Source organism: Drosophila miranda, assembly GCF_003369915.1.
Source record: "Drosophila miranda strain MSH22 chromosome Y unlocalized genomic scaffold, D.miranda_PacBio2.1 Contig_Y1_pilon, whole genome shotgun sequence".
In the NCBI taxonomy this organism is placed as follows: domain Eukaryota; kingdom Metazoa; phylum Arthropoda; class Insecta; order Diptera; family Drosophilidae; genus Drosophila; species Drosophila miranda.
The window spans coordinates 36,152,126-36,288,123 of record NW_022881603.1 but is presented as its reverse complement, the minus strand read 5'-3'; the positions used below and the strand labels follow the sequence as shown (position 1 = coordinate 36,288,123).

General features: G+C 44.3%; 2 protein-coding genes across 2 annotated transcripts; one reads left to right on the top strand and one right to left on the bottom strand.

The window, feature by feature from the left end:
* Positions 1-82,517: 82,517 nt before the first annotated feature.
* Positions 82,518-98,148, bottom strand: LOC117190588. The gene is made up of 2 exons (XM_033395637.1): positions 96,804-98,148; positions 82,518-83,051 (listed from the first exon to the last, which is right to left on the bottom strand). The coding sequence occupies exons 1-2, from the start codon at positions 97,268-97,270 to the stop codon at positions 82,604-82,606; spliced, it is 915 nt and encodes a 304-aa protein (XP_033251528.1). The 5' UTR covers positions 97,271-98,148; the 3' UTR covers positions 82,518-82,603.
* Positions 98,149-116,882: 18,734 nt separating this feature from the next.
* LOC117189972 (spectrin beta chain, erythrocytic-like) lies at positions 116,883-132,118 on the top strand. The gene is made up of 7 exons (XM_033395055.1): positions 116,883-117,015; positions 130,321-130,382; positions 130,483-130,500; positions 130,590-130,649; positions 130,930-131,019; positions 131,120-131,290; positions 131,351-132,118. Exons 4-7 carry the CDS (start codon positions 130,599-130,601, stop codon positions 131,390-131,392), a joined length of 354 nt encoding a protein of 117 aa, XP_033250946.1. The 5' UTR covers positions 116,883-117,015; positions 130,321-130,382; positions 130,483-130,500; positions 130,590-130,598; the 3' UTR covers positions 131,393-132,118.
* The last annotated feature ends 3,880 nt before the right edge of the window (positions 132,119-135,998 follow it).

Here is a 135,998-nt window from a genome sequence, read left to right as displayed (position 1 = left end):
GCAGACGCCGCTAATATTAAACGACACGACAAAGAGTGCGTGCGAGAGAGACAGAAAATCAGTCTGAGCGTGACGTCGGGCGCTGCGTAGCCAGTGCAAATTGATTTGTTCCTTTTGGCTATAAAAATTATCTGATCTGGTCCAGATTCAGCAATCTGATAGATATGGTCGTTATCTATGATTCTGCGTTCTTAGTTTTCTCGAATGTGCAATATTGTGGATGCAACAGATTTTCGTCCTTTGTGGGGGCGGAAGGGGGGGGGGCGAAATTCTGAGATACACGTTTTATAGTGAGATCTAACAGAAGTGCCGATACCAAATTTGGTTACTCTAGCCTTAATAGTCTCTGAGATTTGTGGATGCCCCAGATTTTCGTCCTTTGCGGGGGCGGAAGGGGGTGTGGCGAAATTTGGACACGAAACGGTCAAGGTCCGATTCCACAGGAGTGTGGATACCAAATTTGGTTGCTATTGCTCTTATAGCTTCTGAGATCTTTGAACTCATATTTTGCAATTGGCAAAACCGACCATGAAACCTGTGTGTTAGAGAGAGACAGAGCGAGTAAGAATGAAATTGTTTTCTTGATTCTGGCTATAATAATTATACGATCTGGTTGAGATCTTACATTCTAAAACATATAGTCATCCTCTACGATTCTGCGTTTTTGGTTTTATCGTATCTTTAAAAATGTGGATGCCACAGATTTTCGTCCTTTGTGGGGGCGGAAGTGGGCGGGGCGAAGTTTTGAAATATTTTTGTAGCAGTGACATATCACAGAAGTCTGGATACAAAACATCGTTGCTCTAGCTCTTATAGTCTTTGAGCACTAGGCGCTGAAGGGGACGGACAGACGGACGGACGGACAGACGGACAGACGGACGGACGGACAGACGGACAGACAGACATGGCTCAATCGACTCGGCTATTGATGCTGATCAAGAATATATATACTTTATGGTGTCGGAAACGATTCCTTCTGGACGTTACACACATCCACTTTTACCACAAATCTAATATACCCCAATACTCATTTTGAGTATCGGGTATAAAAAAAACGAGGGGGAACGTTGTGAGTTGCTGCGGACACCGCAACTCTACGGTTATACCCGATACTAAGTCAGTATGGCTCTCCTCCGGCAGACGCCGCTAATATTAAACGACACGACAAAGAGTGCGTGCGAGAGAGACAGAAAATCAGTCTGAGCGTGACGTCGGGCGCTGCGTAGCCACTGCAAATTGATTTGTTCCTATTGGCTATAAAAATGATCTGATCTGATCCAGATTCAGCAATCGGATAGATATGGTTATTATCTATGATTCTGCGTTTTTAGTTTTCTCGAAAGTGCAATATTGTGGATGCAACAGATTTTCGTTCTTTGTGTGGGCGGAAGGGGGTGGGGCGAAATTTTGAGATACACGTTTTATAGTAAGATCTAACAGGAGTGCGGATACTAAATTTGGTTACTCTAGCCTTAATAGTCTCTGAGATTTTTGAATATCCCCAGATTTTCGTACTTTGCGGGGGCGGAAGGGGGTGTGGCGAAATTTTGAAACAAACTCGTCTCGGTCCGATATATTAGGAGTGTGGATACCAAATTTGGTTGCTCTAGCTTTTATAGTCTCTGAGATCTAGGCGCTAATGTTTTACTCTAAGCAAAGCCGCCTATGCTACGTGTGTGTTAGAGAGAGACGGCGAGAAAAAATTAAATTGTTTTCTTGATGCTGGCTATAATAATAATACGATCCAATTCAGATTCCGCAGTCTTAAAGATATGGTCATTCTCTACAACTCTACGTTTTTGGTTTTCTCATATCTTTAAAAATGTGGATGCCACAGATTTTCGTCCTTTGTGGGGGCGGAAGTGGGCGGGGCGAAGTTTTGAAATATTTTTGTAGCAGTCACATATCACAGAAGTCTGGATACAAAACATCGTTGCTCTAGCTCTTATAGTCTTTGAGCACTAGGCGCTGAAGGGGACGGACAGACGGACGGACGGACGGACGGACAGACGGACAGACGGACGGACGGACAGACGGACAGACGGACAGACAGACATGGCTCAATCGACTCGGCTATTGATGCTGATCAAGAATATATATACTTTATGGGGTCGGAAACGATTCCTTCTGGACGTTACACACATCCACTTTTACCACAAATCTAATATACCCCAATACTCATTTTGAGTATCGGGTATAACGAGGGGGAACGTTGTGAGTGGCTGCGGACACCGCAACTCTACGGTTATACCCGATACTAATGTCAGTATGGCTCTCCTCCGGCAGACGCAGCTAATATTAAACGACACGACAAAGAGTGCGTGCGAGAGAGACAGAAAATCAGTCTGAGCGTGACGTCGGGCGCTGCGTAGCCAGTGCAAATTGATTTGTTCCTTTTGGCTATAAAAATTATCTGATCTGGTCCAGATTCAGCAATCTGATAGATATGGTCATTATCTATGATTCTGCGTTTTTAGTTTTCTCGAATGTGCAATATTGTGGATGCAACAGATTTTCGTCCTTTGTGGGGCGGAAGGGGTGGGGCGAAATTCTGAGATATACGTTTTATAGTGAGATCTAACAGAAGTGCGGATACCAAATTTGGTTACTCTAGCCTTAATAGTCTCTGAGATTTGTGGATGCCCCAGATTTTCGTCCTTTGCGGGGGCGGAAGGGGGTGTGGCGAAATTTGGACACGAAACGGTCAAGGTCCGATATCACAGGAGTGTGGATACCAAATTTGGTTGCTCTGGCTTTTATAGCTTCTGAGATCTTTGAACTCATATTTTGCAATTGGCAAAACCGACCATGAAACCTGTGTGTTAGAGAGAGACAGAGCGAGTAAGAATGAAATTGTTTTCTTGATTCTGGCTATAATAATTATACGATCTGGTTGAGATCTTACATTCTAAAACATATAGTCATCCTCTACGATTCTGCGTTTTTGGTTTTATCGTATCTTTAAAAATGTGGATGCCACAGATTTTCGTCCTTTGTGGGGGCGGAAGTGGGCGGGGCGAAGTTTTGAAATATTTTTGTAGCAGTCACATATCACAGAAGTCTGGCAACAAAACATCGTTGCTCTAGCTCTTATAGTCTTTGAGCACTAGGCGCTGAAGGGACGGACAGACGGACGGACGGACAGACGGACAGACGGACGGACGGACGGACGGACGGACAGACGGACAGACGGACAGACAGACATGGCTCAATCGACTCGGCTATTGATGCTGATCAAGAATATATATACTTTATGGGGTCGGAAACGATTCCTTCTGGACGTTACACACATCCACTTTTACCACAAATCTAATATACCCCAATACTCATTTTGAGTATCGGGTATAGCGAGGGGGAACGTTGTGAGTTGCTGCGGACACCGCAACTCTACGGTTATACCCGATACTAAGTCAGTATGGCACTCCTCCGGCAGACGCCGCTAATATTAAACGACACGACAAAGAGTGCGTGCGAGAGAGACAGAAAATCAGTCTGAGCGTGACGTCGCGGGCTGCGTAGCCACTGCAAATTGATTTGTTCCTATTGGCTATAAAAATGTTCTTATCTGATCCAGATTCAGCAATCGGATAGATATGGTCATTATCTATGATTCTGCGTTTTTAGTTTTCTTGAAAGTGCAATATTGTGGATGCAACAGATTTACGTTCTTTGTGTGGGCGGAAGGGGGTGGGGCGAAATTTTGAGATACACGTTTTTTAGTAAGATCTAACAGGAGTGCGGATACTAAATTTGGTTACTCTAGCCTTAATAGTCTCTGAGATTTTTGAATATCCCCAGATTTTCGTCCTTTGCGGGGCGGAAGGGGGTGTGGCGAAGTTTTGAAACAAACTCGTCTTGGTCCGATATATTAGGAGTGTGGATACCAAATTTGGTTGCTTTAGCTTTTGTAGTCTCTGAGATCTAGGCGCTTATGTTTTACTCTAAGCAAAGCCGCCTATGCTACGTGTGTGTTAGAGGGAGACAGGGCGAGAAAAAATGAAATTGTTTTCTTGATGCTGGCTATAATAATGATACGATCCAATTCAGATTCCGCAGTCTTAAAGATATGGTCATTTTCTACAATTCTACGTTTTTGGTTTTCTCATATCTTTAAAATTGTGGATGCCACAGGTTTTCGTCCTTTGTGGGGGCGGAAGTGGGGGGAGCGAAGTTTTGAAATATTTTTGTAGCAGTGACATATCACAGAAGTCTGGATCCAAAACATCGTTGCTCTAGCTCTTATAGTCTTTGAGCACTAAGCGCTGAAGGGGACGGACAGACGGACAGACGGACGGACGGACAGACAGACAGATGCTGATCAAGAATATATATACTTTATGGGGTCGGAAACGATTCCTTGTGGACGTTACACACATCCACTTTTACCACAAATCTAATATACCCCAATACTCATTTTGAGTATCGGGTATAACGAGGGGAACGTTGTGAGTTGCTGCGGACACCGCAACTCTACGGTTATACCCGATACTAAGTCAGTATGGCTCTCCTCCGGCAGACGCCGCTAATATTAAACGACACGACAAAGAGTGCGTGCGAGAGAGACAGAAAATCAGTCTGAGCGTGACGTCGGGTGCTGCGTAGCCACTGCAAATTGATTTGTTCCTATTGGCTATAAAAATGATCTGATCTGATCCAGATTCAGCAATCGGATAGATATGGTTATTATCTATGATTCTGCGTTTTTAGTTTTCTCGAAAGTGCAATATTGTGGATGCAACAGATTTTCGTTCTTTGTGTGGGCGGAAGGGGGTGGGGCGAAATTTTGAGATACACGTTTTTTAGTAAGATCTAACAGGAGTGCGGATACTAAATTTGGTTACTCTAGCCTTAATAGTCTCTGAGATTTTTGAATATCCCCAGATTTTCGTCCTTTGCGGGGGCGGAAGGGGGTGTGGCGAAGTTTTGAAACAAACTCGTCTTGGTCCGATATATTAGGAGTGTGGATACCAAATTTGGTTGCTCTAGCTTTTGTAGTCTCTGAGATCTAGGCGCTAATGTTTTACTCTAAGCAAAGCCGCCTATGCTACGTGTGTGTTAGAGAGAGACGGCGAGAAAAAATTAAATTGTTTTCTTGATGCTGGCTATAATAATAATACGATCCAATTCAGATTCCGCAGTCTTAAAGATATGGTCATTCTCTACAACTCTACGTTTTTGGTTTTCTCATATCTTTAAAAATGGGGATGCCACAGATTTTCGTCCTTTGTGGGGCGGAAGTGGGCGGGGCGAAGTTTTGAAATATTTTTGTAGCAGTCACATATCACAGAAGTCTGGATACAAAACATCGTTGCTCTAGCTCTTATAGTCTTTGAGCACTAGGCGCTGAAGGGGACGGACAGACGGACGGACGGACGGACGGACAGACGGACAGACGGACGGACGGACAGACGGACAGACGGACAGACAGACATGGCTCAATCAACTCGGCTATTGATGCTGATCAAGAATATATATACTTTATGGGGTCGGAAACGATTCCTTCTGGACGTTACACACATCCACTTTTACCACAAATCTAATATACCCCAATACTCATTTTGAGTATCGGGTATAACGAGGGGAACGTTGTGAGTTGCTGCGGACACCGCAACTCTACGGTTATACCCGATACTAATGTCAGTATGGCTCTCCTCCGGCAGACGCCGCTAATATTAAACGACACGACAAAGAGTGCGTGCGAGAGAGACAGAAAATCAGTCTGAGCGTGACGTCGGGCGCTGCGTAGCCAGTGCAAATTGATTTGTTCCTTTTGGCTATAAAAATTATCTGATCTGGTCCAGATTCAGCAATCTGATAGATATGGTCATTATCTATGATTCTGCGTTTTTAGTTTTCTCGAATGTGCAATATTGTGGATGCAACAGATTTTCGTCCTTTGTGGGGGCGGAAGGGGGTGGGGCGAAATTCTGAGATATACGTTTTATAGTGAGATCTAACAGAAGTGCGGATACCAAATTTGGTTACTCTAGCCTTAATAGTCTCTGAGATTTGTGGATGCCCCAGATTTTCGTCCTTTGCGGGGCGGAAGGGGGTGTGGCGAAATTTGGACACGAAACGGTCAAGGTCCGATATCACAGGAGTGTGGATACCAAATTTGGTTGCTCTGGCTTTTATAGCTTCTGAGATCTTTGAACTCATATTTTGCAATTGGCAAAACCGACCATGAAACCTGTGTGTTAGAGAGAGACAGAGCGAGTAAGAATGAAATTGTTTTCTTGATTCTGGCTATAATAATTATACGATCTGGTTGAGATCTTACATTCTAAAACATATAGTCATCCTCTACGATTCTGCGTTTTTGGTTTTATCGTATCTTTAAAAATGTGGATGCCACAGATTTTCGTCCTTTGTGGGGGCGGAAGTGGGCAGGGCGAAGTTTTGAAATATTTTTGTAGCAGTCACATATCACAGAAGTCTGGCAACAAAACATCGTTGCTCTAGCTCTTATAGTCTTTGAGCACTAGGCGCTGAAGGGGACGGACAGACGGACGGACGGACAGACGGACAGACGGACGGACGGACGGACGGACGGACAGACGGACAGACGGACAGACAGACATGGCTCAATCGACTCGGCTATTGATGCTGATCAAGAATATATATACTTTATGGGGTCGGAAACGATTCCTTCTGGACGTTACACACATCCACTTTTACCACAAATCTAATATACCCCAATACTCATTTTGAGTATCGGGTATAACGAGGGGGAACGTTGTGAGTTGCTGCGGACACCGCAACTCTACGGTTATACCCGATACTAAGTCAGTATGGCACTCCTCCGGCAGACGCCGCTAATATTAAACGACACGACAAAGAGTGCGTGCGAGAGAGACAGAAAATCAGTCTGAGCGTGACGTCGCGGGCTGCGTAGCCACTGCAAATTGATTTGTTCCTATTGGCTATAAAAATGTTCTTATCTGATCCAGATTCAGCAATCGGATAGATATGGTCATTATCTATGATTCTGCGTTTTTAGTTTTCTTGAAAGTGCAATATTGTGGATGCAACAGATTTTCGTTCTTTGTGTGGGCGGAAGGGGGTGGGGCGAAATTTTGAGATACACGTTTTTTAGTAAGATCTAACAGGAGTGCGGATACTAAATTTGGTTACTCTAGCCTTAATAGTCTCTGAGATTTTTGAATATCCCCAGATTTTCGTCCTTTGCGGGGGCGGAAGGGGGTGTGGCGAAGTTTTGAAACAAACTCGTCTTGGTCCGATATATTAGGAGTGTGGATACCAAATTTGGTTGCTTTAGCTTTTGTAGTCTCTGAGATCTAGGCGCTTATGTTTTACTCTAAGCAAAGCCGCCTATGCTACGTGTGTGTTAGAGGGAGACAGGGCGAGAAAAAATGAAATTGTTTTCTTGATGCTGGCTATAATAATGATACGATCCAATTCAGATTCCGCAGTCTTAAAGATATGGTCATTTTCTACAATTCTACGTTTTTGGTTTTCTCATATCTTTAAAATTGTGGATGCCACAGGTTTTCGTCCTTTGTGGGGGCGGAAGTGGGAGGTGCGAAGTTTTGAAATATTTTTGTAGCAGTGACATATCACAGAAGTCTGGATCCAAAACATCGTTGCTCTAGCTCTTATAGTCTTTGAGCACTAAGCGCTGAAGGGGACGGACAGACGGACAGACGGACGGACGGACAGACAGACAGATGCTGATCAAGAATATATATACTTTATGGGTCGGAAACGATTCCTTCTGGACGTTACACACATCCACTTTTACCACAAATCTAATATACCCCAATACTCATTTTGAGTATCGGGTATAACGAGGGGGAACGTTGTGAGTTGCTGCGGACACCGCAACTCTACAGTTATACCCGATACTAATGTCAGTATGGCTCTCCTCCGGCAGACGCCGCTAATATTAAACGACACGACAAAGAGTGCGTGCGAGAGAGACAGAAAATCAGTCTGAGCGTGACGTCGGGCGCTGCGTAGCCAGTGCAAATTGATTTGTTCCTTTTGGCTATAAAAATTATCTGATCTAGTCCAGATTCAGCAATCTGATAGATATGGTCGTTATCTATGATTCTGCGTTCTTAGTTTTCTCGAATGTGCAATATTGTGGATGCAACAGATTTTCGTCCTTTGTGGGGGCGGAAGGGGGTGGGGCGAAATTCTGAGATACACGTTTTATAGTGAGATGTAACAGAAGTGCCGATACCAAATTTGGTTACTCTAGCCTTAATAGTCTCTGAGATTTGTGGATGCCCTAGATTTTCGTCCTTTGCGGGGGCGGAAGGGGGTGTGGCGAAATTTGGACACGAAACGGTCAAGGTCCGATACCACAGGAGTGTGGATACCAAATTTGGTTGCTATTGCTCTTATAGCTTCTGAGATATTTGAACTCATATTTTGCAATTGGCAAAACCGACCATGAAACCTGTGTGTTAGAGAGAGACAGAGCGAGTAAGAATGAAATTGTTTTCTTGATTCTGGCTATAATAATTATACGATCTGGTTGCGATCTTACATTCTAAAACATATAGTCATCCTCTACGATTCTGCGTTTTTGGTTTTATCGTATCTTTAAAAATGTGGATGCCACAGATTTTCGTCCTTTGTGGGGGCGGAAGTGGGCGGGGCGAAGTTTTGAAATATTTTTGTAGCAGTGACATATCACAGAAGTCTGGATACAAAACATCGTTGCTCTAGCTCTTATAGTCTTTGAGCACTAGGCGCTGAAGGGGACGGACAGACGGACGGACGGACAGACGGACAGACAGACATGGCTCAATCGACTCGGCTATTGATGCTGATCAAGAATATATATACTTTATGGTGTCGGAAACGATTCCTTCTGGACGTTACACACATCCACTTTTACCACAAATCTAATATACCCCAATACTCATTTTGAGTATCGGGTATAACGAGGGGGAACGTTGTGAGTTGCTGCGGTCCCCGCAACTCTACGGTTATACCCGATACTAAGTCAGTATGGCTCTCCTCCGGCAGACGCCGCTAATATTAAACGACACGACAAAGAGTGCGTGCGAGAGAGACAGAAAATCAGTCTGAGCGTGACGTCGGGCGCTGCGTAGCCACTGCAAATTGATTTGTTCCTATTGGCTATAAAAATGATCTGATCTGATCCAGATTCAGCAATCGGATAGATATGGTTATTATCTATGATTCTGCGTTTTTAGTTTTCTCGAAAGTGCAATATTGTGGATGCAACAGATTTTCGTTCTTTGTGTGGGCGGAAGGGGGTGGGGCGAAATTTTGAGATACACGTTTTTTAGTAAGATCTAACAGGAGTGCGGATACTAAATTTGGTTACTCTAGCCTTAATAGTCTCTGAGATTTTTGAATATCCCCAGATTTTCGTCCTTTGCGGGGGCGGAAGGGGGTGTGGCGAAGTTTTGAAACAAACTCGTCTTGGTCCGATATATTAGGAGTGTGGATACCAAATTTGGTTGCTCTAGCTTTTGTAGTCTCTGAGATCTAGGCGCTAATGTTTTACTCTAAGCAAAGCCGCCTATGCTACGTGTGTGTTAGAGAGAGACGGCGAGAAAAAATTAAATTGTTTTCTTGATGCTGGCTATAATAATAATACGATCCAATTCAGATTCCGCAGTCTTAAAGATATGGTCATTCTCTACAACTCTACGTTTTTGGTTTTCTCATATCCTTAAAAATGTGGATGCCACAGATTTTCGTCCTTTGTGGGGGCGGAAGTGGGCGGGGCGAAGTTTTGAAATATTTTTGTAGCAGTCACATATCACAGAAGTCTGGATACAAAACATCGTTGCTCTAGCTCTTATAGTCTTTGAGCACTAGGCGCTAAAGGGGACGGACAGACGGACGGACGGACGGACGGACAGACGGACAGACGGACGGACGGACAGACGGACAGACAGACATGGCTCAATCGACTCGGCTATTGATGCTGATCAAGAATATATATACTTTATGGGGTCGGAAACGATTCCTTCTGGACGTTACACACATCCACTTTTACCACAAATCTAATATACCCCAATACTCATTTTGAGTATCGGGTATAACGAGGGGGAACGTTGTGAGTTGCTGCGGACACCGCAACTCTACGGTTATACCCGATACTACGTCAGTATGGCTCTCCTCCGGCAGACGCCGCTAATATTAAACGACACGACAAAGAGTGCGTGCGAGAGAGACAGAAAATCAGTCTGAGCGTGACGTCGGGCGCTGCGTAGCCAGTGCAAATTTATTTGTTCCTTTTGGCTATAAAAATTATCTGATCTGGTCCAGATTCAGCACTCTGATAGATATGGTCGTTATCTATGATTCTGCGTTCTTAGTTTTCTCGAATGTGCAATATTGTGGATGCAACAGATTTTCGTCCTTTGTGGGGGCGGAAGGGAGTGGGGCGAAATTCTGAGATATACGTTTTATAGTGAGATCTAACAGAAGTGCGGATACCAAATTTGGTTACTCTAGCCTTAATAGTCTCTGAGATTTGTGGATGCCCCAGATTTTCGTCCTTTGCGGGGGCGGAAGGGGGTGTGGCGAAATTTGGACACGAAACGGTCAAGGTCCGATATCACAGGAGTGTGGATACCAAATTTGGTTGCTCTGGCTCTTATAGCTTCTGAGATCTTTGAACTCATATTTTGCAATTGGCAAAACCGACCATGAAACCTGTGTGTTAGAGAGAGACAGAGCGAGTAAGAATGAAATTGTTTTCTTGATTCTGGCTATAATAATTATACGATCTGGTTGAGATCTTACATTCTAAAACATATAGTCATCCTCTACGATTCTGCGTTTTTGGTTTTATCGTATCTTTAAAAATGTGGATGCCACAGATTTTCGTCCTTTGTGGGGGCGGAAGTGGGCGGGGCGAAGTTTTGAAATATTTTTGTAGCAGTGACATATCACAGAAGTCTGGATACAAAACATCGTTGCTCTAGCTCTTATAGTCTTTGAGCACTAGGCGCTGAAGGGGACGGACAGACGGACGGACGGACAGACGGACAGGCGGACAGACGGACGGACGGACAGACGGACAGACGGACAGACAGACATGGCTCAATCGACTCGGCTATTGATGCTGATCAAGAATATATATACTTTATGGTGTCGGAAACGATTCCTTCTGGACGTTACACACATCCACTTTTACCACAAATCTAATATACCCCAATACTCATTTTGAGTATCGGGTATAACGAGGGGGAACGTTGTGAGTTGCTGCGGACACCGCAACTCTACGGTTATACCCGATACTAAGTCAGTATGGCTCTCCTCCGGAGACGCCGCTAATATTAAACGACACGACAAAGAGTGCGTGCGAGAGAGACAGAAAATCAGTCTGAGCGTGACGTCGGGCGCTGCGTAGCCACTGCAAATTGATTTGTTCCTATTGGCTATAAAAATGATCTGATCTGATCCAGATTCAGCAATCGGATAGATATGGTCATTATCTATGATTCTGCGTTTTTAGTTTTCTCGAAAGTGCAGTATTGTGGATGCAACAGATTTTCGTTCTTTGTGTGGGCGGAAGGGGGTGGGGCGAAATTTTGAGATACACGTTTTTTAGTAAGATCTAACAGGAGTGCGGATACTAAATTTGGTTACTCTAGCCTTAATAGTCTCTGAGATTTTTGAATATCCCCAGATTTTCGTCCTTTGCGGGGGCGGAAGGGGGTGTGGCGAAATTTTGAAACAAACTCGTCTCGGTCCGATATATTAGGAGTGTGGATACCAAATTTGGTTGCTCTAGCTTTTATAGTCTCTGAGATCTAGGCGCTAATGTTTTACTCTAAGCAAAGCCGCCTATGCTACGTGTGTGTTAGAGAGAGACGGCGAGAAAAAATTAAATTGTTTTCTTGATGCTGGCTATAATAATAATACGATCCAATTCAGATTCCGCAGTCTTAAAGATATGGTCATTCTCTACAACTCTAAGTTTTTGGTTTTCTCATATCTTTAAAAATGGGGATGCCACAGATTTTCGTCCTTTGTGGGGGCGGAAGTGGGCGGGGCGAAGTTTTGAAATATTTTTGTAGCAGTCACATATCACAGAAGTCTGGATACAAAACATCGTTGCTCTAGCTCTTATAGTCTTTGAGCACTAGGCGCTGAAGGGGACGGACAGACGGACGGACGGACAGACGGACGGACAGACAGACGGACAGACGGACAGACAGACATGGCTCCATCGACTCGGCTATTGATGCTGATCAAGAATATATATACTTTATGGGGTCGGAAACGATTCCTTCTGGACGTTACACACATCCACTTTTACCACAAATCTAATATACCCCAATACTCATTTTGAGTATCGGGTATAACGAGGGGGAACGTTGTGAGTTGCTGCGGACACCGCAACTCTACGGTTATACCCGATACTAATGTCAGTATGGCTCTCCTCCGGCAGACGCCGCTAATATTAAACGACACGACAAAGAGTGCGTGCGAGAGAGACAGAAAATCAGTCTGAGCGTGACGTCGGGCGCTGCGTAGCCAGTGCAAATTGATTTGTTCCTTTTGGCTATAAAAATTATCTGATCTGGTCCAGATTCAGCAATCTGATAGATATGGTCATTATCTATGATTCTGCGTTTTTAGTTTTCTCGAATGTGCAATATTGTGGATGCAACAGATTTTCGTCCTTTGTGGGGGCGGAAGGGGGTGGGGCGAAATTCTGAGATAAACGTTTTATAGTGAGATCTAACAGAAGTGCGGATACCAAATTTGGTTACTCTAGCCTTAATAGTCTCTGAGATTTGTGGATGCCCCAGATTTTCGTCCTTTGCGGGGGCGGAAGGGGGTGTGGCGAAATTTGGACACGAAACGGTCAAGGTCCGATATCACAGGAGTGTGGATACCAAATTTGGTTGCTCTGGCTTTTATAGCTTCTGAGATCTTTGAACTCATATTTTGCAATTGGCAAAACCGACCATGAAACCTGTGTGTTAGAGAGAGACAGAGCGAGTAAGAATGAAATTGTTTTCTTGATTCTGGCTATAATAATTATACGATCTGGTTGAGATCTTACATTCTAAAACATATAGTCATCCTCTACGATTCTGCGTTTTTGGTTTTATCGTATCTTTAAAAATGTGGATGCCACAGATTTTCGTCCTTTGTGGGGGCGGAAGTGGGCGGGGCGAAGTTTTGAAATATTTTTGTAGCAGTCACATATCACAGAAGTCTGGATACAAAACATCGTTGCTCTAGCTCTTATAGTCTTTGAGCACTAGGCGCTGAAGGGGACGGACAGACGGACGGACGGACAGACGGACAGACGGACGGACGGACGGACGGACAGACGGACAGACAGACATGGCTCAATCGACTCGGCTATTGATGCTGATCAAGAATATATATACTTTATGGGGTCGGAAACGATTCCTTCTGGACGTTACACACATCCACTTTTACCACAAATCTAATATACCCCAATACTCATTTTGAGTATCGGGGATAACGAGGGGGAACGTTGTGAGTTGCTGCGGACACCGCAACTCTACAGTTATACCCGATACTAATGTCAGTATGGCACTCCTCCGGCAGACGCCGCTAATATTAAACGACACGACAAAGAGTGCGTGCGAGAGAGACAGAAAATCAGTCTGAGCGTGACGTCGCGGGCTGCGTAGCCACTGCAAATTGATTTGTTCCTATTGGCTATAAAAATGTTCTTATCTGATCCAGATTCAGCAATCGGATAGATATGGTCATTATCTATGATTCTGCGTTTTTAGTTTTCTCGAAAGTGCAATATTGTGGATGCAACAGATTTTCGTTCTTTGTGTGGGCGGAAGGGGGTGGGGCGAAATTTTGAGATACACGTTTATTAGTAAGATCTAACAGGAGTGCGGATACTAAATTTGGTTACTCTAGCCTTAATAGTCTCTGAGATTTTTGAATATCCCCAGATTTTCGTCCTTTGCGGGGGCCGAAGGGGGTGTGGCGAAGTTTTGAAACAAACTCGTCTTGGTCCGATATATTAGGAGTGTGGATACCAAATTTGGTTGCTCTAGCTTTTGTAGTCTCTGAGATCTAGGCGCTAATGTTTTACTCTAAGCAAAGCCGCCTATGCTACGTGTGTGTTAGAGGGAGACAGGGCGAGAAAAAATGAAATTGTTTTCTTGATGCTGGCTATAATAATAATACGATCCAATTCAGATTCCGCAGTCTTAAAGATATGGTCATTCTCTACAATTCTACGTTTTTGGTTTTCTCATATCTTTAAAATTGTGGATGCCACAGGTTTTCGTCCTTTGTGGGGGCGGCAGTGGGCGGTGCGAAGTTTTGAAATATTTTTGTAGCAGTGACATATCACAGAAGTCTGGATCCAAAACATCGTTGCTCTAGCTCTTATAGTCTTTGAGCACTAAGCCCTGAAGGGGACGGACAGACGGACAGACGGACGGACGGACAGACAGACAGATGCTGATCAAGAATATATATACTTTATGGGGTCGGAAACGATTCCTTCTGGACGTTACACACATCCACTTTTACCACAAATCTAATATACCCCAATACTCATTTTGAGTATCGGGTATAACGAGGGGGAACGTTGTGAGTTGCTGCGGACACCGCAACTCTACAGTTATACCCGATACTAATGTCAGTATGGTTCTCCTCCGGCAGACGCCGCTAATATTAAACGACACGACAAAGAGTGCGTGCGAGAGAGACAGAAAATCAGTCTGAGCGTGACGTCGGGCGCTGCGTAGCCAGTGCAAATTGATTTGTTCCTTTTGGCTATAAAAATTACCTGATCTGGTCCAGATTCAGCAATCTGATAGATATGGTCGTTATCTATGATTCTGCGTTCTTAGTTTTCTCGAATGTGCAATATTGTGGATGCAACAGATTTTCGTCCTTTGTGGGGGCGGAAGGGGTTGGGGCGAAATTCTGAGATACACGTCTTATAGTGAGATCTAACAGAAGTGCCGATACCAAATTTGGTTACTCTAGCCTTAATATTCTCTGAGATTTGTGGATGCCCCAGATTTTCGTCCTTTGCGGGGGCGGAAGGGGGTGTGGCGAAATTTGGACACGAAACGGTCAAGGTCCGATACCACAGGAGTGTGGATACCAAATTTGGTTGCTATTGCTCTTATAGCTTCTGAGATCTTTGAACTCATATTTTGCAATTGGCAAAACCGACTATGAAACCTGTGTGTTAGAGAGAGACAGAGCGAGTAAGAATGAAATTGTTTTCTTGATTCTGGCTATAATAATTATACGATCTGGTTGAGATCTTACATTCTAAAACATATAGTCATCCTCTACGATTCTGCGTTTTTGGTTTTATCGTATCTTTAAAAATGTGGATGCCACAGATTTTAGTCCTTTGTGGGGGCGGAAGCGGGCGGGGAGAAGTTTTGAAATATTTTTGTAGCAGTGACATATCACAGAAGTCTGGATACAAAACATCGTTGCTCTAGCTCTTATAGTCTTTGAGCACTAGGCGCTGAAGGGACGGACAGACGGACGGACGGACAGACGGACAGACGGACGGACGGACAGACGGACAGACGGACAGACAGACATGGCTCAATCGACTCGGCTATTGATGCTGATCACGAATATATATACTTTATGGTGTCGGAAACGATTCCTTCTGGACGTTACACACATCCACTTTTACCACAAATCTAATATACCCCAATACTCATTTTGAGTATCGGGTATAACGAGGGGGAACGTTGTGAGTTGCTGCGGACACCGCAACTCTACGGTTATACCCGATACTAAGTCAGTATGGCTCTCCTCCGGCAGACGCCGCTAATATTAAACGACACGACAAAGAGTGCGTGCGAGAGAGACAGAAAATCAGTCTGAGCGTGACGTCGGGCGCTGCGTAGCCACTGCAAATTGATTTGTTCCTATTGGCTATAAAAATGATCTGATCTGATCCAGATTCAGCAATCGGATAGATATGGTTATTATCTATGATTCTGCGTTTTTAGTTTTATCGAAAGTTAAAAAATGTGGATGCAACAGATTTTCGTTCTTTGTGTGGGCGGTAGGGGGTGGGGCGAAATTTTGAGATACACGTTTTTTAGTAAGATCTAACAGGAGTGCGGATACTAAATTTGGTTACTCTAGCCTTAATAGTCTCTGAGATTTTTGAATATCCCAGATTTTCGTCCTTTGCGGGGGCGGAAGGGGGTGTGGCGAAATTTTGAAACAAACTCGTCTCGGTCCGATATATTAGGAGTGTGGATACCAAATTTGGTTGCTCTAGCTTTTATAGTCTCTGAGATCTAGGCGCTAATGTTTTACTCTAAGCAAAGCCGCCTATGCTACGTGTGTGTTAGAGAGAGACGGCGAGAAAAAATTAAATTGTTTTCTTGATGCTGGCTATAATAATAATACGATCCAATTCAGATTCCGCAGTCTTAAAGATATGGTCATTCTCTACAACTCTACGTTTTTGGTTTTCTCATATCTTTAAAAATGTGGATGCCACAGATTTTCGTCCTTTGTGGGGGCGGAAGTGGGCGGGGCGAAGTTTTGAAATATTTTTGTAGCAGTCACATATCACAGAAGTCTGGATACAAAACATCGTTGCTCTAGCTCTTATAGTCTTTGAGCACTAGGCGCTGAAGGGGACGGACAGACGGACGGACGGACAGACGGACAGACGGACAGACGGACGGACGGACAGACGGACAGACGGACAGACAGACATGGCTCAATCGACTCGGCTATTGATGCTGATCAAGAATATATATACTTTATGGTGTCGGAAACGATTCCTTCTGGACGTTACACACATCCACTTTTACCACAAATCTAATATACCCCAATACTCATTTTGAGTATCGGGTATAACGAGGGGGAACGTTGTGAGTTGCTGCGGACACCGCAACTCTACGGTTATACCCGATACTAAGTCAGTATGGCTCTCCTCCGGCAGACGCCGCTAATATTAAACGACACGACAAAGAGTGCGTGCGAGAGAGACAGAAAATCAGTCTGAGCGTGACGTCGGGCGCTGCGTAGCCACTGCAAATTGATTTGTTCCTATTGGCTATAAAAATGATCTGATCTGATCCAGATTCAGCAATCGGATAGATATGGTTATTATCTATGATTCTGCGTTTTTAGTTTTCTCGAAAGTGCAATATTGTGGATGCAACAGATTTTCGTTCTTTGTGTGGGCGGTAGGGGGTGGGGCGAAATTTTGAGATACACGTTTTTTTAGTAAGATCTAACAGGAGTGCGGATACTAAATTTGGTTACTCTAGCCTTAATAGTCTCTGAGATTTTTGAATATCCCCAGATTTTCGTCCTTTGCGGGGGCGGAAGGGGGTGTGGCGAAATTTTGAAACAAACTCGTCTCGGTCCGATATATTAGGAGTGTGGATACCAAATTTGGTTGCTCTAGCTTTTATAGTCTCTGAGATCTAGGCGCTAATGTTTTACTCTAAGCAAAGCCGCCTATGCTACGTGTGTGTTAGAGAGAGACGGCGAGAAAAAATTAAATTGTTTTCTTGATGCTGGCTATAATAATAATACGATCCAATTCAGATTCCGCAGTCTTAAAGATATGGTCATTCTCTACAACTCTACGTTTTTGGTTTTCTCATATCTTTAAAAATGTGGATGCCACAGATTTTCGTCCTTTGTGGGGGCGGAAGTGGGCGGGGCGAAGTTTTGAAATATTTTTGTAGCAGTCACATATCACAGAAGTCTGGATACAAAACATCGTTGCTCTAGCTCTTATAGTCTTTGAGCACTAGGCGCTGAAGGGGACGGACAGACGGACGGACGGACAGACGGACAGACGGACAGACGGACGGACGGACGGACGGACAGACGGACAGACAGACATGGCTCAATCGACTCGGCTATTGATGCTGATCAAGAATATATATACTTTATGGTGTCGGAAACGATTCCTTCTGGACGTTACACACATCCACTTTTACCACAAATCTAATATACCCCAATACTCATTTTGAGTATCGGGTATAACGAAGGGGAACGTTGTGAGTTGCTGCGGACACCGCAACTCTACGGTTATACCCGATACTAAGTCAGTATGGCACTCCTCCGGCAGACGCCGCTAATATTAAACGACACGACAAAGAGTGCGTGCGAGAGAGACAGAAAATCAGTCTGAGCGTGACGTCGCGGGCTGCGTAGCCACTGCAAATTGATTTGTTCCTATTGGCTATAAAAATGTTCTTATCTGATCCAGATTCAGCAATCGGATAGATATGGTCATTATCTATGATTCTGCGTTTTTAGTTTTCTCGAAAGTGCAATATTGTGGATGCAACAGATTTTCGTTCTTTGTGTGGGCGGTAGGGGGTGGGGCGAAATTTTGAGATACACGTTTTTTAGTAAGATCTAACAGGAGTGCGGATACTAAATTTGGTTACTCTAGCCTTAATAGTCTCTGAGATTTTTGAATATCCCCAGATTTTCGTGCTTTGCGGGGGCGGAAGGGGGTGTGGCGAAGTTTTGAAACAAACTCGTCTTGGTCCGATATATTAGGAGTGTGGATACCAAATTTGGTTGCTCTAGCTTTTGTAGTCTCTGAGATCTAGGCGCTAATGTTTTACTCTAAGCAAAGCCGCCTATGCTACGTGTGTGTTAGAGGGAGACAGGGCGAGAAAAAATGAAATTGTTTTCTTGATGCTGGCTATGATAATGATACGATCCAATTCAGATTCCGCAGTCTTAAAGATATGGTCATTCTCTACAATTCTACGTTTTTGGTTTTCTCATATCTTTAAAATTGTGGATGCCACAGGTTTTCGTCCTTTGTGGGGCGGCAGTGGGCGGTGCGAAGTTTTGAAATATTTTTGTAGCAGTGACATATCACAGAAGTCTGGATCCAAAACATCGTTGCTCTAGCTCTTATAGTCTTTGAGCACTAAGCGCTGAAGGGACGGACAGACGGACAGACGGACGGACGGACAGACAGACAGATGCTGATCAAGAATATATATACTTTATGGGGTCGGAAACGATTCCTTCTGGACGTTACACACATCCACTTTTACCACAAATCTAATATACCCCAATACTCATTTTGAGTATCGGGTATAACGAGGGGGAACGTTGTGAGTTGCTGCGGACACCGCAACTCTACAGTTATACCCGATACTAATGTCAGTATGGCTCTCCTCCGGCAGACGCCGCTAATATTAAACGACACGACAAAGAGTGCGTGCGAGAGAGACAGAAAATCAGTCTGAGCGAGACGTCGGGCGCTGCGTAGCCAGTGCAAATTGATTTGTTCCTTTTGGCTATAAAAATTATCTGATCTGGTCCAGATTCAGCAATCTGATAGATATGGTCGTTATCTATGATTCTGCGTTCTTAGTTTTCTCGAATGTGCAATATTGTGGATGCAACAGATTTTCGTCCTTTGTGGGGGCGGAAGGGGGTGGGGCGAAATTCTGAGATACACGTTTTATAGTGAGATCTAACAGAAGTGCGATACCAAATTTGGTTACTCTAGCCTTAATATTCTCTGAGATTTGTGGATGCCCCAGATTTTCGTCCTTTGCGGGGCGGAAGGGGGTGTGGCGAAATTTGGACACGAAACGGTCAAGGTCCGATACCACAGGAGTGTGGATACCAAATTTGGTTGCTATTGCTCTTATAGCTTCTGAGATCTTTGAACTCATATTTTGCAATTGGCAAAACCGACTATGAAACCTGTGTGTTAGAGAGAGACAGAGCGAGTAAGAATGAAATTGTTTTCTTGATTCTGGCTATAATAATTATACGATCTGGTTGAGATCTTACATTCTAAAACATATAGTCATCCTCTACGATTCTGCGTTTTTGGTTTTATCGTATCTTTATAAATGTGGATGCCACAGATTTTCGTCCTTTGTGGGGGCGGAAGTGGGCGGGGCGAAGTTTTGAAATATTTTTGTAGCAGTGACATATCACAGAAGTCTGGATACAAAACATCGGTGCTCTAGCTCTTATAGTCTTTGAGCACTAGGCGCTGAAGGGGACGGACAGACGGACGGACGGACAGACGGACAGACGGACGGACGGACAGACGGACAGACGGACAGACAGACATGGCTCAATCGACTCGGCTATTGATGCTGATCAAGAATATATATACTTTATGGTGTCGGAAACGATTCCTTCTGGACGTTACACACATCCACTTTTACCACAAATCTAATATACCCCAATACTCATTTTGAGTATCGGGTATAACGAGGGGGAACGTTGTGAGTTGCTGCGGACACCGCAACTCTACGGTTATACCCGATACTAAGTCAGTATGGCTCTCCTCCGGCAGACGCCGCTAATATTAAACGACACGACAAAGAGTGCGTGCGAGAGAGACAGAAAATCAGTCTGAGCGTGACGTCGGGCGCTGCGTAGCCACTGCAAATTGATTTGTTCCTATTGGCTATAAAAATGATCTGATCTGGTCCAGATTCAGCAATCTGATAGATACGGTCATTATCTATGATTCTGCGTTTTTAGTTTTCTCGAATGTTCAATATTGTGGATGCAACAGATTTTCGTTCTTTGTGTGGGCGGAAGGGGGTGGGGCGAAATTTTGAGATACACGTTTTTTAGTAAGATCTAACAGGAGTGCGGATACTAAATTTGGTTACTCTAGCCTTAATAGTCTCTGAGATTTGTGGATGTCCCCAGATTTTCGTCCTTTGCGGGGGCGGAAGGGGGTGTGGCGAAATTTTGAAACAAACTCGTCTTGGTCCGATATATTAGGAGTGTGGATACCAAATTTGGTTGCTCTAGCTTTTATAGTCTCTGAGATCTAGGCGCTAATGTTTTACTCTAAGCAAAGCCGCCTATGCTACGTGTGTGTTAGAGAGAGACGGCGAGAAAAAATTAAATTGTTTTCTTGATGCTGGCTATAATAATAATACGATCCAATTCAGATTCCGCAGTCTAAAAGATATGGTCATTCTCTACAACTCTACGTTTTTGGTTTTCTCATATCTTTAAAAATGTGGATGCCACAGATTTTCGTCCTTTGTGGGGGCGGAAGTGGGCGGGGCGAAGTTTTGAAATATTTTTGTAGCAGTCACATATCACAGAAGTCTGGATACAAAACATCGTTGCTCTAGCTCTTATAGTCTTTGAGCACTAGGCGCTGAAGGGGACGGACAGACGGACGGACGGACAGACGGACAGACGGACGGACGGACAGACGGACAGACAGACATGGCTCAATCGACTCGGCTATTGATGCTGATCAAGAATATATATACTTTATGGGGTCGGAAACGATTCCTTCTGGACGTTACACACATCCACCTTTACCACAAATCTAATATACCCCAATACTCATTTTGAGTATCGGGTATAACGAGGGGGAACGTTGTGAGTTGCTGCGGACACCGCAACTCTACGGTTATACCCGATACTAATGTCAGTATGGCTCTCCTCCGGCAGACGCCGCTAATATTAAACGACACGACAAAGAGTGCGTGCGAGAGAGACAGAAAATCAGTGTGAGCGTGACGTCGGGCGCTGCGTAGCCAGTGCAAATTGATTTGTTCCTTCTGGCTATAAAAATTATCTGATCTGGTCCAGATTCAGCAATCTGATAGATACGGTCATTATCTATGATTCTGCGTTTTTAGTTTTCTCGAATGTGCAATATTGTGGATGCAACAGATTTTCGTCCTTTGTGGGGGCGGAAGGGGGTGGGGCAAAATTCTGAGATATACGTTTTATAGTGAGATCTAACAGAAGTGCGGATACCAAATTTGGTTACTCTAGCCTTAATAGTCTCTGAGATTTGTGGATGTCCCAGATTTTCGTCCTTTGCGGGGCGGAAGGGGGTGTGGCGAAATTTGGACACGAAACGGTCAAGGTCCGATATCACAGGAGTGTGGATACCAAATTTGGTTGCTCTGGCTCTTATAGCTTCTGAGATCTTTGAACTCATATTTTGCAATTGGCAAAACCGACCATGAAACCTGTGTGTTAGAGAGAGACAGAGCGAGTAAGAATGAAATTGTTTTCTTGATTCTGGCTATAATAATTATACGATCTGGTTGAGATCTTACATTCTAAAACATATAGTCATCCTCTACGATTCTGCGTTTTTGGTTTTATCGTATCTTTAAAAATGTGGATGCCACAGATTTTCGTCCTTTGTGGGGGCGGAAGTGGGCGGGGCGAAGTTTTGAAATATTTTTGTAGCAGTCACATATCACAGAAGTCTGGATACAAAACATCGTTGCTCTAGCTCTTATAGTCTTTGAGCACTAGGCGCTGAAGGGGACGGACAGACGGACGGACGGACAGACGGACAGACGTGCGGACGGACGGACGGACAGACGGACAGACGGACAGACAGACATGGCTCAATCGACTCGGCTATTGATGCTGATCAAGAATATATATACTTTATGGGGTCGGAAACGATTCCTTCTGGACGTTACACACATCCACTTTTACCACAAATCTAATATACCCCAATACTCATTTTGAGTATCGGGTATAACGAGAGGGAACGTTGTGAGTTGCTGCGGACACCGCAACTCTACGGTTATACCCGATACTAAGTCAGTATGGCACTCCTCCGGCAGACGCCGCTAATATTAAACGACACGACAAAGAGTGCGTGCGAGAGAGACAGAAAATCAGTCTGAGCGTGACGTCGCGGGCTGCGTAGCCACTGCAAATTGATTTGTTCCTATTTGCTATAAAAATGTTCTTATCTGATCCAGATTCAGCAATCGGATAGATATGGTCATTATCTATGATTCTGCGTTTTTAGTTTTCTCGAAAGTGCAATATTGTGGATGCAACAGATTTTCGTTCTTTGTGTGCGCGGAAGGGGGTGGGGCGAAATTTTGAGATACACGTTTTTTAGTAAGATCTAACAGGAGTGCGGATACTAAATTTGGTTACTCTAGCCTTAATAGTCTCTGAGATTTTTGAATATCCCCAGATTTTCGTCCTTTGCGGGGGCGGAAGGGGGTGTGGCGAAGTTTTGAAACAAACTTGTCTTGGTCCGATATATTAGGAGTGTGGATACCAAATTTGGTTGCTCTAGCTTTTGTAGTCTCTGAGATCTAGGCGCGAATGTTTTACTCTAAGCAAAGCCGTCTATGCTACGTGTGTGTTAGAGGGAGACAGGGCGAGAAAAAATGAAATTGTTTTCTTGATGCTGGCTATAATAATGATACGATCCAATTCAGATTCCGCAGTCTTAAAGATATGGTCATTCTCTACAATTCTACGTTTTTGGTTTTCTCATATCTTTAAAATTGTGAATGCCACAGATTTTCGTCCTTTGTGGGGGCGGAAGTGGGCGGGCGAAGTTTTGAAATATTTTTGTAGCAGTGACATATCACAGAAGTCTGGATCCAAAACATCGTTGCTCTAGCTCTTATAGTCTTTGAGCACTAAGCGCTGAAGGGGACGGACAGACGGACAGACGGACGGACGGACAGACAGACAGATGCTGATCAAGAATATATATACTTTATGGGGTCGGAAACGATTCCTTCTGGACGTTACACACATCCACTTTTACCACAAATCTAATATACCCCAATACTCATTTTGAGTATCGGGTATAACGAGGGGGCACGTTGTGAGTTGCTGCGGACACCGTAACTCTACAGTTATACCCGATACTAAGTCAGTATGGCTCTCCTCCGGCAGACGCCGCTAATATTAAACGACACGACAAAGAGTGCGTGCGAGAGAGACAGAAAATCAGTCTGAGCGTGACGTCGGGCGCTGCGTAGCCAGTTCAAATTGATTTGTTCCTTTTGGCTATAAAAATTATCTGATCTGGTCCAGATTCAGCAATCGGATAGATATGGTCATTATCTATGATTCTGCGTTTTTAGTTTTTTCGAAAGTGCAATATTGTGGATGCAACAGATTTTCGTCCTTTGTGTGGGCGGAGGGGGGTGGGGCGAAATTTTGAGATACACGTTTTATAGTGAGATCTAACAGAAGTGCGGATACCAAATTTGGTTACTCTAGCCTTAATAGTCTCTGAGATTTGTGGATGCCCCAGATTTTCGTCCTTTGCGGGGGCGGAAGGGGGTGTGGCGAAATTTGGACACGAAACGGTCAAGGTCCGATATCACAGGAGTGTGGATACCAAATTTGGTTGCTCTGGCTCTTATAGCTTCTGAGATCTTTGAACTCATATTTTGCAATTGGCAAAACCGACCATGAAACCTGTGTGTTAGAGAGAGACAGAGCGAGTAAGAATGAAATTGTTTTCTTGATTCTGGCTATAATAATTATACGATCTGGTTGAGATCTTACATTCTAAAACATATAGTCATCCTCTACGATTCTGCGTTTTTGGTTTTATCGTATCTTTAAAAATGTGGATGCCAAAGATTTTCGTCCTTTGTGGGGGCGGAAGGGGGCGGGGCGAAGTTTTGAAATATTTTTGTAGCAGTGACATATCACAGAAGTCTGGATACAAAACATCGTTGCTCTAGCTCTTATAGTCTTTGAGCACTAGGCGCTGAACGGACGGACGGACAGACGGACAGACGGACGGACGGACAGACGGACAGACAGACATGGCTCAATCGACTCGGCTATTGATGCTGATCAAGAATATATATACTTTATGGGGTCGGAAACGATTCCTTCTGGACGTTACACACATCCACTTTTACCACAAATCTAATATACCCCAATACTCATTTTGAGTATCGGGTATAACGAGGGGGAACGTTGTGAGTTGCTGCGGACACCGTAACTCTACAGTTATACCCGATACTAAGTCAGTATGGCTCTCCTCCGGCAGACGCCGCTAATATTAAACGACACGACAAAGAGTGCGTGCGAGAGAGACAGAAAATCAGTCTGAGCGTGACGTCGGGCGCTGCGTAGCCAGTGCAAATTGATTTGTTCCTTTTGGCTATAAAAATTATCTGATCTGGTCCAGATTCAGCAATCGGATAGATATGGTCATTATCTATGATTCTGCGTTTTTAGTTTTCTCGAAAGTGCAATATTGTGGATGCAACAGATTTTCGTCCTTTGTGTGGGCGGAAGGGGGTGAGGCGAAATTTTGAGATACACGTTTTATAGTGAGATCTAACAGAAGTGCGGATACCAAATTTGGTTACTCTAGCCTTAATAGTCTCTGAGATTTGTGGATGCCCCAGATTTTCGTCCTTTGCGGGGGCGGAAGGGGGTGTGGCGAAATTTGGACACGAAACGGTCAAGGTCCGATATCACAGGAGTGTGGATACCAAATTTGGTTGCTCTGGCTCTTATAGCTTCTGAGATCTTTGAACTCATATTTTGCAATTGGCAAAACCGACCATGAAACCTGTGTGTTAGAGAGAGACAGAGCGAGTAAGAATGAAATTGTTTTCTTGATTCTGGCTATAATAATTATACGATCTGGTTGAGATCTTACATTCTAAAACATATAGTCATCCTCTACGATTCTGCGTTTTTGGTTTTATCGTATCTTTAAAAATGTGGATGCCACAGATTTTCGTCCTTTGTGGGGGCGGAAGTGGGCGGGGCGAAGTTTTGAAATATTTTTGTAGCAGTGACATATCACAGAAGTCTGGATACAAAACATCGTTGCTCTAGCTCTTATAGTCTTTGAGCACTAGGCGCTGAACGGACGGACGGACAGACGGACAGACGGACGGACGGACAGACGGACAGACAGACATGGCTCAATCGACTCGGCTATTGATGCTGATCAAGAATATATATACTTTATGGGGTCGGAAACGATTCCTTCTGGACGTTACACACATCCACTTTTACCACAAATCTAATATACCCCAATACTCATTTTGAGTATCGGGTATAACGAGGGGGAACGTTGTGAGTTGCTGCGGACACCGTAACTCTACAGTTATACCCGATACTAAGTCAGTATGGCTCTCCTCCGGCAGACGCCGCTAATATTAAACGACACGACAAAGAGTGCGTGCGAGAGAGACAGAAAATCAGTCTGAGCGTGACGTCGGGCGCTGCGTAGCCAGTGCAAATTGATTTGTTCCTTTTGGCTATAAAAATTATCTGATCTGGTCCAGATTCAGCAATCGGATAGATATGGTCATTATCTATGATTCTGCGTTTTTAGTTTTCTCGAAAGTGCAATATTGTGGATGCAACAGATTTTCGTCCTTTGTGTGGGCGGAAGGGGGTGGGGCGAAATTTTGAGATACACGTTTTATAGTGAGATCTAACAGAAGTGCGGATACCAAATTTGGTTACTCTAGCCTTAATAGTCTCTGAGATTTGTGGATGCCCCAGATTTTCGTCCTTTGCGGGGGCGGAAGGGGGGGTGGCGAAATTTGGACACGAAACGGTCAAGGTCCGATATCACAGGAGTGTGGATACCAAATTTGGTTGCTCTGGCTCTTATAGCTTCTGAGATCTTTGAACTCATATTTTGCAATTGGCAAAACCGACCATGAAACCTGTGTGTTAGAGAGAGACAGAGCGAGTAAGAATGAAATTGTTTTCTTGATTCTGGCTATAATAATTATACGATCTGGTTGAGATCTTACATTCTAAGACATATAGTCATCCTCTACGATTCTGCGTTTTTGGTTTTATCGTATCTTTAAAAATGTGGATGCCACAGATTTTCGTCCTTTGTGGGGGCGGAAGTGGGCGGGGCGAAGTTTTGAAATATTTTTGTAGCAGTGACATATCACAGAAGTCTGGATACAAAACATCGTTGCTCTAGCTCTTATAGTCTTTGAGCACTAGGCGCTGAAGGGGACGGACAGACGGACAGACGGACAGACGGACGGACGGACAGACGGACAGACAGACATGGCTCAATCGACTCGGCTATTGATGCTGATCAAGAATATATATACTTTATGGGGTCGGAAACGATTCCTTCTGGACGTTACACACATCCACTTTTACCACAAATCTAATATACCCCAATACTTATTTTGAGTATCGTATATAACGAGGGGGAACGTTGTGAGTTGCTGCGGACACCGCAACTCTACGGTTATACCCGATACTAAGTCAGTATGGCTCTCCTCCGGCAGACGCCGCTAATATTAAACGACACGACAAAGAGTGCGTGCGAGAGAGACAGAAAATCAGTCTGAGCGTGACGTCGGGCGCTGCGTAGCCACTGCAAATTTATTTGTTCCTATTGGCTATAAAAATGATCTGATCTGATCCAGATTCAGCAATCGGATAGATATGGTCATTATCTATGATTCTGCGTTTTTAGTTTTCTCGAAAGTGCAATATTGTGGATGCAACAGATTTTCGTCCTTTGTGTGGGCGGAAGGGGGTGGGGCGAAATTTTGAGATACACGTTTTATAGTGAGATCTAACAGAAGTGCGGATACCAAATTTGGTTACTCTAGCCTTAATAGTCTCTGAGATTTGTGGATGCCCCAGATTTTCGTCCTTTACGGGGGCGGAAGGGGGTGTGGCGAAATTTGGACACGAAACGGTCAAGGTCCGATATCACAGGAGTGTGGATACCAAATTTGGTTGCTCTGGCTCTTATAGCTTCTGCGATCTTTGAAATCATATTTTGCAATTGGCAAAACCGACCATGAAACCTGTGTGTTAGAGAGAGACAGAGCGAGTAAGAATGAAATTGTTTTCTTGATACTGGCTATAATAATTATACGATCTGGTTGAGATCTTACATTCTAAAACATATAGTCATCCTCTACGATTCTGCGTTTTTGGTTTTATCGTATCTTTAAAAATGTGGATGCCACAGATTTTCGTCCTTTGTGGGGGCGGAAGTGGGCGGGGCGAAGTTTTGAAATATTTTTGTAGCAGTGACATATCACAGAAGTCTGGATACAAAACATCGTTGCTCTAGCTCTTATAGTCTTTGAGCACTAGGCGCTGAACGGACGGACGGACAGACGGACAGACGGACGGACGGACAGACGGACAGACAGACATGGCTCAATCGACTCGGCTATTGATGCTGATCAAGAATATATATACTTTATGGGGTCGGAAACGATTCCTTCTGGACGTTACACACATCCACTTTTACCACAAATCTAATATACCCCAATACTCATTTTGAGTATCGGGTATAACGAGGGGGAACGTTGTGAGTTGCTGCGGACACCGTAACTCTACAGTTATACCCGATACTAAGTCAGTATGGCTCTCCTCCGGCAGACGCCGCTAATATTAAACGACACGACAAAAAGTGCGTGCGAGAGAGACAGAAAATCAGTCTGAGCGTGACGTCGGGCGCTGCGTAGCCAGTGCAAATTGATTTGTTCCTTTTGGCTATAAAAATTATCTGATCTGGTCCAGATTCAGCAATCGGATAGATATGGTCATTATCTATGATTCTGCGTTTTTAGTTTTCTCGAAAGTGCAATATTGTGGATGCAACAGATTTTCGTCCTTTGTGTGGGCGGAAGGGGGTGGGGCGAAATTTTGAGATACACGTTTTATAGTGAGATCTAACAGAAGTGCGGATACCGAATTTGGTTACTCTAGCCTTAATAGTCTCTGAGATTTGTGGATGCCCCAGATTTTCGTCCTTTGCGGGGGCGGAAGGGGGTGTGGCGAAATTTGGACACGAAACGGTCAAGGTCCGATATCACAGGAGTGTGGATACCAAATTTGGTTGCTCTGGCTCTTATAGCTTCTGAGATCTTTGAACTCATATTTTGCAATTGGCAAAACCGACCATGAAACCTGTGTGTTAGAGAGAGACAGAGCGAGTAAGAATGAAATTGTTTTCTTGATTCTGGCTATAATAATTATACGATCTGGTTGAGATCTTACATTCTAAAACATATAGTCATCCTCTACGATTCTGCGTTTTTGGTTTTATCGTATCTTTAAAAATGTGGATGCCAAAGATTTTCGTCCTTTGTGGGGGCGGAAGTGGGCGGGGCGAAGTTTTGAAATATTTTTGTAGCAGTGACATATCACAGAAGTCTGGATACAAAACATCGTTGCTCTAGCTCTTATAGTCTTTGAGCACTAGGCGCTGAAGGGGACGGACAGACGGACAGACGGACGGACGGACAGACGGACAGACGGACAGACAGACATGGCTCAATCGACTCGGCTATTGATGCTGATCAAGAATATATATACTTTATGGGGTCGGAAACGATTCCTTCTGGACGTTACACACATCCACTTTTACCACAAATCTAATATACCCCAATACTTATTTTGAGTATCGGGTATAACGAGGGAGAACGTTGTGAGTTGCTGCGGACACCGCAACTCTACGGTTATACCCGATACTAAGTCAGTATGGCTCTCCTCCGGCAGACGCCGCTAATATTAAACGACACGACAAAGAGTGCGTGCGAGAGAGACAGAAAATCAGTCTGAGCGTGACGTCGGGCGCTGCGTAGCCACTGCAAATTGATTTGTTCCTATTGGCTATAAAAATGATCTGATCTGATCCAGATTCAGCAATCGGATAGATATGGTCATTATCTATGATTCTGCGTTTTTAGTTTTCTCGAAAGTGCAATATTGTGGATGCAACAGATTTTCGTCCTTTGTGTGGGCGGAAGGGGGTGGGGCGAAATTTTGAGATACACGTTTTATAGTGAGATCTAACAGAAGTGCGGATACCAAATTTGGTTACTCTAGCCTTAATAGTCTCTGAGATTTGTGGATGCCCCAGATTTTCGTCCTTGGCGGGGGCGGAAGGGGGTGTGGCGAAATTTGGACACGAAACGGTCAAGGTCCGATATCACAGGAGTGTGGATACCAAATTTGGTTGCTCTGGCTCTTATAGCTTCTGAGATCTTTGAACTCATATTTTGCAATTGGCAAAACCGACCATGAAACCTGTGTGTTAGAGAGAGACAGAGCGAGTAAGAATGAAATTGTTTTCTTGATTCTGGCTATAATAATTATACGATCTGGTTGAGATCTTACATTCTAAAACATATAGTCATCCTCTACGATTCTGCGTTTTTGGTTTTATCGTATCTTTAAAAATGTGGATGCCAAAGATTTTCGTCCTTTGTGGGGGCGGAAGTGGGCGGGGCGAAGTTTTGAAATATTTTTGTAGCAGTGACATATCACAGAAGTCTGGATACAAAACATCGTTGCTCTAGCTCTTATAGTCTTTGAGCACTAGGCGCTGAAGGGGACGGACAGACGGACAGACGGACGGACGGACAGACGGACAGACGGACAGACAGACATGGCTCAATCGACTCGGCTATTGATGCTGATCAAGAATATATATACTTTATGGGGTCGGAAACGATTCCTTCTGGACGTTACACACATCCACTTTTACCACAAATCTAATATACCCCAATACTTATTTTGAGTATCGGGTATAACGAGGGAGAACGTTGTGAGTTGCTGCGGACACCGCAACTCTACGGTTATACCCGATACTAAGTCAGTATGGCTCTCCTCCGGCAGACGCCGCTAATATTAAACGACACGACAAAGAGTGCGTGCGAGAGAGACAGAAAATCAGTCTGAGCGTGACGTCGGGCGCTGCGTAGCCACTGCAAATTGATTTGTTCCTATTGGCTATAAAAATGATCTGATCTGATCCAGATTCAGCAATCGGATAGATATGGTCATTATCTATGATTCTGCGTTTTTAGTTTTCTCGAAAATGCAATATTGTGGATGCAACAGATTTTCGTCCTTTGTGTGGGCGGAAGGGGGTGGGGCGAAATTTTGAGATACACGTTTTATAGTGAGATCTAACAGAAGTGCGGATACCAAATTTGGTTACTCTAGCCTTAATAGTCTCTGAGATTTGTGGATGCCCCAGATTTTCGTCCTTTGCGGGGGCGGAAGGGGGTGTGGCGAAATTTGGACACGAAACGGTCAAGGTCCGATATCACAGGAGTGTGGATACCAAATTTGGTTGCTCTGGCTCTTATAGCTTCTGAGATCTTTGAACTCATATTTTGCAATTGGCAAAACCGACCATGAAACCTGTGTGTTAGAGAGAGACAGAGCGAGTAAGAATGAAATTGTTTTCTTGATTCTGGCTATAATAATTATACGATCTGGTTGAGATCTTACATTCTAAAACATATAGTCATCCTCTACGATTCTGCGTTTTTGGTTTTATCGTATCTTTAAAAATGTGGATGCCAAAGATTTTCGTCCTTTGTGGGGGCGGAAGTGGGCGGGGCGAAGTTTTGAAATATTTTTGTAGCAGTGACATATCACAGAAGTCTGGATACAAAACATCGTTGCTCTAGCTCTTATAGTCTTTGAGCACTAGGCGCTGAAGGGGACGGACAGACGGACGGACGGACAGACGGACAGACGGACAGACAGACATGGCTCAATCGACTCGGCTATTGATGCTGATCAAGAATATATATACTTTATGGGGTCGGAAACGATTCCTTCTGGACGTTACACACATCCACTTTTACCACAAATCTAATATACCCCAATACTTATTTTGAGTATCGGGTATAACGAGGGAGAACGTTGTGAGTTGCTGCGGACACCGCAACTCTACGGTTATACCCGATACTAAGTCAGTATGGCTCTCCTCCGGCAGACGCCGCTAATATTAAACGACACGACAAAGAGTGCGTGCGAGAGAGACAGAAAATCAGTCTGAGCGTGACGTCGGGCGCTGCGTAGCCAATGCAAATTGATTTGTTCCTATTGGCTATAAAAATGATCTGATCTGATCCAGATTCAGCAATCGGATAGATATGGTCATTATCTATGATTCTGCGTTTTTAGTTTTCTCGAAAGTGCAATATTGTGGATGCAACAGATTTTCGTCCTTTGTGTGGGCGGAAGGGGGTGGGGCGAAATTTTGAGATACACGTTTTATAGTGAGATCTAACAGAAGTGCGGATACCAAATTTGGTTACTCTAGCCTTAATAGTCTCTGAGATTTGTGGATGCCCCAGATTTTCGTCCTTTGCGGGGGCTGAAGGGGGTGTGGCGAAATTTGGACACGAAACGGTCAAGGTCCGATATCACAGGAGTGTGGATACCAAATATGGTTGCTCTGGCTCTTATAGCTTCTGAGATCTTTGAACTCATATTTTGCAATTGGCAAAACCGACCATGAAACCTGTGTGTTAGAGAGAGACAGAGCGAGTAAAAATGAAATTGTTTTCTTGATTCTGGCTATAATAATTATACGATCTGGTTGAGATCTTACATTCTAAAACATATAGTCATCCTCTACGATTCTGCGTTTTTGGTTTTATCGTATCTTTAAAAATGTGGATGCCACAGATTTTCGTTCTTTGTGGGGGCGGAAGTGGGCGGGGCGAAGGTTTGAAATATTTTTGTAGCAGTGACATATCACAGAAGTCTGGATACAAAACATCGTTGCTCTACCTCTTATAGTCTTTGAGCACTAGGCGCTGAAGGGGACGGACAGACGGACAGACGGACGGACGGACAGACGGACAGACGGACAGACAGACATGGCTCAATCGACTCGGCTATTGATGCTGATCAAGAATATATATACTTTATGGGGTCGGAAACGATTCCTTCTGGACGTTACACACATCCACTTTTACCACAAATCTAATATACCCCAATACTTATTTTGAGTATCGGGTATAACGAGGGAGAACGTTGTGAGTTGCTGCGGACACCGCAACTCTACGGTTATAGCCGATACTAAGTCAGTATGGCTCCCCTCCGGCAGACGCCGCTAATATTAAACGACACGACAAAGAGTGCGTGCGAGAGAGACAGAAAATCAGTCTGAGCGTGACGTCGGGCGCTGCGTAGCCACTGCAAATTGATTTGTTCCTATTGGCTATAAAAATGATCTGATCTGATCCGGATTCAGCAATCGGATAGATATGGTCATTATCTATGATTCTGCGTTTTTAGTTTTCTCGAAAGTGCAATATTGTGGATGCAACAGATTTTCGTCCTTTGTGTGGGCGGAAGGGGGTGGGGCGAAATTTTGAGATACACGTTTTATAGTGAGATCTAACAGAAGTGCGGATACCAAATTTGGTTACTCTAGCCTTAATAGTCTCTGAGATTTGTGGATGCCCCAGATTTTCGTCCTTTGCGGGGGCGGAAGGGGGTGTGGCGAAATTTGGACACGAAACGGTCAAGGTCCGATATCACAGGAGTGTGGATACCAAATTTGGTTGCTCTGGCTCTTATAGCTTCTGAGATCTTTGAACTCATATTTTGCAATTGGCAAAACCGACCATGAAACCTGTGTGTTAGAGAGAGACAGAGCGAGTAAGAATGAAATTGTTTTCTTGATTCTGGCTATAATAATTATACGATCTGGTTGAGATCTTACATTCTAAAACATATAGTCATCCTCTACGATTCTGCGTTTTTGGTTTTATCGTATCTTTAAAAATGTGGATGCCAAAGATTTTCGTCCTTTGTGGGGGCGGAAGTGGGCGGGGCGAAGTTTTGAAATATTTTTGTAGCAGTGACATATCACAGATGTCTGGATACAAAACATCGTTGCTCTAGCTCTTATAGTCTTTGAGCACTAGGCGCTGAAGGGGACGGACAGACGGACAGACGGACGGACGGACAGACGGACAGACGGACAGACAGACATGGCTCAATCGACTCGGCTATTGATGCTGATCAAGAATATATATACTTTATGGGGTCGTAAACGATTCCTTCTGGACGTTACACACATCCACTTTTACCACAAATCTAATATACCCCAATACTTATTTTGAGTATCGGGTATAACGAGGGAGAACGTTGTGAGTTGCTGCGGACACCGCAACTCTACGGTTATACCCGATACTAAGTCAGTATGGCTCTCCTCCGGCAGACGCCGCTAATATTAAACGACACGACAAAGAGTGCGTGCGAGAGAGACAGAAAATCAGTCTGAGCGTGACGTCGGGCGCTGCGTAGCCACTGCAAATTGATTTGTTCCTATTGGCTATAAAAATGATCTGATCTGATCCAGATTCAGCAATCGGATAGATATGGTCATTATCTATGATTCTGCGTTTTTAGTTTTCTCGAAAGTGCAATATTGTGGATGCAACAGATTTTCGTCCTTTGTGTGGGCGGAAGGGGGTGGGGCGAAATTTTGAGATACACGTTTTATAGTGAGATCTAACAGAAGTGCGGATACCAAATTTGGTTACTCTAGCCTTAATAGTCTCTGAGATTTGTGGATGCCCCAGATTTTCGTCCTTTGCGGGGGCGGAAGGGGGGGTGGCGAAATTTGGACACGAAACGGTGAAGGTCCGATATCACAGGAGTGTGGATACCAAATATGGTTGCTCTGGCTCTTATAGCTTCTGAGATCTTTGAACTCATATTTTGCAATTGGCAAAACCGACCATGAAACCTGTGTGTTAGAGAGAGACAGAGCGAGTAAAAATGAAATTGTTTTCTTGATTCTGGCTATAATAATTATACGATCTGGTTGAGATCTTACATTCTAAAACATATAGTCATCCTCTACGATTCTGGGTTTTTGGTTTTATCGTATCTTAAAAAATGTGGATGCCACAGATTTTCGTCCTTTGTGGGGGCGGAAGTGGGCGGGGCGAAGTTTTGAAATATTTTTGTAGCAGTGACATATCACAGAAGTCTGGATACAAAACATCGTTGCTCTAGCTCTTATAGTCTTTGAGCACTAGGCGCTGAAGGGGACGGACAGACGGACAGACGGACGGACGGACAGACGGACAGACGGACAGACAGACATGGCTCAATCGACTCGGCTATTGATGCTGATCAAGAATATATATACTTTATGGGGTCGGAAACGATTCCTTCTGGACGTTACACACATCCACTTTTACCACAAATCTAATATACCCCAATACTTATTTTGAGTATTGGGTATAACGAGGGGGAACGTTGTGAGTTGCTGCGGACACCGCAACTCTACGGTTATACCCGATACTAAGTCAGTATGGCTCTCCTCCGGCAGACGCCGCTAATATTAAACGACACGACAAAGAGTGCGTGCGAGAGAGACAGAAAATCAGTCTGAGCGTGACGTCGGGCGCTGCGTAGCCACTGCAAATTGATTTGTTCCTATTGGCTATAAAAATGATCTGATCTGATCCGGATTCAGCAATCGGATAGATATGGTCATTATCTATGATTCTGCGTTTTTAGTTTTCTCGAAAGTGCAATATTGTGGATGCAACAGATTTTCGTCCTTTGTGTGGGCGGAAGGGGGTGGGGCGAAATTTTGAGATACACGTTTTATAGTGAGATCTAACAGAAGTGCGGATACCAAATTTGGTTACTCTAGCCTTAATAGTCTCTGAGATTTGTGGATGCCCCAGATTTTCGTCCTTTGCGGGGGCGGAAGGGGGTGTGGCGAAATTTGGACACGAAACGGTCAAGGTCCGATATCACAGGAGTGTGGATACCAAATTTGGTTGCTCTGGCTCTTATAGCTTCTGAGATCTTTGAACTCATATTTTGCAATTGGCAAAACCGACTATGAAACCTGTGTGTTAGAGAGAGACAGAGCGAGTAAGAATGAAATTGTTTTCTTGATTCTGGCTATAATAATTATACGATCTGGTTGAGATCTTACATTCTAAAACATATAGTCATCCTCTACGATTCTGCGTTTTTGGTTTTATCGTATCTTTAAAAATGTGGATGCCACAGATTTTCGTCCTTTGTGGGGGCGGAAGTGGGCGGGGCGAAGTTTTGAAATATTTTTGTAGCAGTGACATATCACAGAAGTCTGGATACAAAACATCGTTGCTCTAGCTCTTATAGTCTTTGAGCAATAGGCGCTGAAGGGGACGGACAGATGGACGGACGGACAGACGGAAAGACGGACAGACGGACAGACAGACATGGCTCAATCGACTCGGCTATTGATGCTGATCAAGAATATATATACTTTATGGGGTCGGAAACGATTCCTTCTGGACGTTACACACATCCACTTTTACCACAAATCTAATATACCCCAATACTCATTTTGAGTATCGGGTATAACGAGGGGGAACGTTGTGAGTTGCTGCGGACACCGCAACTCTACGGTTATACCCGATACTAAGTCAGTATGGCTCTCCTCCGGGAGACGCCGCTAATATTAAACGACACGACAAAGAGTGCGTGCGAGAGAGACAGAAAATCAGTCTGAGCGTGACGTCGGGCGCTGCGTAGCCACTGCAAATTGATTTGTTCCTATTGGCTATAAAAATGATCTGATCTGATCCAGATTCAGCAATCGGATAGATATGGTCATTATCTATGATTCTGCGTTTTTAGTTTTCTCGAAAGTGCAATATTGTGGATGCAACAGATTTTCGTTCTTTGTGTGGGCGGAAGGGGGTGGGGCGAAATTTTGAGATACACGTTTTTTAGTAAGATCTAACAGGAGTGCGGATACTAAATTTGGTTACTCTAGCCTTAATAGTCTCTGAGATTTTTGAATATCCCCAGATTTTCGTCCTTTGCGGGGGCGGAAGGGGGTGTGGCGAAATTTTGAAACAAACTCGTCTCGGTCCGATATATTAGGAGTGTGGATACCAAATTTGGTTGCTCTAGCTTTTATAGTCTCTGAGATCTAGGCGCTAATGTTTTACTCTAAGCAAAGCCGCCTATGCTACGTGTGTGTTAGAAGAGACGGCGAGAAAAAATGAAATTGTTTTCTTGATGCTGGCTATAATAATAATACGATCCAATTCAGATTCCGCAGTCTTAAAGATATGGTCATTCTCTACAACTCTACGTTTTTGGTTTTCTCATATCTTTAAAATTGTGGATGCCACAGATTTGCGTCTTTTGTGGGGGCGGAAGAGGGCGGGGCGAAGTTTTGAAATATTTTTGTAGCAGTGACATATCACAGAAGTCTGGATCCAAAACATCGTTGCTCTAGCTCTTATAGTCTTTGAGCACTAGGCGCTAAAGGGGACGGACAGACGGACAGACGGACGGACGGACAGACAGACATGGCTCAATCGACTCGGCTATTGATGCTGATCAAGAATATATATACTTTATGGGGTCGGAAACGATTCCTTCTGGACGTTACACACATCCACTTTTACCACAAATCTAATATACCCCAATACTCATTTTGAGTATCGGTATAACGAGGGGGAACGTTCTGAGTTGCTGCGGACACCGCAACTCTACGGTTATACCCGATACTAAGTCAGTATGGCTCTCCTCCGGCAGACGCCGCTAATATTAAACGACACGACAAAGAGTGCGTGCGAGAGAGACAGAAAATCAGTCTGAGCGTGACGTCGGGCGCTGCGTAGCCACTGCAAATTGATTTGTTCCTATTGGCTATAAAAATGATCTGATCTGATCCAGATTCAGCAATCGGATAGATATGGTCATTATCTATGATTCTGCGTTTTTAGTTTTCTCGAAAGTGCAATATTGTGGATGCAACAGATTTTCGTCTTTTGTGTGGGCGGAAGGGGGTGGGGCGAAATTTTGAGATACACGTTTTATAGTGAGATCTAACAGAAGTGCGGATACCAAATTTGGTTACTCTAGCCTTAATAGTCTCTGAGATTTGTGGATGCCCCAGATTTTCGTCCTTTGCGGGGGCGGAAGGGGGTGTGGCGAAATTTGGACACGAAACGGTCAAGGTCCGATATCACAGGAGTGTGGATACCAAATATGGTTGCTCTGGCTCTTATAGCTTCTGAGATCTTTGAACTCATATTTTGCAATTGGCAAAACCGACCATGAAACCTGTGTGTTAGAGAGAGACAGAGCGAGTAAAAATGAAATTGTTTTCTTGATTCTGGCTATAATAATTATACGATCTGGTTGAGATCTTACATTCTAAAACATATAGTCATCCTCTACGATTCTGCGTTTTTGGTTTTATCGTATCTTTAAAAATGTGGATGCCACAGATTTTCGTCCTTTGTGGGGGCGGAAGTGGGCGGGGCGAAGTTTTGAAATATTTTTGTAGCAGTGACATATCACAGAAGTCTGGATACAAAACATCGTTGCTCTAGCTCTTATAGTCTTTGAGCAATAGGCGCTGAAGGGGACGGACAGACGGACGGACGGACAGACGGAAAGACGGACAGACGGACAGACAGACATGGCTCAATCGACTCGGCTATTGATGCTGATCAAGAATATATATACTTTATGGGGTCGGAAACGATTCCTTCTGGACGTTACACACATCCACTTTTACCACAAATCTAATATACCCCAATACTCATTTTGAGTATCGGGTATAACGAGGGGGAACGTTGTGAGTTGCTGCGGACACCGCAACTCTACGGTTATACCCGATACTAAGTCAGTATGGCTCTCCTCCGGGAGACGCCGCTAATATTAAACGACACGACAAAGAGTGCGTGCGAGAGAGACAGAAAATCAGTCTGAGCGTGACGTCGGGCGCTGCGTAGCCACTGCAAATTGATTTGTTCCTATTGGCTATAAAAATGATCTGATCTGATCCAGATTCAGCAATCGGATAGATATGGTCATTATCTATGATTCTGCGTTTTTAGTTTTCTCGAAAGTGCAATATTGTGGATGCAACAGATTTTCGTTCTTTGTGTGGGCGGAAGGGGGTGGGGCGAAATTTTGAGATACACGTTTTTTAGTAAGATCTAACAGGAGTGCGGATACTAAATTTGGTTACTCTAGCCTTAATAGTCTCTGAGATTTTTGAATATCCCCAGATTTTCGTCCTTTGCGGGGGCGGAAGGGGGTGTGGCGAAATTTTGAAACAAACTCGTCTCGGTCCGATATATTAGGAGTGTGGATACCAAATTTGGTTGCTTTAGCTTTTATAGTCTCTGAGATCTAGGCGCTAATGTTTTACTCTAAGCAAAGCCGCCTATGCTACGTGTGTGTTAGAAGAGACGGCGAGAAAAAATGAAATTGTTTTCTTGATGCTGGCTATAATAATAATACGATCCAATTCAGATTCCGCAGTCTTAAAGATATGGTCATTCTCTACAACTCTACGTTTTTGGTTTTCTCATATCTTTAAAATTGTGGATGCCACAGATTTGCGTCTTTTGTGGGGGCGGAAGAGGGCGGGGCGAAGTTTTGAAATATTTTTGTAGCAGTGACATATCACAGAAGTCTGGATCCAAAACATCGTTGCTCTAGCTCTTATAGTCTTTGAGCACTAGGCGCTAAAGGGGACGGACAGACGGACAGACGGACGGACGGACAGACAGACATGGCTCAATCGACTCGGCTATTGATGCTGATCAAGAATATATATACTTTATGGGGTCGGAAACGATTCCTTCTGGACGTTACACACATCCACTTTTACCACAAATCTAATATACCCCAATACTCATTTTGAGTATCGGGTATAACGAGGGGGAACGTTCTGAGTTGCTGCGGACACCGCAACTCTACGGTTATACCCGATACTAAGTCAGTATGGCTCTCCTCCGGCAGACGCCGCTAATATTAAACGACACGACAAAGAGTGCGTGCGAGAGAAACAGAAAATCAGTCTGAGCGTGACGTCGGGCGCTGCGTAGCCACTGCAAATTGATTTGTTCCTATTGGCTATAAAAATGATCTGATCTGATCCAGATTCAGCAATCGGATAGATATGGTCATTATCTATGATTCTGCGTTTTTAGTTTTCTCGAAAGTGCAATATTGTGGATGCAACAGATTTTCGTCTTTTGTGTGGGCGGAAGGGGGTGGGGCGAAATTTTGAGATACACGTTTTATAGTGAGATCTAACAGAAGTGCGGATACCAAATTTGGTTACTCTAGCCTTAATAGTCTCTGAGATTTGTGGATGCCCCAGATTTTCGTCCTTTGCGGGGGCGGAAGGGGTGTGGCGAAATTTGGACACGAAACGGTCAAGGTCCGATATCACAGGAGTGTGGATACCAAATTTGGTTGCTCTGGCTCTTATAGCTTCTGAGATCTTTGAACTCATATTTTGCAATTGGCAAAACCGACCATGAAACCTGTGTGTTAGAGAGAGACAGAGCGAGTAAGAATGAAATTGTTTTCTTGATTCTGGCTATAATAATTATACGATCTGGTTGAGATCTTACATTCTAAAACATATAGTCATCCTCTACGATTCTGCGTTTTTGGTTTTATCGTATCTTTAAAAATGTGGATGCCAAAGATTTTCGTCCTTTGTGGGGGCGGAAGTGGGCGGGGCGAAGTTTTGAAATATTTTTGTAGCAGTGACATATCACAGAAGTCTGGATACAAAACATCGTTGCTCTCGCTCTTATAGTCTTTGAGCACTAGGCGCTGAAGGGGACGGACAGACGGACAGACGGACGGACGGACAGACGGACAGACGGACAGACAGACATGGCTCAATCGACTCGGCTATTGATGCTGATCAAGAATATATATACTTTATGGGGTCGGAAACGATTCCTTCTGGACGTTACACACATCCACTTTTACCACAAATCTAATATACCCCAATACTTATTTTGAGTATCGGGTATAACGAGGGAGAACGTTGTGAGTTGCTGCGGACACCGCAACTCTACGGTTATACCCGATACTAAGTCAGTATGGCTCTCCTCCGGCAGACGCCGCTAATATTAAACGACACGACAAAGAGTGCGTGCGAGAGAGACAGAAAATCAGTCTGAGCGTGACGTCGGGCGCTGCGTAGCCACTGCAAATTGATTTGTTCCTATTGGCTATAAAAATGATCTGATCTGATCCAGATTCAGCAATCGGATAGATATGGTCATTATCTATGATTCTGCGTTTTTAGTTTTCTCGAAAGTGCAATATTGTGGATGCAACAGATTTTCGTTCTTTGTGTGGGCGGAAGGGGTGGGGCGAAATTTTGAGATACACGTTTTTTAGTAATATCTAACAGGAGTGCGGATACTAAATTTGGTTACTCTAGCCTTAATAGTCTCTGAGATTTTTGAATATCCCCAGATTTTCGTCCTTTGCGGGGGCGGAAGGGGGTGTGGCGAAATTTTGAAACAAACTCGTCTCGGTCCGATATATTAGGAGTGTGGATACCAAATTTGGTTGCTCTAGCTTTTATAGTCTCTGAGATCTAGGCGCTAATGTTTTACTCTAAGCAAAGCCGCCTATGCTACGTGTGTGTTAGAAGAGACGGCGAGAAAAAATGAAATTGTTTTCTTGATGCTGGCTATAATAATAATACGATCCAATTCAGATTCCGCAGTCTTAAAGATATGGTCATTCTCTACAACTCTACGTTTTTGGTTTTCTCATATCTTTAAAATTGTGGATGCCACAGATTTGCGTCTTTTGTGGGGGCGGAAGAGGGCGGGGCGAAGTTTTGAAATATTTTTGTAGCAGTGACATATCACAGAAGTCTGGATCCAAAACATCGTTGCTCTAGCTCTTATAGTCTTTGAGCACTAGGCGCTAAAGGGGACGGACAGACGGACAGACGGACGGACGGACAGACAGACATGGCTCAATCGACTCGGCTATTGATGCTGATCAAGAATATATATACTTTATGGGGTCGGAAACGATTCCTTCTGGACGTTACACACATCCACTTTTACCACAAATCTAATATACCCCAATACTCATTTTGAGTATCGGGTATAACGAGGGGGAACGTTCTGAGTTGCTGCGGACACCGCAACTCTACGGTTATACCCGATACTAAGTCAGTATGGCTCTCCTCCGGCAGACGCCGCTAATATTAAACGACACGACAAAGAGTGCGTGCGAGAGAGACAGAAAATCAGTCTGAGCGTGACGTCGGGCGCTGCGTAGCCACTGCAAATTGATTTGTTCCTATTGGCTATAAAAATGATCTGATCTGATCCAGATTCAGCAATCGGATAGATATGGTCATTATCTATGATTCTGCGTTTTTAGTTTTCTCGAAAGTGCAATATTGTGGATGCAACAGATTTTCGTCTTTTGTGTGGGCGGAAGGGGGTGGGGCGAAATTTTGAGATACACGTTTTATAGTGAGATCTAACAGAAGTGCGGATACCAAATTTGGTTACTCTAGCCTTAATAGTCTCTGAGATTTGTGGATGCCCCAGATTTTCGTCCTTTGCGGGGGCGGAAGGGGGTGTGGCGAAATTTGGACACGAAACGGTCAAGGTCCGATATCACAGGAGTGTGGATACCAAATTTGGTTGCTCTGGCTCTTATAGCTTCTGAGATCTTTGAACTCATATTTTGCAATTGGCAAAACCGACCATGAAACCTGTGTGTTAGAGAGAGACAGAGCGAGTAAGAATGAAATTGTTTTCTTGATTCTGGCTATAATAATTATACGATCTGGTTGAGATCTTACATTCTAAAACATATAGTCATCCTCTACGATTCTGCGTTTTTGGTTTTATCGTATCTTTAAAAATGTGGATGCCAAAGATTTTCGTCCTTTGTGGGGGCGGAAGTGGGCGGGGCGAAGTTTTGAAATATTTTTGTAGCAGTGACATATCACAGAAGTCTGGATACAAAACATCGTTGCTCTAGCTCTTATAGTCTTTGAGCACTAGGCGCTGAAGGGGACGGACAGACGGACAGACGGACGGACGGACAGACGGACAGACGGACAGACAGACATGGCTCAATCGACTCGGCTATTGATGCTGATCAAGAATATATATACTTTATGGGGTCGGAAACGATTCCTTCTGGACGTTACACACATCCACTTTTACCACAAATCTAATATACCCCAATACTTATTTTGAGTATCGGGTATAACGAGGGAGAACGTTGTGAGTTGCTGCGGACACCGCAACTCTACGGTTATACCCGATACTAAGTCAGTATGGCTCTCCTCCGGCAGACGCCGCTAATATTAAACGACACGACAAAGAGTGCGTGCGAGAGAGACAGAAAATCAGTCTGAGCGTGACGTCGGGCGCTGCGTAGCCACTGCAAATTGATTTGTTCCTATTGGCTATAAAAATGATCTGATCTGATCCAGATTCAGCAATCGGATAGATATGGTCATTATCTATGATTCTGCGTTTTTAGTTTTCTCGAAAGTGCAATATTGTGGATGCAACAGATTTTCGTCCTTTGTGTGGGCGGAAGGGGGTGGGGCGAAATTTTGAGATACACGTTTTATAGTGAGATCTAACAGAAGTGCGGATACCAAATTTGGTTACTCTAGCCTTAATAGTCTCTGAGATTTGTGGATGCCCCAGATTTTCGTCCTTTGCGGGGGCGGAAGGGGGTGTGGCGAAATTTGGACACGAAACGGTCAAGGTCCGATATCACAGGAGTGTGGATACCAAATATGGTTGCTCTGGCTCTTATAGCTTCTGAGATCTTTGAACTCATATTTTGCAATTGGCAAAACCGACCATGAAACCTGTGTGTTAGAGAGAGACAGAGCGAGTAAAAATGAAATTGTTTTCTTGATTCTGGCTATAATAATTATACGATCTGGTTGAGATCTTACATTCTAAAACATATAGTCATCCTCTACGATTCTGCGTTTTTGGTTTTATCGTATCTTTAAAAATGTGGATGCCACAGATTTTCGTCCTTTGTGGGGGCGGAAGTGGGCGGGGCGAAGTTTTGAAATATTTTTGTAGCAGTGACATATCACAGAAGTCTGGATACAAAACATCGTTGCTCTAGCTCTTATAGTCTTTGAGCAATAGGCGCTGAAGGGGACGGACAGACGGACGGACGGACAGACGGAAAGACGGACATACGGACAGACAGACATGGCTCAATCGACTCGGCTATTGATGCTGATCAAGAATATATATACTTTATGGGGTCGGAAACGATTCCTTCTGGACGTTACACACATCCACTTTTACCACAAATCTAATATACCCCAATACTCATTTTGAGTATCGGGTATAACGAGGGGGAACGTTGTGAGTTGCTGCGGACACCGCAACTCTACGGTTATACCCGATACTAAGTCAGTATGGCTCTCCTCCGGGAGACGCCGCTAATATTAAACGACACGACAAAGAGTGCGTGCGAGAGAGACAGAAAATCAGTCTGAGCGTGACGTCGGGCGCTGCGTAGCCACTGCAAATTGATTTGTTCCTATTGGCTATAAAAATGATCTGATCTGATCCAGATTCAGCAATCGGATAGATATGGTCATTATCTATGATTCTGCGTTTTTAGTTTTCTCGAAAGTGCAATATTGTGGATGCAACAGATTTTCGTTCTTTGTGTGGGCGGAAGGGGGTGGGGCGAAATTTTGAGATACACGTTTTTTAGTAAGATCTAACAGGAGTGCGGATACTAAATTTGGTTACTCTAGCCTTAATAGTCTCTGAGATTTTTGAATATCCCCAGATTTTCGTCCTTTGCGGGGGCGGAAGGGGGTGTGGCGAAATTTTGAAACAAACTCGTCTCGGTCCGATATATTAGGAGTGTGGATACCAAATTTGGTTGCTCTAGCTTTTATAGTCTCTGAGATCTAGGCGCTAATGTTTTACTCTAAGCAAAGCCGCCTATGCTACGTGTGTGTTAGAAGAGACGGCGAGAAAAAATGAAATTGTTTTCTTGATGCTGGCTATAATAATAATACGATCCAATTCAGATTCCGCAGTCTTAAAGATATGGTCATTCTCTACAACTCTACGTTTTTGGTTTTCTCATATCTTTAAAATTGTGGATGCCACAGATTTGCGTCTTTTGTGGGGGCGGAAGAGGGCGGGGCGAAGTTTTGAAATATTTTTGTAGCAGTGACATATCACAGAAGTCTGGATCCAAAACATCGTTGCTCTAGCTCTTATAGTCTTTGAGCACTAGGCGCTAAAGGGGACGGACAGACGGACAGACGGACGGACGGACAGACAGACATGGCTCAATCGACTCGGCTATTGATGCTGATCAAGAATATATATACTTTATGGGGTCGGAAACGATTCCTTCTGGACGTTACACACATCCACTTTTACCACAAATCTAATATACCCCAATACTCATTTTGAGTATCGGGTATAACGAGGGGGAACGTTCTGAGTTGCTGCGGACACCGCAACTCTACGGTTATACCCGATACTAAGTCAGTATGGCTCTCCTCCGGCAGACGCCGCTAATATTAAACGACACGACAAAGAGTGCGTGCGAGAGAGACAGAAAATCAGTCTGAGCGTGACGTCGGGCGCTGCGTAGCCACTGCAAATTGATTTGTTCCTATTGGCTATAAAAATGATCTGATCTGATCCAGATTCAGCAATCGGATAGATATGGTCATTATCTATGATTCTGCGTTTTTAGTTTTCTCGAAAGTGCAATATTGTGGATGCAACAGATTTTCGTCTTTTGTGTGGGCGGAAGGGGGTGGGGCGAAATTTTGAGATACACGTTTTATAGTGAGATCTAACAGAAGTGCGGATACCAAATTTGGTTACTCTAGCCTTAATAGTCTCTGAGATTTGTGGATGCCCCAGATTTTCGTCCTTTGCGGGGGCGGAAGGGGGTGTGGCGAAATTTGGACACGAAACGGTCAAGGTCCGATATCACAGGAGTGTGGATACCAAATTTGGTTGCTCTGGCTCTTATAGCTTCTGAGATCTTTGAACTCATATTTTGCAATTGGCAAAACCGACCATGAAACCTGTGTGTTAGAGAGAGACAGAGCGAGTAAGAATGAAATTGTTTTCTTGATTCTGGCTATAATAATTATACGATCTGGTTGAGATCTTACATTCTAAAACATATAGTCATCCTCTACGATTCTGCGTTTTTGGTTTTATCGTATCTTTAAAAATGTGGATGCCAAAGATTTTCGTCCTTTGTGGGGGCGGAAGTGGGCGGGGCGAAGTTTTGAAATATTTTTGTAGCAGTGACATATCACAGAAGTCTGGATACAAAACATCGGTGCTCGAGCTCTTATAGTCTTTGAGCACTAGGCGCTGAAGGGGACGGACAGACGGACAGACGGACGGACGGACAGACGGACAGACGGACAGACAGACATGGCTCAATCGACTCGGCTATTGATGCTGATCAAGAATATATATACTTTATGGGGTCGGAAACGATTCCTTCTGGACGTTACACACATCCACTTTTACCACAAATCTAATATACCCCAATACTTATTTTGAGTATCGGGTATAACGAGGGAGAACGTTGTGAGTTGCTGCGGACACCGCAACTCTACGGTTATACCCGATACTAAGTCAGTATGGCTCTCCTCCGGCAGACGCCGCTAATATTAAACGACACGACAAAGAGTGCGTGCGAGAGAGACAGAAAATCAGTCTGAGCGTGACGTCGGGCGCTGCGTAGCCACTGCAAATTGATTTGTTCCTATTGGCTATAAAAATGATCTGATCTGATCCAGATTCAGCAATCGGATAGATATGGTCATTATCTATGATTCTGCGTTTTTAGTTTTCTCGAAAGTGCAATATTGTGGATGCAACAGATTTTCGTCCTTTGTGTGGGCGGAAGGGGGTGGGGCGAAATTTTGAGATACACGTTTTATAGTGAGATCTAACAGAAGTGCGGATACCAAATTTGGTTGCTCTAGCCTTAATAGTCTCTGAGATTTGTGGATGCCCCAGATTTTCGTCCTTTGCGGGGGCGGAAGGGGGTGTGGCGAAATTTGGACACGAAACGGTCAAGGTCCGATATCACAGGAGTGTGGATACCAAATATGGTTGCTCTGGCTCTTATAGCTTCTGAGATCTTTGAACTCATATTTTGCAATTGGCAAAACCGACCATGAAACCTGTGTGTTAGAGAGAGACAGAGCGAGTAAAAACGAAATTGTTTTCTTGATTCTGGCTATAATAATTATACGATCTGGTTGAGATCTTACATTCTAAAACATATAGTCATCCTCTACGATTCTGCGTTTTTGGTTTTATCGTATCTTTAAAAATGTGGATGCCACAGATTTTCGTCCTTTGTGGGGGCGGAAGTGGGCGGGGCGAAGTTTTGAAATATTTTTGTAGCAGTGACATATCACAGAAGTCTGGATACAAAACATCGTTGCTCTAGCTCTTATAGTCTTTGAGCACTAGGCGCTGAAGGGGACGGACAGACGGACAGACGGACAGACGGACGGACGGACAGACGGACAGACAGACATGGCTCAATCGACTCGGCTATTGATGCTGATCAAGAATATATATACTTTATGGGGTCGGAAACGATTCCTTCTGGACGTTACACACATCCACTTTTACCACAAATCTAATATACCCCAATACTCATTTTGAGTATCGGGTATAACGAGGGGGAACGTTGTGAGTTGCTGCGGACACCGCAACTCTACGGTTATACCCGATACTAAGTCAGTATGGCTCTCCTCCGGCAGACGCCGCTAATATTAAACGACACGACAAAGAGTGCGTGCGAGAGAGACAGAAAATCAGTCTGAGCGTGACGTCGGGCGCTGCGTAGCCACTGCAAATTGATTTGTTCCTATTGGCTATAAAAATGATCTGATCTGATCCGGATTCAGCAATCGGATAGATATGGTCATTATCTATGATTCTGCGTTTTTAGTTTTCTCGAAAGTGCAATATTGTGGATGCAACAGATTTTCGTCCTTTGTGTGGGCGGAAGGGGGTGGGGCGAAATTTTGAGATACACGTTTTATAGTGAGATCTAACAGAAGTGCGGATACCAAATTTGGTTACTCTAGCCTTAATAGTCTCTGAGATTTGTGAATTCCCCAGATTTTCGTCCTTTGCGGGGGCGGAGGGGGGTGTGGCAAAATTTGGACACGAAACGGTCAAGGTCCGATATCACAGGAGTGTGGATACCAAATTTGGTTGCTCTGGCTCTTATAGCTTCTGAGATCTTTGAACTCATATTTTGCAATTGGCAAAACCGACTATGAAACCTGTGTGTTAGAGAGAGACAGAGCGAGTAAGAATGAAATTGTTTTCTTGATTCTGGCTATAATAATTATACGATCTGGTTGAGATCTTACATTCTAAAACATATAGTCATCCTCTACGATTCTGCGTTTTTGGTTTTATCGTATCTTTAAAAATGTGGATGCCACAGATTTTCGTCCTTTGTGGGGGCGGAAGTGGGCGGGGCGAAGTTTTGAAATATTTTTGTAGCAGTGACATATCACAGAAGTCTGGATACAAAACATCGTTGCTATAGCTCTTATAGTCTTTGAGCAATAGGCGCTGAAGGGGACGGACAGACGGACGGACGGACAGACGGAAAGACGGACAGACGGACAGACGGACAGACAGACATGGCTCAATCGACTCGGCTATTGATGCTGATCAAGAATATATATACTTTATGGGGTCGGAAACGATTCCTTCTGGACGTTACACACATCCACTTTTACCACAAATCTAATATACCCCAATACTCATTTTGAGTATCGGGTATAACGAGGGGGAACGTTGTGAGTTGCTGCGGACACCGCAACTCTACGGTTATACCCGATACTAAGTCAGTATGGCTCTCCTCCGGGAGACGCCGCTAATATTAAACGACACGACAAAGAGTGCGTGCGAGAGAGACAGAAAATCAGTCTGAGCGTGACGTCGGGCGCTGCGTAGCCACTGCAAATTGATTTGTTCCTATTGGCTATAAAAATGATCTGATCTGATCCAGATTCAGCAATCGGATAGATATGGTCATTATCTATGATTCTGCGTTTTTAGTTTTCTCGAAAGTGCAATATTGTGGATGCAACAGATTTTCGTTCTTTGTGTGGGCGGAAGGGGGTGGGGCGAAATTTTGAGATACACGTTTTTTAGTAAGATCTAACAGGAGTGCGGATACTAAATTTGGTTACTCTAGCCTTAATAGTCTCTGAGATTTTTGAATATCCCCAGATTTTCGTCCTTTGCGGGGGCGGAAGGGGGTGTGGTGAAATTTTGAAACAAACTCGTCTCGGTCCGATATATTAGGAGTGTGGATACCAAATTTGGTTGCTCTAGCTTTTATAGTCTCTGAGATCTAGGCGCTAATGTTTTACTCTAAGCAAAGCCGCCTAGGCTACGTGGGTGTTAGAAGAGACGGCGAGAAAAAATGAAATTGTTTTCTTGATGCTGGCTATAATAATAATACGATCCAATTCAGATTCCGCAGTCTTAAAGATATGGTCATTCTCTACAACTCTACGTTTTTGGTTTTCTCATATCTTTAAAATTGTGGATGCCACAGATTTGCGTCTTTTGTGGGGGCGGAAGAGGGCGGGGCGAAGTTTTGAAATATTTTTGTAGCAGTGACATATCACAGAAATCTGGATCCAAAACATCGTTGCTCTAGCTCTTATAGTCTTTGAGCACTAGGCGCTAAAGGGGACGGACAGACGGACAGACGGACGGACGGACAGACAGACATGGCTCAATCGACTCGGCTATTGATGCTGATCAAGAATATATATACTTTATGGGGTCGGAAACGATTCCTTCTGGACGTTACACACATCCACTTTTACCACAAATCCAATATACCCCAATACTCATTTTGAGTATCGGGTATAACGAGGGGGAACGTTGTGAGTTGCTGCGGACACCGCAACTCTACGGTTATACCCGATAAAAAGTCAGTATGGTTTTCGTGCGGCAGACGCCGCTAATATTAAACGACACGACAAAGAGTGCGTGCGAGAGAGACAGAAAATCAGTCTGAGCGTGACGTCGGGCGCTGCGTAGCCACTGCAAATTGATTTGTTCCTATTGGCTATAAAAATAATCTGATCTGATCCAGATTCAGCAATCGGATAGATATGGTCATTATCTATGATTCTGCGTTTTTAGTTTTCTCGAAAGTGCAATATTGTGGATGCAACAGATTTTCGTTCTTTGTGTGGGCGGAAGGGGGTGGGGCGAAATTTTGAGATACATGTTTTTTAGTAAGATCTAACAGGAGTGCGGATACTAAATTTGGTTATTCTTGCCTTAATAGTCTCTGAGATTTTGGAATATCCCCAGATTTTCGTCCTTTGCGGGGGCGGAAGGGGGTGTGGCGAAGTTTTGAAACAAACTCGTCTCGGTCCGATATATTAGGAGTGTGGATACCAAATTTGGTTGCTCTAGCTTATGTAGTCTCTGAGATCTAGGCGCTAATGTTTTACTCTAAGCAAAGCCGCCTATGCTACGTGTGTGTTAGAGAGAGACAGGGCGAGAAAAAATGAAATTTTTTTTCTTGATGCTGGCTATAATAATAATACGATCCCATTCAGATTCTGCAGTCTTAAAGATATGGTCATTCTCTACAATTCTACGTTTTTGGTTTTCTCATATCGTTAAAATTGTGGATGCCACAGATTTTCGTCCTTTGTGGGGGCGGAAGTGGGCGGGGCTCTTATAGTCTTTGAGCACTAGGCGCTGAAGGGGACGGACAGACGGACAGACGGACGGACGGACAGATAGACAGATGCTGATCAAGAATATATATACTTTATGGGGTCGGAAACGATTCCTTCTGGACGTTACACACATCCACTTTTACCACAAATCTAATATACCCCAATACTCATTTTGAGTATCGGGTATAACGAGGGGGAACGTTGTGAGTTGCTGCGGACACCGCAACTCTACGGTTATACCCGATACTAAGTCAGTATGGCACTCCTCCGGCAGACGCCGCTAATATTAAACGACACGACAAAGAGTGCGTGCGAGAGAGACAGAAAATCAGTCTGAGCGTGACGTCGCGGGCTGCGTAGCCACTGCAAATTGATTTGTTCCTATTGGCTATAAAAATGATCTGATCTGATCCAGATTCAGCAATCGGATAGATATGGTCGTTATCTATGGTGCTGCGTTTTTAGTTTTCTCGAATGTGCAATATTGTGGATGCAACAGATTTTCGTCCTTTGTGGGGGCGGAAGGGGGTGGGGCGAAATTCTGAGATATACGTTTTATAGTGAGATCTAACAGAAGTGCGGATACCAAATTTGGTTACTCTAGCCTTAATAGTCTCTGAGATTTGTGGATGCCCCAGATTTTCGTCCTTTGCGGGGGCGGAAGGGGGTGTGGCGAAATTTTGAAACAAACTCGTCTCGGTCCGATATATTAGGAGTGTGGATACCAAATTTGGTTGCTCTAGCTTTTGTAGTCTCTGAGATCTAGGCGCTAATGTTTTACTCTAAGCAAAGCCGCCTATGCTACGTGTGTGTTAGAGAGAGACGGCGAGAAAAAATTAAATTGTTTTCTTGATGCTGGCTATAATAATAATACGATCCAATTCAGATTCCGCAGTCTTAAAGATATGGTCATTCTCTACAACTCAACGTTTTTGGTTTTCTCATATCTTTAAAAGTGTGGATGCCACAGATTTTCGTCCTTTGTGGGGGCGGAAGTGGGCGGGGCGAAGTTTTGAAATATTTTTGTAGCAGTGACATATCACAGAAGTCTGGATCCAAAAGATCGTTGCTCTAGCTCTTATAGTCTTTGAGCACTAGGCGCTGAAGGGGACGGACAGACGGACAGACGGACGGACGGACAGATAGACAGATGCTGATCAAGAATATATATACTTTATGGGGTCGGAAACGATTTCTTCTGGACGTTACACACATCCACTTTTACCACAAATCTAATATACCCCAATACTCATTTTGAGTATCGGGTATAACGAGGGGGAACGTTGTGAGTTGCTGCGGACACCGCAACTCTACAGTTATACCCGATACTAAGTCAGTATGGCTCTGCTCCGGCGGACGCCGCTAATATTAAACGACACGACAAAGAGTGCGTGCGAGAGAGACAGAAAATCAGTCTGAGCGTGACGTCGGGCGCTGCGTAGCCAGTGCAAATTGATTTGTTCCTTTTGGCTATAAAAATTATCCGATCTGGTCCAGATTCAGCAATCTGATAGATATGGTCGTTATCTATGATTCTGCGATTCTGAGAAATTCTGAGATATACGTTTTATAGTGAGATCTAACAGAAGTGCGGATACCAAATTTGGTTACTCTAGCCTTAATAGTCTCTGAGATTTGTGGATGCCCCAGATTTTCGTCCTTTGCGGGGGCGGAAGGGGGTGTGGCGAAATTTGGACACGAAACGGTCAAGGTCCGATATCACAGGAGTGTGGATACCAAATTTGGTTGCTCTGGCTCTTATAGCTTCTGAGATCTTTGAACTCATATTTTGCAATTGGCAAAACCGACCATGAAACCTGTGTGTTAGAGAGAGACAGAGCGAGTAAGAATGAAATTGTTTTCTTGATTCTGGCTATAATAATTATACGATCTGGTTGAGATCTTACATTCTAAAACATATAGTCATCCTCTACGATTCTGCGTTTTTGGTTTTATAGTATCTTAAAAAATGTGGATGCCACAGATTTTCGTCCTTTGTGGGGGCGGAAGTGGGCGGGGCGAAGTTTGGAAATATTTTTGTTGCAGTGACATATCACAGAAGTCTGGATACAAAACATCGTTGCTCCAGCTCTTATAGTCTTTGAGCACTAGGCGCTGAAGGGGACGGACAGACGGACGGACGGACAGACGGACAGACGGACGGACGGACAGACGGACAGACAGACAGACAGACATGGCTCAATCGACTCGGCTATTGATGCTGATCAAGAATATATATACTTTATGGGGTCGGAAACGATTCCTTCTGGACGTTACACACATCCACTTCTACCACAAATCTAATATACCCCAATACTCATTTTGAGTATCGGGTATAACGAGGGGGAACGTTGTGAGTTGCTGCGGACACCGCAACTCTACGGTTATACCCGATACTAAGTCAGTATGGCTCTCCTCCGGCAGACGCCGCTAATATTAAACGACACGACAAAGAGTGCGTGCGAGAGAGACAGAAAATCAGTCTGAGCGTGACGTCGGGCGCTGCGTAGCCAGTGCAAATTGATTTGTTCCTTTTGGCTATAAAAATTATCTGATCTGGTCCAGATTCAGCAATCTGATAGATATGGTCGTTATCTATGATTCAGCGTTTTTAGTTTTCTTGAATGTGCAATATTGTGGATGCAACAGATTTTCGTCCTTTGTGGGGGCGGAAGGGGGTGGGGCGAAATTCTGAGATATACGTTTTATAGTGAGATCTCACAGAAGTGCGGATACCAAATTTGGTTACTCTAGCCTTAATAGTCTCTGAGATTTGTGGATGCCCAGATTTTCGTCCTTTGCGGGGGCGGAAGGGGGTGTGGCGAAATTTGGACACGAAACGGTCAAGGTCCGATATCACAGGAGTGTGGATACCAAATTTGGTTGCTCTGGCTCTTATAGCTTCTGAGATCTTTGAACTCATATTTTGCAATTGGCAAAACCGACCATGAAACCTGTGTGTTAGAGAGAGACAGAGCGAGTAAGAATGAAATTGTTTTCTTGATTCTGGATATAATAATTATACGATCTGGTTGAGATCTTACATTCTAAAACATATAGTCATCCTCTACGATTCTGCGTTTTTGGTTTTATAGTATCTTAAAAAATGTGGATGGCACAGATTTTCGTCCTTTGTGGGGGCGGAAGTGGGCGGGGCGAAGTTTGGAAATATTTTTGTAGCAGTGACATATCACAGAAGTCCGGATACAAAACATCGTTGCTCTAGCTCTTATAGTCTTTGAGCACTAGGCGCTGAAGGGGACGGACAGACGGACGGACGGACAGACGGACAGACGGACAGACGGACGGACGGACAGACGAACAGACAGACAGACAGACATTGCTCAATCGACTCGGCTATTGATGCTGATCAAGAATATATATACTTTATGGGGTCGGAAACGATTCCTTCTGGACGTTACACACATCCACTTCTACCACAAATCTAATATACCCCAATACTCATTTTGAGTATCGGGTATAACGAGGGGGAACGTTGTGAGTTGCTGCGGACACCGCAACTCTACGGTTATACCCGATACTAAGTCAGTATGGCTCTCCTCCGGCAGACGCCGCTAATATTAAACGACACGACAAAGAGTGCGTGCGAGAGAGACAGAAAATCAGTCTGAGCGTGACGTCGCGGGCTGCGTAGCCACTGCAAATTGATTTGTTCCTATTGGCTATAAAAATTATCTGATCTAGTCCAGATTCAGCAATCGGATAGATATGGTCATTATCTATGATTCTGCGTTTTTAGTTTTCTCGAAAGTGCAATATTGTGGATGCAACAGATTTTCGTCCTTTGTGTGGGCGGAAGGGGGTGGGGCGAAATTTTGAGATACACGTTTTTTAGTAAGATCTAACAGGAGTGCGGATACCAAATTTGGTTACTCTAGCCTTAATAGTCTCTGAGATTTTTGAATATCGCCAGATTTTCGTCCTTTGCGGGGGCGGAAGGGGGTGTGGCGAAATTTTGAAACAAACTCGTCTCGGTCCGATATATTAGGAGTGTGGATACCAAATTTGGTTGCTCTAGCTTTTGTAGTCTCTGAGATCTAGGCGCTAATGTTTTACTCTAAGCAAAGCCGCCTATGCTACGTGTGTGTTAGAGGGAGACAGGGCGAGAAAAAATGAAATTGTTTTCTTGATGCTGGCTATAATAATGATACGATCCAATTCAGATTTCGCAGTCTTAAAGATATGGTCATTCTCTACAATTCTACGTTTTTGGTTTTCTCATATCTTTAAAATTGTGGATGCCACAGATTTTCGTCCTTTGTGGGGGCGGAAGTGGGCGGGGCGAAGTTTTGAAATATTTTTGTAGCAGTGACATATCACAGAAGTCTGGATCCAAAAGATCGTTGCTCTAGCTCTTATAGTCTTTGAGCACTAGGCGCTGAAGGGGACGGACAGACGGACGGACGGACAGATAGACAGATGCTGATCAAGAATATATATACTTTATGGGGTCGGAAACGATTCCTTCTGGACGTTACACACATCCACTTTTACCACAAATCTAATATACCCCAATACTCATTTTGAGTATCGGGTATAACGAGGGGGAACGTTGTGAGTTGCTGCGGACACCGCAACTCTACAGTTATACCCGATACTAAGTCAGTATGGCTCTGCTCCGGCAGACGCCGCTAATATTAAACGACACGACAAAGAGTGCGTGCGAGAGAGACAGAAAATCAGTCTGAGCGTGACGTCGGGCGCTGCGTAGCCAGTGCAAATTGATTTGTTCCTTTTGGCTATAAAAATTATCTGATCTGGTCCAGATTCAGCAATCTGATAGATATGGTCGTTATCTATGATTCTGCGTTTTTAGTTTTCTCGAATGTGCAATATTGTGGATGCAACAGATTTTCGTCCTTTGTGGGGGCGGAAGGGCGTGGGGCGAAATTCTGAGATATACGTTTTATAGTGAGATCTAACAGAAGTGCGGATACCAAATTTGGTTACTCTAGCCTTAATAGTCTCTGAGATTTGTGGATGCCCCAGATTTTCGTCCTTTGCGGGGCGGAAGGGGGTGTGGCGAAATTTGGACACGAAACGGTCAAGGTCCGATATCACAGGAGTGTGGATACCAAATTTGGTTGCTCTGGCTCTTATAGCTTCTGAGATCTTTGCACTCATATTTTGCAATTGGCAAAACCGACCATGAAACCTGTGTGTTAGAGAGAGACAGAGCGAGTAAGAATGAAATTGTTTTCTTGATTCTGGCTATAATAATTATACGATCTGGTTGAGATCTTACATTCTAAAACATATAGTCATCCTCTACGATTCTGCGTTTTTGGTTTTATAGTATCTTAAAAAATGTGGATGCCACAGATTTTCGTCCTTTGTGGGGGCGGAAGTGGGCGGGGCGAAGTTTGGAAATATTTTTGTTGCAGTGACATATCACAGAAGTCTGGATACAAAACATCGTTGCTCTAGCTCTTATAGTCTTTGAGCACTAGGCGCTGAAGGGGACGGACAGACGGACGGACGGACAGACGGACAGACGGACGGACGGACAGACGGACAGACAGACAGACAGACATGGCTCAATCGACTCGGCTATTGATGCTGATCAAGAATATATATACTTTATGGGGTCGGAAACGATTCCTTCTGGACGTTACACACATCCATTTCTACCACAAATCTAATATACCCCAATACTCATTTTGAGTATCGGGTATAACGAGGGGGAACGTTGTGAGTTGCTGCGGACACCGCAACTCTACGGTTATACCCGATACTAAGTCAGTATGGCTCTCCTCCGGCAGACGCCGCTAATATTAAACGACACGACAAAGAGTGCGTGCGAGAGAGACAGAAAATCAGTCTGAGCGTGACGTCGGGCGCTGCGTAGCCAGTGCAAATTGATTTGTTCCTTTTGGCTATAAAAATTATCTGATCTGGTCCAGATTCAGCAATCTGATATATATGGTCATTATCTATGATTCTGCGTTTTTAGTTTTCTCGAATGTGCAATATTGTGGATGCAACAAATTTTCGTCCTTTGTGGGGGCGGAAGGGCGTGGGGCGAAATTCTGAGATATACGTTTTATAGTGAGATCTAACAGAAGTGCGGATACCAAATTTGGTTACTCTAGCCTTAATAGTCTCTGAGATTTGTGGATGCCCCAGATTTTCGTCCTTTGCGGGGGCGGAAGGGGGTGTGGCGAAATTTGGACACGAAACGGTCAAGGTCCGATATCACAGGAGTGTGGATACCAAATTTGGTTGCTCTGGCTCTTATAGCTTCTGAGATCTTTGAACTCATATTTTGCAATTGGCAAAACCGACCATGAAACCTGTGTGTTAGAGAGAGACAGAGCGAGTAAGAATGAAATTGTTTTCTTGATTCTGGCTATAATAATTATACGATCTAGTTGAGATCTTACATTCTAAAACATATAGTCATCCTCTACGATTCTGCGTTTTTGGTTTTATAGTATCTTAAAAAATGTGGATGGCACAGATTTTCGTCCTTTGTGGGGGCGGAAGTGGGCGGGGCGAAGTTTGGAAATATTTTTGTAGCAGTGACATATCACAGAAGTCCGGATACAAAACATCGTTGCTCTAGCTCTTATAGTCTTTGAGCACTAGGCGCTGAAGGGGACGGACAGACGGACGGACGGACAGACGGACAGACGGACAGACGGACGGACGGACAGACGGACAGACAGACAGACATGGCTCAATCGACTCGGCTATTGATGCTGATCAAGAATATATATACTTTATGGGGTCGGAAACGATTCCTTCTGGACGTTACACACATCCACTTCTACCACAAATCTAATATACCCCAATACTCATTTTGAGTATCGGGTATAACGAGGGGGAACGTTGTGAGTTGCTGCGGACACCGCAACTCTACGGTTATACCCGATACTAAGTCAGTATGGCTCTCCTCCGGCAGACGCCGCTAATATTAAACGACACGACAAAGAGTGCGTGCGAGAGAGACAGAAAATCAGTCTGAGCGTGACGTCGGGCGCTGCGTAGCCACTGCAAATTGATTTGTTCCTATTGGCTATAAAAATGATCTGATCTGATCCAGACTCAGCAATCGGATAGATATGGTCATTATCTATGATTCTGCGTTTTTAGTTTTCTCGAAAGTGCAACATTGTGGATGCAACAGATTTTCGTTTTTTGTGTGGTCGGAAGGGGGTGGGGCGAAATTTTGAGATACACGTTTTATAGTAAGATATAACAGGAGTGCGGATACCAAATTTGGTTACTCTAGCCTTAATAGTCTCTGAGATTTTTGAATATCCCCAGATTTTCGTCCTTTGCGGGGGCGGAAGGGGGTGTGGCGAAATTTTGAAACAAACTCGTCTCGGTCCGATATATTAGGAGTGTGGATACCAAATTTGGTTGCTCTAGCTTTTGTAGTCTCTGAGATCTAGGCGCTAATGTTTTACTCTAAGCAAAGCCGCCTATGCTACGTGTGTGTTAGAGAGAGACAGGGCGAGAAAAAATGAAATTGTTTTCTTGATGCTGGCTCTAATAATAATACGATCCAAGTCAGATTCCGCAGTCTTAAAGATATGGTCATTCTCTACAATTCTACGTTTTTGGTTTTCTCATATCTTTAAAATTGTGGATGCCACAGATTTTCGTCCTTTGTGGGGGCGGAAGTGGGCGGGGCGAAGTTTATATCCGTTATACCCGATACTAAGTCAGTATGGCTCTCCTCCGGCAGACGCCGCTAATATTAAACGACACGACAAAGAGTGCGTGCGAGAGAGACAGAAAATCAGTCTGAGCGTGACGTCGTGGGCTGCGTAGCCACTGCAAATTGATTTGTTCCTATTGGCTATAAAAATGATCTGATCTGATCCAGATTCAGCAATCGGATAGATATGGTCATTATCTATGATTCTGCGTTTTTAGTTTTCTCGAAAATGCAACATTGTGGATGCAACAGATTTTCGTCCTTTGTGTGGGCGGAAAGGGGTGGGGCGAAATTTTGAGATACACGTTTTATAGTAAGATCTAACAGGAGTGCGGATACCAAATTTGGTTACTCTAGCCTTAATAGTCTCTGAGATTTGTGAATATCCCCAGATTTTCGTCCTTTGCGGGGGCGGAAGGGGGTGTGGCGAAATTTTGAAACAAACTCGTCGCGGTCCGATATATTAGGAGTGTGGATACCAAATTTGGTTGCTCTAGCTTTTGTAGTCTCTGAGATCTAGGCGCTAATGTTTTACTCTAAGCAAAGCCGCCTATGCTACGTGTGTGTTAGAGAGAGACAGGGCGAGAAAAAATGAAATTGTTTTCTTGATGCTGGCTATAATAATAAAACGATCCAATTCAGATTCCGCAGTCTTAAAGATATGGTCATTCTCTACAATTCTACGTTTTTGGTTTTCTCATATCTTTAAAATTGTGGATGACACAGTGTTGTGAAATCCTCGATACGAGATTTCAATGTTGAGCAGAAATGCTCTGGGGAATCTTTGCGTTTAATAATGTACTACACGATATAGACAATTCGAGATTTATTCATTTGGACTTCAATCAACTTAAACTTTAATCTTAATCGCGTATAGAGTACAATGTAATGGGTAATACGGGTTTAAGCGCGGCCGGCTGCAACTGCTAATTGTCGTTGTGATTTCGTCGAAACGCAAACGAAGACTCTTCATGGTGATCGGAAACGAGGTTACCCCCCCCTAGCATGAAACGACGCCGTTCTCCGAGTGGGCAATCGCAGTTAGAGCGCTCTCACTCTCTTTGTAGTTTAACCCTTAGAAAACCGTCCATGCCGCCCCCAATACTGGGACCAGTATTAGAAACCAAAGGATGTCACATGTGAATGCTCTGTGAATAAATAAAGTGTTCGTTATGGTACATGTATGGTCGAATAGAGCTAGCAACGGTGGTAGGATTATTCTGAGGTTTGTGGCAACGGTAGCCGACATAGTTTAGAGACCGATCGTTTGTATACGCCTGATGCTGTTTTAACAGTTGCGACTCTGACTAAACTGTCAGCTCCAGGGTGAACTTCTATTATCCTTCCCAGTTTCCACTCGTTGGGTGGCAGTCGGTCATCCTTGACAATTACTAGATCGCTGACTTGTAGATTGTCGGTTTCAGGTCGCCACTTTGGACGGGCTTGAAGATGTGATAGCCAATCCGAACTCCAACGTTTCCAAAATTGCCGGATTATTTTCTGTCCTTCCAGAAATTGGGCTGTGAGTGGAACATCCCTTGTCGTTACATCCGGCGGTGCTAATAATGAATCTCCAATAAGAAAATGTGCCGGGGTGAGGACAGCTAGGTCCTCCGGCTCCGCGCTTAGTGGACATAATGGCCTGGAATTTAAACAGGCTTCAATTTGTGTTAGCACGGTAGCAAGTTGTTCGTAGGTCATTTTATATCCTGAAAAGGCTCGATAGAGATGTGTTTTGACAGACTTTACATTTGCCTCCCAAAGGCCTCCGAAATTAGGACTATGCGGTGGGTTAAAATGCCATTGGACGTTTCGGGCCGCTAAAGCAGGTATTACAGTTGTGGGTAGCTCTCGTTTTAAATGTATTTGCCAGGTTTGAAGAGCCCGGTCGGCACCAATGAAGTTCGTGCCGCAGTCGCTATACATGTGTTGACAGTAGCCCCGACGCGCGATGAAACGTTGTAGGGCCATGAGAAAGTGTTCGGTGGTTAAGCCCGTGACCGCTTCAAGATGAATTGCCTTTGTAGCCAAACAGATGAAAACTGCGATATACGCCTTTTAGTTTGTGTGTCCACGGAATCTGGATGCTTGAATTTCGAACGCGCCTGTATAGTCCACTCCGGTGGCGATGAATGCACGAGTTGGCGGATTGACTCTATGTAGGGGAAGATCGGCCATCAATTGTGCTGCTGGTTTCGGTCGGTGACGAAAACATCGGACGCATTGTCGAAGAATGCGTTTGACAGTTTGTTTTCCGTTGACTATCCAGAATTTGTGTCGAATAGTGGCCAGCGTTAATTCGGTGCCGCCGTGGAGTGCGAGACGGTGGGCATTACGCACGACGAGATCGGTAAAATGATGATGATTGGGAATGATCATTGGTTGTCGCTGGCTTATCGGAAGGTGCATTGCATTTCGCAGTCGACCTCTGACTCGTAGAATTTGTTGGTCACCTAGAAATGGGGATAATTGACACAGCTTGTGTGTGCCCGATAGTGCCTTGTTTCCCTTCAACCTCAATATCTCTGTCGCGTAGACCTCCTGTTGAATGCTGCGAACGAGATGAATTAAAGCGTTGTCGAGCTCCTGCACACTCAGTGGTCCAGACAGTTTGTCCCCTTTGGCTTGAATGTTAACCGTAGAACATATGCCATGACTGATATTAACCTGTCGTATGAGGACGAGTTTTGGATGAAGGCTTCTGGAGCCTCCGAGACTTGCACAGCATTTTGGAACAAAACTGATGGTTTCTCCTCGATTATAGTCCTGTCGATGTCCTGACTGGGAACTCCGTTTGCCGGCCATTGGCTTTCCGGCTGCTGTAGCCATGATGGTCCAGACCACCATAATGGATGTACTGCTAACTCTTGTGGTGTTAAGCCCCGAGTTGCGCAGTCCGCTGGGTTTACCGCAGTAGGTACATGTCTCCACTGAGTTGATGTACTATGCTCCAAAATCTGCCCAACGCGATTTGACACAAAGGTTTGCCATCGGTGGCGGTCTCCATTTATCCAAAACAAAACGATAGTAGCATCTGACCAATAGAAGGTTGCCATAGGTGGTCCTGCAGTGCGAAGTTGGTCCCGGATCCATTTTGCCAGCTTAACTGCCAGCAGCGCACCCGAAAGTTCGACTCGTGGAATTGTGATCGGTTTCGTGGGTGTGACTCGACTGCGTGCAGCTAGCAAATGAGTTTGAATCATTCCGTTTGGTAGCTCTGCACGAATATATGCACATGCTGCATACGCCAGTGATGATCCATCGCAGAAAACATGTAGCTGTAATGACGCAAGCTCGTGGATGTTGAAGCGCAGCCATCGTGGTACTTGAATTTGCTCGACATATGGCAAGTTCTGTATGAATCCCTGCCATCTATCAAGCAGTTCGGTTGGCAGCGGTTCATCCCAGTCCAGTTGTGCTAGGCTGCCATCGTTGCGTTTGATGCGGGCCATCCATGAGTCCTTGAGTATCGCCTTCGCGGTCATGACACAGGGCGTGATGAAACCTAATGGGTCGTACAGTCGGGCGACTGTGGAAAGTAAAGAACGTTTAGTATGTGCGTGACTGATTTCAAAATTTATCTTGAACCCAAAATAGTCTTGATGTGGATGCCAATAGAGGCCTAAGGTTTTAACGGGATCTTGGTACTCAAACTCTAATAATGTCTTATGAGATAAATGGTCTGGAGGTATGTCTTGTAGCAGAGAAGCGTCATCCGCAGACCACTTTCGAAGCTCCATTCCTGCTGATCGTAAGGCTCCGATCAATTGATTTTGAATTTCTAATGCTCCTTCGCGAGTGGAAGCTCCGCTTAGTACGTCGTCCACGTATATTTCGTGTCGAAGGACCCTTTCCGCGAGTGGGTATCGGTCTCGTTCATCCTGCGCCAGTTGATGTATGACGCGAATGGCTGTGTAAGGAGCTGAAGCGGTTCCAAACGTAACTGTGTTGAGATAATACTCAGCTACTTGGTGGTGTTCGTCATGCCAAAAGATGCGTTGATATTGCGAATCCTCTGCATTCATGTCAATGCATCTATACATCTTCTGAATGTCGGCAGCAAAAACAAAACGATGGAAACGCCAATTCAGGACCACGCCGGCTAGATCGTTTTGGAGCGCTGGTCCGGTGCATAGGACGTCATTGAGCGATTTTCCGTTTGACGTTTTACATGAGGCGTCATACACTACTCTAACCTTAGTAGTGACACTTTCCTCTTTGAATACTGCGTGATGAGGCAAGGTGCAACATGTGGACTCGATTCCATTCTCCCTGCTAATGATGCAATGCTGCTGCTCCTTGGTTGTTACTTTGGCCACCTGGCCTAGTTGAAAGTACTCATTCATGACTTCCGAATATTTGGCTTGCAGCTCCGGCTGCCTTTGGAATCTTCGTTGAAGCATTTGGAATCGATTAATCGCGATTTGACGTGATTTGCCTAGCACCTGCGAAGGGTCAAACAAACGCTTAAGTGGTAACCGTACCAAATACTTGCCGTTTCGTTGACGGATGTGAGTTCGTTTAAAATGCTCCTCGCACCATCGCTCTTCTGGTGTGAGCTGTTTTGCAGAACCGAGATGCTCCATTTCGAAGAATTTCTGGACGAGATTCTCTAGCCTGTTGTGGTGACATCTAATGGTGACAGCGTGTGAGCGTGTGGAAGTGGCTCGACCAAAGACTATCCAGTCAAGCTGGGTGTGCTGTGCAATTGGTTGGTTCTCCTTTCCTCTGCGGATATCTGAAAGCAGGATCTGTGGGATTACGTCCGCTCCCAGCAGAAGATCAATCCGTTGTGATTTGTAGAACCTGGGATCGGCGAGTTCTATTCCGTTCAAATGAGGACATTGCTGCAATTTGATGGATTTTGAAGGTAATTGCGATGTAAGCGTTTTAAGTATAAACGCAGTATCAATGGTAGTACAAAACTGCGAAGTACAAGAACTTAATGACAATTCTGTAGTGTAGGTACACCTGTTCTTGGAGGTGGTCCCAACTCCAGCGATTTCTGCCGAAATTGGATGCCGCTTGAGGTTGAGAGCCTGCACTGTGTGCTCTGTAATGAGGGTTCCTTCCGAGCCTGAATCCACTAACGCACGTACCACAGCTGATTGGCCAGTAAGGGGGTTTTGGATTGTGACCAGGGCAGTGGCCAGGACAGTGCTGGGTCCGTGATGCGTTGCCGTAGCGGAGACTAGTTGCGCAGAGTGTGTTCTCACAGACGAGTCGGTCGCTGCAGACTGTGGATGACCACCGGAACTAGTGTTGGGAACAACTGGGAGAGGCTGTGCAGTGCTCTGAGTAGGAAGTGGGGTCCTAGCGTAGAGTTGCGTAGGTGTAGCCCTGCCAGATGAGTCGCTCGTTGTATACTGCCAGGAGTTACCGGAACGAGCGCTATGGGAGGCTGCGTGAGGCTGTGTTGCCACCTGAGCAGGAGTTGGGAAGTGCAGCAGTGTATGGTGTCTTTGACCACACTGCGTGCAGTTCCTTTTACCGGTACATTTTGAAAGTGCATGGGAACGGCTCAGACAGTTGAGGCATGCCTTTGCATGATCGACGATGGCTTTCCTTGCAAAGCAGTCCTTGGACAAAAGGTCCGGGCAATGCCGAAGATTGTGACTGTCGCTACAGTGAGGGAAGCGAGTGTGTTCGGCAACCGCAGTTTTGGCGTGGAAACTGTTGCCCTTGTATGTTACGTTGCCAACTGACTTCTTCGGGTGCCTTTGATTGACAGGCTGCGGCACAGGTGTCCGCGTCGTGGAGTGGCCTCGGTTTTCGAACACATCGATGCTGACGAGACGGTCGTTGAGAAATGATTGTAGCTGAGAAAATGTGGCAAGTTCGGCAGAGCTACCGAGATGGAGCTCCCAAGCTTGCAGTGTCGTGCTTGGCAGTCTGGAAGTGAGATGATGAGCCATCCAATGCTGAACATCTAGATTCTTGAAAGCATTGAGACAAACCGTCGCAACATTAAGCATATGTTTTATATCAGCAGACTGCTCCTTTGTCAACTGTGGCAAGTCATACAAACCGTTCATATGGTACATAAACTGCAGCCGTTTGTTGTCGTATCGCTTGAGGACGAGACTCCAAGCTGTTGCATAGTTATTTCCCGCAAGCGCCATCTGCTGAATATCCTCGTCGCGATCCGAGGGAAGAGCTTGCTTCAGGAAATGAAACCTTTGGACGTCGGACAGTTTCTGGTTGTTATGGATGAGTTGAACAAATGCACCGTGAAATGCCGGCCAATCCACAAACTTGCCTGTAAATGTCGGTACAGGTAGCTTGGGCAATTGCACTGATGACACAGATGGATTTGCTGGCTCTGGATTCTGCTGTACCGGTGGTGCTCTTGGACATACATTTTCGTAGGCCTCTGATATGATGCTGAATGCCGTTGTATAGTCTTCATCAAAGCGAAAGGCCACTTCGCTGGACACATAATTATGCGTACTTGGACATCGAAGTATTAGTAAACGTGGATGATTTTGCTCAAATTCACCTAAGAACCGTTGCAAAGTTTGTAAGCGCGTTTGAAAATTTTTGTCCCTGCTTCGTGCGAGAGATAGCGGCTGTTGGATAAACCGTTGGTTTGCGTTGTGTTTGCCGTTTACAGTTGCAGCCGGTAAAATATGATTTTATTTGTACATTTAACTGAACGCGGAACGAGGTAGAATCATATGCGTATAGTACGAATTAAACGCGGTTCCCCTCATGGGCCACCAAAAATGTTGTGAAATCCTCGATACGAGATTTCAATGTTGAGCAGAAATGCTCTGGGGAATCTTTGCGTTTAATAATGTACTACACGATATAGACAATTCGAGATTTATTCATTTGGACTTCAATCAACTTAAACTTTAATCTTAATCGCGTATAGAGTACAATGTAATGGGTAATACGGGTTTAAGCGCGGCCGGCTGCAACTGCTAATTGTCGTTGTGATTTCGTCGAAACGCAAACGAAGACTCTTCATGGTGATCGGAAACGAGGTTACGCCGCCCTAGCATGAAACGACGCCGTTCTCCGAGTGGGCAATCGCAGATAGAGCGCTCTCACTCTCTTTGTAGTTTGACCCTTAGAGAACCATTCACACAGATTTTCGTCCTTTGTGGGGGCGGAAGTGGGCGGGGCGAAGTTTTGAAATATTTTTGTAGCAGTGACATATCACAGAAGTCTGGATCCAAAACATCGTTGCTCTAGCCCTTATAGTCTTTGAGCACTAGGCGCTGAAGGGGACGGACAGACGGACAGACGGACGGACGGACAGACAGCCAGGGCTCTATCGACTCGGCTATTGATGCTGATCAAGAATATATATACTTTATGGGGTCGGAAACGATTCCTTCTGGACGTTACACACATCCACTTTTACCACAAATCTACTATACCCCAATACTCATTTTGAGTATCGGGTATAACGAGGGGGAACGTTGTGAGTTGCTGCGGACACCGCAACTCTACGGTTATACCCGATACTAAGTCAGTATGGCTCTCCTCCGGCAGACGCCGCTAATATTAAACGACACGACAAAGAGTGCGTACGAGAGAGACAGAAAATCAGTCTGAGCGTGACGTCGGGCGCTGCGTAGCCAGTGCAAATTGATTTGTTCCTTTTGGCTATAAAAATGATCTGATCTGATCCAGATTCAGCAATCGGATAGATATGGTCATTATCTATGATTCTGCGTTTTTAGTTTTCTCGAATGTGCAATATTGTGGATGCAACAGATTTTCGTCCTTTGTGTGGGCGGAAAGGGGTGGGGCGAAATTTTGAGATACACGTTTTATAGTAAGATCTAACAGGAGTGCGGATAACAAATTTGGTTACTCTAGCCTTAATAGTCTCTGAGATTTTTGAATATCCCCAGATTTTCGTCCTTTTCGGGGGCGGAAGGGGGTGTGGCGAAATTTTGAAACAAACTCGTCTCGGTCCGATATATTAGAAGTGTGGATACCAAATTTGGTTGCTCTAGCTTTTGTAGTCTCTGAGATCTAGGCGCTAATGTTTTACTCTAAGCAAAGCCGCCTATGCTACGTGTGTGTTAGAGGGAGACAGGGCGAGAAAAAATGAAATTGTTTTCTTGATGCTGGCTATAATAATGCTACGATCCAATTCAGATTTCGCAGTCTTAAAGATATGGTCATACTCTACAATTCTACGTTTTTGGTTTTCTCATATCTTTAAAATTGTGGATGCCACAGATTTTCGTCCTTTGTGGGGGCGGAAGTGGGCGGCGAAGTTTTGAAATATTTTTGTAGCAGTGACATATCACAGAAGTCTGGATCCAAAAGATCGTTGCTCTAGCTCTTATAGTCTTTGAGCACTAGGCGCTGAAGGGGACGGACAGACGGACAGACGGACAGACGGACGGACGGACAGACAGACAGCGCCAGAAATCATCGGCTATTGATGCTGATCAAGAATATATATACTTTATGGGGTCGGAAACGATTCCTTCTGGACGTTACACACATCCACTTTTACCACAAATCTAATATACCCCAATACTCATTTTGAGTATCGGGTATAAAAAACGAGGGGGAAGTTGCTGCGGACACCGCAACTCTACAGTTATACCCGATACTAAGTCAGTATGGCTCTCCTCCGGCAGACGCCGCTAATATTAAACGACACGACAAAGAGTGCGTGCGAGAGAGACAGAAAATCAGTCTGAGCGTGACGTCGGGCGCTGCGTAGCCAGTGCAAATTGATTTGTTCCTTTTGGCTATAAAAATTATCTGATCTGGTCCAGATTCAGCAATCTGATAGATATGGTCGTTATCTATGATTCCGCGTTTTTAGTTTTCTCGAATGTGCAATATTGTGGATGCCCCAGATTTTCGTCTTTTGCGGGGGCGGAAGGGGGTGTGGCGAAATTTGGACACGAAACGGTCAAGGTCCGATATCACAGGAGTGTGGATACCAAATTTGGTTGCTCTGGCTCTTATAGGTTCTGAGATCCTTGAATTCATATTTTGCAATTGGCAAAACCGACCATGAAACCTGTGTGTTAGAGAGAGACAGAGCGAGAAAGAATGAAATTGTTTTCTTGATTCTGGCTATTATAATTATACGATCTGGTTGAGATCTTACATTCTAAAACATATAGTCATCCTTTACAATTCTGCGTTTTTGGTTTTATCGTATCTTTAAAAATGTGGATGCCACAGATTTTCGTCATTTGTGGGGGCGGAAGTGGGCGGGGCGAAGTTTTGAAATATTTTTGTAGCAGTGTCATATCACAGAAGTCTGGATACAAAACATCGTTACTCTAGCTCTTATAGTCTTTGAGCACTAGGCGCTGAAGGGGACGGACAGACAGACAGACGGACGGACGGACAGATGGACAGACGGACAGACAGACATGGCTCAATCGACTCGGCTATTGATGCTGATCAAGAATATATATAATTTATGGGGTCGGAAACGATTCCTTCTGGACGTTACACACATCCACTTTTACCACAAATCTAATATACCCCAATACTCATTTTGAGTATCGGGTATAAGAACATTACGAGGGGGAACGTTGTGAGTTGCTGCGGACACCGCAACTCTACAGTTATACCCGATACTAAGTCAGTATGGCTCTCCTCCGGCAGACGCCGCTAATATTAAACGACACGACAAAGAGTGCGTGCGAGAGAGACAGAAAATCAGTCTGATCGTGACGTCGGGCGCTGCGTAGCCAGTGCAAATTGATTTGTTCCTTTTGGCTATAAAAATTATCTGATCTGGTCCAGATTCAGCAATCTGATAGATATGGTCGTTATCTATGATTCTGCGTTTTTATTAGTTTTCTCGAATGTGCAATATAGTGGATGCAACAGATTTTCGTCCTTTGTGGGGGCGGAAGTGGGCGGGGCGAAGTTTTGAAATATTTTTGTAGCAGTGTCATATCACAGAAGTCTGGATCCAAAACATCGTTGCTCTAGAACTTATAGTCTTTGAGCACTAGGCGCTGAAGGGGACGGACAGACGGACAGACGGACGGACGGACAGACAGACAGGGCTCAATCGACTCGGCTATTGATGCTGATCAAGAATATATATAATTTATGGGGTCGGAAACGATTCCTTTTGGACGTTACACACATCCACTTTTACCACAAATCTAATATACCCCAATACTCATTTTGAGTATCGGGTATAAAAACATTACGAGGGGGAACGTTGTGAGTTGCTGCGGACACCGCAACTCTACAGTTATACCCGATACTAAGTCAGTATGGCTCTCCTGCGGCAGACGCCGCTAATATTAAACGACACGACAAAGAGTGCGTGCGAGAGAGACAGAAAATCAGTCTGATCGTGACGTCGGGCGCTGCGTAGCCAGTGCAAATTGATTTGTTCCTTTTGGCTATAAAAATTATCTGATCTGGTCCAGATTCAGCAATCTGATAGATATGGTCGTTATCTATGATTCTGCGTTTTTATTAGTTTTCTCGAATGTGCAATATTGTGGATGCAACAGATTTTCGTCCTTTGTGGGGGCGGAAGTGGGCGGGGCGAAGTTTTGAAATATTTTTGTAGCAGTGTCATATCACAGAAGTCTGGATACAAAACATCGTTGCTCTAGCTCTTATAGTCTTTGAGCACTAGGCGCTGAAGTGGACGGACAGACAGACAGACGGACGGACGGACAGATGGACAGACGGACAGACGGACAGACAGACATGGCTCAATCGACTCGGCTATTGATGCTGATCAAGAATATATATAATTTATGGGGTCGGAAACGATTCCTTCTGGACGTTACACACATCCACTTTTACCCCAAATCTAATATACCCCAATACTCATTTTGAGTATCGGGTATAAAAACATTACGAGGGGGAACGTTGTGAGTTGCTGCGGACACCGCAACTCTACAGTTATACCCGATACTAAGTCAGTATGGCTCTCCTCCGGCAGACGCCGCTAATATTAAACGACACGACAAAGAGTGCGTGCGAGAGAGACAGAAAATCAGTCTGAGCGTGACGTCGGGCGCTTCGTAGCCAGTGCAAATTGATTTGTTCCTTTTGGCTATAAAAATTATCTGATCTGGTCCAGATTCAGCAATCTGATAGATATGGTCGTTATCTATGATTCTGCGTTTTTAGTTTTCTCGAATGTGCAATATTGTGGATGCAACAGATTTTCGTCCTTTGTGGGGGCGGAAGGGGGTGGGGCGAAATTCTGAGATATACGTTTTATAGTGAGATCTAACAGAAGTGCGGATACTAAATTTGGTTACTCTAGCCTTAATAGTCTCTGAGATTTGTAGATGCCCCAGATTTTCGTCCTTTGCGGGGGCGGAAGGGGGTGTGGCGAAATTTGGACACGAAACGGTCAAGGTCCGATATCACAGGAGTGTGGATACCAAATTTGGTTGCTCTGGCTCTTATAGGTTCTGAGATCCTTGAACTCATATTTTGCAATTGGCAAAACCGACCATGAAACCTGTGTGTTAGAGAGAGACAGAGCGAGAAAGAATGAAATTGTTTTCTTGATTCTGGCTATTATAATTATACGATCTGGTTGAGATCTTACATTCTAAAACATATAGTCATCCTCTACGATTCTGCGTTTTTGGTTTTATCGTATCTTTAAAAATGTGGATGCCACAGATTTTCGTCCTTTGTGGGGGCGGAAGTGGGCGGGGCGAAGTTTTGAAATATTTTTGTAGCAGTGTCATATCACAGAAGTCTGGATACAAAACATCGTTGCTCTAGCTCTTATAGTCTTTGAGCACTAGGCGCTGAAGTGGACGGACAGACAGACAGACGGACGGACGGACAGATGGACAGACGGACAGACAGACAGGGCTCAATCGACTCGGCTATTGATGCTGATCAAGAATATATATAATTTATGGGGTCGGAAACGATTCCTTCTGGACGTTACACACATCCACTTTTACCACAAATCTAATATACCCCAATACTCATTTTGAGTATCGGGTATAAAAACATTACGAGGGGGAACGTTGTGAGTTGCTGCGGACACCGCAACTCTACAGGTATACCCGATACTAAGTCAGTATGGCTCTCCTCCGGCAGACGCCGCTAGTATTAAACGACACGACAAAGAGTGCGTGCGAGAGAGACAGAAAATCAGTCTGAGCGTGACGTCGGGCGCTGCGTAGCCAGTGCAAATTGATTTGTTCCTATTGGCTATAAAAATTATCTGATCTGGTCCAGATTCAGCAATCTGATAGATATGGTCGTTATCTATGATTCTGCGTTTTTAGTTTTCCCGAATGTGCAATATTGTGGATGCAACAGATTTTCGTCCTTTGTGGGGGCGGAAGGGGGTGGGGCGAAATTCTGAGATATACGTTTTATAGTGAGATCTAACAGAAGTGCGGATACTAAATTTGGTTACTCTAGCCTTAATAGTCTCTGAGATTTGTGGATGCCCCAGATTTTCGTCCTTTGCGGGGGCGGAAGGGGGGGTGGCGAAATTTGGACACGAAACGGTCAAGGTCCGATATCACAGGAGTGTGGATACCAAATTTGATTGCTCTGGCTCTTATAGGTTCTGAGATCCTTGAACTCATATTTTGCAATTGGCAAAACCGACCATGAAACCTGTGTGTTAGAGAGAGACAGAGCGAGAAAGAATGAAATTGTTTTCTTGATTCTGGCTATTATAATTATACGATCTGGTTGAGATCTTACATTCTAAAACATATAGTCATCCTCTACGATTCTGCGTTTTTGGTTTTATCGTATCTTTCAAAATGTGGATGCCACAGATTTTCGTCCTTTGTGGGGGCGGAAGTGGGCGGGGCGAAGTTTTGAAATATTTTTGTAGCAGTGTCATATCACAGAAGTCTGGATACAAAACATCGTTGCTCTAGCTCTTATAGTCTTTGAGCACTAGGAGCTGAAGTGGACGGACAGACAGACAGACGGACGGACGGACAGATGGACAGACGGACAGACAGACATGGCTCAATCGACTCGGCTATTGATGCTGATCAAGAATATATATAATCTATGGGGTCGGAAACGATTCCTTCTGGACGTTACACACATCCACTTTTACCACAAATCTAATATACCCCAATACTCATTTTGAGTATCGGGTATAAAAACATTACGAGGGGGAACGTTGTGAGTTGCTGCGGACACCGCAACTCTACAGTTATACCCGATACTAAGTCAGTATGGCTCTCCTCCGGCAGACGCCGCTAATATTAAACGACACGACAAAGAGTGCGTGCGAGAGAGACAGAAAATCAGTCTGAGCGTGACGTCGGGCGCTGCGTAGCCAGTGCAAATTGATTTGTTCCTTTTGGCTATAAAAGTTATCTGATCTGGTCCAGATTCTGCAATCTGATAGATATGGTCGTTATCTATGATTCTGCGTTTTTAGTTTTCTCGAATGTGCAATCTTGTGGATGCAACAGATTTTCGTCCTTTGTGGGGGCGGAAGGGGGGGGGGCGAAATTCTGAGATATACGTTTTATAGTGAGATCTAACAGAAGTGCGGATACTAAATTTGGTTACTCTAGCCTTAATAGTCTCTGAGATTTGTGGATGCCCCAGATTTTCGTCCTTTGCGGGGGCGGAAGAGGGTGGGGCGAAATTTGGACACGAAACGGTCAAGGTCCGATATCACAGGAGTGTGGATACCAAATTTGGTTGCTCTGGCTCTTATAGGTTCTGAGATCCTTGAACTCATATTTTGCAATTGGCAAAACCTTGCAAACCTGTGTGTTAGAGAGAGACAGAGCGAGAAAGAATGAAATTGTTTTCTTGATTCTGGCTATTATAATTATACGATCTGGTTGAGATCTTACATTCTAAAACATATAGTCATCGTCTACGATTCTGCGTTTTTGGTTTTATCGTATCTTTAAAAATGTGGATGCCACAGATTTTCGTCCTTTGTTGGGGCGGAAGTGGGCGGGGCGAAGTTTTGAAATATTTTTGTAGCAGTGTCATATCACAGAAGTCTGGATCCAAAACATCGTTGCTCTAGATCTTATAGTCTTTGAGCACTAGGCGCTGAAGGGGACGGACAGACGGACAGACGGACAGACGGACGGACGGACAGACAGACAGACAGACATGGCTCAATCGACTCGGCTATTGATGCTGATCAAGAATATATATACTTTATGGGGTCGGAAACGATTCCTTCTGGACGTTACACACATCCACTTTTACCACAAATCTAATATACCCCAATACTCATTTTGAGTATCGGGTATAAAAAACGAGGGGGAAGTTGCTGCGGACACCGCAACTCTACAGTTATACCCGATACTAAGTCAGTATGGCTCTCCTCCGGCAGACGCCGCTAATATTAAACGACACGACAAAGAGTGCGTGCGAGAGAGACAGAAAATCAGTCTGAGCGTGACGTCGGGCGCTGCGTAGCCAGTGCAAATTGATTTGTTCCTTTTGGCTATAAAAATTATCTGATCTGGTCCAGATACAGCAATCTGATAGATATGGTCGTTATCTATGATTCTGCGTTTTTAGTTTTCTCGAATGTGCAATATTGTGGATGCAACAGATTTTCGTCCTTTGTGGGGGCGGAAGGGGGTGGGGGGAAATTCTGAGATATACGTTTTATAGTGAGATCTAACAGAAGTGCGGATACTAAATTTGGTTACTCTAGCCTTAATAGTCTCTGAGATTTGTGGATGCCCCAGATTTTCGTCCTTTGCGGGGGCGGAAGAGGGTGTGGCGAAATTTGGACACGAAACGGTCAAGGTCCGATATCACAGGAGTGTGGATACCAAATTTGGTTGCTCTGGCTCTTATAGGTTCTGAGATCCTTGAACTCATATTTTGCAATTGGCAAAACCTTGCAAACCTGTGTGTTAGAGAGAGACAGAGCGAGAAAGAATGAAATTGTTTTCTTGATTCTGGCTATTATAATTATACGATCTGGTTGAGATCTTACATTCTAAAACATATAGTCATCGTCTACGATTCTGCGTTTTTGGTTTTATCGTATCTTTAAAAATGTGGATGCCACAGATTTTCGTCCTTTGTGGGGGCGGAAGTGGGCGGGGCGAAGTTTTGAAATATTTTTGTAGCAGTGTCATATCACAGAAGTCTGGATACAAAACATCGTTGCTCTAGCTCTTATAGTCTTTGAGCACTAGGCGCTGAAGTGGACGGACAGACAGACAGACGGACGGACGGACAGATGGACAGACGGACAGACAGACATGGCTCAATCGACTCGGCTATTGATTTTGATCAAGAATATATATAATTTATGGGGTCGGAAACGATTCCTTCTGGACGTTACCCACATCCACTTTTACCACAAATCTAATATACCCCAATACTCATTTTGAGTATCGGGTATAAAAACATTACGAGGGGGAACGTTGTGAGTTGCTGCGGACACCGCAACTCTACAGTTATACCCGATACTAAGTCAGTATGGCTCTCCTCCGGCAGACGCCGCTAATATTAAACGACACGACAAAGAGTGCGTGCGAGAGAGACAGAAAATCAGTCTGATCGTGACGTCGTGCGCTGCGTAGCCAGTGCAAATTGATTTGTTCCTTTTGGCTATAAAAATTATCTGATCTGGTCCAGATTCAGCAATCTGATAGATATGGTCGTGATCTATGATTCTGCGTATATAGTTTTCTCGAATGTGCAATATTGTGGATGCAACAGATTTTCGTCCTTTGTGGGGGCGGCAGTGGGCGGGGCGAAGTTTTGAAATATTTTTGTAGCAGTGTCATATCACAGAAGTCTGGATCCAAAACATCGTTGCTCTAGATCTTATAGTCTTTGAGCACTAGGCGCTGAAGGGGACGGACAGACGGACAGACGGACAGACGGACGGACGGACAGACAGACAGACAGACATGGCTCAATCGACTCGGCTATTGATGCTGATCAAGAATATATATACTTTATGGGGTCGGAAACGATTCCTTCTGGACGTTACACACATCCACTTTTACCACAAATCTAATATACCCCAATACTCATTTTGAGTATCGGGTATAAAAAACGAGGGGGAAGTTGCTGCGGACACCGCAACTCTACAGTTATACCCGATACTAAGTCAGTATGGCTCTCCTCCGGCAGACGCCGCTAATATTAAACGACACGACAAAGAGTGCGTGCGAGAGAGACAGAAAATCAGTCTGAGCGTGACGTCGGGCGCTGCGTAGCCAGTGCAAATTGATTTGTTCCTTTTGGCTATAAAAATTATCTGATCTGGTCCAGATACAGCAATCTGATAGATATGGTCGTTATCTATGATTCTGCGTTTTTAGTTTTCTCGAATGTGCAATATTGTGGATGCAACAGATTTTCGTCCTTTGTGGGGGCGGAATGGGGTGGGGGGAAATTCTGAGATATACGTTTTATAGTGAGATCTAACAGAAGTGCGGATACTAAATTTGGTTACTCTAGCCTTAATAGTCTCTGAGATTTGTGGATGCCCCAGATTTTCGTCCTTTGCGGGGGCGGAAGGGGTGTGGCGAAAATTGGACACGAAACGGTCAAGGTCCGATATCACAGGAGTGTGGATACCAAATTTGGTTGCTCTGGATCTTATAGGTTCTGAGATCCTTGAACTCATATTTTGCAATTGGCAAAACCGACCATGAAACCTGTGTGTTAGAGAGAGACAGAGCGAGAAAGAATGAAATTGTTTTCTTGATTCTGGCTATTATAATTATACGATCTGGTTGAGATCTTACATTCTAAAACATATAGTCATCGTCTACGATTCTGCGTTTTTGTTTTTATCGTATCTTTAAAAATGTGGATGCCACAGATTTTCGTCCTTTGTGGGGGCGGAAGTGGGCGGGGCGAAGTTTTGAAATATTTTTGTAGCAGTGTCATATCGCAGAAGTCTGGATACAAAACATCGTTGCTCTAGCTCTTATAGTCTTTGAGCACTAGGCGCTGAAGTGGACGGACAGACAGACAGACGGACGGACGGACAGATGGACAGACGGACAGACAGACATGGCTCAATCGACTCGGCTATTGATTTTGATCAAGAATATATATAATTTATGGGGTCGGAAACGATTCCTTCTGGACGTTACACACATCCACTTTTACCACAAATCTAATATACCCCAATACTCATTTTGAGTATCGGGTATAAAAACATTACGAGGGGGAACGTTGTGAGTTGCTGCGGACACCGCAACTCTACAGTTATACCCGATACTAAGTCAGTATGGCTCTCCTCCGGCAGACGCCGCTAATATTAAACGACACGACAAAGAGTGCGTGCGAGAGAGACAGAAAATCAGTCTGATCGTGACGTCGTGCGCTGCGTAGCCACTGCAAATTGATTTGTTCCTATTGGCTATAAAAATGATCTGATCTGATCCAGATTCAGCAATCTGATAGATATGGTCGTTATCTATGATTCTGCGTTTTTAGTTTTCTCGAATGTGCAATATTGTGGATGCAACAGATTTTCGTCCTTTGTGGGGGCGGAAGTGGGCGGGGCGAAGTTTTGAAATATTTTTGTAGCAGTGTCATATCACAGAAGTCTGGATCCAAAACATCGTTGCTCTAGATCTTATAGTCTTTGAGCACTAGGCGCTGAAGGGGACGGACAGACGGAAAGACGGACGGACGGACAGACAGACAGGGCTCAATCGACTCGGCTATTGATGCTGATCAAGAATATATATACTTTATGGGGTCGGAAACGATTCCTTCTGGACGTTACACACATCCACTTTTACCACAAATCTAATATACCCCAATACTCATTTTGAGTATCGGGTATAAAAAACGAGAGGGAAGTTGCTGCGGACACCGCAACTCTACAGTTATACCCGATACTAAGTCAGTATGGCTCTCCTCCGGCAGACGCCGCTAATATTAAACGACACGACAAAGTGTGCGTGCGAGAGAGACAGAAAATCAGTCTGAGCGTGACGTCGGGCGCTGCGTAGCCAGTGCAAATTGATTTGTTCCTTTTGGCTATAAAAATTATCTGATCTGGTCCAGATTCAGCAATCTGATAGATATGATCGTTATCTATGATTCTGCGTTTTTAGTTTTCTCGAATGTGCAATATTGTGGATGCAACAGATTTTCGTCCTTTGTGGGGGCGGAAGGGGGTGGGGGGAAATTCTGAGATATACGTTTTATAGTGAGATCTAACAGAAGTGCGGATACTAAATTTGGTTACTCTAGCCTTAATAGTCTCTGAGATTTGTGGATGCCCCAGATTTTCGTCCTTTGCGGGGGCGGAAGGGGGTGTGGCGAAAATTGGACACGAAACGGTCAAGGTCCGATATCACAGGAGTGTGGATACCAAATTTGGTTGCTCTGGATCTTATAGGTTCTGAGATCCTTGAACTCATATTTTGCAATTGGCAAAACCGACCATGAAACCTGTGTGTTAGAGAGAGACAGAGCGAGAAAGAATGAAATTGTTTTCTTGATTCTGGCTATTATAATTATACGATCTGGTTGAGATCTTACATTCTAAAACATATGGTCATCGTCTACGATTCTGCGTTTTTGTTTTTATCGTATCTTTAAAAATGTGGATGCCACAGATTTTCGTCCTTTGTGGGGGCGGAAGTGGGCGGGGCGAAGTTTTGAAATATTTTTGTAGCAGTGTCATATCGCAGAAGTCTGGATACAAAACATCGTTGCTCTAGCTCTTATAGTCTTTGAGCACTAGGCGCTGAAGTGGACGGACAGACAGACAGACGGACGGACGGACAGATGGACAGACGGACAGACAGACATGGCTCAATCGACTCGGCTATTGATGCTGATCAAGAATATATATAATTTATGGGGTCGGAAACGATTCCTTCTGGACGTTACACACATCCACTTTTACCACAAATCTAATATACCCCAATACTCATTTTGAGTATCGGGTATAAAAACATTACGAGGGGGAACGTTGTGAGTTGCTGCGGACACCGCAACTCTACAGTTATACCCGATACTAAGTCAGTATGGCTCTCCTCCGGCAGACGCCGCTAATATTAAACGACACGACAAAGAGTGCGTGCGAGAGAGACAGAAAATCAGTCTGATCGTGACGTCGGGCGCTGCGTAGCCAGTGCAAATTGATTTGTTCCTTTTGGCTATAAAAATTATCTGATCCATATTCAGCAATCAGATAGATATGGTCATTATCTATGATTCTGCGTTTTAGTTTTCTCGAATCTGCAATACAGACGGACAGACAGACATGGCTCAATCGACTCGGCTATTGATGCTGATCAAGAATATATATACTTTATGGGGTCGGAAACGATTCCTTCTGGACGTTACACACATCCACTTTTACCACAAATCTAATATACCCCAATACTCATTTTGAGTATCGGGTATAATAAGTCCATTTGAATGGACTAATGAATGTCAAAATGCATTTGAATATCTTAAAGCTCAATTAATAAAGCCTACTCTGTTACAATATCCAGATTTTACGAAAGAATTTTGTATAATCACAGATGCTAGTAAGCAAGCCTGTGGTGCAGTGCTAACACAAGCCCACAACGGAACTCAACTCCCAATAGCTTACGCATCGAGAGCATTTACCAAAGGAGAAAGCAACAAAAGTACGACGGAACAAGAGTTAACAGCTATTTATTGGGCAATCACCAAATTTAGCCCCTATGTCTACGGAACTCATTTCATAGTAAAAACAGACCATAGACCACTAACATTTTTGTTTTCAATGACAAACCCCAGTTCTAAATTAACGCGTATGAGACTTGAATTAGAGGAGTATAATTTTACTGTAGAGTACCTAAGAGGCAAAGATAATTTTGTAGCCGATGCATTGTCACGGATAACAATATCTGAACTAAAAGACATACAAAATAAAGTCCTGAAAGTCACTACCAGGTATCAAAGTAGACAAAAATTCTGCGCAGAAAACAACAAAGTAGAGATGCCAAAGCAATCTACCGAAACAGCTTCTCAGCCCAACGTATACGAAGTCATTAATAATGATGAAGTACGTAAAGTAGTGACCTTGCATATAAAAGATATGCTATGTTTCTTTAAACATGGTGTTTGTACACGGAGCGTTTTCCGCATTAATGTTAATTCACGGATGGGGGTGTGTTAGTTTTTTCTGCAAACGAATCAAAGTCTATACAAGAAAGAGAAAAGTCGATCGATCCAGTTGAGTATTAGGGAATAACTATTTATTACAAATCTTAGTGCTTGAGTACTGGGCATAAGAGAGAGAATACAGTGGTGAATTTAGTACAATTATGGTGAGTAAATACAAAAAGTGAGCGTAGGCTCTCTATTTTACGAGGGTCATTTGAATACTTGTTCCTTAAAGGAGTTTGACCGAACATCCCGGCCCCGTTGAAAGGACTGCTTTCAAACCACCGGAAGAATTGCCAACTTGTGTATTGGCCTGCAACATGTTCCATTTGCAGTGCGGAGGTGCACCACCCGTACAAGTCCATCCTTCCCAAGCACAGTAGACTGCACTCGGCCTAGTTTCCAGCGTAGCGGTGGCAGGTTGTCCTCATGGATGATGACCAACGTGCCCTCGGGGGGGTTCGTTGAGGGGGACCAGAGATGACCAGCCGTGAGAGTGCTATAGTCATTTGGGTCTGACGAAAGCGGCGATAGCGGGCGCGAGTTGAGGATCGATTCTATCTCGACGACGACAGTGCTCAACTCTTCGAAGGTGAACCTGGTGTTGGCCAGCGTACGATTTAACAGCCCCTTTGCACTCTTGACTGCCGCTTCCCAAAGGCCTCCGAAATGAGGTGCCCTGGGGGGAATAAAATGGAAATTAATAAAGTCAGATGCGCAAAATTTATAGATTTCATCTTGGGTCTGCTTTAAAAACATAAACTTTTTTAGTTCCTGCAGTTGATTCGATGCCCCTACAAAGTTAGTGGCATTATCGCAGAAGATGTCTGTCGGCAGCGTGCGACGACCTCCCATCCGTTTCAATGCGTTTAAGAACGCCTTTGTTGACAAATCAGAGACTACTTCGATGTGAACGGCCTTGGTGAGAAGGCAAACGAACACGGCTATGTATGCTTTTGTAGGTCCCTTTCCTCGAATGCGTAGATATGTGTTGATGGGTCCACAAAAGTCAACTCCACAGCGTTCAAAGGGTCGAGCCGGAGCGAGTCGCCTAGGCGGTAATGAGCCCATGAGTTGTTGTAGCAGCTTCGGTCTGTAGCGAACGCAGTGTAGTACACAGGAGCGAACAATTCTACGTGCCAAGTCTCTGGCGTTAACGATCCAATACTCCAAACGAATGAGAGCGACTAGGGCTTTAGGTCCAGCGTGATAGTTCCGAAGATGCAAATGGCGAATATAGTTCCATACAAATTTGGACTGACTAGGCAGCAGCAACGGATGTTTTTGACCGTCTTGTAGGTCTGAGTATTCCAAACGTCCACCAACCTTGATAAGTTCGAATCCGTTCACGACTTCTAAAAAGGGAGTAAGAAACTTTAAGCTGCTTTTTAATGGTTTTTGCTTCTGAAGTAAACGGATGTCCTCTACAAAATGAGTTTGTTGAATGTTCCAAATAAGGCAATGTGAAGCAAAACGAAGTTCATCTGGCGTCGGTGAGGTTGTGGTAAACGTCGATTGCTTCCGACATCTCCTTATGAACCTAATCATCCAAGCAATGAGACGCAGACTGTGAGTGTACGAGCTGATATTATCGACGATGTTGAGGATATTATTTGTCTCGTGTACGGCAGCAAACAAACTTTTCCGATTCTCCGAGTTAACCACGTCCATGTCAATATCAAGTTTTCCACCAGTGGCGGGCCAGTTTAGTGAATCTTCGACTAGAAACGTAGGACCCGAAAACCATGGAGACTTAATCAACTCGCTCACGTTACAGCCTCGCGACAGAATATCAGCAGGGTTTTGATGTGTTGGCACATAGCGCCATTTTCCATCAGACGTTAAATCCTGAATATCGGACACTCGATTTCCAACAAAGGTCGATAAGGTGACTGAGTGTTGTTGCAACCAATGCAATACGAGCTGTGAGTCGCTCCAAAAATAAGATGTGATAGTGTGTTTACTGAATATGGCCTTGACTTTGTTATACAACTGAGAAAGTAGATGTGCGCCGCATAGTTCAAACTTCGGAAGAGACTGTTTCTTCACTGGTGCTACTCTAGACTTAGAAGTGAACAATTTCACTGTGACCTGTCCAAGCGAATTCTCCGTGCGCACATAAACACAGCAGCCGTATGCCCGAATCGATGCGTCGCAAAATCCATGTATTTGAATGCTCCTAGTATCAGGCTGCAAACAAAAACGAGGTACCGCTAGTGACGACAGTGAATTCAGCGATTCCAAACACTTGCTCCATGCGTGGCTTAAATTCTGGGGACAGACTCGTCCCAGTCGAGTTTCAAAAGCCACAACTCCTGAAGAATGATAGCCTAACGGTGATAGCAGACCGATTGGATCGAATAGCGACGACGCAGTAGACAAAATTGTTCGTTTTGTGGTAGTGGGATAGACTTCCTTTGGATTAAATGTGAAACTAAATGCATCTCTTCGTTGATGCCAAGTTAAGCCGAGTGTGCTGCTGACTGAGTTTTCTGAAATGTTTAATTCCTTGGTAGATTCGTCTTCCATCACGCCTGGATGATTTGAATGCCACTTGCATAATGGAAACTGACCACGAGCGAGAGTTGATGTGATTTCAGTTTTTAGTTTGAAGAGTGTATCACAAATCTAATATACCCCAATACTCATTTTGAGTATCGGGTATAAAAAACGAGGGGGAAATTGCTGCGGACACCGCAACTCTACAGTTATACCCGATACTAAGTCAGTATGGCTCTCCTCCGGCAGACGCCGCTAATATTAAACGACACGACAAAGAGTGCGTGCGAGAGAGACAGAAAATCAGTATGAGCGTGACGTCGGGCGCTGCGTAGCCAGTGCAAATTGATTTGTTCCTTTTGGCTATAAAAATTATCTGATCTGGTCCAGATTCAGCAGTCTGATAGATATGGTCATTATCTATGATTCTGCGTTTTTAGTTTTCTCGAATCTGCAATATTGTGGATGCAACAGATTTTCGTCCTTTGTGGGGGCGGAAGGGGTGGGGCGAAATTCTGAGATATATGTTTTATAGTGAGATCTAACAGAAGTGCGGATACCAAATTTGGGTACTCTAGCCTTAATAGTCTTTGAGATTTGTGGATGCCCCAGATTTTCGTCCTTTGCGGGGGCGAAATTTGGACACGAAACGGTCAAGGTCCGATATCACAGGAGTGTGGATACCAAATTTGGTTGCTCTGGCTCTTATAGGTTCTGAGATCCTTGAACTCATATTTTGCAATTGGCAAAGCCGACCATGAAACCTGTGTGTTAGAGAGAGACAGAGCGAGTAAGAATGAAATTGTTTTCTTGATTCTGGCTATTATAATTATACGATCTGGTTGAGATTTTACACTCTAGAACATATAGTCATCCTCTACGATTCTGCGTTTTTAGTTTTATCGTATCTTTAAAAATGTGGATGCCACAGATTTTCGTCCTGTGTGGGGGCGGAAGTGGGCGGGGCGAAGTTTTGAAATATTTTTGTAGCAGTGTCATATCACAGAAGTCTGGATACAAAACATCGTTGCTCTAGCTCTTATAGTCTTTGAGCACTAGGCGCTGAAGGGGACGGACAGACGGACGGACGGACAGACGGACGGACGGACAGACGGACAGACGGATTGACGGACAGACAGACATGGCTCAATCGACTCGGCTATTGATGCTGATCAAGAATATATATAATTTATGGGGTCGGAAACGATTCCTTCTGGACGTTACACACATCCACTTTTACCACAAATCTAATATACCCCAATACTCATTTTGACTATCGGGTATAATAAGTTTGAATGGACTAATGAATGTCAAAATGCATTTGAATATCTTAAAGCTCAATTAATAAAGCCTACACTGTTACAATATCCAGATTTTACGAAAGAATTTTGTATAATCACAGATGCTAGTAAGCAAGCCTGTGGTGCAGTGCTAACACAAGCCCACAACGGAACTCAACTCCCAATAGCTTACGCATCGAGAGCATTTACCAAAATAGAAAGTAACAAAAGTACGACGGAACAAGAGTTAACAGCTATTTATTGGGCAATCACCAAATTTAGACCCTATGTCTACGGAACTCATTTCATAGTAAAAACAGACCATAGACCACTAACATTTTTGTTTTCAATGACAAACCCAAGTTCTAAATTAACGCGTATGAGACTTGAATTAGAGGAGTATAATTTTACTGTAGAGTACCTAAGAGGCAAAGATAATTTTGTAGCCGATGCATTGTCACGGATAACAATATCTGAACTAAAAGACATACAAAATAAAGTCCTGAAAGTCCCTACCAGGTATCAAAGTAGACAAAAATTCTGCGCAGAAAACAACAAAGTAGAGATGCCAAAGCAATCTACCGAAACAGCTTCTCAGCCCAACGTATACGAAGTCATTAATAATGATGAAGTACGTAAAGTAGTGACCTTGCATATAAAAGATATGCTATGTTTCTTTAAAAATGGTGTTTGTACACGGAGCGTTTTCCGCATTAATGTTAATTCACGGATGGGGGTGTGGTTGTTTTTTCTGCAAACGAATCAAAGTCTATACAAGAAAGAGAAAAGTCGATCGATCCAGTTGAGTATTAGGGAATAACTATTTACTACAAATCTTAGTGCTTGAGTACTGGGCATAAGAGAGAGAATACAGTGGTGAATTTAGTACAATTATGGTGAGTAAATACAAAAAGTGAGCGTAGGCTCTCTATTTTACGAGGGTCATTTGAATACTTGTTCCTTAAAGGAGTTTGACCGAACATCCCGGCCCCGTTGAAAGGACTGCTTTCAAACCACCGGAAGAATTGCCAACTTGTGTATTGGCCTGCAACATGTTCCATTTGCAGTGCGGAGGTGCACCACCCGTACAAGTCCATCCTTCCCAAGCACAGTAGACTGCACTCGGCCTAGTTTCCAGCGTAGCGGTGGCAGGTTGTCCTCATGGATGAGGACCAACGTGCCCTCGGTGAGGTTCGTTGAGGGTGACCAGAGATGACCAGCCGTGAGAGTGCTATAGTCATTTGGGTCTGACGAAAGCGGCGATAGCGGGCGCGAGTTGAGGATCGATTCTATCTCGACGACGACAGTGCTCAACTCTTCGAAGGTGAACCTGGTGTTGGCCAGCGTACGATTTAACAGCCCCTTTGCACTCTTGACTGCCGCTTCCCAAAGGCCTCCGAAATGAGGTGCCCTGGGGGGAATAAAATGGAAATTAATAAAGTCAGATGCGCAAAATTTATACATTTCATCTGCATCCTGCAGTTAATTCGATGCCCCTACAAAGTTAGTGGCATTATCGCAGAAGATGTCTGTCGGCAGCGTGCGACGACCTCCCATCCGTTTCAATGCGTTTAAGAACGCCTTGGTGAGAAGGCAAACGAACACGGCTATGTATGCTTTTGTAGGTCCCTTTCCTCGAATGCGTAGATATGTGTTGATGGGTCCACAAAAGTCAACTCCACAGCGTTCAAAGGGTCGAGCCGGAGCGAGTCGCGTAGGCGGTAATGAGCCCATAAGTTGTTGTAGCAGCTTCGGTCTGTAGCGAACGCAGTGTAGTACACAGGAGCGAACAATTCTACGTGCCAAGTCTCTGGCGTTAACGATCCAATACTCCAAACGAATGAGAGCGACTAGGGCTTTAGGTCCAGCGTGATAGTTCCGAAGATGCAAATGGCGAATATAGTTCCATACAAATTTGGACTGACTAGGCAGCAGCAACGGATGTTTTTGACCGTCTTGTAGGTCTGAGTATTCCAAACGTCCACCAACCTTGATAAGTTCGAATCCGTTCACGACTTCTAAAAAGGGAGTAAGAAACTTTAAGCTGCTTTTTAATGGTTTTTGCTTCTGAAGTAAACGGATGTCCTCTACAAAATGAGTTTGTTGAATGTTCCAAATAAGGCAATGTGAAGCAAAACGAAGTTCATCTGGCGTCGGTGAGGTTGTGGTAAACGTCGATTGCTTCCGACATCTCCTTATGAACCTAATCATCCAAGCAATGAGACGCAGACTGTGAGTGTACGAGCTGATATTATCGACGATGTTGAGGATATTATTTGTCTCGTGTACGGCAGCAAACAAACTTTTCCGATTCTCCGAGTTAACCACGTCCATGTCAATATCAAGTTTTCCACCAGTGGCGGGCCAGTTTAGTGAATCTTCGACTAGAAACGTAGGACCCGAAAACCATGGATTCTCGATCACCTCGCTCACGTTACAGCCTCGCGACAGAATATCAGCAGGGTTTTGATGTGTTGGCACATAGAGCCATTTTCCATCAGACGTTAAATCCTGAATATCGGACACTCGATTTCCAACAAAGGTCGATAAGGTGACTGAGTGTTGTTGCAACCAATGCAATACGAGCTGTGAGTCGCTCCAAAAATAAGATGTGATAGTGTGTTTACTGAATATGGCCTTGACTTTGTTATACAACTGAGAAAGTAGATGTGCGCCGCATAGTTCAAACTTCGGAAGAGACTGTTTCTTCACTGGTGCTACTCTAGACTTAGAAGTGAACAATTTCACTGTGACCTGTCCAAGCGAATTCTCCGTGCGCACATAAACACAGCAGCCGTATGCCCGAATCGATGCGTCGCAAAATCCATGTATTTGAATGCTCCTAGTATCAGGCTGCAAACAAAAACGAGGTACCGCTAGTGACCACAGTGAATTCAGCGATTCCAAACACTTGCTCCATGCGTGGCTTAAATTCTGGGGGACAGACTCGTCCCAGTCGAGTTTTAAAAGCCACAACTCCTGAAGAATGATCTTAGAGACAATGACTAACGGTGATAGCAGACCGATTGGATCGAATAGCGACGACGCAGTAGACAAAATTGTTCGTTTTGTGGTAGTGGGATAGACTTCCTTTGGATTAAATGTGAAACTAAATGCATCTCTTCGTTGATGCCAAGTTAAGCCGAGTGTGCTGCTGACTGAGTTTTCTGAAATGTTTAATTCCTTGGTAGATTCGTCTTCCATCACTCCTGGATGATTTGAATGCCACTTGCATAATGGAAACTGACCACGAGCGAGAGTTGATGTGATTTCAGTTTTTAGTTTGAAGAGTGTATCACAAATCTAATATACCCCAATACTCATTTTGAGTATCGGGTATAAAAAACGAGGGGGAAGTTGCTGCGGACACCGCAACTCTACAGTTATACCCGATACTAAGTCAGTATGGCTCTCCTCCGGCAGACGCCGCTAATATTAAACGACACGACAAAGAGTGCGTGCGAGAGAGACAGAAAATCAGTATGAGCGTGACGTCGGGCGCTGCGTAGCCAGTGCAAATTGATTTGTTCCTTTTGGCTATAAAAGTTATCTGATCTGGTCCAGATTCAGCAATCTGATAGATATGGTCGTTATCTATGATTCTGCGTTTTTAGTTTTCTCGAATGTGCAATATTGTGGATGCCCCAGATTTTCGTCCTTTGCGGGGGCGGAAGGGGGTGTGGCGAAATTTGGACACGAAACGGTCAAGGTCCGATATCACAGGAGTGTGGATACCAAATTTGGTTGCTATGGCTCTTATAGGTTCTGAGATCCTTGAACTCATATTTTGCAATTGGCAAAACCGACCATGAAACCTGTGTGTTAGAGAGAGACAGAGCGAGAAAGAATGAAATTCTTTTCTTGATTCTGGCTATAATAATTATACGATCTGGTTGAGATTTTACACTCTAGAACATATAGTCATCTTCTACGATTCTGCGTTTTTGGTTTTATCGTATCTTTCAAAATGTGGATGCCACAGATTTTCGTCCTTTGTGGGGGCGGAAGTGGGCGGGGCGAAGTTTTGAAATATTTTTGTAGCAGTGACATATCACAGAAGTCTGGATACAAAACATCGTTGCTCTAGCTCTTATAGTCTTTGAGCACTAGGCGCTGAAGGGGACGGACAGACGGACAGACAGACATGGCTCAATCGACTCGGCTATTGATGCTGATCAAGAATATATATATATTATGGGGTCGGAAACGATTCCTTCTGGACGTTACACACATCCACTTTTACCACAAATCTAATATACCCCAATACTCATGTTGAGTATCGGGTATAAAAACATTACGAGGGGGAACGTTGTGAGTTGCTGCGGACACCGCAACTCTACAGTTATACCCGATACTAAGTCAGTATGGCTCTCCTCCGGCAGACGCCGCTAATATTAAACGACACGACAAAGAGTGCGTGCGAGAGAGACAGAAAATCAGTATGAGCGTGACGTCGGGCGCTGCGTAGCCAGTGCAAATTGATTTGTTCCTTTTGGCTATAAAAATTATCTGATCTGGTCCAAATTCAGCAATCTGATAGATATGGTCGTTATCTATGATTCTGCGTTTTTAGTTTTCTCGAATGTGCAATATTGTGGATGCAAAAGATTTTCGTCCTTTGTGGGGGCGGAAGGGGGTGCGACGAAATTCTGAGATATACGTTTTATAGTGAGATCTAACAGAAGTGCGGATACCAAATTTGGTTACTCTAGCCTTAATAGTCTCTGAGATTTGTGGATGCCCCAGATTTTCGTCCTTTGCGGGGGCGGAAGGGGGTGTGGCGAAATTTGGACACGAAACGGTCAAGGTCCGATATCACAGGAGTGTGGATACCAAATTTGGTTGCACTGGCTCTTATAGGTTCTGAGATCCTTGAACTCATATTTTGCAATTGGCAAAACCGACCATGAAACCTGTGTGTTAGAGAGAGACAGAGCGAGAAAGAATGAAATTGTTTTCTTGATTATTATAATTATACGATCTGGTTGAGATCTTACATTCTTAAACATATAGTCATCCTCTACGATGCTGCGTTTTTGGTTTTATCGTATCTTTAAAAATGTGGATGCCACAGATTTTCGTCCTTTGTGGGGGCGGAAGTGGGCGGGGCGAAGTTTTGAAATATTTTTGTAGCAGTGTCATATCACAGAAAACTGGATACAAAACATCGTTGCTCTAGCTCTTATAGTCTTTGAGCACTAGGCGCTGAAGGGGACGGACAGACGGACAGACAGACATGGCTCAATCGACTCGGCTATTGATGCTGATCAAGAATATATATATATTATGGGGTCGGAAACGATTCCTTCTGGACGTTACACACATCCACTTTTACCACAAATCTAATATACCCCAATACTCATGTTGAGTATCGGGTATAAAAAACGAGGGGGAAGTTGCTGCGGACACCCCAACTCTACAGTTATACCCGATACTAAGTCAGTATGGCTCTCCTCCGGCAGACGCCGCTAATATTAAACGACACGACAAAGAGTGCGTGCGAGAGAGACAGAAAATCAGTATGAGCGTGACGTCGGGCGCTGCGTAGCCAGTGCAAATTGATTTGTTCCTTTTGGCTATAAAAGTTATCTGATCTGGTCCAGATTCAGCAATCTGATAGATATGGTCGTTATCTATGATTCTGCGTTTTTAGTTTTCTCGAATGTGCAATATTGTGGATGCCCCAGATTTTCGTCCTTTGCGGGGGCGGAAGGGGGTGTGGCGAAATTTGGACACGAAACGGTCAAGGTCCGATATCACAGGAGTGTGGATACCAAATTTGGTTGCTCTGGCTCTTATAGGTTCTGAGATCCTTGAACTCATATTTTGCAATTGGCAAAACCGACCATGAAACCTGTGTGTTAGAGAGAGACAGAGCGAGAAAGAATGAAATTCTTTTCTTGATTCTGGCTTTAATAATTATACGATCTGGTTGAGATTTTACACTCTAGAACATATAGTCATCTTCTACGATTCTGCGTTTTTGGTTTTATCGTATCTTTCAAAATGTGGATGCCACAGATTTTCGTCCTTTGTGGGGGCGGAAGTGGGCGGGGCGAAGTTTTGAAATATTTTTGTAGCAGTGACATATCACAGAAGTCTGGATACAAAACATCGTTGCTCTAGCTCTTATAGTCTTTGAGCACTAGGCGCTGAAGGGGACGGACAGACGGACAGACAGACATGGCTCAATCGACTCGGCTATTGATGCTGATCAAGAATATATATATATTATGGGGTCGGAAACGATTCCTTCTGGACGTTACACACATCCACTTTTACCACAAATCTAATATACCCCAATACTCATGTTGAGTATCGGGTATAAAAACATTACGAGGGGGAACGTTGTGAGTTGCTGCGGACACCGCAACTCTACAGTTATACCCGATACTAAGTCAGTATGGCTCTCCTCCGGCAGACGCCGCTAATATTAAACGACACGACAAAGAGTGCGTGCGAGAGAGACAGAAAATCAGTATGAGCGTGACGTCGGGCGCTGCGTAGCCAGTGCAAATTGATTTGTTCCTTTTGGCTATAAAAATTATCTGATCTGGTCCAGATTCAGCAATCTGATAGATATGGTCGTTATCTATGATTCTGCGTTTTTAGTTTTCTCGAATGTGCAATATTGTGGATGCAAAAGATTTTCGTCCTTTGTGGGGGCGGAAGGGGGTGCGACGAAATTCTGAGATATACGTTTTATAGTGAGATCTAACAGAAGTGCGGATACCAAATTTGGTTACTCTAGCCTTAATAGTCTCTGAGATTTGTGGATGCCCCAGATTTTCGTCCTTTGCGGGGGCGGAAGGGGGTGTGGCGAAATTTGGACACGAAACGGTCAAGGTCCGATATCACAGGAGTGTGGATACCAAATTTGGTTGCACTGGCTCTTATAGGTTCTGAGATCCTTGAACTCATATTTTGCAATTGGCAAAACCGACCATGAAACCTGTGTGTTAGAGAGAGACAGAGCGAGAAAGAATGAAATTGTTTTCTTGATTATTATAATTATACGATCTGGTTGAGATCTTACATTCTTAAACATATAGTCATCCTCTACGATGCTGCGTTTTTGGTTTTATCGTATCTTTAAAAATGTGGATGCCACAGATTTTCGTCCTTTGTGGGGGCGGAAGTGGGCGGGGCGAAGTTTTGAAATATTTTTGTAGCAGTGTCATATCACAGAAAACTGGATACAAAACATCGTTGCTCTAGCTCTTATAGTCTTTGAGCACTAGGCGCTGAAGGGGACGGACAGACGGACAGACAGACATGGCTCAATCGACTCGGCTATTGATGCTGATCAAGAATATATATATATTATGGGGTCGGAAACGATTCCTTCTGGACGTTACACACATCCACTTTTACCACAAATCTAATATACCCCAATACTCATGTTGAGTATCGGGTATAAAAACATTACGAGGGGGAACGTTGTGAGTTGCTGCGGACACCGCAACTCTACAGTTATACCCGATACTAAGTCAGTATGGCTCTCCTCCGGCAGACGCCGCTAATATTAAACGACACGACAAAGAGTGCGTGCGAGAGAGACAGAAAATCAGTCTGATCGTGACGTCGGGCGCTGCGTAGCCAGTGCAAATTGATTTGTTCCTTTTGGCTATAAAAATGATCTGATCTGATCCAGATTCAGCAATCTGATAGATATATTCATTATCTATGATTCTGCGTTTTTAGTTTTCTCGAATGTGCAATATTGTGGATGCAAAAGATTTTCGTCCTTTGTGGGGGCGGAAGGGGGTGCGACGAAATTCTGAGATATACGTTTTATAGTGAGATCTAATAGAAGTGCGGATACCAAATTTGGTTACTCTAGCCTTAATAGTCTCTGAGATTTGTGGATGCCCCAGATTTTCGTCCTTTGCGGGGGCGGAAGGGTTTGTGGCGAAATTTGGACACGAAACGGTCAAGGTCCGATATCACAGGAGTGTGGATACCAAATTTGGTTGCACTGGCTCTTATAGGTTCTGAGATCCTTGAACTCATATTTTGCAATTGGCAAAACCGACCATGAAACCTGTGTGTTAGAGAGAGACAGAGCGAGAAAGAATGAAATTGTTTTCTTGATTCTGGCTATAATAATTATACGATCTGGTTCAGATTTTGCACTCTAGAAGATATAGTCATTTTCTACGCTTTTGCGTTTTTAGTTTTCTTGTATCGTCGAAATTGTTGCTCTAGCTCTTATAGTCTTTGAGCACTAGGCGCTGAAGGGGACGGACAGACGGACGGACGGACAGACTGACAGACGGACGGACGGACAGACGGACAGACAGACATGGCTCAATCGACTCGGCTATTGATGCTGATCAAGAATATATATACTTTATGGGGTCGGAAACGATTCCTTCTGGACGTTACACACATCCACTTTTACCACAAATCTAATATACCCCAATACTTATTTTGAGTATCGGGTATAATAAGTCCATTTGAATGGACTAATGAATGTCAAAATGCATTTGAAGATCTTAAAGCTCAATTAATAAAGCCTACTCTGTTACAATATCCAGATTTTACGAAAGAATTTTGTATAATCACAGATGCTAGTAAGCAAGCCTGTGGTGCAGTGCTAACACAAGCCCACAACGGAACTCAACTCCCAATAGCTTACGCATCGAGAGCATTTACCAAAGGAGAAAGTAACAAAAGTACGACGGAACAAGAGTTAACAGCTATTTATTGGGCAATCACCAAATTTAGACCCTATGTCTACGGAACTCATTTCATAGTAAAAACAGACCATAGACCACTAACATTTTTGTTTTCAATGACAAACCCCAGTTCTAAATTAACGCTTATGAGACTTGAATTAGAGGAGTATAATTTTACTGTAGAGTACCTAAGAGGCAAAGATAATTTTGTAGCCGATGCATTGTCACGGATAACAATATCTGAACTAAAAGACATACAAAATAAAGTCCTGAAAGTCACTACTAGGTATCAAAGTAGACAAAAATTCTGCGCAGAAAACAACAAAGTAGAGATGCCAAAGCAATCTACCGAAACAGCTTCTCAGCCCAACGTATACGAAGTCATTAATAATGATGAAGTACGTAAAGTAGTGACCTTGCATATAAAAGATATGCTATGTTTCTTTAAACATGGTGTTTGTACACGGAGCGTTTTCCGCATTAATGTTAGTTCACGGATGGGGGTGTGTTAGTTTTTTCTGCAAACGAATCAAAGTCTATACAAGAAAGAGAAAAGTCGATCGATCCAGTTGAGTATTAGGGAATAACTATTTATTACAAATCTTAGTGCTTGAGTACTGGGCATAAGAGAGAGAATACAGTGGTGAATTTAGTACAATTATGGTGAGTAAATACAAAAAGTGAGCGTAGGCTCTCTATTTTACGAGGGTCATTTGAATACTTGTTCCTTAAAGGAGTTTGACCGAACATCCCGGCCCCGTTGAAAGGACTGCTTTCAAACCACCGGAAGAATTGCCAACTTGTGTATTGGCCTGCAACATGTTCCATTTGCAGTGCGGAGGTGCACCACCCGTACAAGTCCATCCTTCCCAAGCACAGTAGACTGCACTCGGCCTAGTTTCCAGCGTAGCGGTGGCAGGTTGTCCTCATGGATGATGACCAACGTGCCCTCGGTGAGGTTCGTTGAGGGTGACCAGAGATGACCAGCCGTGAGAGTGCTATAGTCATTTGGGTCTGACGAAAGCGGCGATAGCGGGCGCGAGTTGAGGATCGATTCTATCTCGACGACGACAGTGCTCAACTCTTCGAAGGTGAACCTGGTGTTGGCCAGCGTACGATTTAACAGCCCCTTTGCACTCTTGACTGCCGCTTCCCAAAGGCCTCCGAAATGAGGTGCCCTGGGGGGAATAAAATGGAAATTAATAAAGTCAGATGCGCAAAATTTATAGATTTCATCTTGGGTCTGCTTTAAAAACATAAACTTTTTTAGTTCCTGCAGTTGATTCGATGCCCCTACAAAGTTAGTGGCATTATCGCAGAAGATGTCTGTCGGCAGCGTGCGACGACCTCCCATCCGTTTCAATGCGTTTAAGAACGCCTTTGTTGACAAATCAGAGACTACTTCGATGTGAACGGCCTTGGTGAGAAGGCAAACGAACACGGCTATGTATGCTTTTGTAGGTCCCTTTCCTCGAATGCGTAGATATGTGTTGATGGGTCCACAAAAGTCAACTCCACAGCGTTCAAAAGGTCGAGCCGGAGCGAGTCGCGTAGGCGGTAATGAGCCCATGAGTTGTTGTAGCAGCTTCGGTCTGTAGCGAACGCAGTGTAGTACACAGGAGCGAACAATTCTACGTGCCAAGTCTCTGGCGTTAACGATCCAATACTCCAAACGAATGAGAGCGACTAGGGCTTTAGGTCCAGCGTGATAGTTCCGAAGATGCAAATGGCGAATATAGTTCCATACAAATTTGGACTGACTAGGCAGCAGCAACAGATGTTTTTGACCGTCTTGTAGGTCTGAGTATTCCAAACGTCCACCAACCTTGATAAGTTCGAATCCGTTCACGACTTCTAAAAAGGGAGTAAGAAACTTTAAGCTGCTTTTTAATGGTTTTTGCTTCTGAAGTAAACGGATGTCCTCTACAAAATGAGTTTGTTGAATGTTCCAAATAAGGCAATGTGAAGCAAAACGAAGTTCATCTGGCGTCGGTGAGGTTGTGGTAAACGTCGATTGCTTCCGACATCTCCTTATGAACCTAATCATCCAAGCAATGAGACGCAGACTGTGAGTGTACGAGCTGATATTATCGACGATGTTGAGGATATTATTTGTCTCGTGTACGGCAGCAAACAAACTTTTCCGGTTCTCCGAGTTAACCACGTCCATGTCAATATCAAGTTTTCCACCAGTGGCGGGCCAGTTTAGTGAATCTTCGACTAGAAACGTAGGACCCGAAAACCATGGAGACTTAATCAACTCGCTCACGTTACAGCCTCGCGACAGAATATCAGCAGGGTTTTGATGTGTTGGCACATAGAGCCATTTTCCATCAGACGTTAAATCCAGAATATCGGACACTCGATTTCCAACAAAGGTCGATAAGGTGACTGAGTGTTGTTGCAACCAATGCAATACGAGCTGTGAGTCGCTCCAAAAATAAGATGTGATAGTGTGTTTACTGAATATAGCCTTGACTTTGTTATACAACTGAGAAAGTAGATGTGCGCCGCATAGTTCAAACTTCGGAAGAGACTGTTTCTTCACTGGTGCTACTCTAGACTTAGAAGTGAACAATTTCACTGTGACCTGTCCAAGCGAATTCTCCGTGCGCACATAAACACAGCAGCCGTATGCCCGAATCGATGCGTCGCAAAATCCATGTATTTGAATGCTCCTAGTATCAGGCTGCAAACAAAAACGAGGTACCGCTAGTGACGACAGTGAATTCAGCGATTCCAAACACTTGCTCCATGCGTGGCTTAAATTCTGGGGGACAGACTCGTCCCAGTCGAGTTTCAAAAGCCACAACTCCTGAAGAATGATAGCCTAACGGTGATAGCAGACCGATTGGATCGAATAGCGACGACGCAGTAGACAAAATTGTTAGTTTTGTGGTAGTGGGATAGACTTCCTTTGGATTAAATGTGAAACTAAATGCATCTCTTCGTTGATGCCAAGTTAAGCCGAGTGTGCTGCTGACTGAGTTTTCTGAAATGTTTAATTCCTTGGTAGATTCGTCTTCCATCACGCCTGGATGATTTGAATGCCACTTGCATAATGGAAACTGACCACGAGCGAGAGTTGATGTGATTTCAGTTTTTAGTTTGAAGAGTGTATCACAAATCTAATATACCCCAATACTCATTTTGAGTATCGGGTATAAAAAACGAGGGGGAAGTTGCTGCGGACACCGCAACTCTACAGTTATACCCGATACTAAGTCAGTATGGCTCTCCTCCGGCAGACGCCGCTAATATTAAACGACACGACAAAGAGTGCGTGCGAGAGAGACAGAAAATCAGTCTGAGCGTGACGTCGGGCGCTGCGTAGCCAGTGCAAATTGATTTGTTCCTTTTGGCTATAAAAGTTATCTGATCTGGTCCAGATTCAGCAATCTGATAGATATGGTCGTTATCTATGATTCTGCGTTTTTAGTTTTCTCGAATGTGCAATATTGTGGATGCCCCAGATTTTCCTCCTTTGCGGGGGCGGAAGGGGGTGTGGCGAAATTTGGACACGAAACGGTCAAGGTCCGATATCACAGGAGTGTGGATACCAAATTTGGTTGCTCTGGCTCTTATAGGTTCTGAGATCCTTGAACTCATATTTTGCAATTGGCAAAGCCGACCATGAAACCTGTGTGTTAGAGAGAGACAGAGCGAGAAAGAATGAAATTGTTTTCTTGATTCTGGCTATTATAATTATACGATCTGGTTGAGATTTTACACTCTAGAACATATAGTCATCCTCTACGATTCTGCGTTTTTGGTTTTATCGTATCTTTAAAAATGTGGATGCCACAGATTTTCGTCCTTTGTGGGGGCGGAAGTGGGCGGGGCGAAGTTTTTAAATATTTTTGTAGCAGTGAAGAAGTCACAGAAGTCTGGATCCAAAACATCGTTGCTCTAGCTCTTATAGTCTTTGAGCACTAGGCGTTGAAGGGGACGGACAGACGGACGGACGGACAGACGGACAGACGGACAGACGGACGGACGGACAGACGGACAGACAGACATGGCTCAATCGACTCGGCTATTGATGCTGATCAAGAATATATATACTTTATGGGGTCGGAAACGATTCCTTCTGGACGTTACACACATCCACTTTTACCACAAATCTAATATACCCCAATACTCATGTTGAGTATCGGGTATAAAAACATTACGAGGGGGAACGTTGTGAGTTGCTGCGGACACCGCAACTCTACAGTTATACCCGATACTAAGTCAGTATGGCTCTCCTCCGGCAGACGCCGCTAATATTAAACGACACGACAAAGAGTGCGTGCGAGAGAGACAGAAAATCAGTCTGATCGTGACGTCGGGCGCTGCGTAAAGGAGTGTGTGTACCAAATTTGGTTACTCTAGCCTTAATAGTCTCTGAGATTTGTGGATGCCTCAGATTTTCGTCCTTTGCGGGGGCGGAAAGGGGTGTGCCGAAATTTTGACACAAAATGGTCAAGGTCCGATATCACAGGAGTGTGGATACCAAATTTGGTTGCTCTGGCTTTTATAGGTTCTGAGATCCTTGAACTCATATTTTGCATTTGGCAAAACCGACCATGAAACCTGTGTGTTAGAGAGAGACAGAGCGAGAAAGAATGAAATTGTTTTCTTGATTCTGGCTATAATAAATATACGATCTGGTTCAGATTTTGCAGTCTCGAAGAGATAGTCATCTTCTACGCTTTTGCGTTTTTAGTTTTCTCGTATCGTCGAAATTGTGGATGCCACAGATATTCGCCCTTTGTGGGGGCGAAAGTGGGCGGGGCAAAGTTTTGAAATACTCTTGTAGGAGTGACATATCACAGAAGTCTGGATCCAAAACATCGTTGCTCTAGCTCTTATAGTCTTTGAGCACTAGGCGCTGAAGGGGACGGACAGACGGACGGACGGACAGACGGACAGACGGACAGACAGACATGGCTCAATCGACTTGGCTATTGATGCTGATCAAGAATATATATACTTTATGGGGTCGGAAACGATTCCTTCTGGACGTTACACACATCCACTTTTACCACAAATCTAATATACCCCAATACTCATTTTGAGTATCGGGTATAATAAGTCCATTTGAATGGACTAATGAATGTCAAAATGCATTTGAATATCTTAAAGCTCAATTAATAAAGCCTACTCTGTTACAATATCCAGATTTTACGAAAGAATTTTGTATAATCACAGATGCTAGTAAGCAAGCCTGTGGTGCAGTGCTAACACAAGCCCACAACGGAACTCAACTCCCAATAGCTTACGCATCGAGAGCATTTACCAAAGGAGAAAGTAACAAAAGTACGACGGAACAAGAGTTAACAGCTATTTATTGGGCAATCACCAAATTTAGACCCTATGTCTACGGAACTCATTTCATAGTAAAAACAGACCATAGACCACTAACATTTTTGTTTTCAATGACAAACCCCAGTTCTAAATTAACGCGTATGAGACTTGAATTAGAGGAGTATAATTTTACTGTAGAGTACCTAAGAGGCAAAGATAATTTTGTAGCCGATGCATTGTCACGGATAACAATATCTGAACTAAAAGACATACAAAATAAAGTCCTGAAAGTCACTACCAGGTATCAAAGTAGACAAAAATTCTGCGCAGAAAACAACAAAGTAGAGATGCCAAAGCAATCTACCGAAACAGCTTCTCAGCCCAACGTATACGAAGTCATTAATAATGATGAAGTACGTAAAGTAGTGACCTTGCATATAAAAGATATGCTATGTTTCTTTAAACATGGTGTTTGTACACGGAGCGTTTTCCGCATTAATGTTAATTCACGGATGGGGGTGTGTTAGTTTTTTCTGCAAACGAATCAAAGTCTATACAAGAAAGAGAAACGTCGATCGATCCAGTTGAGTATTAGGGAATAACTATTTATTACAAATATTAGTCCTTGAGTACTGGGCATAAGAGAGAGAATACAGTGGTGAATTTAGTACAATTATGGTGAGTAAATACAAAAAGTGAGCGTAGGCTCTCTATTTTACGAGGGTCATTTGAATACTTGTTCCTTAAAGGAGTTTGACCGAACATCCCGGCCCCGTTGAAAGGACTGCTTTCAAACCACCGGAAGAATTGCCAACTTGTGTATTGGCCTGCAACATGTTCCATTTGCAGTGCGGAGGTGCACCACCCGTACAAGTCCATCCTTCCCAAGCACAGTAGACTGCACTCGGCCTAGTTTCCAGCGTAGCGGTGGCAGGTTGTCCTCATGGATGATGACCAACGTGCCCTCGGTGAGGTTCGTTGAGGGTGACCAGAGATGACCAGCCGTGAGAGTGCTATAGTCATTTGGGTCTGACGAAAGCGGCGATAGCGGGCGCGAGTTGAGGATCGATTCTATCTCGACGACGACAGTGCTCAACTCTTCGAAGGTCAACCTGGTGTTGGCCAGCGTACGATTTAACAGCCCCTTTGCACTCTTGACTGCCGCTTCCCAAAGGCCTCCGAAATGAGGTGCCCTGGGGGGAATAAAATGGAAATTAATAAAGTCAGATGCGCAAAATTTATAGATTTCATCTTGGGTCTGCTTTAAAAACATAAACTTTTTTAGTTCCTGCAGTTGATTCGATGCCCCTAAAAAGTTAGTGGCATTATCGCAGAAGATGTCTGTCGGCAGCGTGCGACGACCTCCCATCCGTTTCAATGCGTTTAAGAACGCCTTTGTTGACAAATCAGAGACTACTTCGATGTGAACGGCCTTGGTGAGAAGGCAAACGAACACGGCTATGTATGCTTTTGTAGGTCCCTTTCCTCGAATGCGTAGATATGCAAAACGAAGTTCATCTGGCGTCGGTGAGGTTGTGGTAAACGTCGATTGCTTCCGACATCTCCTTATGAACCTAATCATCCAAGCAATGAGACGCAGACTGTGAGTGTACGAGCTGATATTATCGACGATGTTGAGGATATTATTTGTCTCGTGTACGGCAGCAAACAAACTTTTCCGATTCTCCGAGTTAACCACGTCCATGTCAATATCAAGTTTTCCACCAGTGGCGGGCCAGTTTAGTGAATCTTCGACTAGAAACGTAGGACCTTAAAACCATGGAGACTTAATCAACTCGCTCACGTTACAGCCTCGCGACAGAATATCAGCAGGGTTTTGATGTGTTGGCACATAGAGCCATTTTCCACTCGATTTCCAACAAAGGTCGATAAGGTGACTGAGTGTTGTTGCAACCAATGCAATACGAGCTGTGAGTCGCTCCAAAAATAAGATGTGATAGTGTGTTTACTGAATATGGCCTTGACTTTGTTATACAACTGAGAAAGTAGATGTGGGCCGCATAGTTCAAACTTCGGAAGAGACTGTTTCTTCACTGGTGCTACTCTAGACTTAGAAGTGAACAATTTCACTGTGACCTGTCCAAGCGAATTCTCCGTGCGCACATAAACACAGCAGCCGTATGCCCGAATCGATGCGTCGCAAAATCCATGTATTTGAATGCTCCTAGTATCAGGCTGCAAACAAAAACGAGGTACCGCTAGTGACCACAGTGAATTCAGCGATTCCAAACACTTGCTCCATGCGTGGCTTAAATTCTGGGGGACAGACTCGTCCCAGTCGAGTTTCAAAAGCCACAACTCCTGAAGAATGATCTTAGAGACAATGACTAACGGTGATAGCAGACCGATTGGATCGAATAGCGACGACGCAGTAGACAAAATTGTTCGTTTTGTGGTAGTGGGATAGACTTCCTTTGGATTAAATGTGAAACTAAATGCATCTCTTCGTTGATGCCAAGTTAAGCCGAGTGTGCTGCTGACTGAGTTTTCTGAAATGTTTAATTCCTTGGTAGATTCGTCTTCCATCACGCCTGGATGATTTGAATGACACTTGCATAATGGAAACTGACCACGAGCGAGAGTTGATGTGATTTAAGTTTTTAGTTTGAAGAGTGTATCTATATCATCAGCCCCACACAAAAGGTCATCAACATAAAATGCAGTTTTAACAGCAGCAGCCCCTTATGGCCATGCATCCTTACAATCCTCAGCCAAGTAATGCAAACTACGAGTTGCGAGAAATGGGGCAGACGCAGTCCCATATGTCACTGTATTGAGTTGGTAGGTTTGAAGATCCGTATTTGGAGATGCTCGCCACAAAATGTACTGGAATTTTCTATCCTTCTCACTCACAAGTACCTGCCTGTACATTTTTGTGACGTCGGCTGTGATGCCGAACCTATGCATGCGGAACCGCAGCAATTGCAAGTACAACTCATCCTGAATGGTAGGGCCGACTAAAAGTAGATCGTTTAGTGACCTTTGAGATGTTGTACGGCAAGAGGCGTCAAAGACAACTCTGAGCTTCGTCGAGGTACTGCTTGGTTTCAGAACGAAATGGTGGGGTATATAATAATGCGGTTCTTCCAAGATAGGATTCAGTACGAGGGACATATGGCAACAACAAGCATATTCCTGCATGAACGAGATATACTGCGAGCGAATTTCCGGTAGACGAGCGAGACGTCTCTCAATGGCAAAAAATCGAGTTCGAGCTGTATCGAAGGAACTTCCAAGACAACTTGGATCTTCTTGAAATGGCAAGCGAACGACAATCCGCCCACTGGCATCCTGATGTGTTGTGTCCCTGAAATGGTCCTCAAAGCGACGATGATTTGGGAGCATTCTAGCGCTTGGATCGACAAATGAGTCCACTTTCCATAATTGCTGCAAATTCTTGTCGATCGACTCTTCTACAGTCGCCAAGCACAATGGTGGCTGTCTGTTATATTGCCGCTGGTACCTCCCAGCAACAACCCAACCAAAAAGAGTCTTCTGCAAAGTGGGAAGATTTGGACCAATGCGAATCTGGCCAACAGCTAGAGCTCCATAGAAGGCTTCGGTCCCCAGTAACAAATCAATACGTTTAGTCCTATAGAACGATTCGTCAGCCAATGGAGTGTTAGCTGGTAGGTTCCAATTCGATATGTCGATCTCACTATCTGGCTGGTAGGCAATATGGGATGTGATTCCAAACTGGAGAGTGAGCTGATAGCCGGAAGTACGTGACTTAATAGAGGTAGTCGTACGAGCCTTCAAACTAGTAAGGGAGTCTCCTATACTGCGAATTCCAATGTGGTGTTTTTCACGACGAAGGCGAAGCTTTTGTGCAAAGGTTTCGGTTACAAAATCAACCTGAGAGCATGAATCAAGCAACGCTCTACCGAGTTTGTATTCACCTGTGGCATCCTTTACCAAAACCATAGCTGTTGCCAACAAAATTTGATCATCTGCTGCGATCTCCATATGAGAATGTGAAGCAGCTTGATGAGCCGTTTGCCAGGAGGGTTGCGCTGGTTGGAGTACCTGTTCAGTAGTTGAAGATTGTCCTGCTGATGATTGGGGTGGCTGTTGCGGCTGAGAGGGATGCAAAGATGAATGATGATTCCGATTACAGGATCGGCAACGATGAGTCGATGAACATTGCGCCACTCTATGACCATTTCCAAGACAATTGATGCAGAGACCGAGGCGTTTTGCATTGTCGTACCGTTGGTTGCTGTTCATAGCCTTGAACTGAGCGCAATTAGAGATCTTATGGCCAGAACTAGAAAAAAATGTACAAGACGGATTAGTGATAGCAAACGACGAGTTTATTTGGTAATTAGAATGACGATTTGACTTATTGGATTCAGCCTTTCGTTGTGACGAAGTAGCAGCCGAGTTTCCAGACGAATGGAGAAACTGACAGTGGCGTTCCAAAAGCTGTGTGCATGCTAGCCAGGTTGGCAGAGTTTTGTAGTCCTGCGATTCCTTTCACTTGTTCCGAGTTTGCTGATCACACTTTTCCATTATAATATATATAACCATAGCGTGAACAATGTTCTCAGGTTTGCCGATGGACTCCAGCGTGCTTAATATAGCGGATGCCTGTTGCCTCAATACCTTCTAAAAATATAAGAGTAGGATTATCAAAACGGCTTTTGAGTTTTGCTAGGTCCTTCGGATAGTTTTCGCTTGTAACCTGGAATGCCTGAATTGTATCTAATGCCGGCCCCGTGAGGCAGGTCAGCAAATAATTAAACTTTTCTATATTAGACAATCCAGACTCACGCACAACAATTTGCTCGAACGAGTGAATGAAATTCTTATAGTTTGCATATGTTCCGTCGAAAGAGGGTAGCGACAACCTTGGTAACGATGACTTCACTGGCGGTGGGTGGTAGTCCGGCGCAACAATGCTGGCGTTCAGATCTCCTCCCATTTTTTCCTTAATGGCTAGCTTGATTGCTATGTATGTATCCTCCAAATCTGCCCGTCCTTCATCATTCGGACTAAGGTCTTCAATATTAGCTTGGACATTTAAAACATTCTTGAAATACGTTTCTAAGATGTTCAACCGATAGCGAAACTCATCATTGCATATCGGGGTTTCTGATTTAGCATCTACCACAGATTTGATCCGAGTTATATTTCGTTTTATATTGCTCCGTTGGCGTTTTAAGTCTTCGAGCGTAGTCATTTTGTTGTGTAGTGTAATTACGCTGACACAGAACTAGAGCTTCCAAAAATAACAACAACAAAAAAACGCAGCAAGCAGCAGCAGCTAGAGCACAAATCCAACGGTGAAAGCAAAAGCAAAAGTTCCAGCAGCGGCAACGAAAGCAAAATGAAAGTGAAGCGGTGGAATTCCAATAGAAAGAATGCGTTGATCGATGGACCAAAGCAGGTAGCTGCAAAGCGAACGAACCGAGAATGCAAGCGCCGTTGAATGCGTTGTGGGTGACAAGCGAATGATAAAATTAAGCGAGAACGGCGAGAGCAAGGCGAGGACAACGATCCCGCGATCTAGACGAACAATTCTGATACGGTTTTCGGAACTTTCGATTGCAGCTGCGAGACGAGCGAATGTTGTAATTGTTGCCTTTGTAGATTGCGATTAGTTTAATTGTTCACAGAAGAATTAACATAACACACATGCCCCACGTTGGGCGCCAAAATGTTTGTACACGGAGCGTTTTCCGCATTAATGTTAATTCACGGATGGGGGTGTGTTAGTTTTTTCTGCAAACGAATCAAAGTCTATACAAGAAAGAGAAAAGTCGATCGATCCAGTTGAGTATTAGGGAATAACTATTTATTACAAATCTTTGTGCTTGAGTACTGGGCATAAGAGAGAGAATACAGTGGTGAATTTAGTACAATTATGGTGAGTAAATACAAAAAGTGAGCGTAGGCTCTCTATTTTACGAGGGTCATTTGAATACTTGTTCCTTAAAGGAGTTTGACCGAACACATGGTAAGAAAATTATAGCAAGAATTGATATTGGAGATTTATATACTAATAATGGAAATATTGACTTAGGACAACTATTTCCAAGGCTAGAAAAAGAAGCCGGTGTATTAAAAATCAGCCAATTGAAAATGGCACCGTGGGAAAATATCTTTGAAAAGGTTTCAATAGATAATTTCAAAATTATGGGCAATAAAATATTGAAAACATTGAGAGTAGCGCTACTCAACCCGGTGACCACATTAACAAATGTTAAAGAGAAAGAAGCTATATTGTCTACACTACATGATGATCCAGTACAAGGAGGTCACACAGGCATTGCAAAAACCTTGGCCAAGGTCAAAAGACATTATTACTGAAAAGGTATGACTCGCGATATAACAGAGCACATCCGGAAATGTCAGAAATGTCAAACAGCAAAAACAACAACAAATATAAAGACCCCTTTAACAATTACAGAAACCCCGATGAAGGCTTTTGACAGAGTGATAGTGGATACAATTGGTCCACTACCCAAGTCAAAACGAGAGGGAACGTTGTGAGTTGCTGCGGACACCGCAACTCTACAGTTATACCCGATACTAAGTCAGTATGCGGCAGACGCCGCTAATATTAAACGACACGACAAAGAGTGCGTGCGAGAGAGACAGAAAATCAGTCTGAGCGTGACGTCGGGCGCTGCGTAGCCAGTGCAAATTGATTTGTTCCTTTTGGCTATAAAAATGATCGGATCTGGTCCAGATTCAGCAATCTGATAGATATGGTCATTATCTATGATTCTGCGTTTTTAGTTTTCTCGAATCTGCAATATTGTGGATGCAACAGATTTTCGTCCTTTGTGGGGGCGGAAGGGGGTGGGGCGAAATTCTGAGATAAACGTTTTATAGTGAGATCTAACAGAAGTGCGGATACCAAATTTGGTTACTCTAGCCTTAATAGTCTCTGAGATTTGTGGATGCCTCAGATTTTCGTCCTTTGCGGGCGCGGAAGGGGGTGTGGCGAAATTTTGACACAAAATGGTCAAGGTCCGATATCACAGGAGTGTGGATACCAAATTTGGTTGCTCTGGCTTTTATAGGTTCTGAGATCCTTGAACTCATATTTTGCATTTGGCAAAACCGACCATGAAACCTGTGTGTTAGAGAGAGACAGAGCGAGAAAGAATGAAATTGTTTTCTTGATTCTGGCTATAATAATTATACGATCTGGTTGAGATCTTACATTCTTTATGGGGTCGGAAACGATTCCTTCTGGACGTTACACACATCCACTTTTACCACAAATCTAATATCCCCCAATACTCATGTTGAGTATCGGGTATAAAAACATTACGAGGGGGAACGTTGTGAGTTGCTGCGGACACCGCAACTCTACAGTTATACCCGATACTAAGTCAGTATGGATCTCCTCCGGCAGACGCCGCTAATATTAAACGACACGACAAAGAGTGCGTGCGAGAGAGACAGAAAATCAGTCTGATCGTGACGTCGGGCGCTGCGTAGCCAGTGCAAATTGATTTGTTCCTTTTGGGAATAAAAATGATCCGATCTGATCCAGATTCACCAGTCTGATAGATATGGTCATTATCTATGATTCTGCGTTTTTAGTTTTCTCGAATCTGCAATATTGTGGATGCAACAGATTTTCGTCCTTTGTGGGGGCAGAAGGGGGTGGGGCGAAATTTTGAGATATACGTTTTATAGTGACATCTTAAAGGAGTTTGCGTACCAAATTTGGTTACTCTAGCCTTAATAGTCTCTGAGATTTGTGGATGCCTCAGATTTTCGTCCTTTGCGGGGGCGGAAGGGGGTGTGGCGAAATTTTGACACAAAATGGTCAAGGTCCGATATCACAGGAGTGTGGATACCAAATTTGGTTGCTCTGGCTTTTATAGGTTCTGAGATCCTTGAACTCATATTTTGCAATTGGCAAAACCGACCATGAAACCTGTGTGTTAGAGAGAGACAGAGCGAGAAAGAATGAAATTGTTTTCTTGATTCTGGCTATAATAATTATACGATCTGGTTGAGATCTTACATTTTTTATGGGGTCGGAAACGATTCCTTCTGGACGTTACACACATCCACTTTTACCACAAATCTAATATACCCCAATACTCATTTTGAGTATCGGGTATAAAAACATTACGAGGGGGAACGTTGTGAGTTGCTGCGGACACCGCAACTCTACAGTTATACCCGATACTAAGTCAGTATGGCTCTCCTGCGGCAGACGCCGCTAATATTGAACCACACGACAAAGAGTGCGTGCGAGAGAGACAGAAAATCAGTCTGAGCGTGACGTCGGGCGCTGCGTAGCCAGTGCAAATTGATTTGTTCCTTTTGGCTATAAAAATGATCTGATCTGGTCCAGATTCAGCAATCTGATAGATATGGTCATTATCTATGATTCTGCGTTTTTAGTTTTCTCGAATGTGCAATATTGTGGATTTAACAGATTTTCGTCCTTTGTGTGGGCAGAAGGGGGTGGGGCGAAATTCTGAGATATACGTTTTATAGTGAGATCTAACAGAAGTGCGGATACCAAATTTGGTTACTCTAGCCTTAATAGTCTCTGAGATTTGTGGATGCCCCAGATTTTCGTCCTTTGCGGGGGCGGAAGGGGGTGTGGCGAAAATTGGACACGAAACGGTCACGGTCCGATATCACAGGCGTGTGGATACCAAATTTGGTTGCTCTGGCTCTTATAGGTTCTGAGATCCTTGAACTCATATTTTGCAATTGGCAAAACCGACCATGAAACCTGTGTGTTAGAGAGAGACAGAGCGAGAAAGAATGAAATTGTTTTCTTGATTCTGGCTATAATAATTATACGATCTGGTTGAGATCTTACATTCTAAACCATATAGTCATCCTCTACGATTCTGCGTTTTTGGTTTTATCGTATCTTTAAAAATGTGGATGCCACAGATTTTTGTCCTTTGTGGGGGCGGAAGTGGGCAGCGCGAAGTTTTGAAATATTTTTGTAGCAGTGTCATATCGCAGAAGTCTGGATACAAAACATCGTTGCTCTAGCTCTTATAGTCTTTGAGCACTAGGCGCTGAAGGGGACGGACAGATGGACGGACGGACAGACGGACAGACAGACATGGCTCAATCGACTCGGCTATTGATGCTGATCAAGAATATATATACTTTATGGGGTCGGAAACGATTCCTTCTGGACGTTACACACATCCACTTTTACCACAAATCTAATATACCCCAATACTCATTTTGAGTATCGGGTATAAAAACATTACGAGGGGGAACGTTGTGAGTTGCTGCGGACACCGCAACTCTACAGTTATACCCGATACTAAGTCAGTATGGCTCTCCTCCGGCAGACGCCGCTAATATTAAACGATACGACAAAGAGTGCGTGCGAGATAGAAAGAAAATCAGTCTGATCGTGACGTCGGGCGCTGCGTAGCCAGTGCAAATTGAATTGTTCCTTTTGGCTATAAAAATGATCTGATCTGGTCCAGATTCAGCAATCTGATAGATATGGTCATTATCTATGATTCTGCGTTTTTAGTTTTCTCGAATGTGCAATATTGTGGATTTAACAGATTTTCGTCCTTTGTGTGGGCAGAAGGGGGTGGGGCGAAATTCTGAGATATACGTTTTATAGTGAGATCTAACAGAAGTGCGGATACCAAATTTGGTTACTCTATCCTTAATAGTCTCTGAGATTTGTGGATGCCCCAGATTTTCGTCCTTTGCGGGGGCGGAAGGGGGTGTGGCGAAATTTGGACACGAAATGGTCAAGGTCCGATATCACAGGAGTGTGGATACCAAATTTGGTTGTTCTGGATCTTATAGGTTCTGAGATCCTTGAACTCATATTTTGCAATTGGCAAAGCCGACCATGAAACCTGTGTGTTAGAGAGAGACAGAGCGAGAAAGAATGAAATTGTTTTCTTGATTCTGGCTATATCATTATAAGAGGCAAAGATAATTTTGTAGCCGATGCATTGTCACGGATAACAATATCTGAACTAAAAGACATACAAAATAAAGTCCTGAAAGTCACTACCAGGTATCAAAGTAGACAAAAATTCTGCGCAGAAAACAACAAAGTAGAGATGCCAAAGCAATCTACCGAAACAGCTTCTCAGCCCAACGTATACGAAGTCATTAATAATGATGAAGTACGTAAAGTAGTGACCTTGCATATAAAAGATATGCTATGTTTCTTTAAACATGGTAAGAAAATTATAGCAAGAATTGATATTGGAGATTTATATACTAATAATGGAAATATTGACTCAGGACAACTATTTCCAAGGCTAGAAAAAGAAGCCGGTATATTAAAAATCAGCCAATTGAAAATGGCACCGTGGGAAAATATCTTTGAAAAGGTTTCAATAGATAATTTCAAAATTATGGGCAATAAAATATTGAAAACATTGAGAGTAGCGCTACTCAACCCGGTGACCACATTAACAAATGTTAAAGAGAAAGAAGCTATATTGTCTACACTACATGATGATCCAGTACAAGGAGGTCACACAGGCATTACAAAAACCTTGGCCAAGGTCAAAAGACATTATTACTGGAAAGGTATGACTCGCGATATAACAGAGCACATCCGGAAATGTCAGAAATGTCAAACAGCAAAAACAACAACAAATATAAAGACCCCTTTAACAATTACAGAAACCCCGATGAAGGCTTTTGACAGAGTGATAGTGGATACAATTGGTCCACTACCCAAGTCAAAACGAGAGGGAACGTTGTGAGTTGCTGCGGACACCGCAACTCTACAGTTATACCCGATACTAAGTCAGTATGGCTCTCCCCCGGGAGACGCCGCTAATATTAAACGACACGACAAAGAGTGCGTGCGAGAGAGACAGAAAATCAGTCTGAGCGTGACGTCGGGCGCTGCGTAGCCAGTGCAAAATGATTTGTTCCTTTTGGCTATAAAAATTATCTGATCTGGTCCAGATTCAGCAATCTGATAGATATGGTCGTTATCTATGATTCTGCGTTTTTAGTTTTCTCGAATGTGCAATATTGTGGATGCAACAGATTTTCGTCTTTTGTGGGGGCGGAAGGGGGTGGGGCGAAGTTTTGAAATATTTTTGTAGCAGTGACATATCACAGAAGTCTGGATCCAAAACATCGTTGCTCTAGATCTTATAGTCTTTGAGCACTAGGCGCTGAAGGGGACGGACGGACGGACGGAAGGACGGACGGACGGACGGACGGACGGACGGACGGACGGACGGACGGACGGACGGACAGACGGACAGACAGACAGGGCTCAATCGACTCGGCTATTGATGCTGATCAAGAATATATATACTTTATGGGGTCGGAAACGATTCCTTCTGGACGTTACACACATCCACTTTTACCACAAATCTAATATACCCCAATACTCATTTTGAGTATCGGGTATAAAAAACGCAGAATCATAGAAAATGACCATATCTAACAGATTGCTGAATCTGGATCAGATCAGATCATTTTTATAGCCAAAAGGAACAAATCAATTTGCACTGGCTACGCAGCCCCCCGTTGTGAGTTGCTGCGGACACCGCAACTCTACAGTTATACCCGATACTAAGTCAGTATGGCTCTCCTCCGGCAGACGCCGCTAATATTAAACGACACGACAAAGAGTGCGGGCGAGAGAGACAGAAAATCAGTCTGAGCGTGACGTCGGGCGCTGCGTAGCCAGTGCAAATTGATTTGTTCCTTTTGGCTATAAAAATTATCTGATCTGGTCCAGATTCAGCGATCTGATAGATATGGTCGTTATCTATGATTCTGCGTTTTTAGTTTTCTCGAATGTGCAATATTGTGGATGCAACAGATTTTCGTTCTTTGTGGGGGCGGAAGGCGGTGGAGCGAAATTCTGAGATATACGTTTTATAGTGAGATCTAACAGAAGTGCGGATACCAAATTTGGTTACTCTAGCCTTAATAGTCTCTGAGATGTGTGGATGCCCCAGATTTTCGTCCTTTGCGGGGGCGGAAGGGGGTGTGGCGAAATTTGGACACGAAACGGTCAAGGTCCGATATCACAGGAGTGTGGATACCAAATTTGGTTGCTCTGGCTCTTATAGGTTCTGAGATCCTTGAACTCATATTTTGCAATTGGCAAAGCCGACCATGAAACCTGTGTGATAGAGAGAGACAGAGCGAGAAAGAATGAAATTGTTTTCTTGATTCTGGCTATAATAATTATACGATCTGGTTGAGATTTTACACTCTAGAACATATAGCCATCCTCTACGCTTCTGCGTTTTTGGTTTTATCGTATCTTTAAAAATGTGGATGCCACAGATTTTCGTCTTTTGTGGGGGCGGAAGTGGGCGGGGCGAAATTTTGAAATATTTTTGTAGCAGTGACATATCACAGAAGTCTGGATACAAAACATCGTTGCTCTAGCTCTTATAGTCTTTGAGCACTAGGCGCTGAAGGGGACGGACAGATGGACGGACGGACAGACGGACAGACAGACATGGTTCAATCGACTCGGCTATTGATGCTGATCAAGAATATATATACTTTATGGGGTCGGAAACGATTCCTTCTGGACGTTACACACATCCACTTTTACCACAAATCTAATATACCCCAATACCTCATTTTGAGTATCGGGTATAATAATTAAATTACAAATACAAACGAGGGGAACGTTGTGAGTTGCTGCGGACACCGCAACTCTACAGTTATACCCGATACTAAGTCAGTATGCGGCAGACGCCGCTAATATTGAACCACACGACAAAGAGTGCGTGCGAGAGAGACAGAAAATCAGTCTGAGCGTGACGTCGGGCGCTGCGTAGCCACTGAAAATTGATTTCTTGCTTTTGGCTACAAAAATGATCCGATCTGATCCACATTCAGCAATCTGATAGATATGGTCATTATCTATGATTCTGCGTTTTTAGTTTTCTCGAATGTGCAATATTGTGGATGCAACAGATTTTCGTCTTTTGTGGGGGCGGAAGGGGGTGGGGCGAAATTCTAAGATATACGTTTTATAGTGAGATCTAACAGAAGTGCGGATACCAAATTTGGTTATTCTAGCCTTAATAGTATCTGAGATTTGTGGATGCCCCAGATTTTCGTCCTTTGCGGGGGCGGAAGGGGGTGTGGCGAAATTTGGACACAAAACGGTCAAGGTCCGATATCACAGGAGTGTGGATACCAAATTTGGTTGCTATGGCTCTTATAGGTTCTGAGATCCTTGAACTCATATTTTGCAATTGGCAAAACAGACCATGAAACCTGTGTGTTAGAGAGAGACAGAGCGAGAAAGAATGAAATTGTTTTCTTGATTCTGGCTATAATAATTATACGATCTGGTTCAGATTTTGCGCTCTATAAGATATATTCATCCTCTACGATTCTGCGTTTTTAGTTTTCTCGTATCGTCGAAATTGTGGATGCCACAGATTTTCGACCTTTGTGGGGGCGGAAGTGGGCGGGGCAAAGTTTTGAAATATTCTTGTAGCAGTGACATATCACAGAAGTCTGGATCCAAAACATCGTTGCTCTCGCTCTTATAGTCTTTGAGCACTAGGCGCTGAAGGGGACGGACAGACGGACAGACGGACGGACGGACAGACGGACAGACGGACAGACAGACATGGCTCAATCGACTCGGCTATTGATGCTGATCAAGAATATATATACCTTATGGGGTCGGAAACGATTCCTTCTGGACGTTACACACATCCACTTTTACCACAAATCTAATATACCCCAATACCTCATTTTGAGTATCGGGTATAATAATTAAATTACAAATACAAACGAGGGGGAACGTTGTGAGTTGCTGCGGACACCGCAACTCTACAGTTATACCCGATACTAAGTCAGTATGCGGCAGACGCCGCTAATATTGAACCACACGACAAAGAGTGCGTGCGAGAGAGACAGAAAATCAGTCTGAGCGTGACGTCGGGCGCTGCGTAGCCACTGAAAATTGATTTCTTGCTTTTGGCTACAAAAATGATCCGATCTGATCCAGATTCAGCAATCTGATAGATATGGTCATTATCTATGATTCTGCATTTTTAGTTTTCTCGAATGTGCAATATTGTGGATGCAACAGATTTTCGTCTTTTGTGGGGGCGGAAGGGGGTGGGGCGAAATTTGGACACGAAACGGTCAAGGTCCGATATCACAGGAGTGTGGATACCAAATTTGGTTGCTCTGGCTCTTATAGGTTCTGAGATCCTTGAACTCATATTTTGCAATTGGCAAAACCGACCATGAAACCTGTGTGTTAGAGAGAGACAGAGCGAGAAAGAATGAAATTGTTTTCTTGATTCTGGCTATAATCATTATACGATCTGGTTCAGATCTTGCACTGTAGAAGATATGGTCATCCTCACCGATTCTGCGTTTTTGGTTTTATCGTATCTTAAAAAATGTGGATGCCACAGATTTTCGTCCTTTGTAGGGGCGGAAGTGGGCGGGGCGAAGTTTTGAAATATTTTTGTAGCAGTGACATATCACAGAAGTCTGGATCCAAAACATCGTTGCTCTAGCTCTTATAGTCTTTGAGCACTAGGCGCTGAAGGGGACGGACGGACGGACGGACGGACGGACGGACGGTCGGACGGACGGACAGACGGACAGACAGACAGGGCTCAATCGACTCGGCTATTGATGCTGATCAAGAATATATATACTTTATGGGGTCGGAAACGATTCCTTCTGGACGTTACAAACATCCACTTTTACCACAAATCTAATATACCCCAATACTGATTTTGAGTATCGGGTATAAAAATCCTCAAATCAAAGAATTTTTTATATATATAAAATAAATTTAAGTAAAATAACTACATACATTTAGTTACGTTATTTTTCAAAAGGAGGGAGATGTAATATGTGCATATATTGAGTGTACACTGTACCCAACGGTTAACAATAAATATATCAGCAACACATTGTTGCAGTACACAAACAAAACCATTTCAAGTGAGCGTGCAATATGATCGCCGCTTATGCGCTAAGCTAAGTCAGCATTCCCACGCTGACCACTTGAAGCATATATATATATACACATATGTACATACGGCTCTTGCCGTCTCGATTATGCTGATAAGACAAATATGTATGAAGCCGCTCCGCTGTTGGCGTAACCGGCAGTAACTGTAGAGTTGTGGTCTCCGCAGCAACTCACAACGTTCCCCCTCGTTTTTTTAAAGATTTATTAATTTATTAAGAATGAAAAAAGACAACAATTTCAATTCAAAGAGATCCTTTTCCTTAAGAGATTTTAATTTTTTCAAAAAAAGAGCATGTATCCACTTTTGCACGTTTCAAATTTTTTTACTTTAATAATTTTTTAAAAATATTTGTTCCAAAGGGCCTTAGCTTTTATCATATTCCGAATAAGTATTGGCATGCTCTCGACTAAATTTAGTAGGTGCTGGCAAGGTATCATGCGCCACTCCGACCTCTCGCGCTCCCAAAGACTCTCCCAATCCCTTTGGTGCAGACTCCTACTTTTCCAGTGTTTTTTAAACAGAGCCCATCGATTTTCAATGTAATTTAGATCTGGGCCACTGAGCAGGCCACTGGATTAAGTGAAAACTCGAGTTATTGGGACGATTTTTCACGAATCTAGCCTTGTGCGTCGGGCTACCGTCTTGCTATAAAGTGATCTCGGATGTGGGGAAGACACATTTCTCTATAAAATTTGAGAAAATGGGTTCCTAAATATGAAGATAATACTCTTTCTTCATTATTCCATCGATTTTAACCAATTGGAGAACGTTCCATGAGTGGACGCTCTGCGTACGATCGGCCTGACACCGGCAGATAGCCAGAGAAAACCTGCCCTCTCTCACAAAAAGTGGCTGCGCATCTTATATTTAGCGAGGAGCATAGGAACTGGACCACGGAAGATTTTAAGAAGTTAATTGGGTCAGATATACCAAAATAAATAGTTTTAAGTCTAATCGAAATGAAAACTACTGATACCGCTCATGTGGAAAGCTGAAAAATCATCAAGTTAAGGAAACAATAAAGCATGGAAGAGGAAGCCTGACGGTGTAGGGCTGCTGCACTTGGTGGAACGTTCTCCAATTGGTTAAAAAACGATGGAATAATGAAGAAAGAGTATTATCTTCATATTTAGGAACCCATTTTGTCAAATTTTATAGAGAAATGTGTCTTCCCCACATCCGAGATCACTTTATAGCAAGACGGTAGCCCGACGCACAAGGCTAGATTCGTGAAAAATCGTCCCAATAACTCGAGTTTTCACTTAATCCAGTGGCCTGCTCAGTGGCCCAGATCTAAATCCCATTGAAAATCGATGGGCTCTGTTTTTAAAACACTGGAAAAGTAGGAGTCTGCACCAAAGGGATTGGGAGAGTCTTTGGGAGCGCGAGAGGTCGGAGTGGCGCATGATACCTTGCCAGCACCTACTAAATTTAGTCGAGAGCATGCCAATACTTATTCGGAATATGATAAAAGCTAAGGCCCTTTGGAACAAATATTTTTAAAAAATTATTAAAGTAAAAAAATTTGAAACGTGCAAAAGTGGATAAATGCTCTTTTTTTGAAAAAATTAAAATCTCTTAAGGAAAAGGATCTCTTTAAATTGAAATTGTTGTCTTTTTTCATTCTTAATAAATTAATGAATCTTAAAAAAAAACGAGGGGGAACGTTGTGAGTTGCTGCGGACACCGCAACTCTACGGTTATACCCGATACTAAGTCAGTATGGCTCTCCTCCGGCAGACGCCGCTAATATTAAACGACACGACAAAGAGTGCGTGCGAGAGAGACAGAAAATCAGTCTGAGCGTGACGTCGGGCGCTGCGTAGCCAGTGCAAATTGATTTGTTCCTTTTGGCTATAAAAATTATCTGATCTGGTCCAGATTCAGCAATCTGATAGATATGGTCATTATCTATGATTCTGCGTTTTTAGTTTTCTCGAATCTGCAATATTGTGGATGCAACAGATTTTCGTCCTTTGTGGGGGCAGAAGAAGGTGGGGCGAAATTTTGAGATATAGGTTTTATAGTGACATCTTAAAGGAGTTTGTGTGCCAAGTTTGGTTACTCTAGCCTTAATAGTCTCTGAGATTTGTGGATGCCCCAGATTTTCGTCCTTTGCGGGGGCGGAAGGGGGTGTGGCGAAATTTGGACACGAAACGGTCAAGGTCCGATATCACAGGAGTGTGGATACCAAATTTGGTTGCTCTGGCTCTTATAGGTTCTGAGATCCATGAACTCATATTTTGCAATTGGCAAAACCGACCATGAAACCTGTGTGTTAGAGAGAGACAGAGCGAGAAAGAATGAAATTGTTTTCTTGATTCTGGCTATAATCATTATACGATCTGGTTCAGATCTTGCACTGTAGAAGATATGGTCATCCTCACCGATTCTGCGTTTTTGGTTTTATCGTATCTTAAAAAATGTGGATGCCACAGATTTTCGTCCTTTGTAGGGGCGGAAGTGGGCGGGGCGAAGATTTGAAATATTTTTGTAGCAGTGACATATCACAGAAGTCTGGATCCAAAACATCGTTGCTCTAGCTCTTATAGTCTTTGAGCACTAGGCGCTGAAGGGGACGGACGGACGGACGGACGGACGGACGGACGGACGGACGGACGGACGGACGGACGGACAGACGGACAGACAGACAGGGCTCAATCGACTCGGCTATTGATGCTGATCAAGAATATATATACTTTATGGGGTCGGAAACGATTCCTTCTGGACGTTACAAACATCCACTTTTACCACAAATCTAATATACCCCAATACTGATTTTGAGTATCGGGTATAAAAATCCTCAAATCAAAGAATTTTTTATATATATAAAATAAATTTAAGTAAAATAACTACATACATTTAGTTACGTTATTTTTCAAAAGGAGGGAGATGTAATATGTGCATATATTGAGTGTACACTGTACCCAACGGTTAACAATAAATATATCAGCCACACATTGTTGCAGTACACAAAAAAAACCATTTCAAGTGAGCGTGCAATATGATCGCCGCTTATGCGCTAAGCTAAGTCAGCATTCCCACGCTGACCACTTGAAGCATATATATATATACACATATGTACATACGGCTCTTGCCGTCTCGATTTTGCTGATAAGACAAATATGTATGAAGCCGCTCCGCTGTTGGCGTAACCGGCAGTAACTGTAGAGTTGTGGTCTCCGCAGCAACTCACAACGTTCCCCCTCGTTTTTTTAAAGATTTATTAATTTATTAAGAATGAAAAAAGACAACAATTTCAATTCAAAGAGATCCTTTTCCTTAAGAGATTTTAATTTTTTCAAAAAAAGAGCATGTATCCACTTTTGCACGTTTCAAATTTTTTTACTTTAATAATTTTTTAAAAATATTTGTTCCAAAGGGCCTTAGCTTTTATCATATTCCGAATAAGTATTGGCATGCTCTCGACTAAATTTAGTAGGTGCTGGCAAGGTATCATGCGCCACTCCGACCTCTCGCGCTCCCAAAGACTCTCCCAATCCCTTTGGTGCAGACTCCTACTTTTCCAGTGTTTTTTAAACAGAGCCCATCGATTTTCAATGGGATTTAGATCTGGGCCACTGAGCAGGCCACTGGATTAAGTGAAAACTCGAGTTATTGGGACGATTTTTCACGAATCTAGCCTTGTGCGTCGGGCTACCGTCTTGCTATAAAGTGATCTCGGATGTGGGGAAGACACATTTCTCTATAAAATTTGACAAAATGGGTTCCTAAATATGAAGATAATACTCTTTCTTCATTATTCCATCGATTTTAACCAATTGGAGAACGTTCCATGAGTGGACGCTCTGCGTACGATCGGCCTGACACCGGCAGATAGCCAGAGAAAACCTGCCCTCTCTCACAAAAAGTGGCTGCGCATCTTATATTTAGCGAGGAGCATAGGAACTGGACCACGGAAGATTTTAAGAAGTGAATTGGGTGAGATATACCAAAATAAATAGTTTTAAGTCTAATCGAAATGAAAACTACTGATACCGCTCATGTGGAAAGCTGAAAAATCATCAAGTTAAGGAAACAATAAAGCATGGAAGAGGAAGCCTGACGGTTTAGGGCTGCTGCACTTGGTGGAACGTTCTCCAATTGGTTAAAAAACGATGGAATAATGAAGAAAGAGTATTATCTTCATATTTAGGAACCCATTTTGTCAAATTTTATAGAGAAATGTGTCTTCCCCACATCCGAGATCACTTTATAGCAAGACGGTAGCCCGACGCACAAGGCTAGATTCGTGAAAAATCGTCCCAATAACTCGAGAGAGACAGAAAATCAGTCTGAGCGTGACGTCGGGCGCTGCGTAGCCAGTGCAAATTGATTTGTTCCTATTGGCTATAAAAATGATCTGATCTGATCCAGATTCAGCAATCTGATAGATATGGTCATTATCTATGATTCTGCGTTTTTAGTTTTCTCGAATGTGCAATATTGTGGATGCAACAGATTTTCGTCCTTTGTGTGGGCAGAAGGGGGTGGGGCGAAATTTTGAGATACACGTTTTATAGTAAGATCTAACAGGAGTGCGGATACCAAATTTGGTTACTCTAGGCTTAATAGTCTCTGAGATTTTTGAATATCCCCAGATTTTCGTCCTTTGCGGGGGCGGAAGGGGGTGTGGCGAAATTTTGAAACAAACTCGTCTCGGTCCGATATATTAGGAGTGTAGATACCAAATTTGGTTGCTCTAGCTTTTGTAATCTTTGAGATCTAGGCGCTAATGTTTTACTCTAAGCAAAGCCGCCTATGCTACGTGTGTGTTAGAGAGAGACAGGGAGAGAAAAAATGAAATTGTTTTCTTGATGCTGGCTATAATAATAATACGACCCAATTCAGATTCCGCAGTCTTAAAGATATGGTCATTCTCTACAACTCTACGTTTTTGGTTTTCTCATATCTTTAAAATTGTGGATGCCACAGATTTTCGTCTTTTGTGGGGGCGGAAGTGGGCGGGGCGAAGTTTTGAAATATTTTTGTAGCAGTGACATATCACAGAAGTCTGGATCCAAAACATCGTCGCTCTAGCTCTTATAGTCTTTGAGCACTAGGCGCTGAAGGGGACGGACAGACGGACAGACGGACGGACGGACAGACAGACAGGGCTCAATCGACTCGGCTATTGATGCTGATCAAGAATATATATACTTTATGGGGTCGGAAACGATTCCTTCTGGACGTTACACACATCCACTTTTACCACAAATCTAATATACCCCAATACTCATTTTGAGTATCGGGTATAAAAATCACAAGGATTGATTCATTTTTAAAGATTTTACAGGCGCTTAAAGTGAAAAGTGATAAACATGTATCCACACGTGCTCGCCACTGTAGGTAGATACTATGAACAATGAGAGAGATCTTAAAATTGAAATTTTGAAGGTGTTATTTGCTCGTACCATCCAACGAGCTTGACGCATCTCGCCAGGAGGGCCTATTTTTTTATCGCCACCTAGGTAGGGACAAAAGTGACGTGGCTAAGAGATAATATTAAAATAATAAAATAAAATATATTAAAATAATAAACATATGTAAATATGTCTAAAATAAGCCAATCTGAGACAAAGTCATTAGCTATGTTTCAAATCAGTTTGGAAAACAAAATTTTGATGGTAGTTAAATGAAATAGGGTATAAAGATCTCCATACTCATAGCGGATACCTGTTGACCAGCAACAATGACTTTACATTACATAACACTTGAATACTCTCCACGAAAATTATGATTCTTGAAGAATTGTAGCGTAGTTCAGGAGAAAGATATAGTAGGGAGGGATAGGATGAATCTACAAGAATAATTTACAACCAGTTCTATTTGTCGCCGTTTCTCTCAAGGTGGGCTAAGTTCGTCGGACTGTCGGAAGCTGTCGGACGGTAATACTGCTGCTCGCTCCTGCTCCTCTCTTACGACGAAAATATGAGTCGGGAGAGCGTAATTTCAAATGGACCATTGACAGGGGTATGGACAACAGGCAAAAACAGCCAAGGCACATTGCTAGGTTCATAGAAACCTCACCTCGACGAAAAAGCCTCAAGTCTCTTCAAGATATATTGGGCAAAGGGGTTGATTTTACCTTGCAAGCCTTGCGTTTTCTGGGCCGTTTTGCCTGTTGTCCATACCTTTTTTCCTCAGGCATTTCGGGGCGATTTGAAAGAACGGCCGTAGACCCAAAAAGGCAAATATAATAGATAAGAGTTTAATCAGATGATTAGTTATGGGATATTGTTATGTTTTTGGCCTAATTTATGGTTTTAGCTAGCCAACACGATCTTAGCCAAATTAATACTGTACAAATAAAACGAAACCCAAAAACCACTCGTACACGAAGTACGTTTCGTTTGTTTGTTTTTGTTCGTTATCGCCGCCACAACGTACCGAGCCGAGCCGGACGAAATCATTTTTGGCCTCTTGAGCACGTGAATATTGTTGTCGTTGCGCCCGTTGCACTTGCAGCTTGAGTTGGTGTTAGTTAGTGGTTAGTGTGTGTGACTCCGTGTCGTGTTGGTGTGAGTGTAGACGGGTCATTAAATCGGGGTGCCGCTCTTGCTACCGTTATTTTTTGTTGCTGCTGCTTGTTCTTTTGGTAAATTGCACAAGTGTAACGGTTTGCAAGAGGTCCAACAGCAACAGCCATGCGAATAATGTAAAGTGGGTAAACCAAAGAGAACCGCGAAAAAAGTGCAGTTCATTCAAACTGAATATGAAAGCAGGCACAAAATAAATTGCCATAAATTATTGCTATAAGCGTTTGCGTGATGAAAGAAACATAGTAAAGTGCAATAACAAATGAAAAGCGAAATGCGAAAATGTGGAAATGCTTATATGTACACACATTACAGTGAATTGTGAAAATTAACATAGTGGAGAAAAAACTAGTGGACGGAAAACAACAAGGACAAGGGTTTCTCTCCTTCTGCCTTCTGTCAGCGGAAACCTGACATGCGCTCTCTCTCGTGCTCTCTCGCACTGCACTTCTGGTTTGCCCTTTTCGAGCTGCTGCACCTTTTTATGAGTCACGAATGAGGGCAAAATGTGTAAAATAAGAAGAAATTGTGTAAGAAAACGCGGTGACAGTGCAAATGAGTGGCAAAAAGAAGAAGTTGAGAAGGAATTTAGCAAACATCGGCAAATTTAACACTGTAACGTGTCATCTACGCACGTCTGTGTATATAAATCCTGCCAGGCTAGCTGTTATTCAGCGAAGAGAAGCACACGCTTTGAGTTTCCGGCCTCTGCTCGTCGGCTATTGGAGTGATGTTCTTGCCCCCCTCCTGCTGGTGGCCTATACGCATTATACCGCGAATGAAGTAGCGTGTCACGACGAAAATGCTTAACCGGGAGACACTGTTTATCCCTGAATAGAATTGTGGATGTGTGCTGGAAAGGTATCTCAACTCCGCCTCTGGTGTTGTCGAGGTCGTGTCGCCCACCCTACCATGGCCATTCCAAACCGTTCGATTTAATGACGGAATGGCCCCTTTGTCCGGGGCGTCCTACATGGGGAATTTGCCAGCGAAAGCAAAGCGGTAGATTAATACATTATAAAGTTTATTCACTCTGGCTAAAACAATAACATTACCCGCAAATTCCATAATATAATCACCCACATTAAAAGAGTAGCTAAATGAAATATATGTATAAAATTCCTACAAATACTTGGCTATGTGTCATACAAACGATATACTAAATAAGTCCGAAATAGACAATCTAACTTGCTTGCTGACTCCGTAATGTTACGAAACCAATTCGAGTGGGCACTTCTCCCTCTCACTCACCGACCGGCCCTAGTTCCCTTGTTTCAAGTTGTAATTTATTAATAACAGAATTTAAGTCCACTCATACCTTTTCTCCAGTTTATGGCTCCATCGGCGAAAGCGCTTTCCTCGATGAATACCTAAAGCTGCTGTGGTGGAAGAACACTTAAATGGGCACAAGGTTGGGGGAAATCATATTTGCAGATCGGCGAGAGTCACGAGAAGCCACTACCGGAATCAAATCTAAATCTCTCCTAATTAACTCCGCACAGAAATCATAATTAATTACACATTTACAAACACGAATACAATTACTCCGTCAATCCGTTGCTTCATCTTTTTTTTCTATTCTCTTTCTCCCGACTGTTATCTATGTTTCCTTTCCACCTCCTGGGCGAACGGGAACAGCTCAAATTCTTTCCCCTGCTTCTGCAGGTGAAAGGTACGCGAAAGCAAAGAAAAAGGCCAAACGGCCAATCTCCGACGGTGCTAGATTAACACTTTCTCTCCGCCGATCTGCTCGCGACCAAGGGACGGGCCCTCCTTATCTGCCGCGTCGCGCTCGACTACTAAAGTGCTAGCCGCTTGGGGGGACCGAGCGCTCCCCAAATGTCTTCTCCCTCTGCTCCCACGCTCGCTTCTCCGATGACTGAGCGCTTTCCAGACAATCCCAAAGGTTTGTTAGGCTTGCGGCTGCTGTTGTTTGCTGGCTGGCTTCCTGGGACGATCGAATCCGCACTGCTTAACTCGATTTACTAAGCGCCAAGACTACAAATGGGACAACTCTTTATTCTCCTTAAGCCCTTCTCTTCTCTTCCCGCAGCACTTACCCCAACCGGACTCAGCGCTATACGGCTTCTGACGACTGAATAGCCCACTCGCCTTCAACCAAGAATCTCGCAGTCGAATCTTGGATTTAGATATTTAGATTCCCTAGAGTTTTTGTTTTCACTAAATTCTTGGTTTTTCCTTTCCGTCGGACCGATACGCAACCGACTCAATTGACTTTCACGAGGGAAAACTCAGCATTCCCTGCTACAAGCGCTACAAAAGCCCCCCCGAAAGATCAGGCTTGGGGGTTACACTCCCAAGAATGATAACAGGACAGCTTGAAGCAGTTGGTTTACTGACGAAGATCTTTCGCGTGAAACCGTCCTACGTAACGACCCTGCAAATCCTCTAACTCATAGTAGGCCTGCCCTATCTTTTTTTTGACCCTGGCCTTCAGAAAGGCCGGACCCAACTTCGCGCTGTACCCTGACTGAAAATTCCTCTGCCTGAAATTTCTTCGGAACACCTCCTGGCCGACATTGTAGGATATGTCTCTCGACCGTAAGTTATACTGCCGTTCATTCTTATCGTTCTGTTTTTTCATGACTTCTAGAGCCTTGCTTCGAACCAAGTCTAATGCATCCTCCCGCGAGAAAACTGCTGACCTGTCGTCCATCACCCGCAATGCTCTCAGAAGCTTGTATGTTGCCCCGGAAGTGATGAAATGCTGTCCGAACACCATATAATAAGGAGTTGCATTCAGACTTGCATGCACCGCCGAACGCAATGCGCAGCAAGTGCTGCTGAGGTGCTCGTCCCAGTCCTTCTGATCCTCGCGCACATAAGATCAGATTGCTGCAATCACCGAGCGATTTACACGTTCGGAAGCATTAGCTTGGGGTGCGTACAGGGCCGTGAGAGTGTGCGAAACTTTATATTCCCGGAGTAGCTTTTGGAATGCCTCAGACTTAAATTGTGTGCCATTGTCGGATACTATTGTCTCCGGAACCCCGAAAGCATGAAAAAGATCTTGCTGCATGTATTTGACTACCACGTCCGCGGTCAACTTCTTCACTGCCTTAAGAAACACATATTTAGAATAGTGATCGAGGACGATAAAGATGCCTATATGTCCACTTCTTGAACGGGGATATGGCCCCAGGAAATCTACATATAATTTCTGGAAGAAACGTTGTGACTCGGGCGCAATTCCAATCTTCGGTCTCTGGATTGTATTGGGGGCCTGGTAGTCTTGCAGACATCACAAGCCTGGATATACTTCTTCACATCGGCAACCAAACCAGGCCAGTAATAATACCGCCGTATCCTTTCTAGGGTTTTGTGAATGCCTCCATGGGAAGCCAGTGGATTGTCGTGCGCGTTACGCAAAACGTCAACCACTAACCCTTGAGGAATCCAGAGTTTCCATCATGTAGCACCTCTCCTGTTGCGTGATCTGACCTACGATACAACAAGTTATCTACAACTTATCTGGCAACTTATCAATATTGGCCCTAACCCTTTCTACGATCTCCACGTAATCTTCTGCCTTGAATTCTGGCGATTCCAAATCCACCAACAACCCATTGCTCGCGTCTAGAGTCGCCACTTCCTCCTCATTTACGCGAGAAAGAGCATCCGGAACCACATTAAGCCTGCCGCTACGATGCTCGATTTTAAACGAGAAACTCTGCAGCTTTAATGCCCATCGGGCTAGACGTGAGTGTAAGTCAGTTTGTGACATGAGCCACTTTAAAGAGGCGTGATCAGTGATTACAGTAAATTCATGCCCCTCGATATAAGCTCTGAACCTATTTATGCAAACTATTGCGGCCAGACATTCTTGTTCTGTGACCGAATAATTCTTTTGGGCTTTGTTTTATCGCGTGAGCTCGGCTTTAAGGGAACTTGCCAATAGGCATCCTTAAGATCCAGGCTCGAAATAAACAACGCCTTAGGAAGACGTCCTAGAATCCCATCAATTTGTGGTAACGGATACGCGTCTTTTTTGGTCACCGCGTTAACTTTCCTACTATCTAAACATAGCCTCACCTTTCCTGGCTTCTGCACCAATACTACCGGTGATGACCACGCACTATCGGATTCCTCTATCACCCCTAAGCTGAGCATCCGATCTATCTTCGCATATAACAATTTCTATACCGAAGGAGATACAGGGAAGTGTCTCTGCTTCACGGCTTTTGCATCACCTACATCAATTGAATGCGAAAGCAGAGCCGTCTATATAAATTGATGGTCGCTTGCAACTGGTCCATTTCCCCTCGGCTGAGGTTCTGCGGTTCATGAACTATCTCTGCCAGCGACATGCTGGGTGGTAATAAATCGAAACTTGACCAAAAGTCGATCCCTAAATACAAGTCCTGGCTGAGCGATGGAATAATGTGCAGCTCAAGGTCCTTCACTGCACCCTTATACTGCACCGGTGTCCGCAGTCGTCCCACTACCTCTTGCCTCCGTCCATCCGCAGTGGAAGCATTTACAACTCTTCTCTTAAAAGGAATTCGGCTTTGGATTACGCGTTCTGCTAACTTTCCGCCTATAACACTCATAGCTGCTCCGGTGTCCAATAGACCAAGGACCGTTTGATCCAACAGGCGAACTTCCGCATATTGACGCTTGTCCTTCTGCTTGTAACGAATGCAATTTATCGCTTTCGCCGCCTGCCGGAACGCTCTCATCCTTCTTGCACTTCTTGTGAGGGACTTATTACTGGGTTGGTCGTTGGTGAAAAGCGAATGGGATCTGGCATGGACTAGTTGTGGCCAGACTAAAGCTTGGTGTATGTCGGATTCTGATTTCTCAGACGGAAGCTGGGCGGTAGTTTTAAGTATCCCTACTGGGATTTCGCCTCTGCACTCGACTGCTTGCGCTGAACACTGACCGGCTGGCGAGGCTGGGTGTTCACTTTGCCGTTTTTTTGGCATTTGCTACACGACGGCTTATATTTATTAGGTGCTCCGCACCCAAAGATTGCTATCGCAATCGTGGTAGCGATGCCCCTCCTTTCGGCAGTTCCAGCAAATCAGTGCCATGGCTGCCACCTCGTCCTCTTCTTCTACATCCGAGAATTCGGAGGCCTCCTCTAATTGGGCTTCCTCTACCAATTCCGCAACCTGTTTCCGGAAAGGAATCAATTTCTGGTACCCATGACTCCGCCTAACGTCGTCGAGAAAACCCTCCCTTCTACGACAGACTTCTCTCAAACGTTCTACGGAGTCGATTTGGACATTCAGGAGCATTCCTCTTTAGCGGTGCATTCCTTCATTCCCTCATAACTATTTCTGTCAGTCTGTTTCTGAGTTCATAGTTTATATCGGGCAAATCGTTTGGAATCGGTGTGTTTCTTATCAACAGCGATTGCGAATGGTCAAAACAACAAACGAACGTCCTTCACTGAAAAAATACCATTTTATTGTGCATTGTGTGTGCGTATGGCATATGTATCTTTAAGAGTGCTAATCAATGACAATGACTAAATGTAAAAATAAACATTAACAAAGATCAAATAAGCTACTCTTAATGTTTCCTGCAACAACCAAAAGCGAGACAGAGAGAGAGAGAGAGGGGAGTTTGCTTGGGTGGCCGTATCTTCAGTTACCCTATTCTATGATCAGACGATTTCTAAGAATCAATGAAAGATTAGTCTGATATGAATGGAAATCTGATTGAGTTATGCCGGAAGGAAAGACAGATTCTGGCAATATTTATGGCTTTATACTATCAGGTTTACAGCAGTGTTCCCCACAAATACTATGAAATTTATCTGATTAGTTGTGTGCGTAGTCAACCCAGGCAGACAACGGAAAAATGGTATTGTATTGGTGCCGAACACGGTTTTACACCGTACGTGTACGGCAGAGCAGCAGCAGAACACTTTCCCATCCTATCCTCATACCATTGAGAAAGACATATAAATATGTATTCTTAGGTTAGGTTAGGTTCAGGCGGTAGCCTGGGGGAGTGATGAAACCCTCCCAAGCTCACTTGGACCTGTAGAAGGTCCGTTGTGGTGCCGCATGGGCGTGTGCCCCTTCCCAGTGCCTAAGAACCGTGGAGAATCAGGCTGTTGCAAATTAAGGGCAGTCCCATCCGGAGGCTTGGATGAATCTGGACAAGGTCCCCGGTTTGATTTCGGACAGGTCCGAAATGAGGAAAGCGGCCCCGAGAATACGAAGACGACGATTTCCACGGGCCGGGCAATTCCTTTCAGGAAACGGTTTGCTGCCATCTCCTATTGGCATTTTGCTCGAACAATTCGTGCGTGAGGAGCCTGCACGTAGCCAGAGGCATCGCTACCTGCTTCCTCTCCATAAGGAGAGGAATTGTAGTACCCTGCCTTGCTAACTCGTCGGCGGCGTCGTTCCCCTCGATGTCCCTGTGGCCTGGGACCCATATAAGGAAGAGGTCTAACTGATCTGCGATCTCGTGCAGAGACCCGCGGCAGTCATTTACAGTCGCTGAGTTCGATGATATTGAGCCTAGAGCTTTAATAGCTGCTTGGCTGTCCGAGAAAACGAACACTAAGTGCGTGTCTAGAAGTAGTTTGGAGACGATGGAAAGGGCCTCCTTGATGCCTACAACCTCCGCTTGGAACACACTGCAGTGGTCCGGGAGCCTGAAGCAATGACTGATGTTCAGCTCGCTGCAGTAGACTCCGCCTCCCACGCGGCCGTCTAACTTTGAGCTATCAGTGTAGAAGTGAACCGCATTTGGGAGCTAAGTGGGACTGATACCTGGAAAGGCGTCGAGAGGTGATCACTAGGGACAAAATAATCTGTCCTCTCTGGTAATTGCGGGTGTCTCGTCAGGATTCCCGAGTGCCCAACCGCGGACGCTTTCCACAGTCTGGCTTCTCTCATTCTGAGTGCGGAAAGTGTTGCCACTTTCTTTCCCATGAGATCTATGGGGAGGAGGTCCAGCACAGTATCCAGGACTTCCCCTGGAGTAGTGCGTAGCCCGCCAGTTATGCATAGCTCTGCCATGCGTTGAACTCTGCTGAGTTTATTGAGGCATGTCCTTTTGTCTAAGGCTGGCCACCATACTACCGCTCCATAGAGCATGATCGGTCGTATGATGGTGGTGTAAAGCCACCGAACTGTATAGGGGGTCATTCCCCATCTTAGTCCGATGGCTTTCCTGCAAGTATAGAGGGCTACTGTGGCTTTCTTTACTCTATCCTCTATGCTCAATTTCCAATCGAGCTTTCTATCGAGGATTAGACCAAGATACTTGGCGTTGTTGCTGAAGATTTGCGCTTCCCCACATAGTCTTGGGGGAATCAGTGCCGGAACTTCGTACTTCCTAGTGAAGAGCACCAGTTCCGTTTTAGACGGGTTGACGCCTAGACCGCATTTGTCTGCCCATTTTGACATCTTCATGAGTGTGCTTGTCAGGCACTCACACAGCGTCTGCGGGAATTTACTCGAGAATGCTATAGCAACATCGTCCGCATACGCCACCACGCTGCAGCCACCCCCCTCTATCTCCCGCAGCAGTTCGTTCACTGCCACGTTCCATAGGAGGGGCGAGAGGACTCCGCCCTGCGGGGTGCCTCTACTGACAAATCTGGTGGACGTTGACGTCCCCAGTGATGCCTCAACCGTCCTGCATTGTAGCATCTGTTCGATCAGGCTCACCGTCCGGGAGTCAACCCCCAGGTCCGTCAGTGCACCCGTGATGGCGGTCGGGAGGATGTTATTAAAGGCGCCTTCTATGTCGAGGAAGGCTACCAGGGTGTACTCCTTACAGTTGAGGGACGCTTCTATGATCGATGTGATCGTGTGTAGGGCCGTTTCGGTGGATCTTCCTTTCCGATAGGCATGCTGGGAGTCTGAGAATAGACTAGGCGGAATATTTACCGTGAGATGCATCCCCAAGAGCCGTTCCATCGTCTTCAGAAGGAAGGACGATAGACTTATGGGGTCTTAAATCTTTGGGGGCAGTGTGCGAGGGCTTGCCTGCCTTGGGGATGAAGACGACTTTGGTATGAAGCCAGGTTTCCGGGATATATCCATGGGAAAAGATTCCCTCATATATCCTTTTGAGCCAATTAGTGGCTTTTTGTCCAGCGTGAATCAGTTGGGCAGGGATGACGCCATCTGGTCCCGCAGACTTGTATGGTTTGAAGCCTTTTATTGCCCAGGAAATGTTCTCCTGGCTTAGCAGGTTCATGATAACACTTGAGGCAACGGAGGGAGCCGCGATGTAGTGTGGTCTGTTTTCATCGCAGCCGGGAAAGTGGGTGTTAAGGAGAAGATTTAGCGACTCATTGCTGGACGTTGTCCATGATTGGTCGGCGTTCTTCAGGTAGCCCAGAGTGGGTGTAGTCTTCGAGAGAACTTTGCGCAAGCGCGAGGCTTCCGAGTTATTCTCAATGTCGCTACAGAACTTACGCCATGAGGCGCGTTTGGCTTTCCGCAGTTCTTTATTGTAAACTGACAGACTGGCCTTGTAATCGGCCCAGTTCTGCTCAGCGTTTTCAGCCTTAGCTTTATTGAAGAGTCTTCGGGAGGCTTTCCGGAGTTCCCTCAGTTTCGGATTCCACCATTCAGGTTTCTTCCGGCCTCTGCTCTTGCTAGAGGGGCAGGATTTATCGAGCGCCTCATTGCAGGCGTCGGTAAATAGTTTAACAAGATGAGTCGTGGCTTCCCTGGAGATCTCCTCCTCAGGTGGAGTCTCAGGGAGAACACGACAGAGGTGGTCTGAGTACCGAGCCCAGTTTGTCCGCCTAAGGTTCCGAAATTGAGCTGGTCTCGGTAGTGAAAAAGAGAATACGGTTTCCACGTACCTGTGGTCCGAGAAGGAGTGCTCTTCCAGGACCCTCCAGGATACGATGTTCCCGTGTAACTCATGAGAGAAAAGTGTGAGGTCCAGGACCTCCTTGCGGTTTTTAATAATGAAGGTGGGATCACTCCCCCTATTTAAAAGAACCATCTGAGTGGTCAGTAAATAGTTGAAAAGAAACTCACCCCTTTCGTTGGTGTCAGTGCTTCCCACTGGCAGTGGTGTGCATTGGCGTCGCACCCTACGATTAGGCCGGTGTCCTTGGCCTCGCAGTCAGTGATTAGCGCCCTGAGCGCCTGTGGAGGGGGGTCTGGTTGGTCGTGACCCATGTACGTGGAGCAGATTTTCAGTGAGCACCCCTGGCCTTCGAGGTTCACTGCTGTTTGGTCTTCATTGCGAGTTTTACCTGCGGAGTCAGCTACGTATAGCTTATAGTCAGGAGTCCTCAGACCAGATACCCTGTTTCTGAGGATCCAGGAATCCTGAATGAGGACTATGTCGGCTCCACCCTCGGCTAGGTGGAGCAAGAGAGCAGCGCATGCTGCCTTACAATGGTGGAGGTTTATCTGCAGGAGTAAAGTGACATTCCTGAGGTTCAACTCCACCATTGTCCTGTCGTGGTCGCTCTCCGAAGAGTCCAACTCCTCCGCGACCCCGATGTGCTTGAGATCCCTAGTGAGATCGCTCACGTCTGACACGTAACCATCTAGGATGTCATCCGACACCACTGATGCCACGTCTGACACCGCAGGCTTGATCTCCATGCTAGGGATCTCCGGGGGCTCCAGGTCTGGCTCGACCGTCGGTTGCATGCCTTTGGAGTCGGACTTGTACGGTACTACGACTACCTTCTTGTAGCCGTAGTCCACAGCGCCCTCCGTGTCGTGGAGAAGTCTGACCGACTCCTCGTTCAGGACGAGGATGATTTGGCGCCTCTGCCCGTTGCTCTCCTCTACCTTGGCCACCTTCCAATCGGCTGTGGGAAGGTGGGGGTTGCAGACCTGCAGAATCCGGAGCACCTTATCCGGCTCTGCAGGCTTTCCCGAGACCCACGCTCTGGCCCTCGGCTTGCTGGGGATGTCCTCCCACTTCACGACCTCCAGCTGGGCTCCTGGGTAGACCTCCTTGAGCGATGCCACCGCCTTCGCGCAGGCGATGGCTTTCACCCTGCCTTGGTGCCACCCGGCGTCCTCACACTTCGGCGGTGGTCCTCCATTCTCCTCCAACTCCTGGAGGAAACGGTCTTGGAGCTCGTTTTCCACGAGGTGCCACTTGTCCCTAGGAATCTGCCCGTCTTTAGAGACCCTGTCTAGGACTCCAATCAGGGTTTTTCCACTCGCCACCTCGGCAAACGAGCGGTTGCTCAGTGTCTTCGTCCTCTTGGCCTGTTGGACTTGTGTGGCGGTGTCCTCCGCCGAGCGTTGCCGCTTGCTTGGGGCCTTGGCTGTGGCCTTGCCAGCTTTGGCTGGCTGGTAGTCGGGCAGGACTGTCTTGGCCCATCGCCGCGATTCGATTCCCTGGGCAGACGCCAGGAACACCGGGTCGTCGTTGCCCAGGATGAAGGCCGCACGTCTTTTGTCTTGGAACTTGGGCCTATCTTTCGAGGCAGAGGCGCCGCCTGCCGGGGTTGTCAAGGGGTTCCCGGTCCCAAGGGGTCCGCCAGCCGCGATATCGCCCATATCGACCATATGCATGGTCGCCCCCCGGTAGCCGGGTCGCCCTTGGGGCCCCCGACGTGGATTGGCCCGATTGGATTTTCGGTCCTCTCCTCACAGCGCCTGCTGCCTCGAGACGGTGGACCGACTTAGTCTCCTTCCCCGTCTTTTTGGGCACTGGTTTCCCAGATGCGTTTGTAGAGGGATGGTCTTTTCCCTCCGGCACTTTAGGAGGAGTGCCGTGCTCCTTTGCGGTGTTTTTTGTTTTAATATTTAAATTTGGCATATTTGATCCCACGAGTAGGCGGGAAGGGGTTAGTCGCCCGGGGCATAGCCCGCGTGCCCCGGGAAGCCTTATTAAAACTGGAGGTCGGCAGTTATCCAGAGTCCGCATATAATCGAACGAGCACCCCCTCGGCCATGCATCCCTCGGCATATGACAGTGTCACCTTGGATTGGGGTTATTTCACTGAGAGTTTTCTTCTCTCCGCCCGACTACAATTAGCCAGCATCCTGGCAGAGACATGACCGTACCAGGACCTGTTTCCAGCCGCCCTCACGGGGAGAGTATAGTCGCACTTCCGCCGGTGTGTACAGTTACGGCGGGTGCCGGTTCGCTCGTGCCCACCTGTATCCTATGACGCGGAGCACAGTCGCCTTGGATCCAGGGCAAGCCATGAACCCGAGGCGCCTGTGCCCCATTCCGAGTCTACAGTTGTGACGAGCCGACCCGACATCCCTTTATCCCCCTGTAGCACCCGACGGCTGACGGCCATATGTATTCTTATTTATTGCAAAAATTTCTGAAAAATCATCATACTCTCAGTTAGAGTATAACAACAACAACATGACGAACGTTTAATCGTCGAATACGAATCCAACTTAGAACGTGACATCATCACGCGCTCTTCAAACGCCCCACCAACACAGAAGAAACTCCGATAGCGTTCTATATGTGTGTGAAGTCGAACACCTTTGCACAACATCAGAAACAGCAGAAACAGAAACAACAATTTTCTGTGAATATTTAAGAAGGTTTTTTTTTTGTTCACTGTTGCTATTATTGTTATTGGATAAAAGAGCTGTCCGATTACGATTCCAGCTTGAATGCAATCGTGCAGAAAGATTTTTAGCAAAAGAAAAAGATCCATTAATGAATGGTTGGTGGCAAGGTCCCAGAGACAAGGGAGGTGGAATGAATGCGCCTGAATGGAAAATTGTTATCGAATGAGTCAGAGGTGGAAGGAACATGTTTAAAGTCGAACTCTCTTTCTTTTTCTCTGACTCGAGGAAGAGAGAGGGAGATCTCCATTTGCAAAAAAGGGTACGAACGAATATTGCCTATAAAGTAAGAGCAGAACGAGAGTCCTAACATTGAGATCTTAAGGCTGACGTACAAGAAATACAATATGTTGATCTATTAGTACCTCTTTTGATTGTGATCTGAAGAGTCGAACTATGATTATACTGTGATGTGGCATTGTTCAGTTTCCATCAATCTTAAATATTCGATCCATCACGTAGTACATCGTGATGTACTACTACCTATATTTTGATTTGTTCTTATCAATTGGACGATTACAAGTACAAATTTGCTACGATTTAATGTATTAAATGTTGGCCGATAATTGCATTAGCTATTATGTATGTATTTATTTCCCATGATGATAGCAGGGTACTACAATACCATTATAAAGCTTAATAATAATCCCTTTTCTGGTTCTCTGATACTGTTTCAAGGGCATTTCAGCTTCGAACCTTTTCATATTCAGAGAGGGCGAGAGAGAAAGAGAGTGTTAAAGAGAGTAAAAGACAGTCAAACAGGTTGTTTCACTCATTTAATCGCGCTCGGTCTCGCCCACTGATTCTCTCTCTCTCTCTCTCTCTCTTTCCCTCTTGTTGTTTTTATATTTCGGCGTTTTGTTTTGCTTTTGAGCTTCTGCTCTGTCTCTCCGAGTTGAGTAGCTTTTGTATCCTCTTTTCTTTTTTATCCTCCACCTCATTCCATTTCCCTGTTTATTGTTTTATTTGTATGGCACTTCAGTTTATCGGGTTTATTGAAAGGGTTAATACTTTTACAATTTTACTGAAGGGGAGACCTTTCCATTCGATTCGATTGCGAATCGACGTTAAACTTTTTTTGCGGATCGCCAGAGTAGTTCTGGCATTTCCTTTGTTCTACAGTTGGGCCTGTGATTAGATAACGTTTGATCGGGTGGGATATACCTCACAAATATATATATTATACAGGTACTCTTGTACAAAAGACCCTGCATGGATGTTGTCTGGTGGAGCTATCAGCCCAAAGCAGCGTTTGTTACCCCACTGATTGCCGCACAAGCCGTTTAATCGTTTAACCGTTTAACAACCTGCAACATGTTCGGGACTTTTGTGCCGAAGGTAAAGAAGAACATGAGCATTAGCTTATCTATAGATTGGCTATTCCTACGAAAGAACACACAAATCAAAATTAATTAAAGCCTTAGGCCCGCACCCGCACAATAAACAAAAATATAGAAAAAGAGAGAATACACCCTCGAAAATCTATAAAATATAAAAAAAATTGTTTGCTTAAATTAGTTATGCTCCGCTGATTGGTAGGCGTTCGAAAATCGAACATTTTACATAATTTATTAATTTCTCAATCAGCGATGATGCCATACCCCATAGAGTCTTCTTTCGGCACAAACTCTCCCGAACATTGCATGATTTTATGAGTACTAACCAAAATTGGCTCTGTCAAATGATATTTTAATGCGATCTTTTCTTTTTTCCTTTGCACTAATTTTGCTTTAGACGAGCGCGATGCCATTCAGAAGAAGACATTCACGAAATGGGTTAACAAACATCTGAAAAAGGTGAGTAAATGGTTGAATTATCTCTCAAAAAACATCCAACCCCAACTGAAACTAAGAGCTTTTTTCAAATCTGAATCCATTCCAAATTCCTTTCCAGCAGCATTGGAAGTATGCCAAGGTATTGTCCAACACTAGTTTAAACATTTCAGTTTCGCTTTGCAACACTTAAAGAATCCTTGATCTGATGCGAAATAATAATTTTTTTAGACCTACACTATGCTACATGTGTGTGTTACCACAAATGGCATACCCTGTTGTTCTCAGGCTGTAAGTGAAATGGTATACCTCTTCTATGTGTCAGTGAGAACTTGAATGGTTTTTGTTTCTTGCCTTTTGATTACCTGAAAGATGTTGAATTATTCTTGCACTTATTTTGCTGTTTATTTTGTTGTTCAATCGACTGAGATTTGAGTTTGTTTGCATGTTTGTTGTGTAGCTCCTCTTAAATTGATTGGCAATTTTCGCATTTAACTTTTACTTACGTATGTACCATTATTTTATTATTCCTTTCACACCCGCGCACCCGCACCCGAACCCACGCCCGCAGGCCAATCGTCGTGTGGTGGACTTGTTTGAAGATCTGCGCGATGGTCACAATTTACTTTCACTCCTGGAGGTGCTATCTGGCGAACACCTGGTGAGTGGTCATACATCCATTCATTTGTTTTCAATTCACTTTTGTCACGCTCTCGCTCAACCACCTTCCATGACACTCTCTCTGTCTCTTTCCCGTTTAGCCACGTGAGAAAGGTAAGATGCGTTTCCATATGCTGCAGAACGCACAAATGGCCCTGGATTTTCTGCGCTACAAGAAGATCAAGCTGGTCAACATACGCGCCGAGGACATTGTGGACGGCAACCCGAAGCTGACTCTCGGCCTGATCTGGACGATCATATTGCACTTCCAGGTGAGTGAGGTGTGCAATGGTAATGCGTTTCGTCATTCTACGTATTCATTGATTGAGTAGTTGGAGCAAAACTGTAGGCGTACCCTGTCGACTGTGGACTGAGGACTGTGGGCACCTCAAAGTCATCGAGACAGCGCCGCCCACGTACCGCCGCTTGGCTGCTGAAGGTGACCCCCGGCCAGAGTTTGTTTTCATTTGGGCGTTTTGGTTGGCTCGATCGATTCATTGAGCCGACTCGACGTCCCACACAGCAGCACCACCACCAGCAGCAGCGCAGTGCTACAGTCTTGACACGCTACGAGCTACGCAAGATCTACCTAAAAATATTTGGCAAACGCGGCGCCGCCTTTTAAGGCAACCCGATTGCCTTCTCTTGGCTGACTGACATACATAACAATGTTGTTGCTGTATCTATATCTGCCATTGTTGCTGTATCTGCTGCTACAGTTCGTCAGCTGCAAGGCCGTGAGTTGGCTGAACGGCCAGTGGATGGAGCAGCACTGGGATGGAGCCAGTTTGGGCCACCTACACAACAGCAACAGTCAACAAGGGGGCTGCCAGGGCCAAAATCACACATAAATATTGGATGTACTTGATGGGGATTTAAGTGAAATGGAACTTATGCTGTTAGAGATCGATGTCCAACACAGATTTCGATGAATATAGGGAGATTTATCGATGTCATCATATGATGACTACGGGGTATTATGTGCAGACGCCTTGCAAGCTAAAGTTGATTGTTCAACAAGATGTTCTTTCGATTTAATTATCGATTTTCCCAATCCCCTCGATATCTGAATCGATAAGTTTGAAAACAAATCAGAGGTGCATGAGTCGTGGTTGTTTTGGCAATCAATTGCAGGCGCTTACTCATCAGCAGCCACCAACAGAATCATCATCATCGATCTCAACAAGATCGTCGTCATGGCGCACACATTTCCGCACAAAACCAATCCCCAAACCAGCCAGCCAGTCAGTCAGTCAGTATGTGTGTCAACAGCAGCAGCAGCAACTAGATGCAATATAAAACTTGAATATTTCGTAATTTGCGACAAACGCAGATGCATTTTGAAGCCTGGAGCCTCGCTTGGCTGTGGCTTGACTCCGACTTGATCGATGGCGCACATAAATTCTCAATGATGCTGCCAGTTCACCGACCATGAGGCAACAACACGCAGTAGCAACATCAGCCACCGGGGCTGCCAAATGGCGCTCATTCAATTGAGGCGAACGAATTGTAAATCACTTGACAATGTGAAACTCAATCGCGCGTCATGTACTGTTTCGCTGGGATTTTTATACCCGATACTCAAAATGAGTATTGGGGTATATTAGATTTGTGGTAAAAGTGGATGTGTGTAACGTCCAGAAGGAATCATTTCCGACCCCATAAAGTATATATATTCTTGATCAGCATCAATAGCCGAGCCGATTGAGCCCTGTCTGTCTGTCCGTCCGTCCGTCCGTCCGTCCGTCCGTCTGTCTGTCCGTCCCCTTCAGCGCCTAGTGCTCAAAGACTATAAGAGCTAGGGCAACCAAATTTGGTATCCACACTCCTAATATATCGGACCGAGACGAGTTTGTTTCAAAATTTCGCCACACCCCTTCCGCCCCCGCAAAGGACGAAAATCTGGGGATATTCAAAAATCTCAGAGACTATTAAGGCTAGAGTAACCAAATTTGGTATCCGCACTCCTGTTAGATTTTACTATAAAACGTGTATCTCAAAATTTCTCCCCACCCCCTTCCGCCCACACAAAAAACGAAAATCTGTTGCATCCACAATATTGCACATTTGAGAAAACTAAAAACGCAGAATCATAGATAATGACCATATCTATCAGATTGCCGAATCTGGATCAGATCAGATCATTTTTATAGCCAATAGGAACAAATCAATTTGCAGTGGCTACGCAGCGCCCGACGTCACCCTCAGACTGATTTTCTGTTTCTCTCGCACGCACTCTTTGTCGTGTCGTTTAATATTAGCGGCGTCTGCCGGAGGAGAGCCATACTGACTTAGTATCGGGTATAACCGTAGAGTTGCGGTGTCCGCAGCAACTCGCAACTGATCTGATCCAGATTCAGCAATCTGATAGATATGGTCATTATCTATGATTCTGCGTTTTTAGTTTTCTCGAATGTGCAATATTGTGGATGCAACAGATTTTCGTCCTTTGTGTGGGCGGAAGGGGGTGGGGCGAAATTTTGAGATACACGTTTTATAGTAAGATCTAACAGGAGTGCGTATACCAAATTTGGTTACTCTAGCCTTAATAGTCTCTGAGATTTTTGAATATCCCCAGATTTTCGTCCTTTGCGGGGGCGGAAGGGGGTGTGGCGAAATTTTGAAACAAACTCGTCTCGGTCCGATATATTAGGAGGGTGGATACCAAATTTGGTTGCGCTAGCTTTTGTAGTCTCTGAGATCTAGGCGCTAATGTTTTACTCTAAGCAAAGCCGCCTATGCTACGTGTGTGTTAGAGTGAGACAGGGCGAGAAAAAATGAAATTGTTTTCTTGATGCTGGCTATAATAACGATACGATCCAATTCAGATTCCGCAGTCTTAAAGATATGGTCATTCTCTACAATTCTACGTTTTTGGTTTTCTCATATCTTTAAAATTGTGGATGCCACAGATTTTCGTCTTTTGTGGGGGCGGAAATGGGCGGGGCGATGTTTTGAAATATTTTTGTAGCAGTGACATATCACAGAAGTCTGGATCCAAAACATCGTTGCTCTAGCTCTTATAGTCTTTGATCACTAGGCGCTGAAGGGGACGGACAGACGGACGGACGGACAGACAGACAGGGCTCAATCGACTCGGCTATTGATGCTGATCAAGAATATATATACTTTATGGGGTCGGAAACGATTCCTTCTGGACGTTACACACATCCACTTTTACCACAAATCTAATATACCCCAATACTCATTTTGAGTATCGGGTATAACCAGCAGATTCGTGGGGAAAAATCTCTTTTTGCGCGATGACCCCATGGTATTTTATGGTCTTTGCAATTCGAATTTACGAGCAAGTCGTCTCATAACACATCACGACAAACCCATTACACCAGAGTGACCCAAACAGAAATTATAATGACTGCGTGCAGGCTTACATCAAAGAGCGGTCGTAAATGGCAAGGGAAATGGAGAAAAATCTTAGGAACTAGTTCTATGGAAACCAACGCATGCTCTCGGTGGTATGAAACACCACTCGACGCCTTGGCGCGCTGCGTACGCCTTGAGCCGGTCCTGGTCCCTCTGGTACGCTTGATGCAGCTCGTTCAGCACCTTGCTCGCGCCCACGAAGTTGGTGGCGTTGTCGCTGTACACCTTCTCCGGAAGGCCTCTTCTCCCGATGAACCTTTTAAAAACAGATAAAAAACTATCAGTGGACAAATCTGCTACAAGCTCCAGGTGAACAGATACAAAGATACAAAACAGATACAAAGCAGACGAAGACGGCTACATATGTCTTAATAGGGGGCCTGCCGCGAATCTTGAGAGACACGTAGAATATGCCGCAGAAATCTACCCCACAAATCAAAAAGGGCCGAGCTCTTCGCACTCTATCAGCTGGCAGGGTTCCCATGATCTGTCCCTGTAGGACTGGCTTGTATCGGAAGCAGTGCACACAATTTCTCAGGATCCTTGTACATGCTTCTCGAGCATTGATTAGCCATATCTGCTGCCTTAGCAACGAAACCATGACTTTGGCGCCTGCATAAAGCGTCACGAACTGCGACTTTTGCGACAGCAGCAGAGGAAATTTGGCGTCATACGGAATCTCTGCGTTGAGCAACCTTCCTCCCACTCGAATCAGTCGCAGCGTTACTCCGTCGAGTTCGCTCGTATGTATGAACAGGTTTAGTCGTTGAAGATGCGGTGACAGGATTTCCGACCTCGCTAGCTTGTGGAATTCTGGTCCCAACTCGTGTCTTTGGACTACTTCTACCAGCCTTAGAAATGAGACCTTAAGTTCTTTGGCTGACAGAACGACCTCTCGACTACGCTTGCTTCCTTGTAGGAACCGGTTTAAATATGCCATAGTCCGAAGCAATTTCTCAAAGGAAGAGCATCTTTCAATCAACTCGATGAAATCATTGGCCTGACACTTTGCCACTGAATGTGTTGCCAAACACTTCTTGTTTTCCGACCGTTCCATTTCTGGGGACAACTCAACCTGATGTAGACATGGCCACTCCTCAGAATTCCTGAGCAGAAATTGGGGACCCTCAGTCCACAATGAGCACGTTACACCGTCTACGTCTGTGCCACGTGACACCAAATCGGCTGGGTTTTGCTCAGTAGGAACGTGCCGCCAAGTCAAACCGCTTGACGATTCCTGGATTTCAGCAACCCTATTGGCCACAAACGTTGCGAGCGTGGCTGGATCCCTTTCCAGCCAGTACAAGGTGACTTGGGAGTCCGACCAAAAGTTCACACTTTCGATCATGAACTTGTCCAGGAGCGGTTTTACGTGAGCCCATAAAGTGGATAACAGGAGTGCTGCGCACAATTCGAGTCTTGGAATCGATTTCGTTTTGAGAGGAGCTACTCGAGACTTTGCGGTAAGAAGCTTAGACACGACATTTTTACCATCACGGGTACGGATAGTCTCGAATCAACTTTCATAGAGATCGGTTGTGTCGCGCTTGTGCAAAGTTGTTTTCTTTATTCTGCTTTAGCGGAGCATTCTCTTGT

Excerpts from the sequence above, each read along its gene's own strand:
- LOC117190588 (XM_033395637.1), bottom strand. The coding sequence starts at position 97,270 with ATGGACGTGGTTAACTCGGAGAATCGGAAAAGTTTGTTTGCTGCCGTA. Across the intron at positions 83,052-96,803 it reads ACCCAAGATGAAATCTATAA|ATTTTGCGCATCTGACTTTA; the intron begins ATTTTGCGCATC and ends TGAAATGTATAA.
- LOC117189972 (XM_033395055.1), top strand. The coding sequence starts at position 130,599 with ATGCTACATGTGTGTGTTACCACAAATGGCATACCCTGTTGTTCTCAG. Across the intron at positions 130,650-130,929 it reads TACCCTGTTGTTCTCAGGCT|GCCAATCGTCGTGTGGTGGA; the intron begins GTAAGTGAAATG and ends CCACGCCCGCAG. Across the intron at positions 131,291-131,350 it reads CGATCATATTGCACTTCCAG|TTGGAGCAAAACTGTAGGCG; the intron begins GTGAGTGAGGTG and ends TTGATTGAGTAG.